Source organism: Ammodytes marinus (assembly GCF_949987685.1).
Source record: "Ammodytes marinus genome assembly, chromosome: 4".
Taxonomy (NCBI): Eukaryota; Metazoa; Chordata; class Actinopteri; order Uranoscopiformes; family Ammodytidae; genus Ammodytes; species Ammodytes marinus.
The window spans coordinates 12,590,873-12,735,051 of NC_137233.1; the positions used below are offsets into that span (position 1 = coordinate 12,590,873).

The 144,179-nt window shown below is 41.4% G+C and overlaps 1 protein-coding gene across 2 annotated transcripts; it reads left to right on the forward strand.

Annotated features, from left to right (window-relative positions):
* Window positions 1–1,536: 1,536 nt before the first annotated feature.
* ephb2b (eph receptor B2b) lies at window positions 1,537–120,673 on the forward strand. 2 transcript variants are annotated; one of them, XM_080025658.1, is made up of 16 exons: window positions 1,537–1,685; window positions 46,812–46,891; window positions 55,978–56,662; window positions 83,682–83,837; window positions 86,662–86,997; window positions 99,330–99,454; window positions 100,728–100,890; window positions 102,916–103,024; window positions 104,466–104,530; window positions 106,200–106,322; window positions 106,501–106,748; window positions 110,302–110,517; window positions 110,715–110,864; window positions 113,030–113,223; window positions 114,323–114,478; window positions 115,637–120,673. In XM_080025658.1, the coding sequence occupies exons 1-16, from the start codon at window positions 1,634–1,636 to the stop codon at window positions 115,743–115,745; spliced, it is 2,967 nt and encodes a 988-aa protein (XP_079881784.1). In that variant the 5' UTR covers window positions 1,537–1,633; the 3' UTR covers window positions 115,746–120,673. The 2 variants fall into 2 exon arrangements, with proteins under 2 accessions (XP_079881784.1, XP_079881785.1); XM_080025659.1 differs by having other exon boundaries at window positions 106,209–106,322.
* The last annotated feature ends 23,506 nt before the right edge of the window (window positions 120,674–144,179 follow it).

Below are 144,179 nucleotides of genomic sequence, written 5' to 3' on the forward strand. Positions count from 1 at the left end.
AACAACAACAACTGCTGCTCAGGTCTAACTCATTGTCAACTATAGGCCTGTTCAGTCACATGACGCCTCCCTGGTGATGCATGAATGATTGTTAGCTGGTCTGAGTTTAGCTGCACGAAGTTAAATAAAATGGAACAACTGAATATGCTTCTAAAGCATCTCCTGCCTGCCCTAATCAAGTTAATGTGAAATTCAATATGAAGCAGTCTTTCATATGCAAATTAAAAGATTTTTGATCTGCACAAAGAATCAGATTTCAATTATTTATCATTTTATAAATATACATACCTATGGCTCAAATGTAAACCTTCAGTTGGCAGCATGCATGATTTAAGCTTTTTTTATATTGTTAATATAAATATATATATATATATATGTATATATATATATATATATATATATATATATATATATATATATATATATTGAATTATAAAATGAATTATTTGAAATACCAGACTGCAGTATTTGTTCAGACTGCAAAGGAATATAGGGACATTACCATAATCACTTCCCATAGATTATTATAACATCATATAATTAAAGCTTTCAGTATCATATTATTTTCTTAACTAGCAGGACAAGATTGGTGAAATCTATGTATTTGCATGCTTAACAGGGAACTGAATTAAGTTTTAATTCACATCATCAATGCCAGAGGCTATGAATGTATTGGCCCTATATGTTTATATAAATAAATAAATGATTCAACAACTAAATCTAAAGCTTCATACATTCAGGTTGTTAAAGAATGAGCAACGTATAGAAACACTAACAACAATAGTGTCTTATTCAAGAATATAATTGCAATAAAAAAATATAATTATTTGCACACTGTCATTTTCTTACGGTAGGCCTACAGTAAATATATATCATGCATTAATGCCCCACAGCAAAAATAACATCATACGGCCTGGTGTAACGCTTAGTGGAAAAATGCAAAGTGGAAAATATTGGAGTTGAAAAAATTAGAAAGAAAATGTTTTCACCTACTTTAGTTGTTCTCCCGTGTTCGTCACCTGTTACAGCACATACAGTCCCTAGATGACCCATAGTGCTTCATAGTGAACCCTGCAGACGCGTGTAAGCTTTGTCTGATAAAATATGATAAGTATGCCTACTAGGCGATATCCATTCCGAGCTGTGTGGCAGTGCGAATAAGTTGCTCCATCTTATATAAATGCCCGAGAGGGTCCCAAAACACTTAATTATCGCTAGGTAAGGCAGTGTGGACTGTCCTCCTCCTCGTGATTGACAGCGGGTCAAATTGAAGTGGCTTTGGAGGGGATGCAAGTTTCCTCATAACGAGCGGCCGTATCTATAATTACAATACTTTAAACATTACATGATCAATTATTAAAATAAAGAGTTATTATATTTACTCCTAAGGATACTACTGCAATTAATATAGATGTAAATGCGTAGCCCTGCCTCTACTGTTGCTCAGTGCTCCCCTCTGTCTGTGTTTTTTTTGGTCTCGCCCAAACTTGGTTGAGATTTGAGTTGGCTTTACTCTGCTATCTGGGATCGCTCTATCGGAGGTGAAGGACCGACTGTCCCCTCTCTGCCTTTGCCCTCAATGGCTTTCGGGACGTATTTTATTTGAATGTCTGGGCGATATAAGTGACCAATAATGGATATTCTATGGATATTATGGACCATACCAGCCGTACTAGCTGTTGAAGGTAAGCTCACGTGTTCATCCCAGCGGTTATAAAGCCGCATCTTCACGCCGGCTCGGAGTTTGAGACAAAGCGCGTTCATTTCTATTTGCAATAATAATGGACCAAAACACTTCACCCCCATCCTTTTAAATATGTAAATGTGTCATGACGTTGCATTTATAGCGTTTAAATGTGTCTTAAAGTCAGCAGGCAAGGGATGATGGGGATGCTGGGACACGAAAACACGCTCGCGCATCCCCGGCAGTTAGACGGATGCTGTTTAGCGTCGTTAATGACTGGATACAATCGCGTTTACAAAAAAATGCAGCACGGCTATTTACGCCAGGTTCCGACAAAAACGTTTATTCTCAACCAGGTGGGTTGCATCCAGTAGCCTATGCGTGGAGGTGTGTCACCGGCGTAGTCTCATTTGGTGATTAAAAAAACAGCAACTATTAAAAGACAAACGAGGACGTCTCCTTAAGACCTTGTCCGAGACTAAATGTGCAAAAACAAAATCCTCCAGTTTTAAAAGGCTGTGTCTGACTCTGACTCCTTTTGCAGTCATTTGTACGCATAGCTTGGCTTATCAGTAACAGGCAACGTGGCTCAACGTAGGCTACAATGAAACAGGTTGAATGGTGAAAATAATTCTATAATGTTGCAGTGGGCTAATTTGTATGTGGTGATCCAAACTAACTGTAGGCTACGTATTGTTACAATATTCAAATATATTACACCAATGATAGAATGGGCCTACATAGGCCTATATGGCGTGTATTATTATGTTTCCTTTTAATGTTGTAAAACTATAGAATGAAAGCAATTTTTTTTTATTTAGTTCCTTCTAAATGAAAGGGAATCAATCAGTATTTTAGACAATAATTTTCAGGGTATTATGTATAGCTGCCCTCAGTTTGCCCTCTGTCAGAATGCTGAAGAATGGAAAGTGTCAGCCCAGTCATACATTTATTCATTCTATTTTGAGGTTGTTGTCAGAAAACAAACATGTCTTCTTCCTTTTGGTCAGTTTAACAAAAACCTCATAATTGCAGGTGGAGTTAAGGAACTATGTAAAAACTCAGCCAATCGCAACCACTGGGTTAAACAACAACACAAAGAAAAACAGACAAAAAATGGTTTAGCTGCTTGTTTACTGTAAAATCATTTGTACGTGTGCAACAGCATCCAACATTTGTATAGCAAAGGTTAAAGGAGCTGTCAGATCACATTTAGGACTGGCTCAAACTTTGACAAACGTCATGCGTATTTATGCAGACTTGCGCTGACTGCTATGGTTTCTCTGTTGTTACACGTCCGAGACATAAACAAACCATCTCCAAGGGCTTACATTTCATTCCAGACAGGCAGCTTCAACATTTGTATCATAGTTTTCTAATGTGTGTCAAAGATTGATCACGAGATGTTGTTCCCAGACAACCATAACATTTTAGTAAATATATGTGAAATCCAGTTTTAGCACTATAATCCAGTTTTAGCACTATAACCACCCCATACAAATACAGGGTACAATGAATAGCATTCATTTCACTGTATTTATTTTTATTTGAATTTAAAATATATTTTATAAATATATTCTCAATTTATTTTTTGCATCTTAGGACATTTAATAAATAGAACCAAATAGATGTGTTAATTTTAATACAGCATATATTATACTGTAATTTCCCACATATTATTTTATTATGTACACACGTTATTTTCTTAAAATATATTCAGTAAAAAATACCTACTACAAAATCCTATATTGATCTTTCTTATATAGCCTGTACCCGATCATTGCCACAATTTATTTCCCTTTTAATTACTGCCATACTTCTTTGAATGCTATTGCATTGTTTATTTTTTTCTGATTTTATCATTGCTGTTTTATCCAAGAGACAGGAAACCACAGGATGAGAAAAATGCCAAAAATAATAAACAGATTTACACCACACCGCTTTCCACTTCCCCTCGCTTTCCCTTTCTCTGTAAAATGCAAATATATCAACTGTTTGTCTACTTTTGAAATCAACTGTGAAGCATTTGTGTGAGCGCAGAGCACACTGAGCCTTAAATACCAAGCAGGCATGGTTTCTCAAATTGTTATTTGAGTGTATTGAAGTGCGCCTTTTTTTGCTCGATTCAGAAAGTATTTAGAAATCTGAAAATACAGAAAGGCATGCTGCATTACATTTCGGGGCCTGTGGCGTTTCCACTTTTCGATTTTGTTTTCAAGCAAGTCCCATCAGCAACGCAACACAGCTCTCCCTCCATTTTACCCTGTGAATCACCCTAGTCGATCGTCCAATGAAATTGCGAGGATGGCTTACGTATGAAAAGGAAAGGGTTGAAAAAGAGGTCACCGCAGTTCTAAAGTAAAGAAGAAAACATCCCAGCATGCACCAGCAAAGACCCCAGCAGTGAATCGTTTTGCTTAATGCCGGGACACTACATTTACTGCAGTGTTATTTTTATCTTCGCATGGTTCTGTTTTTTTTTTTTTTTTACGGACTAGAGTTAGTTGCTAAACATGCACTAAATTATACTGAAATCGCATTGTATAATTCGCTGATCGCAAAAGAGCCTTATATGCTGTAGGAAAGGTTTGGTGAGATAGGTGGAGTACAAATAAAATCCCAACTCCCACATTTCCTGAAGTATACTTCCTTCCTATAAAACCAACAAATCAAACAATTATTTGGTAAACAATCAATGAATCCAGCAGGGACCAAACTGGAGAGGATTAGAGGATTAAAATCGGGGCCAAAACATAAAGAAATCCTCGCTGTGTCTAAGGCAATATTCTTTGCAAATAGTGTCAACATTGCTCACAGTGTAACTTTTGAAACACTGTCTCTCTAGCAAAGTCGCCATGCTTGACACTCATAAAGGGCGTTCATTCATCAGCGGCGTTTGACCATCTTTCAAATGCATCAAATGTACCCTGTGGGAAGCAAATCAACTCTAAATTGTTGGTTAGTGTTGAAGTAAGCTGCCATCGACGCCACGTCTTGGTGGTTAGGTTAACGGGAACAGACAGGCCCCCTTTTTTCAAAAAATTTATGGAGGAACTGCCAACGAAATTAGCTTAGCTATGTCAAACATGTCTATGAAAACCCACTGTGGATTTATCCCTTCATTAGTTTAACCGTTCATTGTCATCAGTGCTCAGTCGACAGCCATGCTAAGCTAACAACGGCACTCATCTAATTCTGTTGAGTGGAGATTTTCAGATTCGGCCATAAACATTGTTGTAGCCCGTATTGTTCGCAGTAGATGGAATTTACTAGATGGATCATTTGGCTTTTTCGCCCCCACCCCCAATCCCCCACCCTTCCGTGTGGTATTACAGTTAGTACTGTGCAATTGGTGTTGCTTTGATGCAATCACTTGTATTCAAGGCGTAGTTGGGGTCAGCAGGACGATCGATCACACTGATACAACATTTAGTTTTATTTTTTTCCTTCAAGGAAACGTAATGGCACAGAGACCGCGGTAGAGGATGGTGAAGTGGGCTTGAATGAGATCACAGCATGGAGTCTTTAAAAAATGTCCAGCAGATTTGATTGCATTTCAATATGCGCTGCATTCCTTCAGCACTCTTTTGAGCACTGGAGCCCCCTCCATTGAACGTTGTCAAACACTGGCCACTCTGATCTTTTACATTTTTTCAGTTATTTTTTTTTTCTTTCTTTAATTTGGTAAATTACATACATTTCCATTTTGTTTTGCATAACCCTCTCAGGACCGCTTTAGCACACAATATAAGCCCGTCTGACAGTTCACGGCACAGTATGATCGTTAATGTTTTGAAAATCCTGCCAAGTTTGGTAAAGTAGCTTTCATATGTTAATTAGTCGTTGTGTTTGACCGGAATTGTTTAGTAATGAACAGACGTGCGAGTGTAACATGGAAGCATTATGTTTTGTGGAAGAGTAACAAAAGACAGAGGGAGGCGGGCTCCGCAATGGGATTAGATAAAGGTAAAATGAGCGAGCGTATACAATCCGCTGTTTTCTCAGTCCACCCAATGAGCAGATGCGGGGAGCCGGCCTGCACGCCAACCGCCACAGTAGGCTTTCACAAAGAATCTGTCTCTATTCAAGCCTTAATCCATGCTGCCGAGGGCCCGGGCATTGTCACTTTGCATGCAAAATTTCAATTAGTGCTGGTACCAGTTGTTTCACTTGAAGGGGGGGTGTCGCATTTCAGAGACATCTATGGCTACCTTTAGGGTGAGATTAAGGAAGAAGTGTCACTAGCTTGCTTAAGGAGATTTTTTGATGCATAAGGTTACTGGTACTGAGCGGTTTTGCTTTGAACACTGTATGTATTAGTCATTGGTCAAATTTGGAGAGCTTTGATTCACTAAAAGTGAATTATTTAAAAGTAAAGCAGGAAGAAAATAAAAGAAGCATGATTGCCTGAAATCTTCTTTTCTAAAACTTCCAGACATGGGATTTCACTGTCGTGGGTTTTCTGCCCCAGCGGGATCTGCAAGCAAAATAGTTGCGTATGTGGCTCCTGGCTCCAGCTTGTTGGTCCAATTTAAGTAAAGATTTGGTTCTAGACATGATGGACTGCTCAGCACTGTTTCCATGCTTTCAGCTGTTTGACTCGGACTGCAGCGGTTCACTGTCACGAGCCAAATCTTCATCTTCTCCTGCTGCCTTTTGACTGTTGAGCAGGGCTCCAGACTTACTTTTCCACTGGTCGAACTGGTGCTACCAATTTTTCAGTTGGTTGCAGGAGGACATGATTTGGTTGCACTGTTTATTTATTTTCTGTTTTTTGGTACAGCAACACACAGGCACAGACATTCTCACATTCTTTGTTGGAGACATCTAACTGCTCTGCTACTGAAAAAAAAATTATTATATGAATTAATAAATAATTATTTTTCAGTGACCGTTATAATTTTTTAACAAGCTAGGTCAGTAGACCCACAGCTGAGCTGCCCTGGAGTTAGTGTGAGAGTGTGTGTGTGAGAGCAGCCCCAACACTGTAGCCACATAAAAGTGTGTGCCATTAGCCGAGGTCACGGTACAGTCAGCCATGACACATGTAGATAAGCTTGTGTCGCATCATAATAGTTACCAATACTGAAAGGCTGTCTCTCCATACATTTTTGTTTTGGTCTGTAATTTTGTTTGGCGTTTTATTGAAAAAACGTATTACCAATGGTAGAAATTCACAATGCGTGGGGTTTGGAAGAAGAGCATCCGTCTGTGATCTTATGTCAATTTTTTATTTTTTTTAGCAGACTTCGGCCTGATTGGGATCACCCATTGTGCTTTACTTTACCACCTGCGTCCTCCTTTCTCACTCTGTCTTCATTTTGCTTTTTAAATAATCAGCTATGGGACACTTCATCTTTGCAACACCACAACTGGATTGCTACATGGATTGTTTCCCACCCCATCATCTTAAATCTAAAAAACAAAGTATGACCTAGTGAATGATTATTTGAGAAGCCAAAACCACTCTGCACTCCCTCCACAGACTGTACCTAGTGGCTTAACACTTAAGTATAACTGGATTCAGTCCTCTTGTGGTACTCGTTTTGTTTTCATACGCTCTGTATCACTGGCTTTCATATACTGTAGTTCTACTGTGACATTTGCCTATTTTTGGTTATTATAACTCCTTCAAAAAGGAACAGGTGTTTAATCTTCTGTCTCTTTGGTCTGTAAGCAGGCCTGCTTAGACAAGCTGGTCAGATACGGCTGCTACTTGAGAATCAGAAAATGAAAATATTTTCGTTCAAACAGGTGTTTCGAGTCATTCAACGTGCAACATAACGCTGCCAGTGCATGACGGAAAACAGCGGGTTCCTTTTTAAAGTGAAAGATGGCGTGCTCAATGCTCTGGGGGTGCGTTTAAGATTTTAAACAGGCTCGAGTTAAAGCACAGCCTCTCGTAATTAATAATAATGACTTTGCTTTAAAGCATTGTTCATTTTCTTTCACATGGGATGTGTTGACACATTAATTATGAATGGATATCAGTTGGAAATGTGTGAAGGATCATGCTCAGGACATGAAAAAGAAGCTGCATGGTGAAGGTGAATTAATAAGACTTTTTAAAATAAGGCAAAATAAATTACAAAAAAAAGAAATTTGTTTATATAGTAGCCTACATTGTTTAAGAATAAAGATACCTCAGAGCTGTAATTTATATATTGACAGGGGCAGATATATTATTACAGGGTTCAAAACAATGAGGAAATCACAAGTGTAGACATGTATCACTTGGCAAGGTAAATCTGACTGGATATCTGAATGTACAATCTAGCCAAATCTTAAACACATACCAATAAAAAAGCTGCCCTCACTGCTTTCCCTTAATAATAGGGTCGGTTGGCCATATCAAACACAAGCAGATAACTCTTAGCATTTGACGTGTCCCTCCCGCTAAAAGGTGGCATTGAACTTAATCACCTTTCCCGGACGAAAACACAGATTAACTTTCAAATACTTACCTTCATAATTGTACAAGCATCGGTGATCCAATCCTTTCCACAAAGCTTTGTCAAGCACAACCCAGTCTCTGTTCAGAACAGTATATCAATGTAAAATAATGCCACATACAGAATTTCTATTCAACCAAAATTGTCTATTAAACTGAAGGTACTGTGTGTGCTATGAATGGTGAGAAGATGTATTATGTTGTAATTATTATTTAGTGAGGACCCGGCAAGTAAGGGGAGTTGAGATTTGTTTTTGTTGCAGCTCTTCAAGGATAGGTGTGCTGTTGGATCGTAGGGCTGTAATTGTTTCGGTGTGTAGTTGGGAAAACAGTGCGGTCAGAAAGTGAAAGAGTATGACTAAAGCTATTATAAGTGCATAATGTAGTGCTTCCAATCCTCCTAAAGTCCTCTAGACAAAGATAAGATTAAACTTAAGTCAACATCTTAGAGTAGGTTTCTTTTTCACATTATTACAGGAAGTATTTATTATATCTCTTGCCCTATCAGTTTTGTAGACATATGTTATGAATCAATTCAGGGAATTAAACTCTGTAATTAAATTGGGGATTGTGACTAATGGGCATGTAGAATACAGTTTTCCTATGCTTTTTTCTTGCTGCCTAAGAGTCTGGTTTGGATATATAGACACTTATGGAAGAAACTTGCTTTACCTCCATGTAAACTCCCTGATGTTTCACACGGGAATCTAGATCAAGGATCTTCTTATATATCCTGCTATCTTAATTAGCACATGCTAATTGGCAACCTGCAGTCTCTTGGTAAGTCGTATTTATTAGGAAGAGCCTGATTCATGCTTACCCTTTGGGAGTAGAAATCATAAGGGGACAGCAAAATGTATTTTCAGACATTATTCATGGCGTGTAAGCACTCACAATCAAAATGGCGCCGCAACATCTAGGCCTAATTTGCTGTCGGAGTTCTTTGTGCAGTCTCTGTTATTCAACAGAAATCTCACCCATTATGTGGAATCGGTGTGTTTTGTGTCATTGCCAATGCACATTTCCTCTTTTCATCCAGGGAGGGAAAAGTCTAAAAACCAATGACTGAGTTTGTTTGAAAACTCGTCATTATTTGTGACCAATGTGTCACATCCTTCATGCGAACGTTGAGTAATACACATGACCCGAGTAATATGGCGCTTGTGATATGCCAACCAAGCCGGCCTCTGAGCGAGGACGCAGGGGGAGGAAACCAGCGAGTGTTCCCTGAGAGAGGTCAGACCTCGTTTCAGAGACCCACACACACCCCAGGTACTGTGACACTGCCTTTATGAGTGCGCCCGTACAACACAAACCCTCCGGATTAGTGTCCGGCTTTCAATGTCCTATAGCCCGGGAGCAGAGCCCATCGGCAGAGACAAAGCCGGGCTGATTGCTTTGTCATCTGCATCACAAAGGAAAACCCTTTTTTCTACCTGAACCGTGTCGCACATCACATCTATCAGCAGCACCGGACCCACGTGACATCTGCCTTTTGTTTTTTGTCGATCCATCGGTGCCCCCCCCCCCCCTCTCCATTCTTTCTCTCTGGCCCACACCGTCTGTCCACCATAGCTCATATCAACAGCAAGACCCCCTCCCCACTCCCCTCCTCCCTCCTCGGTGGAAACTAGCTTCTTAAATCTGCACCGACAACGTCAACCGCTTTCTGATTTTGACGGTAGTTATGTGCTCAGGGTCGTGTGCATCATCGCTACAAAGAGCCAGAGCTACTACATTTGCTCGTTCCCCCCTCTGGCTCTGGCGCTCTAGCTGAATCCCAGGCAGCTCAGCCAATGTACAGACAGACACATCAGACAACAAGCCCAGTCTCCCTCGGACACAGAAAACTCGAGTAAGCAGACATGTTTTATCTGATTACTGCACTGGGCGGGCAGGTTATATTCCTCTATGACTGATGACTGTTGTCTTATGTGGTTGACCCAGGCAAGTCCAGCAGCCACAACAGTGATAGATCAGGCTTTTCTATTCGGATTATCTGCTTATGCTTTGTATATGTGAGTTTACTATAAGCTTAATGTCGGCTTTTACTGTATATGCTTTGCAGTACCTTCTCATCATCGATGCAATTACTTGTTTAAAGTCCCTATCTTCCTTTCATATTTCATGACCTGACCTTGCACTGCTATTCATCATGCAACATCATATTAACAATTAATTTTGAGGGTGAAACACAGACGTTGGATGTATCTTAGCCGTGATAACTAAAGCTGAAATTAAACACTTCTTTTTATAATTCCAATTTAAGACATTTTATGAATAGAATCAATAAGTTAAACAGGGCATGACATTTAAAAAAGCGGAATAAATGACTTATTTTGTGTCTTAAAGTGTGATAGTAGGTTTTTCTATTCACTAGTAATTGCATTAGCTCTGAGAATTGGGATTTAACACAAGGCAATTAACTGATTTGGCCTTTGGCTGTGACTTGTCTAGTTTCAGGGAGCCAGAGCTCATCCTTTGTTTTGGTAGATTAATTCAGGATTCACATTCAGTCAGATGCATAACCTTGTAAACCACACAATAGGAAAGCCTAGAACTTGATACATGTAAACCTTAGTCAAGTAAGTTTAAGTCTAATCAAGAAATGCACTTCTAACAGGCTGGAAGTGCAGGACCGAGGTTAAAGAGGTGAGGAACCTCAGAGGGGTAGGTCATCACCACGGTAAACACACGTCTTAGTGCTTAATCGCTTGTAGTCCAGTTACAAAGGACTGCTTGGCTGTGATGACTAATTGTCAACAGCAAGGGTTGCAATTTTCATTTCAACTTTGGGTGAGGGGGTGGGGGTGTCTACTGGGAACTGCTTTAGACACTGCAATTATCTTCTTCACCATAGAGAGTAGCGTTCTCTTAATGGGAATCTATCCATGTGTGTCATACTACATGTACCAGAGATTACACTTTAACATTAAATATTACAGCCAAGAGCAGTGTATTGAGGGAAGGGGCATCACAAAAAGCCACCATAGAATTAATATTTATTTAAGTGTTGGGTATTAATAAGCGGCCAAACTCTTGTTTTCCCCCTTGAAAATAGATAACATCTTTTAGAACTTAAAGGACACTACAGCATTTACAAATCACAGTGCATGGCTCATAACCGTTCTCAGCTTTGGTTGAATTGGTTAAAAAATCCTCACTATAAAATTACAGTAATCTAGCTAACAAGTGCAAACCAGTGGTTCCGTAAATGTTCTTATCTACAAAAGGGAGTCCCTGCAGAAAAAGTTTGAAAACCACTGGGTTAAACAATAACTTCAGAAGAAAAAAATCATTAGGCTAAAAATATCACCACACAAATGTTCATATCACATATAATATTGTATTACACATACAAGGAATTTTCCTTGTTTTGTTGATGTATATAATTCAAATAGAAAAGATAAGTAAAAGGTAGTCAACAATAATGTAAACACGTATAATACATATTTTATGAAAAATAAATATTTCCAAAATAAAGAGTCAGTGTCAGTTGGGCACCAGGGCTTTGTTAATGAGGTTTAAACTATTCTACTAACGGCTAATATAGATTCACATGATAAAACAGGTTTGTGCTGTTCTGTGTCCCAGCTTTGCCTTTGAAACAGTTTACAGTGCAAGCTGTGTTTGGTCGGATGGTAAAATGCCAAAATATTTTTCAAAATACTGATTGAGTTACCTTTGGGCATTTTCTTTGCCGACGCTCATAACGCCACAACTACAAGCCCGTCAACCACCCCTATCTCTATTCCTGCCACACAATTGCTGATTGCCGTCTATGGCAACTAGTGGTTAAGATTCATGTGCTCCCCCCTCTCACGGTGTATGGGCAGTGTAATTATATAAAACCTTTATTGAACATTTGTTAATCTTCCATTGAAGAAAAGTATGTCATGATAATTATCTTTGTATCACCCAGCCCTAGTAGAAACGAAGCACGTTTCAAAAAATATTCAAATATTTCAAACAGCTTCAAAGGGGTGAAAAAGTGTATTTACAAAAGCAAAGTACGATAATGTGCAATGGAAACAGTAATGATTTCTATGACGCATGGGACGTAAACGTCTATGAAAAAACATACAATATTTTGTCGGACTAAAACATCAGATGTATGTCTTTCCCCAAAGTAACCAAAAGAGTGATGGGATAAGAATGCGATTTCAGATCATCACCATCCAAATGGAGGAATAATTTGGATTGATGCACTACCTCGTACCTTTCTCAGTCACAATCAGTCTACCTTGTCTTACAGCTCTAAAATCAATAACCTAGACTCAAGATGACACCCTTATGATTGTGTTTGTGGAGCCCTGTCAATTGACACTTCATTGTAGTGGTTTTATATTCAGCGAAGTGGTAAATGCACCATTTGGGCAGGGAAAGCTTACCTGAATTTACATAATCACTTGTCTGAAAGTGGTTCTAGTGTGGGGAGTAATCAGCAACATCTGCCACACTCACTCTTGTAAGAGCTCTGGTTTATGCCATGAAATCTTGTCCCTCTCTTGTTCAAACTTACTATTAATTTTTATTTTATTCTAATTTCAAACCTGTTCAAGAGTTCCAGTTAAGAAACACCGTCTCTTGAACACATGCCCACATTTCTATAGCTGCCAAAGAGAGGCCAATACACGTCCTCAGGGGTCAATAAAACAATGTCTGGAATCACAATACCGCCATGAGGTAACGTGCTTACAAAACAGGAGCCAGGTATATAAGGAGATGGTGAAATGATGACTAGTTTACCGTGCCTTCCCCTGGCAGGGCCTTTCCGTATTACAATGGATCATTTGGGAGGGCAGCTGGAAAATCCATAGAGAATCTCTGGAGACCTGCTGTGCCTGTGAAATAAATCAATAGAGATATCCAGCTGAGACCATTAAATGGAATGAATGTCATACGATAGGGTTAAACATGTATGAATATTATTATTCATACAGTCCAAATAGGTTTCTCATCTGCAGATAAAACAAGCGGGCTTGGACATCCATAAAGACACCACAGTTTGTCCTGTGTTTTAAAAAGGCCTACCTTAAATACATGTTCGCAGACAATCATAAACTTAACAATTTGTTATCCCTAAGAAAGAGAAAAATGGACACTTAAAGAGTTGAATAAATGTTATATGTACTAGGTTAAGTGTGTGTTAATAAAAGGAGTAGCAGCGGATAAAGCACAAACAGTTGGTGGATTCCAACATGCATCAGATCCTCATTAACTTAGAATGAGGGATTGTTTACAAACGTGTCTTATTTTCCAATTAATAAGTTGTCTGAGTCATTAGAAAAATAGTTTTCCAAAGCCATATAAATCATATAAACATGACAGAGAAAAACAGCAATATCTGCACATTTGAAACCAGGTCATTTTTGGCAATTCTAAATCTATTCAAATCTAAATAGTGACTAGTTTCACATCTATCGTATGGAACCAATGTTTTGGAACTGCTACTATATTTCAGTTTATCTCTATGGAAATCTCTTTCTGTTTTTCCACTGTCTATTGTCGGCTTATAAAACACAATAGCTGTTTGACTGAGCCAAAACCTGTAAGCCATTATACGTGCAGAAACACAACAATCGTAAATTAACGTATTTACCAAACATGCCATTTTGTGGATGCTTTCATCCAAAGTGCCTTAGAGTAACACAAGGAAACAAATGCATTTGTGGCATGGGTGGCCTCAGCAGGGAAGGAACCCCAAAACCGGGTACAGTTACTAGCATGCTGTGCTCACTGAAGCACCTCCCTGGCCTGATTACACCTCTTCGCAGCACTCTTCAATCTGCTTTCCTTTAGAATGGTTTGACACATTGTAGTGGTTGGGCAGGCACACTACACGCATGTAGCGTCTGTGTGAGTTGATGGCTCTGCTGTCAGGAGGCCTGCCTGTTGGAGTGATTGAAAAAGCATGTTTGGGATTAGCCGTCTGTCCTCATCTGTTTGACACACTGGCGAGTGTGTGTATGTGTGTGTGTATCCGGGGGGTTGCACTGCTCTCTGGGCCTGCCATGGTGCCGAGTGATGGAATAGGTAGAAATGGACCTCAGTTCTCACACTCTGCCTGCACACTTAGCTTCAGAATGTGTAGGCAGGGTGTGAGAACCTAGACTTACATTCATTTGCTGGAGAGACATGCCCTAAAATCAGCATCAGCATTTTACCAATCAGCGACACAGCTTTTGTCCCCAATTTCACAGGCCCCAATCAACAAATGGAAAACTTTATCTTGCTGCATTTTCTTCTCCTGTTTGGATTCATGCTACAGTCCATTGCTGATTTGGCTCTTTTATGCCTCTGTCTGAAATGCTCCCTTTTATTGCCTGTCTCTTTAAGCCCCACCTTCCTAAAAGCCCAGTCTGCTCTGATTGGCCCTGAATCTAACTGGCAATTCGGATCTTACGGCCTGCTAGATTCAGGGGTATGTTTCTGGGGCTGTGCTTATCACATGTTGGAAGTAGTGCTGAGTTAGTTTGTAAATGATGGGTAAGGGGGAGTGCATTTTGCATAATAAGTGACCTTTAACGGCATTCATCATCGAAATGCATAGCTTTTAGCTCATTTAAACCACAGCACAGATGACAGAGAATCTAGTTGCACAGTTGTGAAGTTGAAAATGTCAACGAGGAGACCCGCTACATGCATGCAAAAATAGTAATTACTGAAGTGATGACATTAAATGGTTTTGGAATTGCCATCAACACAGGTGCAACCTGACTAAACAGTTTTCAAAAGGGTATGAAGGGCCTCTTCAACCTAAGTAAATGTGCTGTTTTCAATGTTTTACTGCACTCCACCCACCATGCAGATGGCATTGGTTATAATGATTTGTTGCTTTAAAAAAACATGGTGCAGCTTAATGATGCCTAGAATAACAATGAGTATGTAACCAGGACACATAGGTGCCAATGAAAACCTATTGCCCCGAGACATGAATACTGCTTAGAACATTCTGTTTTTTCAATTTATCTGTATGGAAATCTCTTTATGTTTTTCCATTCTCTATTGTCAGTTTACACAACATAATAGCTATTTGACTGAGCAAAACAGTTATATGTGCAATAACAACAATTAAAGTAAATTAAAATATATACCAAAACATATGCCATTTTATGGATGCTTTCATCCAAAGGGCCTTACCGTAACATAATGTGGCATGAGTGACCACATGTACTGCTGCACCACTTAAAAGAAAGTAGCAAAGTCATTATTTTTGTAACTTTTTTCTACAACTGGTCATTTATGTATGCAATGAAACAAATCATATATTTCAGAGCTCAGAGTGGAAAAGGATACAGTATTTCTGAAGGTTTTTTTCTTTCCATTGTTGCAAGGCGTGGGACTACCAATTCACAACACATAATCCTTCATTCGAGAAAAGAAGTGAGCAAACCTCTCATTCTTTGTCACTTACACTCATGTTAGGTAACTGGAGGACTTCTCTAACTAGCTCCCTCTTATAGCCACACGTGCCCAATTTCACAATGCCATATTCGATGCCGTATCTTCTCTTTCCCCCTTTGTGCCAGGCTTTTTCGGGTAAAAACTGTCACCCGCTTTTCTTTCTCTGACCATCCGCCACCTGTCATCCTTACACTTATGTGAAGCATTAACAACCTGTAGCCCAAATAGAAAAAGTGCACCACTTCATAGAAATACATTACCTGTCACTCTGTCTCTGGTTTAGGACTTCCCCTGGTGCCAAATGATTTAAGGGCCTTTTTCGCTACGTTGTCAGGAGAGACATGATTGTGCCCGTGGCCATAAAGAAACATATGTGCTGGGTTTTTTTAAGGCCTGAGGCAGGAGGTACCAGATGTGTGTGGTGAATGGTGTTGGTTTCTTTTTTTCTCACTTGAGCGTGTGTCAGACGCCATGTGCAGCTGCACAGAGGAAGACTTAAGTCCGTTTCACAGGGAGTGAGGAGGAGGTGAGAACCAGCAGGTCTAATTGAAGCAGTTAATGGCCTGTCTGAAACCATCACTCTGCCCGACGTAGCACGCGGAGAAACCTTTCATCACTGAATTTTAATCAGATAAACAGCTCTCGTTCAAAGACAAGCTATTGCTCAAGGAAAGACCTTTAAAGATGTACACACATTGCTTGATTAATGATGTCATATTCAAGTCATTTGCAGCCGATGTTTGGTATTGATAGCTCTCTGTAAATGCTGCACTAGTCTGGCTATAATTGCTAGTTTAACAACCCATTTTATACTTTTATACAAAAACTCATGATATAATTGAATTAGCTTCCAATGAAGGGTTGTTTCTAGTTCTGTAATCTAATGGTTTAATTATAAGAAATGGACGGATCTTGTCTCTTGTTCTTTCAATGGTAATCCCAAATAGAAACCTAGGTACATTGATAAAGTGATATCTGTCACATTAGGGACATGTTTTCATGTGTTTCCACTAAAAAGTGCTAAATACATGGATGGATAACTCAAGAATATACAGTATATATATCTATATATCTGTTGCTGTCCCAGCCTCAGTTGGCACCAGCCCTGTCTTAACCACATCCCTCCCTTCACAGTCCTGGCCCCATTCCTCTCTTCCTGGCCTTAGTCCCTGCTTAGTCCCGAACTTCCTCCTCCCCAGCTCTATCTCTGTTCCTCCCCCTTCAGCCACAGTCCAGATGACAGCTCCGCTCTCGGTTCCAACCAAACACATGCTTGATGGGAAGGCTTAATGCACCGTGCGCACGATTCAACATTTGACTTAATTTGTTTTGCTTGTAACTCATATCGCTGGCCGTTGAGCAGATCCTGCTAGAGCAGTTGGGGGGGATCTGTGTCTTGCTCAAGGGCATCGCAATGGATGTAGGAGAGAAAGCGCTCCTTGTGCATTTAACCCAACCGGTTTTTCTTGCAATTTGCCTATACTATACCTCTGCCTTGTTTGAGTGTTGGGGTGTGAGTGTAGCCGAGGCTGGGGAGATGGGAGGATGGGTGGGGTATTCAACATCATTGCTCCACTGGGATGCACTCTGGAGAAGGTGCAAGGTTGTGTCAGAAGTAAAGTGTGGTCGGCTTTAGTGAACAGACATCCATTATATCGAAGCTTTGCAGCTGCATCACATATTTCCCAGCCACCGGGGCTGGCGCCGTCATGGAGGTCCATTTGGGAATTGGCTGTGTGCAAAGCATGGCTAAATATCAAATGGACTTGCAAAAGAGAGACACTTGAAATACATTGCTCTGGGAGGAATTTAAGTCAATTGAGTTGTCTTAAAAGACAGAATAATAACTTAAAATGTACACCATAACTCAATCCAAAATAATAGGTCTCTGTCTTCAACATAATACTTTAGTAACATGCCGAAATACTAAAGCTCTATTTAAAAAAACATCAGGTGCCTTTTTGCCACGTGCTGTACCTGTGGACAGTGACGCAAAAAGTGGGTATGCACTATATGCGGCACATAGGGGCGCCGCACTAGAGGGGCACCAAAGCGATCGGTGGAAAATTATTTGGAGTCAGCATTTTTCTGTATTTAACAGCGTTTGTGTAAATGATATGATCAATAACAGAATCACGTCAGTGATAAGGCGCCCCCCGCTCCTTCGCCTCCTCCTCCCCACACTATAGGCGCTCCAGTGCGCGCCCCCTTGAGCACGCGCCGGAGCGCGAGAGCTTTCATTTGAATCGTGTTGTCATCTGATGACAGGGACCTAAAGTTGGAGAGGCAGAAAAGAAAGCTGATAAGACAGTAGATAAGATTCCCAGGTAAGCCCAACTAGAACAATAGGTTTTTATTTGGAGCTATGAGTGTAACGACAAAACATTTTTTTCTGAGGAAATGTTTTCTGCGGGTGAGCTGCAGGGCTTATGTACATGTATAGTGTTTGAAGTATGTTGTGCAATATTAAGTATGATGTACAAGGCTAAGGAGGGGGGGGGGGCACCACAAAGCATCACAATTCAGAATCCCCCAAAGCATTACAATTCAGGATCGGTTTGAATAGTGTGTAAGTTACACATGCAGTATCACTTGAAAAAATAGTTTTATCAACAAGCTGGTTTTTCCAATTTAACCGTTTTTCTGAACTGTTTTTTTAACGTTTTTCTTAGTAAATACCTACACACGTTCAATGGGTAAAGTCAAGAAGGTTGGCTGACTAACTTGTTTGGCTCATTTTACTATTCATTTGAACTGAAATAAAAGTTTTCTTTTTCTTTAATTCTCTTCACAGAGTACACCAAATTGCTTATTTTACATGTTCAAATCACAAAAAATTCTGGGTGGGAAAACCCCAGACCTCCCTAAAGGGGTTTGTTTTCGGACACGTCACCTTTTTCATGTCTTATGGGTATGCATGCTTGACACTAGTGAGGCCACAAAAACCTAAATGCCCAGTATATAGTTTTATTTCTGATGACCAACCTGTTATTCACTGTGTCCTTTACTTTTGGGAGAATCAGTGCAGGCAGACATGTCATGGTTGAGCCGATCACTGCTCTAATATGCAACTTAAAATGGAAGTCTGTAATTGGGGCGGGGGGGGGGGGGGAGCGCCTGCTAAGTGCCTGCATACCCCCCAGAAAGTGCGTAGTTGCGCCCCTGCCTGTGGACTGGACAACTTTATACAGAAATGATGAAATTCATAGAAATTCCTAGTTGAAATAGCCCCTGAAGCACTTTTTTTCACAATTCTTTTTACAGGACACCACAGTAGGTGGGAAAAGCAAATGTTGTAAATTACACACCGAAAGAGTGTAAGGAATGGATATGGCATTGTCTACATTAGCATTAAACCTTTATCACTGTTGCAATTAAAACTCCTAGCATTCTGACTAGGCAGCGTTTTAACCCCAGTGTCCAGCTCTCAGACACTGCTGCAGAGGATTTGAGCTCTCAATAAAGATAACTGGCATTTTTCCTTTTTATTTATTCCCCTCTATAATTCAGTATCAAATAAGAGCCATGCTTTTGGCAGACTTCTCATCGCAGCACTTTGGTTCAGCCAAAAAGCCCCTCGCAAACTGGATGAATAGTCAGAGTTCATTCATACAATCTTGAGCCACGTCGCAGTAGATGATTTCTGTTTTTTATTATCAGCCAAACTCCTTTCATGCAAAATAAGCTGCAATAACAGAAGATACTTTTGCCTTTCATGGTATTCAGCATACAGCAAGGCACACATTGTGTGATAAGCATTGAAAAAGAACCTCCCTGTCCCCCCGATCTTCCATGTTTGTTCCTCCCGCCCTGAAGGCTGAGGGACAGAGTGTTTAATTATAAAATACTATTGACTGTGCTTATTGCTATGTCTCTAGTCTAGCCAAAAGTACAGAAGAGCTTCTGCATTATTCCTTTCTAATTCAGCCAATGCAAATAGCATTGTTGCTGTTGCTCATTTATGTCGCTTACTTATGTGTGGCTTTACAGCCCCTCAGACAATGCCAACAGGACTTTACACAGATGAGTTGGAGTCAGAGGCGATTGGCAACGAAGACCATCTGCGCAGAAGATCTCTCGCTCGTGCAAGCAGCATATGCTGTAGTATGCAGATAACGGGGCTGGTAAACACGCTAGTTCACTGAGTGAATTAACCTGCCCTGACACGCTCCCTGTTGTCCTCCATCTTGGTTGGGACCATGAGACCGTGAGGGGTTAAGTCCCCCACCATCTCAGCCCCCCCCCCCCCCCCCCCCACACACACACAAATACACACACGCACAGCAGATCCGAGCATGAGTCATTAGTTCCTTTCAGCTCCCTGCCAGTGGACTAAAGCAGATTGCATACACTAGACTCAGGTCTGGGATTGCTGAGGGACTTACTGCAAACAACAATCACATATTTTCGTTGGACAGATCCCGAACTGACTGCAACCAACTGCCTTTTCCTTGTCAGCAGCAGTATTTAATGTGCTGATTACTGAAGCCATGCTTGGCAGGAGGAAGTCTCCCCAATATATTATAGAGACGCGTGATGGAGTTCGGTACAAGGAGCGCAAGGAGGAAAATCATACCTAATCTCCTCATTAAAAATGTAGGCTCAGCTCATAGTTTTCTGTTGTTATGTGTGCTCTGGTGCCTTTATTACATAATGGTGGCCAGGAGATGGGCTCAGCTGGGTTGGGCCAGGCCAATTTTGGACACTACAAGCAGATGTGGGGGTGCATTTCTTGGGGGGATTATACATGTGGGTTCATCATACTTTCTCATAATCAGCACATCATCCCCTCCTCTCTACAATTACTCTGGAGAGGTAAGCAGATAATCTACATGTATTACACTGCTGAGCAGGTTTAAATATTCATCATCTTCAATGAAGGATATCGATGAGACACAAGCAGAAAATGTCTAGTAATGGAAAACACTAAAGTAGCGACACTTTGCATTTTTCATATGAGGTATGTAGGCCACTTTTGAGCCCTTGAGGACCTTCTTCTGGCCTGCACAATTATATGTGCAACAATTGTGTTTTAATTGTTCTACATTCTGGAATAAATAGAGTAGGAGAGAGACAAAATGTGTGGATCAGCATTCAAGGGTTGTAATATCCCTCGGCAATAGCACAGAAACCACAAGGGAACATATAGCCTCATAAGTTCTCCTCAGCACGTTTTAGCTTTTCCCTTTGTTCTCTTTCTTTAATACAGAAAGTGACAAACTACAGTATATCTGCTTGGGTTAAGACAAGGAACTCTGCCCTTGCTTTCCAGTGCAGAGCTGCTTTATGTCAAATACAAGCAGATTGGTGCGAGTGATTTGGCTAGTTCTGCTCAACAACTGCCTCAGATGGTGCACTTCTTGGAACATAAATGCACACTTCTTCGAATGACATGTTTATGATTCTCTGAAAAGAATCTGCAGATTACTGGAGAGATTTGATCTGAGAGCCATAGTATTCATTGATGGGACCAACATTTTTCCCATTGAAAGCAAATACGGGGGCTTTGTTGTGCTGATTTTCCCAAACTGTTCGGATATGAGGGACTGTGTGTAGTGGCTGCACTCAAGAGTCTGATGTTGTCCCAGACAGCTAATCAACGAGTCATTCAGCAAGCTACACAGTGATTTAGCTTTCCAGCCGAGAAATACTGTAGCTAAAAACCTCAGTTGTTTGCTCACTAGCAAACTGTCTTACAAGGTGAACTAACCTGTTTTCCAAAAGGTGACAGGCAACTTTTGTATGGTGCGGTCTTACGTCCAAGGATCTCACTGTATAACAAATAATACAATTTCTCATAGGTAAAGAAAATAAAGTAAACTGTTGATTTACTGTATATCCGTTCCCATCACGACAAGTCACCCCTCTTTAGCTATAGTGTTTGGTGTGCAATGAAAGTGGATTGCTTTGTTATCCATTTCACAATGGAATAATTGCCCATTCAACGTGCCTGGAACACATTATATATTCAAGGTCCTTGATTTCATTTTGTGTCTTCATTGCAAAATAAACACAGACACTTAAGGTTAAGGGTTTAATCAGAGCATTATGTTGCTGATTTGGATTCATGTCATGATTGACATACAGGTCAGATAAGTGAGAAAAGGCTACAAAATAGAGGATAATTTGTCCTTTTTGTTAATGATTTATATATTTTTTTACTTGTCAATCTCTTGTTCTTACTTTTAAATATTGATATTTTAACCAATTCAGTCTGAACCAACAAGTAAATGTTCTAAAAACTGTGCTGGAGTACATCGATTGAAGTGTAGGTCAATGCCTGGCAGACGTGCTTCTAGCTCGGCCACTTTGGAACACAATGTTTGTCGATACAGTAGTGATTTGTGGTGTCTATGTCGCCCTCTGTCTACCCCTCCCACAGTAGAACAGACAGTATGTTTTGTCATTTACATCTTAGCATTAATTAATTAACATATTTTACTTTTGACGTTTAATTCGTATAAAGATTTTGATGCTAGTGGTAATTTAGTCAACTATGCCTGGAGCTCACGTACCACACATTATGGTTAATAGCCCTAATGAGTGTCAAATGCACTTTTCTTTGTCAGTAATGCCATTGCAATCACTGCTTTGATGAGTGTTTCAGTGTCAAGGTTTCCCAAAAAAGCCATATTTCAGTTTGAAGGTGTGATGAAGCCCTGCAGCAATAAGCAGATGCTAAATATAGCCTCAGTGATCCAGCCAAGCAATACTGTTTCCATTCAGTGAAAGAACGTTGGGTGCTACAGTCTCTGTGCATTTCTTTGTTATTCCTTCCCTCATTTGGAAACACATCAAGGAGAAAGTAGTTGTAGATTGAAGGCTAGTGCTGATGTTGCCACATGGATTCAGCAGCATTTTACATTGTGCTTTCTCTCCAAATAAAGATGCAATGTTTATTATGCAAGGTTATGATTTCTTTTATATGTTTAATGGGCAGTGAGTAGATTGGATTAACCCTACCACACGTATAACCAGAGAGAACAAAGGTGAGGATGTGTCAAGCTCAATTCTTAGTATCAGTTTTCAATGTGATACTTGCCGCTCATTGAAAACATGCACAGTCATCTTTCCAGAGATTTGAAAAAACCTCTAATCTGCTGTACTGTCCTACACATTTAGTCTAATATTGACTTCATCTAAAATGAACATTAGTAGAGTACCTCGCTGTTTCTGAATGATCTCTCCCCCTTTTTACACGCTGCTCGGTGTAATAGCCGATATCCACAGAATGAAAGCATTTAACTCCAATCAATGGGATTTATGGCTCCTTTAAAAGGCAAAGGTGTCTTTTCTCCCTGGAAAGTGCTGTTTTGGCCGTGGTCCAGCTCCGATCCAACCAATAGCTATGTATGATGAATTGTTATTATCTTGGCTGCCTGCTTAGGATTCACACTTCTCTCAAAGTTTGAAGGGGCTGCAGCATCTTCCTGCATTAAGCCGTTGTGAAGCGTATTTAAGCAAAGTTGTACCTGCCAACAATATGTCATGTCTTAGCCTGCAAGGATGGGACCAGACAGATATAAACCAAACCAATGCATACACACATCCCATCCTTACTTTCCCAAGCCTCTGTTCAACCTTTATGTACGCCTCTTGAATTCTCGAAAAGTAGTGTTCATGAAGCCATTACACAGTGAGTCTCCCTTCCCTTTTTTATACAGATTATCTCACACAAGCACAGTAAATTGGGAGCAAGTGTCAAGGAGTGAGTTCTGTCTGGGTGAACAACAATTTCCCCTCTGGTCCTTCTCATGTGTAAGAGGGGCGGAAGGAATGTGCCTCAAGGTTAATGCCAAGAAGATGGAGAGAGTTGTTTGTTAATCTTACGTACTGTTCCTTGTAGGTAGTCGCAGCTGAATTTGACATTATGTGGTGTCTATGTGTCAATGAGTGACATATTGTTTGTTCTGTCTGTCCTTAAAATCCGAACTGACTAATTATGTGCAACTACTTATTAGAGGGTTATTATTTTCTCTGAAACTGAATGAAGGAACATGAAGAAAACACTGTTTTAAGCCATTTTTATGAGGTTCCTTTCTGTGTACAGGCAAAGGTAATGTGTGCGTTCATTATTATAAGGTATTATGGGTGGGAGAAAACATACAAAATAACAAAAAAAAAAATTCCTGGATAAAGAATGTATTTAAAAAAACAGTCTTGTAAGTGTATACCATTTTAAGCATTTGAGAGTACATGCTAAATGTAAATTGGGGTTATTAATGCATTTATAATTATGGGAAAACGTATAAACACTGAATGACCTTCAATGAAGACAAACGTTGTTGGCATTACATTTGACATGGCTCATACAATATGCTGCTTTCAGGTAAATTGTGATCCACCTGTTATTGCAGGGTTTTGTGTGCTAATACTTTAAGAACTTTGCGCAGAAATGTTTATTTTTTTCTAAGAAAACATGGCAGTCCTCCAAGCAAAACATACAACCCTTGGAAAAAAATGGCTATATATGCTGGCCCATAGAAAATAAACACACTTGCACAAATAGTAGTTGATTTAATTGATTTTTCATTTCTGATGGATTTTGAAACAATTAGTGATAGCCACAATCAAATCTGATGATGCTGAAGAGATTTCGCCACCTATTGACGTACACCGTCACCTCTAACTCCCTCTCAGCTGACTAGTCCCTCTTGGCATGGCTTGTGGAAATGAGATGCGGAAGGAGGTTAAGACTGTTGGGTGACCCGGTGAGCTGCAGAAGGTGGGAAGCTATAATCAGTTTCACATCAGTCCTAAGCCACATGACTGTACTCTGCCTTCCTATAAATGTGTTGTGTAGTTGTTAGATGGAAAAACGGCATTGCTGGAATATGGTCCAAACGGATATGGGGCTCCCCCCTCCCCCCGAATATGAGATTTCATTATCTGATAAGGAAAGATTGGACTTTTTCCAGCAAATGTATTTATTGTGCTCCAAAGAAGTAAATTGGGAATGGAATGGTTACAACCTCCAGCAGAGTGAATTAACTCAAACATTGTATTATGGTCAATCGTGCGATATATCATTTAGTTTTTGGATGTGGCTGGCATTCACAACAGTTATTTTTCATCTAGTTTAAATTAGTTTGCAGTGCGCTAGTCATATCTCAGAGTTAAAAAATACAAGACGGCAGTGTAAAAAACCCTGTATGGATCAGTGCACATGAACACATAATAAAAGGAAAACATAAAACAAGTCTTTGAAAAAGTTGCTTCACTACGACCCATCGCCTTTTTTTTTGTTTACATTCTTACACTGCCTTTAAGTACAGCCTCTTTCTGAGCACTAAATTGCTTGAATGTCAACAGTGAAAAAACTTTTCTTTCTGTCTTTGCAATCATCTCTCAAACTTCTTTCCCCACCCCTACAGTAAGTGCTGGAGTTCATTGAATAATAAGTGAGCAATAATGAATTGCTGCATGCTGCTTTAGAAATGACAGGAAGAGATTCAATTGATGCTGAATTATGTTTGCGTTGCGTAGGATGTGTTTTGTTAATCGGGCTTCATTTTGTGCTCTGTGAAGGGATTTTCCCTACTGCTCGAGAACGTGGTATTGTCATTAATGGGAATGCTCATTCTCAATTTATCATGGTGAATTCAAGGGGGGAAAAAACGGAAGCATATTTCAATAGCCACTTGCCGGGATTGTGGCTCACAAATTTGAGATTATATAAAATAGTAAAAAAAAGAACTTGCTTCTTGGTTTCGGGTGAATGTCAGGATCGATTTTGAAAAGGGAGTGGGGTCCGGGTTGCTGTCTATAGACTGTGCTTGGGAGCTCATTTGCCTAATCTTGGGAACTAGAGTGGAAGCTGTGTATAATGAGAACTAAGGCTTGTCTGCGATGGCGAGTTGTGGTTGGGGGGCTGAGGGGGGAGGAGGGGTGGGGGCTGAAAGACATGAAGGTATTAATCGGACAAAGGGGCAACCGAAAAGTTTATGCAGAAAGGGAACGCCTGTGGAATGGTCAAGCCTTTTTGCATTTTCTCTGCCTTTGTGCGATTGCAAATCAAAAGACAGAAAAAGAATGCGAGAGAGGACAGAACGCAGAGATGCTTTCAAGATTTACCAAGGCTCCTGTTGAACACTTTTTGTCCAGTTTAGAGCAGCAGGGACAAGCGGAGATGTTCATGAACGAGGAATCCTTAGGAGCGTGTTTCTGCTTCATTGGTGCTAAAAAATAAGGAACTGCCATTAATAAAAGAGGGTCTACTGTAGTTACTTTTTCTAACTCAATTGCAAACGTTAAGAAGTTAACGAAAACAGAATCAGAATTTAGGGAAGATAAAACATGAAAGTTTAATTGGTCTTTTATATCCATGTAATATGTGTACAATGCTGGTTCATTTTAAAAATCAACCTACAATGTAAAAAAAAAAAATAATAGTTTTAAAGCTATACGTTGCCTGGAGCAAGTAATGGATGAGAGGACTTCCTTAGGTGTTTTATTCAACAATATTTTAAGAAGACTACATACACATGGTCCGAAAGCTTCTAATTTTAAAATGTTTATTTAAACCTTGAAATCTATAGATTTTATAAAATGCTGGCTAGGAATAGGATGTAATGTATATCACGGCAAACATAGTTGTGATTTACAATAATATCCCAATATTTATCAAAATATTCTTAAAACTCACTTTATCTTACATTTGATTAATATTACTGAAACACAATCTGTAAAAATATGGCATAAAAAATACATAAACAATGCCATAAAGAAATACTCTCATATTAAGATTTATGTTGTTGCTGTTGGAGTAGTCTCTTAATAGCAATTTACAATTTTAAACCAAGGACTCCCTTGCAATCAAGACAATGGGTCTACAACATCATGCTTGAGCTGTTTTGTTGCAGTGAGTTATGCAGGCTATTTGCCCGTTTGTACATCTGCTTGTGTATAATTAAACACAATCTGCCACTTAGGAATGTCTCAAGCCGTAATAGCATCCACACAAATACAAACACACACATGCACATTCTTGTGTGTATTGACACACGCCCAACACTATTTACACTAGGAACTCTGTCAACCTAATGTTGTAATGATACGGGTATTATCCAGTGCAATCTAGCAGTAAATTAATTACAACCCACAATCCCTCCTTGCTCTCTGCACTCCCTCAGGAGATGGCCACAGTTGCCCTTCCACACATCAGGCTCGAACACAGTGTGTCTTCATCAGGTTACTGAACATTTTAAATCTTAATGATACCTTTTTCTTATAAGTGACATATATTCACTAGTGGTAACCATATAGAGACATAGAATAATCACCGAAAAATACCTCCAACCACGTAACCTTGACGAGGAAAAACCTGATCAAATATTCAGTTTGCTGTTAGTTTGCATAAAACCTGCCAAAGGTGTGAATGCATTAGTGTGTTTCGTCCTATTGCCAAGGTCAGCGTACATTTCAAAGTATGCCCACAACTTTCTGGAAATTAATTCACCCTCATAAATAACAATTAATGGCAGGCAAGTTTGACTTTGCTGTAATTAGTTCTAAACAATGCCCTCGGAAAATATGGAGACTGTTGTTTAAACATGACATTGTAAATCATATTAAAGCTTAAGGGTGAACGTTTTTTCTTTATAAAATTAAAATGGATGCTGTTCGAGGGAGCGAGTCTGAGATGCCACTTTGTCCTTCCCTATTTGATGGAAAAATTTTAATATTTGCTATCCTGTATTATCCTCTATTTGTGCACAGAAAGAAGAGAATAGAAGTTCCATTCCCTAGAGTTATCTCGGCTCTGTGTCGATGGTTTTGTTGTGTATGGATGCCTGAAGTTATCCATGCTAAAATGGAAGAAAGCATACAGTTATGATTATCTAATTCAGCTTCGGGGTATTGTAATGGCTGTCCACATGCGCCAGGCTGACAAAAAGCCCTCCTCTGAGTCGGCCAAGTAATCCAAGATTAAAACGTATATACACCCATTATCAAGAAAGGGCCAGAGGAAAGGCCAGGCACCCTGAGCACTGAGTACACACAACACAGTCTCACACACACTGGGACACAAGGTCACAGCAGTGGGCTGGCAGAATGTGCTCAACGTATGCAGGCACACAACCAAGCAGAGAGAATACACAGGGAAATTAATGCGCACACACACTCTCTCCCAAAGATAAGCTGTGGCAGCACATCGTCTGGGGAATTTGGCCATCCATATCATCAAAATAAGAAAGAAGGCTCCATTCAATTTTAAGCTCCTCAAGAGCTGAGGCTTATAGACTATAACATTTTATTTGTAATGTCTGGTATTTATTTGCAGCTATCTGAAGGAAAGCAGTCCAAAAATGTTTTCCTTTAACTACTCAAGTATTTGAATACGCAATTGCAAAGCAAAGATAACACAAACAGAGTTTAAGTATACCTACATGGCGCACTCATTTCAGAGAGCTGCGTGCTTTGCAAACACGAGCTGTCAGACAAGGCAAAAAAGGAATCTCTAGGAATAATTGACACATGGAGCAGAGCTAGACGGGCTAAGGTTGGCAGCGGAAAAAAAAAACGTAAAAAGTCTGTTGTGGATATCGCTTTGTTAGTCAGGAACACAAAAGCGACTACACTGTGTTCTCTTTGAGTACAGCTTCTCGCTTGATGTAAAGTTTTGCATGTCAGACCATCAGTAGTTTTCAAGAGGAAACTTTTGCAAAGGGGCTTCAGAGTGACACGGTGTTAAGGCTCTGAAGTCTTCCTCGCGATGAGCGACCCTAATTTTTTTGGTTGGTAGAACTTTAGAAAGCAATCTGAAGAAATAATCAACTGCAGATTTAACCGAGTTGTGATATTTACAGAAGAGCTCATCAGCTATTGTTGCACTGCATGAAGCCTGACTGACAGTGTAACAACTAGAGAGCTTAGGTTGTTGCACCAAATATTTCTGTTCTGACTAAGTGGCACAGAGTTGTCAGGACACAACCCTACTGTTCTACCCGAGGCCCTGTACAGTTTCAGACACATTTTTTTTGTAGATGTGGTTAATTACGTACTGCTTTGGACAATTAGTAAATGAGTCTGACAGTAACCTCCATGCATTAATCACAGTAAATTACACAGAGAAAGGCGCAGCACAGAGGTTCAATTAACCTTTCTGGCCCTCGCCTGAATGTGGCGGATGGGGCCGGTTATTGAGCGAAGGCCTGTAACACTCTCAGGTCACTGGGGAGAGAGAGAGAGAGAGAGAGAGAGAGAGAGAGAGAGAGAGAGAGAGAGAGAGAGAGAGAGAGAGAGAGAGAGAGAGAGAGAGAGAGAGAGAGAGAGAGAGAGAGAGAGAGAGAGGCACCCGGTTCCACAGAGGGACTTGTCAGGATCGCACAGCCCCCCCGCCCTCCCTCCACTATACCCCCACCCCTCCGCCCAACACTGTCCTCGCCAGGCCCAGTCCCCACCCTTGGGAATCATTGAGCTGTCTGGAAATCAAGGCGACCTTTGTGTCTTGTGGTTCTCTCACAGCTGTGGTGGCATTTAGTTCCAATGGAGTTTTGCCAGAATCCCTTCTATTTATTTTGTTTAATTTAGTTGATGGCCGCTGAAGCTGACCTTGCGACAACCACAAACACTACCGGGCAACCATGCAGTGTTGCAGACTTGTAATAAGGCTAGCTCGACTGATCTTTGATATGTTTAGATTGAGGTGATTAAAAAATATGAGAGATTCAGTGTCATTGGTTTGGCTTGTTTTTGCCAGTGTCTAGGCAGAAGGGTTTCAAATGCATGGTGTGGCTTCTGAAATGTTTTAAAAGCCACAGAATACATGCTTCATTCAGTAAGTCATTTCTCAAGTTTGGCTGTGTGGCTTTGGGAGTAAATGAGTGACATTAATCCTGAACAACTGTCACCTCATTACCCTCTAGAGAGAGACACTGATCACGTGATACCAGTGGACTAGCAAGCTCTGACGCCTAATTATATATGCAGATCCCCAACTGATAAACTGATATCCTGGTTGGTGCATGGTTTTTAAATCAGACTGTTTTTCCCAGTCAGTGTGTTTGGTTAACTTTTACCTTGAACAACACATCCCAAGGTTTGTATGCTACCGTTGGTAATACTTTATGTATTGATAGACTGCACTCACGCTTTTGTGCAGTCTGTCACAGAAGGAATGAGACTGCCGGGCGTCAGACCAAAGATGTAATCGGAGGGTATTAAATTAGCACTTAGTATTTATACATCCATTTTTACATGTGGTGCCTTAAGTTGATGTTGGATTTACAACCTGCCCGTGAGCAAATATGAGAACGGTTGAGCAAGACAAAGAAAAAAAAGAGAGGACAAGCATACTTTACTTCCTCCTCCTGCCATGAGAAAAAGAAAAGGAGATTCAGACAAATGGCCCAGGACAGAAGAGGCATACACAGACAGACGGATAAATGAGGAGGAAATACTCTCTCTGCTGCGGTTGAGTCAGTTCCCAGAGACAAGCCGGCACAGTGTTGCCCCTGTCCTGCTTCGTCTAGTCCAGTTTGTGCTTGTGGGATGATGCTTATGTTTCAGTCGCGATTTGTCTGCATTCTGCATTGAGGCACCTCAAACACACACAATGAAACAGGCATGCGGCCCTAACACGCTGCCCCCTTGTTTCCGACTGCCCGGTTCCCCTGTGAGAACCAGTGGTCACATGACCTGGCCAGTCATAGCTGGACGGGAGGGGGACTCTGAACCCCTCCTCCCCCATCCCCCCTTCTCTAGCTCCCCTCCCCAAAACCCATGCCTCCCTGGCCCAACAGTTTTCTCTCTCACACATACAACCACTATGCACTAATGCCTTTTTGTTTTGCCAACACACATACAGGCAGGCGCGCACACGCACGCACGCACACAGACTCAACAACGCACAAAGATGTTTGCAGTCTCGCGTGCATACACCTACAGTATATGTTTACACACTTGTCGCACACTCCACCCATTACTCTTTTGGTGCGCACATACATGCACGGCCACCCACATGCACAACAGGCACGACCGACAATAAAACACAACCTCGGGCTCGCAGACGGCTAAAAGAGCACGAACCTTTGTCATCCACACTTTGACCTTTTCCTCCGGGGGAGGAGCACTATTCAAGGCTGAAGCATGATTTTAGCTTTTAAACCTCCATCGCAAAACATTAAAGGGCCTCACACAGACACTCACACATACATATCAAGCCTTACTTCCCCTTATTTAATCCTCCTCATGTCTTCCTATCTTTCAAAGTGCAGAGAAAAAAGGACTCCTCCTGGGTCTTTAGTTTTCCCAGAACTCAGATTTAAAAGTAATTCATTGTGTTCGGACACTATGTTTTTGACTTACAGGTGCATGCTATTGTCCTGGATAATGTTCTGCCGGTAGTTTGATTTGATTTGATAAAATAATTGTTCACAAAAAAAACACAAAGAAATGAGTTTTAATTTTCAATCTCATTGACATTTCTTTAGGCATTGTGGTACATGATTGCGTGACTTCAGGCTGTTTCTGCTAATTTCACAGGTTCATTCATGGTCCTTCAAAGTCTGACTTCCACATATCCTGTAACATGATGTCATTGTACAATACTTTTACAAACCCCGCCAGTCTGTGATCACTTTTATCAAACAAGTTCTGCACTCACCACAGTTATGAGAAGTTTATATAATTTTATTTTAATTTTTTTTATACATAGACAAGACCAAGATTTGTGTTTGGTTTTCCGTGTAACATTTTCATGTTATCATTTGGGCTAACAAGAAGGGTGTTGAAAAAAATAAAGTGTAACCAAGTATTGAATGGACATTTTTTGCAGTGCACAACTAGCAGCCACCCCCCACCACTCTTGTTGCCGCCCGGGTGGAATTCCTCGCGGATCACTGCCCGCGCCCTCTTTATTCCCATTCTGTGCCTCCTCCGACACCTGGTCGCTGACCGCCCCTCCCTCTCCCTAGCCCCTCATTAATCGGTCCTGATATTGATGGAAGTTGAATGCTGGCAAATGACTGCCTGTGTGAAGCCACCTCATACACCCGCTTCTCACCCTGCCTGCAACCACATGCAGGCTTGATTAGCATGCCAACGGTTAACCCCGCCTGTGAATCAGTCCCTCTGTGCTTCAGCTGGCCCAGTCATTCACTCTATCTATCCCTTCACCTACCTATCATTTTTGTTCCTCTCGGTTCCCACGTCAGGGTCTTGTCCTTTTGGATTTTCAAGAATCTCCTGGTAGCAATAATGTTTCACTTTTGTGCCCGTCTTCAGTGTTCCTCTTTGCCACCTGTTGATGCCTTTCTATAAAGAGGCTTTGTAAGACCCCATTAAAAAAAGGTTTTCAAACTGAAAAGGCATGGACTCACACGCACATGCACACACGCACACACGCAAACTGTGTTCTGGTCTTTCACACAGAACACAAAAATGACAGTTAAGACTCAATTCATCATCCTCAAAGTAAACATGTGCGTAGACCTAACATATCAAAATGTGTTTTTTCTGATCCTTGATTCACCTTTAAGATGCTCACAATCACTACATGCCTCACGAGAAGTGCATAAATGAACATGTATTCCATAGCATGTGGACTTTGACAGCCTCTAAAGAGCTTTGAAAACACCCTTCCCCAGATTTAAACCTAAAGCAGATTTTCAGGACATTCCCTTTCCAATGTTTCCGGTGTTATGGAAATACCCCCCCCCCCCCCCCCCGATATGTGTGCTTATGTGTTAGATTTTTGGAACAACACTTTTATGGAATAACTCTTTTATTTTATTTTTTTGCTGGTGACCAAGAGCAAAAGAGGCCCTTTAAATCAGGTTTATACTGTAAAACTGTAAATGCTGAAAGAAAAGATAAGAGCCAGTGTTGGGAATAGTTTTGTTTTTGAGCTGCAGAATCAGATTTGATTTGCTGTTGACTTCCAATGCAACCCAGCTGGCATTGTTTAGAAAGGAAATACATTTTTTTTACTGTGGTTTCGAAATACCTGAATGGTGAGACAGACAACACCGTCTGTGACCTGAGGAGCTCAACAGGTTTATCTCTCTCTGATAACCAGCCTCCCTCATTCATGACTCCCCACCCCTTGCTCCTACAAGACCAGGTTATCTTGAGAAGGGGGAATGGAATCAACCTTTACTGTTAATGACACGCTGCCCATCACACATCAGCACCCTGTTGACCAGTTGCCATAGCAACATGCAGCTGCCCTGGTATGTCTTTTTTTTTGCATTTTGTGTCCTGACTTTGAGCCTTGCCAGGAAAATCCCTCAAACAGACAGATTTTCTCCCCCTTCCTCCTGGGCAGCAGTATGTGCTGCTATTACCTTCCACATGCTCTGTTTGGACGTCTTCCTCCTGCACTCACCTGTCAGAAATGTCCCCGTGTGCTGGAATATGCCTTTTGTCTATTCCTCCGTTGGAATGGAACCATAAAGTCACTCGCAGACAGAAGTTTGCCGTCCCTTTTTTTACGACTGCTCTCTCAAAAGCAATCAGTCTTTGATCTGTGTCAGGAGTAAACACGGTGATAGGAGTTAAACCCAAGGTCGAACAGACGCTGAAAACACTTATGCGTTTTAGCCGTGCAGGAGATAAGGGAAACAAAGTGCTCTGTCAGCCTAAGTGGCTGTAATGGCTACAAAACAAACAGACGAAGAGGCTTGCTGCTTTAGAGCAAAGAAAGACTTTGCATTCCATAGAGAGCCGCAAAGCATCTCTGGACTTAACATGAGCCAGACACTGTTTATTTACCTTGCAGGTTGCAATGCAAACATTTATCTGGCTGGTCTCGCCTTCCTGTTCCCCGACGTAATACCAAACAAGGGAACTTGTTGTGCCTGTAACTGCACACATCTTGATTGGGGAATCGCACAAGAACCTTTAGTCAAGTCAGAGCTGGCCTTGCACATTCTGACATTTCTAGAGAAAGATGACAAGGACAAACGGGGTGAGACAAAAATTCCATCCAGTTGTTCTTTTTTATATTCTTCCCAATGTCTAGTACTATTTCCTCGAGCATCTCAACCTTATAGCAGGACAGAATACCTGGCATCAGTACATTTCCACTCTTATTAATCCATAGCAAAGTAACTGTGGGCAACACATATTTTATTATTGCCTCCAATTGCAAACATGTCTATATTTTCACCCCCAACGAAATATGGATTTGTGTCTGTGTATGCGTGTGACAAAATGCTCAATGACACAAAACAGAGTTTTGCTTCAGAGTGACCTATCTATAAAATATTGACGAGTCTGCTTGAAAAAGTGTTTTGATTTTGTTTAACATGGTCTCAAGTTAATTATCGTCATTTTCAACAATTTATAAATAATATAGTAGCGTTCTTTTTGTACAGTTGTCACTTTTGTGAAATAGCAGATAACCCTGTTTTGTCCCTGAAGACTTTAAATTTCCCAAAGTACACTTAAAACTATTGCATTTGCTCTGGCTGGCCTTGATTGGATGTGAAGGGTACATACTGTAACACTGTGAGGAGAGACACAGGTCCTGGTAATGAGCCTGGTGTTTTTTTGCTTCCTCACATAAACTGAGTCTGTAAGGGCAGTGCTGTCCTGCTGTATTTGAGTCTACTCCATCTTTTCTTTCTCTTTCCCCTCTTCTCTCCCCACTCTCATTATTTTCCTGTCTTCCACCCATTCAGAGCTGACCACCATGAAACCATTAGCTCCCTGTTTGTGCTCCACTGGTATCCAATATCTCCCAGTTTATGTTAGTTTGAATAACAGAGGGTCCTTAAGGTGCCTTAATGGTTGGCCAACACGATTTCCATTGTGCCGTGCAGTCTGTGATTAAGAGGATGTTGATTGCAGGGGCTTTAGGGGTGCCTGTACTGTAAGTGATATTTGGGTTATTCCTAGGCCTGTTGTTGCTGTGTGTCTGTCTGATTGCATGCAGTAATGGTCCCAGCAGTGCAGCAGGCAGGCAGGCAGGCAGGCAGACAAGCATGTGGCCAAGGTACTGCCTTCGACTGCCTCCTATTCTCTGCTTTATAGAGCTCTCCGGGGTCATGACCCCCCCATAACTCGTCCAAAGCCAAAGAGGGATAGGAGCTAGCTCACAGGTCTGGAATCCACCAATGTGCCTTTCCTCCCATTTGATCCCTTCTCCTGGTTTTTCTGTGAAATGTGTGGTCCCTATCATGAGATGCAAAGTAGGGACGGACACTGGTGGGGATAGTTAAACAATTCCTCCATAAGGAGGAACACTTGCCCTCTCCTGGGGTCAGGGAGTATTGTGGATGAAAGCTAAAACAAGGGGTGTATCGTCAGCGTAATATAGCACTGCCAGGGGCTCGCAGGGAGGAAGCAATACCAGAAGAGCTGTTGAGTAAAGGAAGATGCATGAACGATGAGAGAGAGAGAGAGATAACAGGGGAGGCAAGTGGGGGAGAGAAGAGAAAGAAAGGGATACATTCGGAAAGAAATGAGGCCAGACACGCTGCTATGGCGTAGGTGATAATAAATTATTACTCCTCTTAGTCTTCTACCATTCTTACATGACTGCAGGCATTGTAACACACACATACAGACACCCATTAATACACACTATTACCACCTTACATCTCGCCTCCCCCTTTCAGATAATAATAGCGTATCATCCGTAACGGCTCTAGTTTATCTCGAGTTGCTCAACCGCGCAGGATCTTCCCTTTTCCGCACCAACCTCCCACACCTTTTTAATGTGCATACATAATTTAAGGCCTCTTGTCTTCACTATTATTCTTCCCCCCTAACATTAAGCGATGGAGAAGTGAGAAAATATGTTGGCTAAGTACATTGCGCCATCTATTAACTAGCAAGATGTCTGAGAGGTGGATTTGCTAGTTTGTGTGTGTATGTGTGGAGAGTAGAGCCCAGTTTTGTGGCTGCGTTATCTGCACAGATAGAGAAACAAGTCTGATCTGATGACTTTCTTGGCAAACAGGCAGCATCGACTGGCGAGAGATCAACTCCCCTAGTTTGACCCTGCAAAGCTCTCACACATCAATGATTGTTGAAGTTTCCTCTGCAGGATACATCACACAGGCTGGTATTCTTGCACCTGCAAAACGGAATAGCAAATGAGTCATTAGGAGAGAAAATGGCTTCCTGGCAGATATGGGTGAATGACTCATTTTTTCAGGAATGTCAGCATCTTAAGTCAGTCCATTGGATTCATTCGTTGATACCCAGGGGTATTTTTGTTGAGGCGTTGTCAATCAAATGCATTGTCAGTTTAATTTAACTAAATATGCCCTCAGGGGTGTTTATCTTGGACCGTATAATGCACAGCAGTGTTGCAATACTGCAGTGGATGAGTACATTTGCTGTCAATCCACACTCTAGATGTGTTTGAACACATACTGAATTTTTGGATTGTAGTAGCAAGCCAACTTTTGATTTGATCTCACTCGTGAGAAAATGATAATACAAGTGGAGGATGTAGCATGTTTACAGATTAAACATATCTTAAAAACTTTACAAATTAAAAACAGCCACTAATCACCTAATAGATATTTTTATACTCAGAAAATAAGTGTATTTATTCTCGTTCTGGCTGTGATTCATATTAAAATGCGGATACAATAGGTTTTACCACAACATATTATGGACTGTATTTAATTTTTCAGCCATTTATTATCAGGACTTTTCTGAGAGGGCATTGCGACTTCTTTTTATCATTCCTCTTAAAGAGCAGCCAAGTCTAGTCATAATTCATGCACTTTATTATGATCTGCCAATACGCAGATGTGTGAGTGAATAGGGATGTGTCATAGCATGAGTCTGGCGTGAATGAGTGCCTTTGTATATGGAGCAAGATGAACAAGAAACCAGTCTTTGTTCATTTAATAGCAAACAGTTCATGAGCTTAAGGCAAGAAGATACCTGATCTATTACTGAAGCTAATTAAAAGCTTTATTTTTCCTCACAGCATCTGTGTAGTTTCTATAAAATCTATTGCAGCTTGATCATCTGAAATTGAATACTTCAGAACAAAATGTCTTCACAAAGTATACTAGTTCTTGTTTGCACCTTTGATTCCTTGTAGTCATAGCTAAGCCCGAGACAATTACACACAGTTTTGCAGCAGGAAACAGCTACTAATTTATTTAGATTGCGTGAACCATTTACAGCTCCAAATGAGTCGAATTTATCATAAAACACAAGGAAGCCAAAAGAACATTGAACTCTCTCCCCTAGTACCTGACCCAGTAAACAAATCTCATGCTAAAAAAAAAGGGGGAAAAAGAAAGCTTGGCGTGCAAGGTGTTTTCGTGACAGATTTCTTTGATGTATGATGACATGCAAAACTAATTTGTCAAGCGGTCGCTGCTCTCTATGGTTGTCATTTGCATCAGTGGGGTGTTGGTTAATCATTCAACATTCTTGATGTCTCAGAGCAACATAGGTTCTAGCTGTAGAAGGCTTACATACTTTGAAATCTACGTCTAGTTTGAATACACCTAATACACCTAAATGTAAGAGAGTGGTTCACTGGCTAAAACATGTCATCACAGATGCCATTGTGGGGCATGCAGAACTACTTTGCTTTTATTTGTCTTTCTTTCAACACATAATTGATTAGAATTTTTTGTAGTCTATCTTTGTAAATAATGCTGGTTATTTTTTTATTTGAAGTATTGAATTAGTCATTTCCCCTGTAATTAACATAATAAGCCAAGTGGAAACAGCTATCTTGCACATTTCCATTTTGTGAATAATCTTAGTCATGCAGACAGCTGTGGGGCATTGCTGTAAAATACTGTTTGGTTTCTTTTCATCTTAATGTTTTTCCATTAGAGTCCAATTTGTGCAGTTTATTGTATTAATTGATTTGTCAGGACATAGTTGGATTCGTTAATGTCTCTGTGAAGGTTGGCAGTTAAAGTTTTAACTGCATGTTTCAACCTAAACATTTTACATCCACAATCCCTGCGTGTTTGATCTATTGTGGCCGAGAAAATCCCCAGTTATAATATTTATAATTTTTCTTGGGAAAACATCAAAACCACATTATTTGGGTAAATTCCTTTCTTAGTTAGAAAACATGTGCATTTCAAGATCTACTACCCTAAACAGTGAGCTACACAAAGCTTTTTCCTGTATTTACAGTTAAAGACGTTTACCATTTAGGGATTCACTATCTGACTTAAAAACACAGATGGACACATTGTTTATGGGTCTCTGACCTAAACGCCAGGGCACTACGGTGCTCACAGGTCAGCAGTTCAACCTTATCACAAAAAACTTCAAATGACAAAAACCCAGGGCCTCTGCGCAGGAATTTACTGCATGTTTTAAAGGATCTTCCAGACGATGAAAGGATCTTTAAAGGGATGTAGAATAGGTCATAAACAAGATTTGTTTGTCAGACTTTAATGACTAGACTTGGCACCCAAGATGTAGGAGGATGAACAGTAGTTTGGCTAGATATCAAGTAGAGGGTGAATCCTTTTATTAGCCAAACAGGGACAGGCCGTCACAATAAAAACAGGTATCCATTGTTAACACACATTCACATAGAACACTAATGCATGCACACACACATACGCACCTTTACACAGTCTTCCTTTTTCAAATCAAAGTTGACCTCATTACTAAAAGTGCTTTCTCTCGCATAATATCTCCCTCGCATTTTTTGGTGGAAAAACTTGGCTGCCACTCAAAACTGCTGGCATGGAGATAACCGCTACGCTGACTACACCACAGACATTATATCATGGAGCACAATTTGGGAGGGAAAATGGGTCCCTTAGCACCCTGCACTCCCAAATCAGTACATCTTAAGCTGGGGGGAACATCTTGTCTTTTGAGTGAATACAAGCGTACCATGGTCCTTCGGCATCTGCAGCTCTGTTTTATCTGTACAGCCTAATCAAGGATCAGGGAGAGTTGGACAAGGAGAACAAAATTCCTCATGTGAAGCCAGGGACCACAGATCAGTAAAATAAAGGATTCAGCCATGTTCTTACATGAGCGGTATACATTTTTTTTAATCATCCACTTTTAACTAATGGCTTGTAGGCAAGACGTGGGAGGCCTGCGATGATTATTTCCGCCAACTCAATTAGAGCTGTATTCTGAAAAGGGATCACTTTGATGAAAAATGATTTGTCTAACCTGTTTAACTTGGCTGCAGGTAATTCAACCGCACTCGAACACAGTGCTCATGCAGCACTTAAAATGATTGGATGGATAGACGAATGTCACTTGTACACCCTCTTTTTTAAATCATACGCATGTTCTCTTCAGCTGCTGCTTATAAAAATGTGGGACTCACTTTTACAGAATTTTCCACTGCAGAATTTAAAAAGGAACTGATCTGTTAAACAGTTCTCGGTGGGTTGTCAGGGATTTGGGAAATATGGAAAGTGTACTTATAAATCCTCCAGCCAGTGTTATTAGCCAGGTTTCTTTCACTCAGCTTATGATTGGCCAGGTGACTGTTCCCGCTCGCAATTTATTGCTTACATTGATGTCTCTCCGCCATGAAATATGGTGTCACTCAGAACTAACTACATTTTAATAGTGAAACTACTCTAATGATACACCTACAGATGCTGCTAATAGCAAAAACACATCTGTATGTATGGAAAGAAAAGCTATGCTTTGGGATGATTGGCATGCTAATAGGGTATTGTAGTCATAGCTGAGATAATACAGAGTCAGTAATGGCAAAATTATTTGCAGCCTTCCATTGTATAGATGATCATCGAAAAGTTTTTTCCTGCTAGCTAAATTATGTTGTCACGTATTATTTTAGTAGAGCCCTCTGATCATGAAAAGGTGATCTCTAGTGTTTTGTATCTCTACATTTTCAGGATATTTAAATAGGCCATACTACCTAAAACTTCCTCAACGTGTATTTGCAAAAATACTTTTTTAAGATACAAAACACTTTCAAGTGCTGTTGGAAAATGCTCTTCTTTAATACATTCAGTCAAAGCAGAACACAGTCCTTAATCTAAGTAAATATTTAAAGAGAGGACCCACTCTAGAATAATTAATTTTGTATAGCTTGACAAGATTAAGGCTACAAACAACCCATAATTCAACTGGAGCTTGTGTTCCATCTACATTAAAAAAAATCACATCTGCAGCTTTGAATATATACATTTATCTAACTTAAATATATTTAAAAAAAAATTCAAAAATAATATCAAGAAACAAAAACATTGTATTGTATTTGATCCCATGCATCATTTCAGATCAACAGGTATTTTCGCTCCTTCTCAATGTTATTTCACTTACTCACCTTGAGTAGAGGTCCAACTTTTTCGTGTTGATGCTATTATCTTTTCAACTTGAATTGGGTCAGCAACATTTTCAAACAAAGACAGTAGATGCATGCAGTATTTGGTTATTGCACTTTTTGATGTTCCATCACCACAGCAAAACAATAAATCCGTCTAAGAGGAAAATACAGTTACAGCCCAATTGAAAGACTTTCAGTCATACGTGATCCAGTAGTTTTTGCTTCACTTACTTTTGTTTTTGGCTATTGCCCCTTGGCCTTGCTGACAAGTTAAGTTACGTTGACCTATAACGCAGCTCGGCTGTGTCGGGATTACTGTCGTACATCCTGCCTGAGGCCCCTGGGAACGCCATGCTGTATCATTCTGTCAACAGTTAGTGCTCTCAGAGTGCTCTACTTTCTGTGTGATAGTGTTTGTGTGTGTGGTACCATATTTCACACTGCACCGTCCTTTGCCAAAATCAACTACCCAGCTTCCCCAATTCATCTTCCTTGCCTTGAAAAAAAAACCCCACTCCAGTCTTGATGAGGTGGAGCTGAACTTTGAGCCGTACCTCATCGCCCCTATGAAACACTTACATCATCATCCCAACCTCAAACCTGCCTTTTTCAGGACCCAATAATAACCCCCAAACCACATGAATCTCCCTGACAGAGTGATGTCTCATCACATGACACACTGGGTAGCCCCATGGATACCTAGGGCTGAATGCTAGCCTGCCTTTGACTCCAAAATTCAAATGAATGAAAAAAAGCCATGCGTCTGGGGTTTGGGCCAGTGCCACATGGTCCACAAAGGCCCCTTTTTCTTTGTAAAAGTAGGATTAAGAATTCATTTAACACACTGGGATATGCTGTTGTGTGACAGTGGTGGGAGCTCCACTGTACCTTAATGGGCCCAGCTTGTGCTGACAGATAAGTTGAGCTTAGTTGCTGTGGACCAGGGACTCCATCCTCTTCTTCCCTCTGAATGAAACAGACTGTTATTCTTTCCAGCAGGCCATACAGTAGCCCTGTCCATCATTAAGGCTATGAATCATGTCTCTGCGCTCGCACCGGCTCCCTCAGGGGTATATCAATGCCTTGCCCCTTAAGCTGGGCAGATATCCGTTTAGAGTCCACTATATCGGGTTCTGTTTTTAGCTAATGGAACAGCTTGCTCATGTTACTTTGCAACTGTATTGCACACGGTGCAGCGCCATCTTCCCTTTGGTTTCAGGTATTTGGTGAAATCCACATGGGCCTTTCAGCAGTGGTTAAACCGAACTTTACTCGGCACAGCTTTTATAGGGAGAATGTCTAGCTGCTTTTTGGCCCTGCTAGCTAACATTATCACAGCTGTGGAATGCACCATATGTGGCATATGTCAATGTTAAATTGAATGTTGAAAAGATTTGTTCCATAGAGAGCAGAGGCTACAGTTCCGCCGGTGAGAAAGATAAAAAAGGAATCATGCCTCCAAGCTGCTTCATGCTGTTTCGGAGGTCAATTGCTTCTTCAAAATACCCTCATTAAACTGTAGTCCCTGAATATCGGCTAGTTTGTTGGATACTGGTGTATTCTCTTTGATTCTGGTTTGAACTGCCATATCAAAGACATTTATATGCAGGGTTTTTCCTTAGTGGTGATGCAATAAGTTGCAAAGCAATTTGTTGAATTGGATTCTTCATGCTGAGAAAAAGAGAGTGAAGTAGAATTCTAGTCAGCTTTATAGCAGTATGAATACATTCAAGTGTGTACCATCATGAATGTTCTTGTGATTGATTATGCGATCATTTTATTGATTCAATTTGTGATTCTGATTCTGCTCAATCCGGTTCTTATTGGATCTCAGTTCAGTATTTTCAGTATTTATTTTGATAAATCAGAGGTGGAGGGGTACTCTCTCATCTCATATTTAAGATAAGGATACATTATGTTAGAATCATTTGGAGGCATTATTAGTTCATCTTCAATATAAAAGGTGGATGTCAGCTCATGTGTGTTTGCGAGAGATGTTGCTGTGTTATGTGGCAGGGAGGCCGCAGCATATTGAACAGGGGACCTTCTTTAAGATTCAAGTTGTGTTGAAGTAATTGCTTCATCATTTGAAGGGGCTTCCTCCCGTGCACAAAATATCCCCCTGCAGGTGTTGCATTTTGATTTGCAGTAATAAAATAATAATAACAAATAAAATGTGAAGCAAATATACTGCCGTCAGCGAGTCATGGTTCACATGCTTTGTTGAATACTTCGTAGCAAATTACAGGAAGTTAGGTCTGGGTAGCAGGTCCTGGCAGATAAGTGCAACTTTTACACTCTGTAAAAAGCTTACTGCAGTTCACTCGGAGCAGATCTGAAATACGCTAAAGTTAGAAACCGATAAGCAAAATTGGAAATGTTTCCTTGTTTTGCAATTGTTGCATTCCCTGCCTGCGGGAAAGGTGTACGAGTTGGAAGGTGTAGTTGAGGGATTAGTCATGGCAGTAGAGAAAGTTTCCATCCATCACCCAGGCTGCAGAAATCTGTCTATGCCCTCAAACTAATTGGCCATCCATCTGTCAAACCCTGACTCCTATACCCTTTGGACGAAGCAAGAACGGTCGGTCACATCATCGTAAACCAACTGCAAATGTTGAGAGACGGGCGGCCAGGAAAAATAAATAATCACCACGCCTTGTGTAGAGGAAGTGGAACCATGATTACATTTTAAACAGTGACTGATCTTAAATGCAGCATGTTAATAGTAAGTACAGACACTCTCTAAATAGCCTGTGTTGCTTTAATTTATTCATTCAGCAACACAGTGGCTTGCAGATAACTTTCAGTTTTGCGATTGTTTGAGCTGAAACGTCCTCTCTGTGAACAGCTCTCCTCATTGAAAATGCTGTTGCTTTCTTTGGAAAGCTGAGATGCAGCATTGACCCCTCTTAGAAGAGAAGAGTGTTGTTGTAGTACCACAGCCCCCCCCATCACATCACCTCCCCCCGCCTGTCACTTCAGACAGCATCTCACTGGAGAGCTCTCTCTTAGCTCGCCACTAAACTCTCTCCTTAGTCTCAGGAAGTGTTGGAGGAAGCACTCTCAGCCTAGTGGGCTTTTCTTAGACTCCTTGGTCTCATTGCATATTCATAGTCCACTTCACAGTCGAGGGTATCACGTTTAAACAAAGAAAAATAGTCATCCAAGCTTACATCTATAGCTTTGATATTGTTTGTATGGTCTTTTAATTGAAGAAGAGATATGAATGTTTGCAAATTGTGTCATACTTAATAAACATTTCATTGTTCGGTGCAGAATGTGAAGTGTGGCTGCCGCCCTTGACCGCCAGCGTGGAGGCCATTTTCCCATGAGCTCAAGCAGTTTAAACACTTTTTATGCATCACTCTCCACCGCCACACACAAATAATGCAAAGCACTCACCGCTCTAAGTGGGAAATTGAGAGGCTCCGATTTGTAATCAGATCTTAGAGCATTGAATGTGTCATCCAAAACAACATATTCTGGTGTTGGTGCTGCTAAATACACTACACTACTACAAAACACACACACACACACACACACACACACACACACACACACACACACACACACACACACACACACACACACACACACACACACACACACACACACACACACACACACACACACACACACACACACACACACACACACACACACACACACACACACACACACACACACACACACACACACACACACACACACACACGGCGCCAGACGTTACACTTTAGATAAAATGGGCCACGGCAAACACCACAATGTTTTTTTTTGTTTTTTTTTTAGTAAATCACAAATAAAAATAGATAAAGTTTCAGTTTTTTTAAGCTTCAAAATATCAACATTTTGAGGGAATGATTGTCCCTTCAAAAGAACACACCAATCACCATGGCTTCAAAAAGAAAAAAAGGGAAGAAATTAAAGTAAGTTCAAACTCTAAGTAAAAAGAATGTTTTTTTGGGGGATATTGCAATTAAGCTGTGTTTTTTTAGGAATGCTTAGGCAGAGCCAGGAAAATAGGGACTGTAAAAGCTTTTTATTTAGTCTGGTAAAATGATACCTGGTTTTATCCTCATGGAGTCTTCCTTAGAAACAAATAGATAGACAATACAGATTGATTACATCTGGTACTCAGTATCAACTTACGGTGAATTGTCTACGGTGCACGGTCCAGTATGTAGTGCTGATTGTGCCCAAACCCACAGTAAGATGTTGCCAGTGAAGATGTGAGGATGAATCTGTTCACTCAAAAAAAAAAACCCTGTCCCGGATGACATCACGAGTGGCCAAAATTCAAATGGTCATATCGGAAACAGTTTTAGAGAACTCCTGCACGCTGTCTTCCTCCTGATTAATAGGCAAAGTGTCCAACTGAGCGGACATGCTCTGCCACAGCTGGGGGGTTCAGACTCAAAACGAGGCAGAGGCTGACAGCACTGAGCTATGTGCCTCTTGCTGCTCTGTGGGAGGTAATGGATCGCTTCAGGCCGCCTGGACCGAAGTGTAGACAGCAGGAGGAAAAGAAGTGATCAGTCTTTCAGGGTGAGGTAGAAACCTGTCCAGCATGCAAGCAGATTAGAGAAGGAGAGGGACGGAGTGTTTGAAAAAAGAGAGAGAGAGAGGAGAACGAATGAAGTAGGGCTGCACAATATATATCGAAAACATGTATCGTTATCGCGCTATCAACATTTGAGGTATACGTATCGCAAAGACTGCTTGAACTGCAATCCATGGTTGCCTGTAATTTCATGTGCCAATGCCAATGTATGTGGGCAATCAAACAAAGCCTGACGGAAAATGTTGTTTGCTTAAGTGATCAATATATAACCCTTTAAACCATGCGTTTGGAATGAAAATAATTTCTTTTTCGTCAGTGTCTGCATACTGCGGCTACTGTCGGCTACTTACTGTTGGGGGTCTATGTTAGCAGAAATACATTAACACTGTTTATATAACTATTTGTTTAATTATCACAATATATATGTCTTTATCACAATATTCAACAATATTATCGCATATTGCATGTTCTCCATGATACTGTGCAGCCCTTGAAGGAAGGAAGAGAGAGGGTCAGTGTGAGAGAAGGAAGATAAGATAAGAAGAGAAGGGGTAAAACAGGAGAAACCAAGATGGAAAAAAATGAGAAAGAGACGGGCGTCTAGAACGTTTCTGGGGAAATGTGCTCCCGGTTCCCCCACAGCACTCTTTAAACCACCACATAGAGGGTTCCTTATTCTCACTTTGCTCCTCTACTAATTATTGTTATCATTATGGGGGGGATAATTACCATTTCACTGCTCCGAGTCACACACAAGGTTATCAATAGCTGCTCAAATGCAGTCTCATCTGCCTAATTATACTATTTGGGCGTTGTGATAACTGAATAGGATGTGGAATCTAGCATTATGCCTTGCGAGGACTGACAAGACTCCAAAAAAGTCAGCAGAAGGCCCTGACGTAAACCGAGTGGAGTACATGGAGCCTTTTAATTAAAAGCTGTACCTTTCACTGGAATATAAATCAGAAGAAAATCCAGCATTTTGAAATGTCTGGCTGTCTCCTGCAAGCTGCTACAAAGCTGTGTGCGCAGGGAGCGTTAAACAAAAAATCCTGTGAGATGTAACTTTAGATACTCTTAACTTTGATTTCTGTCACTCGTATTTCATTCACAGTAATGCATTTATCAAACGCATTTCACGCGGTGTGTCTGATTTCAGGCTCTGTTGTATTTCTTCACTGAGATCCACTTTCAGTGAACCCACACAATTAGCATCAACTCACTCAGTTCCATCCACGATAAAAAAAATGGAAGAGCCACAGCAGCGTGCTGTTGTTGAGCAGTCGCTGGCTGTGACTTGATGATCAGCTTAGTGGTCTCGTTTGTTGCGGGGGAGAGGGGGTGGGGGGGTTCTAAATCCCTCTATGGCATTTTGGAGCTGCAGCTGACGCCTCCAACCTGATGAATGCTGGCTCCATCTGCTTGCAGCTCAACACTGGAGGGTACAGGACTGACACAGGCCTAATCAGCAGGGGGAAACACATTAGACTTGCCCTATGGTATATATACAGTACAGAGAGAAGCAGAGCTGAGATAAAGTCAGGCATGGAAAGAACAGGACACGAGGGCCCTGCCATGGGCGCAGAGGGCAGGAAATAAGAAGAAGGACAGAAGGTGACAGTATGAATGGTTCAGTGAGCGGAAGATTGACAGTTGGGTCAAACCTCATGATGGACAGGAGGCACATTCTATTCGACCCCAATTACCAGAGGTGTTTCTGTCCACCAGCTTATCCACAGTGGCATATACGGTGGTGATGATCCCTCCTCTGTACCGTGGAGATTTACTTTTTCCAGCCATGTAGTTTGGCATAGTTCTGCTGACGACTATGTGACTGACCTTATGGAAACCACCAGCAATCTTTATGCACTCCAATGTGGGTAGCAATGTGGGTATTTGTAGTAGGTGGTAGTATGTAAAATACATTTAATTTTAGAATTCAGTGTTAGGCTATACAATATAAAATGTGTCCCCTGCATCTTCCCATACTCAAGGTGACATCAATAACATTTCCGAGGTTCACCCTACAAACAGTACAACACTTCACAATGCTTATTTCATTTAACAGATAATCAGCCTAATCATTACATAGAGAAGCTCGAACCAGCCTCTTTTGCTTAATAAATAAAATGTTCTGCTGTTTTACTAGATTGTTATTCGAAAAAATCATTTCCACTCTTCTGTCTATATCTATAGATTTGAATCTGCTCTTGCAGAAAGAAAACCCTTTCATAATATTCAGATCTACTGTATGTAGCCCCTGTGCTTTTATTCAGTTCTTCAAAATATCTGTAAAGAAGAAAGAAAAGGCTCTGAAAAATGTTCAACGGCATACACTATTTTCTGGCATTTTAGGGTAAACTGAAATTCTCCCCCTGTTATAATATTTGTACTACTGAAGCGGTTTTCCATTCTACCGCAGCAAAGTTTTTTTATGTTGTCAGGAGATTATCTGACCACCGTCTCTCTCCTTCCCTCTTTCCCTCAGAGACACTCATGGACTCCACTACAGCTACAGCGGAGCTCGGCTGGACGGTCTACCCCGTGTCAGGGTCTAGTGACAACAGCGTAAGTGACATGCTCTTACTTCGACAATGATCTGCTTCTTGAGTTATTGTTTAAGTGAGAATATAATTGCAAGTCCTTCTAGGGCAATTCTTTCATCGTGACAAAGATGAGGTGTTTTTTGCAGTCGCCCCATCTTCCCTCAAATGTTAAAGTGCAGCTAAACATTATTTCTGCCTGTGTTTTGGTTTCTCGCTCTGAGGTCAAAGATCAACTAATGAGGCTACCTCGTGCCCAGAGTTAGCTAATCAATTCCCGCCCCAAAAAAGAAAAAAGAAAATATACATAACTGCAGAGTTAGGTATAAGTAATTGTATATAATAGAAATCATTTGGTTTTAAACAATGTGACATTTTGTCAATGATAATTTGGATATAGCAGCTATGGCAGATATGGATATCACCATAGTTCCACAAGCACTCACACATTTTTTACCACTCTATTTTCACATTCACCAGACCCTCTTCTTAAGGGTTATTTTCCATAAACGATCCGGGTTTTTCTACACTTTACACCGGATCTGAACTTCATGGTTCACGACAAACACAGTTATAATGAGCAGTCCTTAACTTAAAAGCTAAATACGTGTGTTCATATGCCAGGCTAGAAGCTAGTGTTATGTGGGCCCCTTGTTGGTGTTTGATGCACAGTATTTCCACATGCTTTGCCAGGGCATTGGTTCCTCTTAGCCACATGCAAGCCAGGCCCACTTAAAGCCATCCAAAACCAGAATCCCAGTCTCCTTCACGTCTTTCCCCACCACAAGATTTAGACTTCTTAGAATGAGTCCAAAAGGGAGAAAAATGTTGTACTTATTTGCTGGTGCATTTCAAAAACCCACTGCCGATTTTATTCAATTATTTATGCTCCTGTGGTTTGTATTAAAGATGGTTTGAATTATGCTCTATCATGATGTGTCTTTCTGTACTAAAGAAAGGCAAAAAAAAGAAAGAAAAGAAATGCCAGCATAGCAAGCCGGCCTTCAATGGTTCCATGATACAACTTCAAAGTTCCTTCAGCAGTAATGTAGGAGAACTTCATCTCCCCCAACCTGAGGGCAAGTTGTCTCCTCCCTGCTAATTCCTTCAATCAATACCAAAGCAAAAAAAGACGCCTGTTTCCCTTTTCTCTCGCCAGCTCTGGATCCAATCTGCACAGAGAGAGAGAGCTTACACACACACACACACACACACACACACACACACACACACACACACACACACACACACACACACACACACACACACACACACACACACACACACACACACCGACAGTTTACATCATGTCTTCCTTTCATCTTTGCAAAACGTTAGATTCAGCAAAACACTCACTCAACCCATATTTTATAATCAAATTTAATACTAAGTGGAAACTTAGTAAGGCTGTTGCAAACTATTTGGTGCAGTGAAAATGCCCCCTCTAGCCAAAGGGAGGTGAATGCAAGTTCTAAACATCAAACTGGAGACCTCCGAGCTCTTCAAGAATCATCTTTGTTCCAGCAACATGTGGTGAACTGCCTGATTCTGTGGTGGCTTTTCTCTTGCAAATCAAAACACCACATTTGATTTTCCTGAAGGGCTTATCTGTGATGCTTTCTGAAAGCGTGCTCTTATTTTTTCCTTTCGACTTAAGATGATTCCATGCTCCTTTCTGTGAACCTCCACACGCGGTTACGCTATATCCCCCCCTCTGCTGGAGTGCAATGAAATGCGAACAAGCCCCTAAGCCCCCTGGATTTAGTCAGGTATACGTCAGTCTTATCGGCGTGGGCAGTGGAGTTTTTGAGACGATAGGGCTGAGCTTGTCCAAGGCACAGTCCATTGGAAAGTGAAGAGTGAGAGCGACGGAGATAGCTTTTCCCTTATGGCCCGGGGCAACAGGTGTGGAAACAGAACTCGCTCTCCCCCTCAGTATAACAGCGAGAGGTGCCTTACAGAAGCTATTGTCTTACACACATGTATGCATGGCTTCATGGGCTTAGCCGGTGGATCAGTAACATCCAGCAGAGCGCCGCACCAGCAGTTGGCTTTCACTGCTCTGTATAGCTTCACGGACTATATCCTAACTTGACATGCGATACTTGGAAACAATGGAAACGCAAACAAGTCACAGCGTGATATTAAGTCAGAAATGTTATGGCAGTTGGTGTTATTCCACTCTTTTATTTTAAAGCATATTTTGAATATCAAATTATTATTATTATAAGAATTTCTTACTTAGCTACTTATACTTTGTAAGACGGCTATGAGACACAAACCCTACAGTATGTTTTTGTAAATGATTTGTGTAAGTCAGTTGGAATTCTGTAAATCAAGTTTAAAACCGGCGTCTCCTTGTGTAACCGCACAGTTCTCCCTTTAATTATGTGAAATGACAGCCAGGCTTTAGTTGTCCCTAAGCCAGACAATGAAGACATCTTCATTATTCCCAATGCTGAACGATCTGACAATATTTACACTACCAGCATTTAGTGTGGGAACTTCAATGTCTTTTGACTAACGTTCTGAGTTTCTGGCAATCAAACACACATAACTTGTGTCCCCCACGCAGTAAAAGTGGTGCAGTTAACATAGTTGGTCTATTATGTAGACATGTCTCTTGGTAAAGAGATAACCCCAAGTGCACACATACACAGAGCACAAAATAATGAAACAATGTGAATGTGTATGAATATATCTGGTGTTTGACAGCAAAAACCAATTCCGCCTCTATACATACTAAGAAGCTCCTGTGGCTCCTCTATCATCGGCCTATGTGAAGTGGCTCACAGATCTTGACCCATTGAGAATCTGCTATGCAACATGGAGCTAATCTATAGCTAACGTCCAGGGGGAGAGCAGGGTTAAGTGGTCAATGCTCTCCTCTCGAGTGGAGCTGAGAGACGTGTGAACATCAGGTCAGACCTCCTGACCCACTCATTCCAATGCCCCAGTACCGAATACAGCAGCAATCCAAAACAGACTTACGGCTACAGCAGGGAAGCACACAGAGCGTCTGTGGAAGGAAAACCGAGGTCTCCTGCATATGGCGGGGAACGTAATGAGGTGGTGTGTGTGTGTGGTAAGGTTATCATTATGGATGTGTCATAATGTGCTGTACCAGGGTATATCTGGTGTCACTTGGGGACACACAACACACCCAAAGCAGGCTTCTGCAGGAAGGCAGTATGCAGTTCATGTGGCAAAATGTTTTCAAACAAGTCAGTCCCTTTGCAATTGATCAAAGTCACTGCATATTGTATTAGGATTCCTTTGGAATACGATTGAGGCTGTTTACATGAAATTGTGGGCATATGCGGCAGACCAACATGGCATACTTTTTTTTTTCACGTAGCTTTTCCTTTTTTGTCCCTTTAACAAGTAATTTGTTGAACATATTGCATTGTGTTGGACTCACTGGGATCTAAAGTGACCACTAATTTGGGACTCTGTGATTCGTAATTAAAGTCTGAAATTATAGTTTAGGAAGTATGCAAAGAAGTAAGCAAACATCATCCACATGTTACTTTGTGGAATGGGGGTAAACGATGGAATTGTTCTCTTCTAGTTTCACATGTTGTGCATTAGTAGTGGACAGTGGTAATTGAAGCTGACTGCAGCAGACAGTTCTACTTAAGTCTGTGTGTGTGTGTGTGTGTGTGTGTGTGTGTGTGTGTGTGTGTGTGTGTGTGTGTGTGTGTGTGTGTGTGTGTGTGTGTGTGTGTGTGTGTGTGTTTGAGTCTCTCCTGCAGGATCTGGCTCCCATGGCCTCTGTCGTAGTAATTGAATGCAGAGAGTGGGTGTCATTTGTCCTCTGTCCCTCTAGGGAAGGCACTCTTGCTCTGACAGATTTCCCACAACTGCAAATGGGGCGATTGTGCCTCGGGAGTTTTTCCACAGGGTCCCTCTCTCTGCTATTGCGTGAATTATTTATTTACTCCTGTCAGTGATAGAGCAGTGATATGTAATGTGGCTCTGCAGTGTGCGGCAAGTTCAGGTTAATCCCAACACTGTAATGACAAGTTGTGATAAATACACCGTTCATGTTATGTCAAAACATAAAACCGTTAAATATTTTGAGTGTGCTGACAGTTTGTTAAATCGGCTGCTTGACTGATATGTCACTCTAGTCTGGGTGGTAAAAGGCTGTTTCCCACTGTAGTTGTATGCAGCCTAATCTCTTACAAGACTCATACTTACACAATCTGTGTTTAATTCTGCTTCATCATTGCCCATCATAAAGTAGCTTACTCTTGAGTAATACAAAGTAGGGTTGTAAAAAGGAAGTAATGGAACATAACAGATATAGAATAGTCTTTTAAATTACAGTTGACCTCAGTGATGGGTGCAGTAATAGATGCAGTACTTTGTTTTGGGGTTGACTCTTCCCTTTAGGCTTACAAATAGGGGGTTTACATTCATTCAAGCAGCTTTGAATGTAACAACCCTCAACAGCTCTTCCACTTGCGCTTGCCAGACCCGTCTACTTATCGAACATTTGACTGGCTGTTGACGACCAGTGTCCACGAAGAGTGTATTAGTGGTCAACTTTTTGCAGCCAGCAAACTTGTTGACCGTCTGCACGCTGGCTAAGTTTTCCTGGTTGCGCAGACGTACAGGAAATTGAAAATTCTGACAACTTGATCCTGTTGCTTGCAGTATGATCCCATTGTAGGAACAAAGTAGTCCCAACAGAGCAATATGGCGGGTGACATATCAGAAGCCATGCAGACTCATGGCGGCTGATGCTTGCCTGGCTGTCGCTGAAAGCGGATATCCTTCGACATGAGGCCAACCTCGAGGTTCCTTCCTCTGTTTCAAATGAGGATTTTGTTGGATTTTTGTGTTGTTTTCATAGGACGTTGAGTTAATGTGGCTGTGTTGTTAATCACCTTAAGGCCGTAAATCAACAACTGTATACAATTGTTTATGTGTTCTTGAGCACTGAACGCTGAACCCGTCTGTGCTCGTTTACTGTAAACCAATTAGGATTAGGATGTCAGGTAAATGGACAGGACGTAAACGTGTACAGTAGCTAATGCATAATGCGTGCTTACAGAGTAGTTTGTCATTATAGCTGCCACACAGACGTCCAAGGGGCACTTGACCGTATAAATTGTTTGGACTGGTGAACGAGGCAAAAAGCAGTCTTTTGGGGAATCGCCTCAGCTGTAGATGTAACTCGAGTCTACAATTCAGCTTTGACAGTGCATTCCGCTTGGCTTTACAGAGAACCACTGTCATAGAGCCGTATGGAGTGCAGGTCAGCTGAACTTTTCTGTCTCTCTCAGGGAGTGGCACAGGAGATATTGATCCCGAAGCTCATTCTCAGTTAGCGTCACTGAACTGTAGCATCCATATAACACCACAGGAAGAAAAGAGCAGCTGAAATATAGGCTCTTCTCTCCACTGCTATAGTCTAACCACCACAATCTTTCTTCACTTCAGACAGGTTTTTTGTGCTAGGCATTTGTCTCTCATTCTTGCTGCTTCAGCATAATATAAATTACAGCCACACCAGTGAGTGGACCCAAGGCTGATGTTGGAAAGTCGTTTCATTAACAAAGTAGGGATGGCCTAGAGGGGAAACAGTTGAAAAAAATGGTTTAACTGACAGTTTGATAAAGGTGCAGGAATTCGTTTTTGGCACAGTGCAAAGGCAGTTTCATATGGCTGCTGAATCTAAACAGCAGGTGTGCACTCTTATCAGACAGATACACAGTACACTGTAGCATTCTGTTCTTAAATGCTAATTGTGTTAGCTATAAATTGGCCGTAAATGTAACAACCGACTTTTTGGTGTCATTCAGTCTCGTTTTTAAGGTAAGGGAGACAGTTTTATACTTGAGGCGTCAAATATCATATGTAAGTCCATTCCTAGTGTTTGATTTAGTCTGCTTGGAACAATGGATAAGTAACCTGGTTAAACCAAAGGCTGAAAAGTATTTGCAAACACTTTTCAACGCAGGATTATTGGACTTTAATCCAATGAGAGCAATTAAAACATAAAACAGTGTCTTTCTGTTTGGAGCCAGTCGTGCGTTCTGTTTCCCACCCTTGTTTTTTTTTGTCATAAGGTCATTTTTCTGTGTGGGTGTTTCTTAAATCCAGTGTACCGTGAAAAACCCAATTGGTTGTTATTTACCTTGAAGTCTAAACAGTGTCTAATCACTTGAAAAACTGAAAAAGGTCCAACATGTTTTAGAAATGATAATTAGCTGTTGATAATAGTTGGTGTGCTTCTTTAGTAATACGAACAAATGCCTTTGATCCTTTTGGTTTAAACATCTATTTATTTTATGTTATAGTTATTCACTGTTCAAAGCACTCAGCCTCGTGCCTGTTGATTTCCCAAGAAAACAAGAAAAGCAACATTTTGCCAAATGTAACAAGATCTTGGTAGGATGAAGCTGGGGTTTCTATTTCCTTCAACATCTGAGGGCAGCTCGCCCCCTCTAACTAATACATCTTGACATCCACCGCCAGGGTTACCTCCACCTTCTCTACTTAAAACACATGACCACCCTTTTACAGCACCCTCGGTGCAGAGCCAGGGGAACGAGCTGTGAAAATGAAGACGTTTCTTCTAATTTCACACTCGGCGCTTGATCGTTAGGCCCTTATTATGCCCCATTTGCTCCCCTCCACTGGATGTGATGAAAGCAGGGCAAAGAGGCCATGACAGGACAAAAAGGGGCCCTCCATCAAAACACATTTTGTTTGGGGTCTTTTTTAGCCGGGCTCCACCCTTCCCCCACATCACTGCCAACACTTTCCCCTGCAGCTCCCCCTGTCTGTGTTCCTCATTAGCAGCAAACCCCCACCTGTCTCCACATTCATTTCTATTAAGCTGCGATTGTGCAGCGCTCTGTGTCCTCGGTGGAAGCGGACCGCCTGCTCTTGTATAATTGGCCCACAGACTCCCCACTGCTCCTCAACAAGTGGGAAGGTCAATAGCTGCTCATGACCTGGGATGATGATGCCAGTACAGGCCAAAAGACAGATTTATCCCTAACGCTACCAAGCCACCAAGTACCTGTAGCTTTTACCTTCATGTAATAACAGCTTTTATTGTATTATTTTTAGGCCACTAAACAGCATATTTACCATCAAAAACATCCATTAGTGTGATCCAACTTTAAAATGCCACTTGCATCCACCTGAATTGTGTTGTGTTTTGATATTCTTTCAGATGAAATTGAATTTGGAAGTAAGGCCCAATTTTGATAAATAAGACTTTGATTAAAGCTGGGGTATGTTATTTTTGATTGGTCAAAGTTGACATGAGCTGTACACTTTGACCAATCAGAGCGAGGCTCCGATTCTCTGTACTCATTGGCTGTTGGGACTGTCCATTCACTTTGGCACGACTTTGTTGGTATAGAGCGTGTCAGGGAGGGACCATAGGGAGGGACCAAAGAGAACAAGTGGAGCGGTTGAGGTATTTGGATTCGAATCTCTATCCCAACTGCCATTTTCTCAACAAATCCTCCACCACAGCTTTAAGAGGTTCTTAGTATAGTTTTACGTCAAGCTGCATCCTGTTTACTCTCATTATAATGATTATGTTTGGCTGCACATCAGTCTTGTTTGTGCCGATTGGCCTTTGTTGTGATTTGGGTTTGTGTTAAGGTCAAGACATGCGTCACACTAGCGGTCATTAATTGGGACATGGGAATTAAGAAGAGAAGCGCTTCTAATTAGAGAGAAAGTGTTTGATAGAGTGTCGGTTTGTAACAAGAGGGGTGACTTTCTTCTCCTAACCCGTCAAAATCTGTCAAAATCCTCACTAAGTGGGCACTAATTTGAGAAATTATATCAGCTGTGAAGTGAGGAGTAAAGGGAGAGGGGGAGGGGGGTAGAGTTGTAGAGGCAGTGGATGGTGCCGCTAAAGCAGAGTGGCTCTTGGGGGTTTAAAACAGGTTTTTTTCTTCTCTTGGCTGAGATGTCGAGGTGAAGGTCACGACCTGCTTGGTGGTTTAAATGCTTGGTGTTTAAAGCTGGTTTGATCCGTGGCCAAGGGGCAGGGAAACCACAGAGGTTGCATCTGGAGTCTGTGCAGTCGGAGCAAATTCTCAAATTGGTGTGTAAAATATGTGGACTTTGAAGTAGAACAGCATACCCAGAAAACATGCAGTGTAATTTGCCCCATGATTATTCGTCATATGATTAGCTGTGTAATATGGTTATGTCTTTATTGTGACTTTGATTGTAGGAAATTCATGTCATGTTTCCTCTGTGCCTCACTGTAGTGAAAGGAGCTTTCACTACAATGTCAATAAGCCATTATAGTATGTGCTATGAATGTGTCCTATTAAGACACAATAAAAAGTAGGACACACTATCACATAAACCAGAACCTCTCTGCTCTGTTCAGATGACTCAACGTGCACGTCTGTAGTTTCTCTTAAAGCGTTACAGGATGGTAATGGTTTCCTTATTGAGAGGACTGGAAACAAGGGGGTAAACCTAAGCTATCTACATGTAAAACCAGTTTTATTAACACCATGAAATAATGCAATATTTATTTTCTAAAATAAATAGATTCAAAACAATTACCTCTTGGTTTTCTTAAAGACATTTCCACATGAATCCCAAAAGGTGAATCCTAATGTGCTGTTTTCCCTAAATGAAGTCAATCATCTGACTATTACTGTTTTGTAAAAATATTTTATTCACTTGAAAAGGAACGTTGGAGTAAGTAAGCTGTAAGTCGCCTTGTTAATACAGCAGTATTACCTCAAGAAATGGCAGGACAAGCTGGTTCCTATTTGTTAGACTTGTTGAATGCATGAACCGCATATCCTGGCTTATTAGAGATATTTTGTTTCCTTGCACCTCTTAATCAATTTAATCAAAATATTGTCTTGAACTGATTAGATCCAGTTATCCTAGCATTATAAAGAAATGTGCGTGACGGCATTGTTGTTTAGTGCTGCCAAATAGGTATCAGCGTGGGGTTTATGTTAATGGAAAACATGCCGCCTATTTTACTGCTTTACAGCTGAATTCTACTTAACTGAAATCATCATGTTATCATAACATTCCTTTTTTCAGAGTAGAAAAACAAATTTCAACACTCTCTTTCTGTCTGTCTTTGGCCAACAGTGGGAGGAGGTGAGCGGTTATGACGAGAACATGAACACCATCCGAACGTACCAGGTTTGCAACGTGTTCGACAACAACCAGAACAACTGGGTACGGACAAAGTTCATCCGGCGTCGCGGCGCTCAGCGGATCCATGTGGAGATGAAGTTCTCGGTGAGGGACTGCAGTAGCATTCCCAACGTGCCGGGCTCCTGCAAAGAGACCTTCAACCTCTACTACTACGAATCGGACTCTGACACGGCCACCAAAACCTCCCCTCCTTGGATGGAGAACCCCTGGATCAAAGTGGACACCATTGCAGCTGATGAGAGCTTCTCCCAGGTGGACCTTGGGGGCAGGGTGATGAAGATCAACACTGAGATCCGGAGCTTCGGCCCCGTCTCGCGCGGCGGCTTCTACCTGGCCTTCCAGGACTACGGCGGCTGCATGTCGCTCATTGCAGTCCGCGTCTTTTACAGGAAGTGCCCTCGTATCATCACCAACGGGGCGCTGTTCCAGGAGACGCTCTCGGGAGCAGAGAGCACCTCGCTGGTGGCTGCCAGAGGCGTTTGCATCCCTAACGCAGAGGAGGTGGACGTGCCCATTAAGTTGTACTGCAACGGAGACGGAGAGTGGATGGTACCCATCGGACGCTGCATGTGCAAGGCCGGGAACGAGGCCGTGGACAATGGGACGGTCTGTCGAGGTATGTTTTTTTCACTGGTGTCACGTTTCAAGTAAATCTGCTAGACCTAATGAATCCGTTTGCTTTGCCATCAATGCAAACACTCAATGATGCAATTAAGTATGTTGCAAAGAAGGTCAAACTAAATCTAAACTGTTTTCGTTTTATAAGAAGGGACTTGTCATGTCAAACGGCCAAATTATTTATGCACGCTATGATTTTTTTCTCATTTGTCATACTGTATCACATCATGGTCACAAACTTCTTCTACCACATTAAAACCTATCTTTTCAATATACAAACAGACAATAAAAGTCATGGACCGGAAACCCATGAGATGGCATCACTGTGGCATTCTAAAAACACACAACCTTCTCACCTTTGATAACTTTATTAATTTGAGTAATCTTAAATTGTTTTTCAAGTGTGTAAATAACCATGTGTCACCACTGTTGTCTGAATTGGCCATCAGACGTCAGAGCTCTCGTCGGGCAAATACACGAGCCTCCATCAATGGTGATTGTCTTGTTCCAATGCACAAGACATCTTTCGGTCAGTCTGTTTTCTCTGCAAAGGGGGCAAAACTGTGGAACCTCTTGCCCACTAGTCTAAAACTAGAGACTAATAGCAACACTTTTAACAGAGAACTTAAACAACGGCTCAAATCAAATCAACAGTGCTCACACAAATAATTTACAACTGGTTTATTGTTTGATCATGCTGCCTTTGTTTTACTCTACGTAGCCTATATATATATATTTGACTCATTATATTGCTGCTCTGTACTCGATAGTATACTGCATTTTTAATCTTTTAATTATCATTGTTTTATCAGTATTTGATCTTGTTTCTGTTTTGTTTAGTTTATTTTGTTGTTTTTAAAAAAACCTCCTGTGGACAGGTGTTGTAAACTAGCATTTATGCTAACACACTGTAAACAATGCATCTGGTTCGTCCAATGACATTGTCATGTCCATGTCCAAATAAAATCTACTATACTATACTATACTATACTATACTATACTATACTATACTATACTATACTATACTATACTATACTATACTATACTATACTATACTATACTATACTACCATACAATGTTTATGTCTTGGTGGCAACCTTTAAGCTCTTCCAGGGATCTGTTTACTCACATTCATTGGATGGTACAAGCTAGCGATGTATGGTTATGTTTTTAAAAAAACACAATGGGAGTTATACATTATGTGCATAGATTATTCAACTGAAGCCATCTCCATATTTCCATAAAATATCACCCGCTGCCGTTTATTTCCCAACATAAATACACTGCTTAGTATGTCAATTCATATGATAATTCTTGCTAGGGTTTGATATGAAAATATGCTGCTGCTTTTTGAAGTTGTGACAGCAGAACATGTTCAGTTTAGCTCTGAGATGCCATGAGAGGATGGGAGTTGCTCTTCACAGGTGTTGTCGGCTTGTCAGGGAACAAATTACCTCTTTCTTTTCTATCTGCAGGTTCCTTACTAATGTTTGATTCTACCTACATCTAGAATTAAACCCCCAGTCTAAACTAGGGTCTCTCTATCTAGGGTCTTTTCAGAATAACAACAGTATAACACATATACAAATGAGTATTTCTCAACACAAAAGCACCTCCCTGTGAATATGTAACAGAATTCATGCTTAACATAAATACAGAGGAAATACAAACGGCAATTTTGAATCTTTGCTGATCTTTTGTCTGGAAGAATGTTTCCTTCCTCCCATGAGCACAAAGTGGCTATTTTTCAAAATTGCCTGCACTTTCATTATCAATTGGAATCCCTCACAGGCAAATCGATCTGGCTTTTCGAAAAACATCAATGTTACCAACATTTACCTGTGCCATGCCCTTTCCGCGCTCTGGCAGGTGGTATTTGGTCAACGTGCTCAGACATCTTGATCACTAGAAAACAGCACGACAGCAGACTGGAGCCGTGCTACTTCAGCCCAGCACATCAAACCACCCACCTGCGCTCTTGATTGCTGTGTTGCTGCCTCTCTTATGCACGCCTGTAATTACAACACATCCCCCAGTGTCTGTGCGCTGGGAGGGGAAACATGATGGGTGCTGCTGCCTCACAAACACTGCCCGGCCCTGTTCAGTGACTACTAATGAGGAAAGTCACTAGCTCCTCCTCAAGGAATACAAGACGATAATAGGCACGTGAAGAAAAGCTACTGTGCTGGAGCAAGCTTTTCTCTGAATCCACATCCCCGCGTAATTACACAAAATGTGTTTGTTTTTGTGACCTACATGTAATTCACTGCATGTGGTGGATTGGAACATCTCAGGGGCGTCCTCAGTCACGGTATTTTTTGTGCTAAACGGGATTATACATTTAAATGCTGTCAGTGCAAAAAGGGAAAGCGTGTTGATTCCTTTTTATCCTCGCACCACTGGGCAGGAAGAGACTTTTTTGACTGAGAAAATAACTGGCATTTTACCATCCATTCCTGACCTCCGTTCTATTTATTAATCAGTGTGCCTGCTGTAGGCTACTCTGCTTTGCTTTGTTAAGCAAGGCCCACCAGAAGAGATTGCTTCACTGACAGCATGCTCTCTCTTCTTCAACACCCCCACTGCAGCAGCCGAGGTTATGGATTTTGAGCGCTGCACGCCTCAGACAAACATTGGGTGAAGCACATTTGCGTGTACACAGATAGATTTTGACCGTTCTCTCCGTCACCTGGTCTTCCCCGACCACATGGCACACACACAGACTGAATATTAAAGCTTTATGAAAAGAATGCATTATCGGAGAGTGCAGCTGCGGGCCGCACCGAAAGGCAACGCACGGGAGATAGATGTTATGGCTCCATGAAATAGTTATGAGCTTCAGTGCAAACAACTGGAAAGAGTATTTTACCCAGGAAAAATAAAATAAAACTATTAGAGTTAAAAGGGATATTATTCCGTGGTTCCCCTCATTGTTCAGAAGCCCTTTTTGATGGAAAGCTGCTACCACTTGTTCTGCGTTCAAGTCATCTTCCTAAACACGGAAAGCCGATATCGGTGCTTGAAACTGTGGTCAGTCAGCGCCTTTCAACTGCCAGACGTTGGATAATGAATTGATCTATGAAAGATGCGCCTTTTGCCTGCCCATATTATGGGGTAATGAATTGATTTGAGAGAGGTGCCCCTCAGAGGGTTTGTAAGAGATCCTCTTTCATAGCTGGATTATGGAGCCACAGAGACAGCACAAAGCAGCCAAGCTGAAAGAGACTATTTGTACTGTTACATTAATAACACAGCCAATGCTTTGTTCAAACATCTCCACATCTAAACGTGTAATTACGCATTTAACAATTAAATCCTTGGTGGGGATCCCCAGCGAATAATTACGCCATGTCATGAAATCAGTCAAAATATTGACAGTGGAAGGGGATGCTCATATCAAATTGCTGAGGGTATTTTACTGTGAAAAGTGAGATTTAAGTTGTTTCTCCTGGAAGATGTGCCGGGAGTAAAGGAACCGCACCAGGGCTTTTAAGCAGAGACGGCCCTGAAAAGAGAGATCCTTCTTCCCCTCATAGCCTTGAGGAGATGGCGCATCACAGAGACACATGAGGGCCTGTTTGCCCTTGTCGTAAACTTCGGAATGAAAAGCATTCTCTTCAGCGGAGCGCAATGAAAGCCATGTTCCTGGGCGGAATTGCCCTTAACAATGCCCATGTGTGCTTTTTCACTGTAACCTGATCATCTAACCCCCATGCTATTGTGAGTTCAAGGGTCTCCACTTCTGGAGCGTGGCTCGCGTTATGGATATAGATTCTGAAGTAGAGAAAATCTGCCACAGCGCCGTTCACAGCTGGAGTCATCTTTTGGTGTGTTTTTGTTAATGACTGTGCTTGGGGAGAAGAAGAAAAGCATCGTAAAACAAGTAGCGTAGTTTGTGTGGCCCAGTGGCCCAGATTTATAGGGAGGAAGAGTCAACACATAATACCACACAGCATGACAGTGGATGGAAGAGCGAAACTAAGGACCCCCTCGAAAAATGGTGTGAAAAAAGGATTTTGAAGTCGAAACCAATCGGGCTGATTGAGAAAAAATAATTCCTAGAGACAGTGCGAAGAGAAGTGGGAGACATTTAAACACATGCACTACATTCATTTTGAAATCTCTTTCAAAACATCCACGTCCTTGGCTCCCCTCACAGGCACTGTTTCAACGTTCAGATTAAGTGCATAATAGATACAGCAAATATGCATGGCAGGCCTTATAGTAAGCCGGTAAATCACGTGAATGATAAGCATTTTTAGGTCACTGTGTGGAGAATTTGGAACAACACTAGTGCCTCATTTAATGCCAGTCTCTTTTCTTTTGGCGAAGTCTGCATCAGCAGTAGCTGCTAGGAAGCCAGGTTTCTGCAGTTGCACCCGGAGCAATTACATTAAGGGGGAAAAAGGCTTCAGTAATTCTTCAGCCAAATGCGGTGGTAGATGAAAAGAGTTAGGGGATCGAGTGCAAAGGTAGGTGCTAGGCGGACATGATTGGATAGACGTGATTGCATGGAAAAGAGGAGGGGAATAGGCGAAGGCAGGAAATGAGCACCCCCTTTCCCAACCCACTGTCAGAATCCCAATTATTGCAGCCTCTTCGTCTGGAGAGGGTTTAAGGGCGGAAATCAGCATAGCACAGACACATCCACACCGCTGCCGTTATTTCCCTGGGTGCCTCTGTCTTTAATGGCAGCTCTAATTGACTAATAGCGCATGTGGGGAACACGCCACGCCGGTGACTGGATGACTGTCCTTTTGCGCTGGAACAAGACGCACAGCAAAACAAAACAAAACAAACACACCCCCTAAAGGGTTTTGCTGCATTGTGCATTGTGCTAACAAAGATGAAAGGAGGTTTTGCATTGGGCTACAGTAACAGAGAAGGAGGCAGAGAGAGAGTGGGAGAAAATAAGAAATACAAAGAGAGGGAGACCAAAAATTTCAACAGTCTGCCTACACGCATAGGCATTCACACAATATTGTGTTAACGTACAGTAAAACCCACTCTTATTAGATTGATGGCTGCTGTTTGGAGCGGTTTAGGTTAGCATAAGGAATACAAATAAGCGCCTGAACAGATGCTCATTACCGCAACATTTGTCTGCAAAATGGCATCAAAGACAACATGACTTAATTCTTGCATCATAAGCGGGCAATACTGCTTAATTTACATTTCTGATCTTTTAATTTGGACCTATTTAAAGGTCCGTAGCGTGCATTTGATAGAGGAATCATCTTTGGTCTGTACAAAGCGTAGGATGTTGTAACGGCAGGAGGCAAACAGGGGAGCTCTAAGACATGCCATTCTGTCCGCAAAGCCCCCAGGGAACATTCAAGAGCCTTTATTCCCCCTTCCCCACTGTGATGGGATTTCAGTATGGCTAGGTGCTTTTTTTCTTATTTTTCTCTGCACACATCCATACAGCAGAAGACAGGGAGGAGACAAGAATGCAGAGTTGCCTTTAAAAGGGTGCAGTGTGTTAGAAATAGAATATCAAAGTCACACGTTTGTTTAATTATTGCATAATCGCTTACAAAAATGATTACCTTAGAATGATGGTTTTATATTATGATTGGAGCGGGGCGCAGTGCCATGTTGCTCTGCCACTAAATTAACCACACACACAGCCCTTCTAATCTACATATCCACATACAGTATATAATTACAGTATAGTTGGAGCACAAATAACATCTCAGTGTGTGAACACATACCATCCAGTGAGTATGCAATCATTTGCACACCCAGTGTCTAGCCTGTACCCACACTCACACACTTAATCATCCTCTTTTTCACAGCACATCCATCATAAGTGGATGCGATAACATGACCCGCGATCCCTGCGCATCTCCCTTAACTCAAAGATCATGGCCTCTTAAGCCTGTAAACGTTTTCCACATGTCTTTGCACATGGCGGGCTGTGTTCCATATGCCTCTCTGTCACAATCCTCATTATCCCACGCCATCTTTAGAATCTCAAATTCAGACAGTACTACCCTTTAATAATCCCAATGTCTCTCTTCCTAACATTATTGGCCCATCTCTTGGACTGCGGCGGCTTCCTGCAGCTCTGGTTTTTGCTTGTAACACCTATCCCCATCTCACCGTGAGCTCTGAGATACCAGACAGCCCGAATGACCACAGAAGACAGCGTTCTGTTTCTCCAATGAGAGCAAAGCGCGGCGATAACAACTCATGATAAATGTGCCTCTGGACAGGCCATCCCGACACCGAGGAAATAAGAGCTGTCCTGTATATACAGATCCTTCCATATGTGCCCCTCTTTTCTTCATCAGGGACAAGGCCGGGGGGCTTTGACAAAACATCCTCATGCGCTCTCCCTCCCTCTCTCTCTCTCAGATGTCCTCCACCCTAGTCCTGTTGGAGGATTCAAGTTGCTCACTCGGCTAAAGCAGACTGATGGATCAAGCATCTGTCTGGATAAAAGATGAGAAACAATCGGGCTCGCTGTTAACGACACCGATCCCTCTCGAGTATCAGTGACCTTGTTTTCCAATGATGTATTAGATCTCGGTTAACATTGAGAGAAAGTGGTGAAGTCTTGTGTTGTTGCCGTTGACCTAGATTGGAGTTATTCTAATTGTGAGAGCGGAGAGAAAGCTTATCCAATACTGACATCAGCGGGATGTGCCACGATTAGTGTATGGGCCACGGTATCTAAGAGATGAGCAAAGTTGTTCACACACAGTTAACCCCTTGGTCACTCACTAAGACACTGGAAGGTGGTTGAGGTCTATATGCTGCTTTACACTGGATGGTCATCCAATCTCATACAGCATCCATCGTAGTAATGCAGCATGAGATACTCATTGCACATACAAAGGTGCTTACTGTTGAGGTATGTTCCGAACCTGAAAATGTGCCCCTCAACGCTGAGTAGAAATTACAAAAACATCTGCTGGTTATATAATTCACCGGCTATCCACTGTGTTGCGGCTCAGTTCATTTGAATGATTTGACAGTTGGTTCCATTGAGAAGGACCTTGAGGACAACAATTTATATAACTATATCCCTGCAGTCTGAGTTACCACTATACCTCGAAACAGAGAATAGGCATTTCATCCCTATAGAGAAGACTCTCCAGAAGTATAATGGACTCTAAATTAAGAAACATATCGCAGCAACAACGTTCTTTCTCCTGTTAAACGTCAGGTGAATACAGATTACATGACTGCAAGGGTGAAGTTGAGAGATGGGAGGCTGGAGATGGATGACAATGGACAGGCAACTGGAAAGGGAATATTGGCAAGGGCACATGGGGGACTTTGGTTTCTTCCTCTTATCGGCCCATCGATGTACTGCACTATTAACTATGAGGGATCGTCATATTTGAGCAGTCTGAAAAGAAGACAGCACAGCGAGAGAATGCTTATGCTATAAACCTTGAAACTCCACGATTTTGTGATTTTGATATGTCTTCAACTAAGGGATTTCTTACTCTGCTCAAAGACTATTTCCTGATACTGCTCCTTTCAAAACACATTATAAAATTCTTCCAGAAAGTGTGGGTGTCAAATTTAAAATAAGGGTACTTTCCCCAGTTCTTGAAACAAGAGCATTTTGGTCATATTTTGACTATATTATAGGACAGTCTCTCTTTTATGTTTTTACTTATAAACAGTACTTAAAATTGGGAGTGGAGACAATGTTAGAGATACACATTCAAATTCTGTCTTGCCATACTTATGCTAATATATACTGCTATATACAATCCAGCTGCTGGATACTGCACTGTCCACTCTCCACTTTTGCCCCATGAGTCAGTATGCACTCTGAATCTCTTTGAGTTGTCGATGTATCTCTCTTGCAGTGTCATTAAGATGAATTCCTGTGCATTTAATTACTAGACAATCAAATGATTTAGATTCGGAAAACACACCCTGCTGTCCACAAAGGAAAATAAAAAAGCTGGTTTCAATTAGCAGCTAATTCCAGAGTCTGAGACCAAATAAGAAAAAAACAACAAACAGAAAGTATCCTTGATTTCAAGGGCTACATCTCTGTTAACCTCAGTGAATCCCTAAGAGGCGGTCATGTCCAATGCAAGCTTTATCTACCCAGCGGGGCCTCGGCTGTTTTGGAGCAAAATCAACAACTGAATCAAGCAGTTTATATAGATATTTATTTTGCTTTGGGGTTTAATTCCGGAATGTTTAGAAATCCACCGGCTAATGTCAACTCATGAGTTGCACTGACAAAGATAGCAAATGTTCTGTCATCATCCTCTCCGGGAGGATTTTAGAATGTTGTTTGGGTTTGAAATTGAACACATGCATCTAAAGCTGCGTCCATGTAGAGTTAAGCTTTCCGCTGTCTAAGGCCACCACTGCAACATTGCACTTTGTTTCTTTGCCAGCTCCCTACCTGCATGTTCCTGACTTCTTGTTCCTGAGGTGCATATTTTTTGTTCAACTGACATACTGCCTTGGTCATTAGCTGTGTCGAGTGTCAGGGCCCAAGAGATATGGATGAAAGAGTAACGCCTGAACACGGACTTCAAACTGCAAACAAATAGAAAGCTATAGATCACATTTAGAGGTCTGTATTAAGTCGAAAGAAGTTCCAAGATATATCATACTGTATTTACAGCCCTGCTAGCAGCTCTGTGAAGTTGTACCTATGCAAAGCAGTGTTGTCATGCTCCGAGACACTGCTTACAAGCAGGTATGTTTGTCATATTCATCATCTTAGATTAGCATGTTAGTATGCTAACTTATTGCTGAAACTGATGGGTCTTTAGTGTTGCATGTATGCAGTCATAAATCCCAAGGATGGCATGGTCATGCAGAGCAACTTCAGTGTTTCTTGTTGGCTAAAAGTAGTAGAAACATTATCTTACAGGATGACTGCTATTACAAAAGTAAGACAGAAAAGACAATGTTTAAGTCTTCGGTTGATGAAAACATTTTAGTGGGTGCACTATATTCTATATGTTCAACATTTTTCAAGAAGCCTTTTTTTCTGTCTCCAACAACACACTATCATATTGTTTGCAGTGTTTAATAAGCTCACTCCCTACTTGTTTATCATAGTACTCAATTAAAAAAAGTAATTGTGCAGCATGCACAGTGCAGGATGCGCATACTTGACGTTGGACCGGAAAGCAATCCGGCTCCATTGGCCTGGTTTAATTGTTGAAGCCTGGTTGAGGGGGATGCTGCGGGGGACAGCTCGGCTTTGTAAATTGACTACTTACAGAATTTGCTGGATGTTCAAACTTTTTACTTCCCCTTGGGCAGCTGCTAAGCAAATAAATTACCCAATATAATGAGCCGTTCTCCCGTGGAATTCCCAAGCTTTCGGCTGAAAGGTACAGTTCGACACGCTTTTCCCCATTCTTACAACTCCTGTAAAGAACCGGGTTCATCTGAAGGATACAGATTTTTTTTACCCACGCTTTGAAAGATGAAAGGCGTTGCACAATCCGCTTGGCTAATCCTTATCTGGTCATTTAGTATTCCTACCAGTACACTATACTATAATAATCTCACTTTTTTATCCCTCCTCTCCTCCCTGTATCACTCCTTACCTTGTGCTTAATGCTATTTTCCCACAGTTAATTCTGTAAAGCCATTGGGGAATTCTCATTTAAAAGTGAGTTTTTATAGATGAGGAGGAGGAGGTGAGACTGCAGACAACAAGCTAATGAGAAGGCTGCTCTGTTTAGCCTTGTGTGGAAAAATAAAAATCACTTCCTGTGCACCTCACATCGTGAGTTAAAATAGTGCTATGATTTAATACAGTTTTTATGCCACAGTCATGTTTGAAAATTCGACATTAATGAGTGTAATTTCTTATTATTAGCGTTAAGTATTCTTTCACATTTGTATGGGGTCTAGTTTATTTCTAGACCCCATACAAATGTACTTTCTCCAAAATGTGCTTTGTTAAATGAGGCAGTTGCTGTGCAGTTAGAGCGGTCACAAGCAAAACTATAATTATTTCTAGGAGAACACTGATCTGATACACACGTCTTTATTTACTTAAGGAAGAATCAATATGCCCCTTGTTAGTAAATTGCTCTATCTATTAAACGCGCATTCCACACATTATATCAGTATCTCGACCTATAGCGCCCTTCTAGGCATTATAGATTGTTGACAATCCATCCATTCTAAGTAATAGGTTTTAATTATTGATGTGAAAAAGAGTGAAATATGTGGTCCTTCAGTTCAGGATTTCATTTCCTATTCACTGAATACATGGACCGGCTGCACTGCAAACTGCTGTAGATGAATTATAAGTGAGGCAAAGCAAGGCTTGCCATTTAATGGTAAGAAGCAGTCTACAGGCTTACCAGAAAACTCATGCACACAACTCCTCCCGACCGGACATTAACCACCCGCCAGTGTTTACTACAAAGCCTGGAATGGCCTTGCAGCATATTGATGCCTGGGAAATGCTTACTTCGTGCTGGGACCAGTGTTCTGGTTTATTGTGGTCATCTCAAGGCTGTGTGGTCTCTACAGAGTTATTTTGGCGGTGTATAGGTGGGGGAGAGATCCGTGCGTTTTCATATGCGGGGTGTTTTCATTCCACCCTGCCAACACACTCAGTATGACACCACCTCGACACGCACCAGGGCCACCGCTAACTTGCCTCCCAGTACGTCTTTTTTGTCTGTGAAAGAACAGGCTTAAAGAACTGCCTGGAATACATTAGTTTCAGTTATTAATGAGGTTGTTTTGATTCTGCCTTCCCTTTGTCTGAGCGTCTTTTCTAACGTGCAAAGTCACAACGATGCTGAAGATTTTGGCAGAAACAAGGCAGCTCATGAGGATACTGATATACGGTAGTTAAAACGAGACAGGGAACTGGCGAGACAGAAAGGAAGAGATAAGAGTTTTGGAGGAAGAGATCACATTTAAGACCTGTGTATAATATGTCTCTCCTAACCGCACTACATGATTTTATTCACTTGGCAAAGGTATAAGTTCCTCTCCGCTTACAGCATGATATGAATTGTCTCAGTTTATTCTGATGCCACGTCTCACTTAAAAATATACGGTAGGTGCAAAATAAGTTTTCAAAGTGATGTTTTCATTTTGACTTTAGAAAAATTTGCAGTATATGACTTTTAAAGAGACCAAGCAAACCTGTGACAAAAATAGAGTTGTGGCTCATCATTGGGGAAAATGTATCTGATAATTTAGGAAAATAATTAAATATACAATTATATTTTGGTAACACTTTACAATAAGGTACACAAAATCTATTTCTTATTGTAAAGTGTTACCTATATTTTTAGCCTTTAAGCTCTTAGGTGACTTACATGTGCACAATGGTAAGGTTAACTGCAATTTATGAAATGCTGAACGCTCTAGTAAATGTTCATCTTTCGATCAGACACAAAAGAAAGATTATCCACTTTTTCAATCCCTTTAATCATTAGTGATTAAAATAACAAAGCCCCTCTGCATAGGATACATCAGATATTGTCTCAATGTAGCACCTTGAAGGGTAATGTTATGACATTGACACTGAGCAGAATGTGACATTTTCAGCCACCATGAGGGATATCTCACCTCTCCATGGAGATAAACTCTCACCAGAGAAGACATTTTGGAGCCATCTGCATCTAAAATAAGCGAGACGCCACTCAAGCTCAGAACTGATTCGTTATAGTCTCTCATTCTTACAGCCTTGATAACTCCATGCGACCTTCTTTCTAAATATAGCAATTATCCTATTGATTTGGGGGACGCGGTGCATTCACAGCATGCCTCCACCATTATGACCTATTTCAACAGATTGCTTGTAGTTAAGTAGTTTTTCTTGTGCGCACTTTGTCTTGAGGCTGCAGGAGGAAGAAGACACAGCTACATGTTCTGAGCAGAGGTAGACACAACATTGTCTGCTGCATATGCCAAGAAACCATTATCGTGATGGCATCTTGGCAAGATTAGTACCCGTATGTCTTCTATACAGGAACCCTGTACAAGCACGTATTACCATTGCATTTTCTCATGAAACAGCATTCAATGTTTTTGAATGCTTTCAAGGCCGTCGATGTCAGAAGATGCTTTATTTCATCACGTTGCAAATTGTTTATTTAACCTTTATTTAACCAGGAAAAAAACCTATTGAGATTAAAAATCTTTTTTTCAAAGGTGACCTGGCCAAGACAGGCAGCAGCACAATGAACCACAGTTACAGACAAACACACAGGGACAAAATTAAAATAGCACTAAAAAATAAAGCAAATCAATTCACACTGCAACAATCCTAAATAGACCCATTTCTGTAACCAGGAAAAAAACCTATTAAAAACACTGACATCTTAGAGAGTCTAGGTCAATTTCCTTCATCTTTTCATGCAAAGTTGTGTGCTTACGAGAATCAGCTGGGCCTGCAAGCAGCATGATTAAGTATGGATCATTCGCAATGTTGTACCTCACTGCTATTAAAGTGTGGCAATGGGGAAAAAGGCCAATGAAAGCTTGGCAAAAGATAGCTTAAATTCCATCTGTGTGCAAACCATGCCAGCAGGCAGGCTTCCCGTTACTGAACGACTATGATTGAAATCATGGCTCTTACGTGCTGCGTCCTATCAGTGTGGTGTTGCAAGAGGGACGGGCATCAACAGGAACACTGTCGTGCTATGTAAGAGAGCTGACATCCAGAAATGCTGTCAATGTTTTACCAACACACTTCAGTGTCATACCCAAACACCTCACTGTTTATCTTGTTGGCCTTCCAAATAATTCATTGCCATTTAAAAGGTGGGCTGCAAGCTGTAAGAAAATATTTCATTCAGAACTCGTATATCTGCACTCTCTCCTATTATGCTCATTTGAGGAAGGAGGTAATTTATCCAGAAGACTTGGCATTGCCATTCAGCTGGGAGATTCTTATCAGCCACATCACAAACCCCCTGAGAACATAAGTCCTTCCTCCCTCTTTACCCATTCACCGACCTTCCAGCCACCGCCACAATCAGGCCTTTGTGGGTTGGGCTCGTCTGTCATCTCCCTGGTTCTGTTGATATGGGCCTCGTGCTGAGAGCGTGGTCTCCTCATACACTGCACTAAGCGCTGGCTAATTGAGCTTGTCAAGCCAGAACCTGTTATTGTGCTGATAAGAAGGTATTTGACCTCTTAGGAGGCCCATGGTGGTGCCCTACAGGTCATACTCTTTCTTGGTCTTCTGTCCTGAAAAGCATAGCAGTCAATGGTTAGATACTAAAAAAAACATCTCTGTCTCAAAATATCTCATGTTGATGCCGTCAGATGTGGCAGCTTCTTATCATGAAACCAGATCAGACATTTGAAATCTGATACTCTTATCAAAGACTGTTGTTGTAGCCTTAGAAAAGAGCCAATACAAATCAGTATGCACAGTACTGCAAGGAGGACTTTCCTTATGTTTTAATCAATTGCTTATGTCTCTGGCTAAGGGAGTTGGCAGAGGTCCACACATTGTAGGTCTTGGATGGATGCCCTTCCAATTTCCTCATCAAACTTCCACGCTGCAAAGCAAGACTAACAGTGTCTGTGCCCCTGCTCTTTTCTCATTGTCTGTGCCAGACCGGCTGAAAAAGTATTAGCACACTATTTTACCCTATTCACAGTAATCTGTTTGGAGCAGGAGATGATCAGGTTTAAAAAAATCATGATCCATTAAGACACGCATGTTAAACACATTTACATTAGTCCTGCATTCATTGTAGAAAAAACACACCTATATGGTAATACAGTCAGGTTAAAACATGTGTAAAGATTTTGTGCACATGGCAATTCTTCCAGGTCTGCTTTGGATTGGGGTTTTAGCCTAGAGTGACATGACCCCCACCAGCCTCTCTGGGATAATCCTGCTGCCTCCAGGAACCCAAGACTAATCTGCCAGTCTCCCTTTTGCGGGCCCTTACCCATTCCAACTCACTTAACATTTGACGAGCATTATGGCCACAGAGCCATATTTTGACCCTGACTGGCATGTGTTCACAATAGAAGTAAATGTAAATGTGGATTGAACAGTTCCTAACTGCCCTCTATTGTAAATGACTTGCCTGCAGAGGGCACAAACATATATAGTTTATATGACTCACATGACAGCTTATGGGTAAGAACAGTAGCTATCCCCAGAAGGTAGATGCATCTACTATACCATTATATTTTTACAATGACCTTTTCAGCACCTCAGCATTAACATCAAAGATGATATGTGCCGGCCTGTACGGATATGTCAGATATGCATTGGCGGAATGTGCCAAGCCATGCCAAGGGGGAAGCTATGCCTTCAGGCTAGAGGGGTTGCATTAAGGTTATATGTGTGTGACATGTATGACTCAAGAATGTGAGTCATAAGAATGATTGACGTATATGACTGACTCAAGGACTCTCGTTCACATATTAATTAGGGATCAAAAAAACACCAACTGTCAGGATGTGAGCCAGCAACTTAAACAAAGGCATAGAATGAAACAACTGTTTTAAATATACTATGGTTCAACCACTACGCTATTAGCAGGGGTGTGACGAAACAAACAATTAAAACTGTCAAGTCAGTTTACCGCATCAAGTAATTCATTTAGGCTTTAACTGTGGAATAACTTTACATCGCATCAAGACTGAAATCAATCCTTTTTTAGGTGTGGCAGGAAAAAAAATATACATATACAGAAAAAGAAACCACTGCATCCTCCCTCTCTTTAAATCCCATTTGTTGAGGTCTGGATTGCCAACACTTGGTGGAGCATGAGACAACATTTCCAAGCAGAAAGTGAAAGTCAGTAAAGCCATGTCCACACTGGTTCTTTCGTAACCATTGTTATACCATTGTTATCTGTGCCATTTGGTCTTTTGTCCACACGCAAACATCGCAACCAGACACATACACTTCTTTTTGTTTTTTTGTAGCAGTACTTATGGACTTGGTCTAAAACTAATGCATTGAGGAAATCCAACGAAATCTAACAATAAACCAGAAAAGATACTTAAATATATTGTAATACATTTTATTAGGTAAGTACATATTTCATTACCGAAATACATAATCATCAAGGGATTTGTACCTGTAGCTCCCTGATGTGTTGTCATGGGCAGGCAGTGTGTGGGGGGATGATGATGTGTAGTCTAAATCCAATACGTTAAGCCTCCATGTGAGAAATCACTGTACTGCTCACAAAGCAATATTCTTAGAGAGAGCAGCCATTTTGGTGCAAACCATCCTAACAAGGGGAGAAGGGTTGGACTGAAGGAATATATATTGGGGAATACTCAGCAGCAGTGGAGTTGCCAAGGTAACAGAGGACTTGCCTATCCCCCCCGTGCCCCAGCGTTGGCCCAATCCCTCTCTGTGTGAGCTGGGTACTTCATTTCACTGACCCCCTGGGTCTGGGCTGAACAGCTTCCATTGATTAGGACAAATGGAAGGGAGAACAGCCAGCCAAACCCCTCTTTTATCAGGGTTAAGGATGTGGTTGTGGAAGAGGGGAAGACACAGATCGGCCGGATGAATAGCTCAGGGATCCCTTGTTTTAGATGAATCAATGACATATTTAAAGGCTAATTAGTCGATCCATTCACTAAGTATACATTTGCTGAGGCCACCACCTAACTCAGCAGCCGTGATTGGGCTATTTAATATATGCCACCTCTAAATAGCAGCCATTCTTCAAATGAATCTCCTCCCAACAATACAAGCCTTTTCAGGTACAGGTGTAATGGTGCAGGGAGGGGGGTTAGGGTATTTATGTGTGTGTGTGATTTCATTCCTTGAGATTGCATGCTTGAGTCATGATATCAGGTGAAATGAGTTGTTATGGTTTTAGTCTTCACTGGCAAGTCACCGCTTGAATAAGCATATTATCCATTTGTCAAACAAGCCGGATTCGGGTCACATGATTAGATAATTTACCTCTCACAGTTTCAACTGGCAAGTCCTAAAAAAAGTTTTGAGACAATTAATGAAACTCTTTAAAAGTTATTTTTCCCTAAAAGCTCAACTTTGCAGTCTGAGATACTATTAAATGTTCGAGAAGAGGACACAATAAAATTGCTCATTGAGAGTTTCCCCCTTCGTATCCAACTGAAGTAATGTGACTCTAAAGTTATGTGTGTTTGTGTGTGTGTGTGTTTCTTGGATGCATGCATGCGTGCAAAATAGGCATAATACAGCTGTTGTTTTTTCTTCTTCTTGTAGATCAGATGGATAATAGGATTCACTAAGACTCCCTGCTGCCTCATTAAATGCTTGTGGTCACAAGCACTGATATAATCTTTAATAAATACACTCCAGGGAGAGATGGCTGGAGATAGAAAATCCTGTCTATGAACATGATACTCACGGTCCAGCTCATGGTACTGTTTATCTTTTGTGCCTTGTTTGAGGTGTGTGTGTGTGTGTGTGTGTGTGTGTGTGTGTGTGTGTGTGTGTGTGTGTGTGTGTGTGTGTTCGTTCTGCGTGTTTGCATGTGTGCATTGGAGGGTTACACAGGGACAGTGACAGGATTCAGCACCAGCTGCTCCTTGCGATGCCACCCCCTCTCTCCCTTCATTCCTCCCCCCTTTTTCCTGTGACACCTCCCTTGTTCCTAGTGACTGGACAACACGCAGTCCCTTTATGCCACCTGTCCATCAGCTACACTGCACCTTAGGGAGCCTCTGTCACTGAGCTCGGAGCTGCTGCTTGCTGCCTTTGTCTGGATTCTGGTATAGCCCCCCCCATCCTTCCCCCTCTCTCCACTTTTTCTCTCTCACTCTGTTTTGCTCTCTCTGCTCACTGTGCTGTCCTTTACAAACACAGACACAGAAAGACACACACACATACAGACTAGTGATTGCCTCTGTCAGCTATTTCCTACATCTGCCTCCAGGCACAAAGCCCACCCCCCCCCCCCTCCCCACACTACCACTACCACCCTGTCTCCCTGCTTTGCCTCTCACCTGTGGCAAGGATACCAGCTACTGGAGCTGTTGTCTCAGGCAGGAAAAGCAGGACCAGATAAGGAAGATTAAAATCAGCATGACGTTGATGATATTCTATAAATCCCAGCAACAGTAAGGCAACTTTAGCGGGGTCGTTCATTTCACGGACTGTGAAGTCTAATTCCTCCTGTATGGCCTCCTGTTTCTGTAAAGACACTTGTGTGAATTCTAGACCAATCCACTTCAATACATTCAGCAGGTCACTGAGGTTATTCACCCACCATTAGTCTGGCTTCTCTTCCTCCTCTACCTTCAGTCACCCTGTCCCACTGTCATCAGCAGTCTGAGGCTGTGATCAGGTCTGTAAGGTCTGGGAGCAGCCTGCGGAACGGAGCGGGGAAGCTGCCTTACATGGCAATGGCTCTGTTGCCCTAGCAACTAGCCGTACTTGAGAAAAGGGTGCTTTTGGGGCTCTGACAGCCCCAGTCAAAACTCATAAAGTGTTCAGACACTTCAATATGGGTCCCCAGCAGAGTCCTGTAAACACATCGTAAAAATAAATGTATGGATCATAGCCTTTCAAAGTTGTGGTATACACCATGAGTGGTGTGGTCCCTTGGGGTATATAGGATGTGTGTTCAAGGGTATAACACATCATTGCACCCCTGTATAGTCTTGTCATAGGTGAGTGGGTGTTTCTTGAGGACACTGTGCTATTCAGTGCATCCTGTTTGTGCAGCAGGTGATCTGTTCCCATGAGGGTGGAGGCCCACATTCCTTTTGTTTGCCTAAACAATGACAGATACCACTGTGACATCTGATAGCTCCCAAGCCTCTTTATGTCCTACCTGTTTCAAATTTGAGACAGTGTACACCCACTCAGGCTCTGCTGTACATGAAGAGAGAGAAAAGTAGGTGTATCCCTCTACCCCCACCAACAACACTGTAGCGCTTAGAGCACGATAACTGACTCTTGGTGTCACATGATAGGGACAGTTCAGTACCTGGTTAGAGCTTGCATGCAATTTTAGGTAAGGCCAGATGACTGTTCTTCTCGGGAGAATAACTTTATGCAACTGTATGCACTCCTGTTAATATGGGAGACATAACTGGTGGCTGGTGGTGGGGGGTTAACCAGTAGTGAAGGCTGTTTTTGTGTAAACAGAGCTAAGATTCTTGAACACAGCATGCGATGCAGTAATGTTTAATCAAGCCATCTTAAATTAGAGCCACAAGGCAATTCATTCTTAATCGCTACACAAAATTATTGAGCGGAATGAATTTTAATCAGGCTATTTTGAAACCACTGAACACCGGCGTGCATACTGCTTATTTCCACCCTTGTGCAAGCCGCCACACAATAATCTGACTGAATTATAACCCCTTGTGAGCACAGAGGCTCATATGGTGGACAATTTACGGAGGAACACTGCGTAATTTCACATTATATAACACTATATGCATTAAGTGACATTTTTCCCCGAACCTCCGTTAATGATGTGTCATTACAAATAATGGAACACAATGTAGCTCGTTTCAATGTGACGTGGCTCCCGAAAGGTTGACAAGCCGCCTTAAATGGAGATTAATGCCGACAAAGGGACCTGCCTTCTGCCACACCCCAGCCATCTGCAGCCCAGTGTACCGGAGGGGTCCAACAGCAAACCTGATTGGACCTCTACATCCTCTGGAGAGCAAGCTGTCAAGTGATCTGCCTGCATGAAATGACCCTTTCCGCACCATTCCCCCACAACCGCCCACCCCCATAGCCTTGTTCATATTCCTACCCTGCGCGTACATGTGTTGGCTCAGATGCCTGTTATTTCACCCTTCTACATTTGTGCCTCTTTTTCCCCCTTGCGCTGAGAGGAAAAAAAAAGTGAGGGAAAAAGGAGCGCAGCAGTGAAAATTCCAGACGTTATTACTGTGCTGCATGCATGGCTCCAGCGATACTCCCCTTTCATCTCTGCTTCCTCCTCGATTGACAGATGGTAGTTATCAGACAGTATGGAAATACTGTGGTTAAGATAGTTTTCACTGTTTCTTTCCCCCTTTGGTATTTATGACCTGATGATCATCATGAGAGCGTTGTGGTCTTGAACAGAGGGCCACTCTGCGAAGCGTTGTTTGAATCAAGAACCCGAACGTTTGCCACATGGGAATGACGCACTATCTCCAGACAGCTTGAGTGTCCCGGGAAGATGCACTGTGTGTACGTGGACTGTGCTTCAATGTTCTCTAACACTCCAAACGTGCTAATATATGACTAGAGTGATCAAAAGATTAGTCAATTGACAGTTAATTGGTTAATTAATCATTATAGCATTTATCAAGCAAATATGCCAAATATTGGCCGCTTCTAGCTTATCAAATGTGTAGATTTGCAACTTTTTCTCCTACAAATCATGGTAAAATCAATATATGTGGATTTGTACTGTTGTTCGGATAATACTGTTTGAAGGCATTGTGTCAAGCTTTAGAAGACTGAAATGGGCATTTTTATACATTTTCTGACATCTTTAATGTCAATAAATCAACGATTAATGGATTGATTGAAAGATAATTGTAAGATTAATTGATAATGGAAAAAGGTGTAGGTCACAGCGTATATGTGTACAGTATGTGTGTGCAAAATTCTTCATAAATGGGCTGCAGTTCTTCTTTTGGTATGTTTGTATTTAGAACTATGCAATTCATTGTGCTATTCATGGGTCTAAGTTTGATGTTTTCATAATTAACGATGCGAGGGAGTGGAAAACCTTTGCAGGTGGCACAGATATCATAGTACATGCCACATTACTCGCTGGTGTTATTTATGGCCGAGGATAAGGAGATAATAAGAAATGAGGTCAGTTAGTGGGAAATTAATTTACACCAGTTGTTACATGACTAATATTTCCCTTACAGAGTATTTTTAGCGGCCACTGACATTCTGAACAGTGCTCCACACTTCTTTTTGTCCTTGTAAATACCAAGGCTTGTGATGGTGAGCCTTGTATATGTGCCACATATATGAGGTTAAGCCCTGGCGGAAATTGTCCTCTGGGCAGTGGCCAGATGGGGTTCATTAGCAGCTTTCTTCTTTATGGTCTCTGCTTATTTATGTGTTGATGTATATGTATCCGACGAAGATATAATTAAATGAGCTACCCTGGGTGTGTGTGCGCGCGCCAGTGTGTGTGTGTGTATGTGACATGTGCGGGACACTTTCCTGCGTGTTTGGAAGTTTCCTGTGTGTACGATACATGTGTAGGGTGTGGCTGTGATCGAAAAAGCCATACTAAAGTCCTACTCATACTCATTTTGACATCAATTGTATTGTGGGTGCATGCGAGTCTGTGTAGGCGAGAAGTGCCCAGATGAGTACTCCCGGGAAGATTTTGTGCATGGAAGGATAGGATACTTTTCCTACTCAACCGCCCCACAATGCATTGCTTATTTTCAAAAACTTTTAAAAATTCTTTAGTGCTTCTGTATACTTCAGTGTAAACGGTCCGACGAACCTCGCATACACAATCGATCGTTAAGTAGACAGTATGGAGTACATACATTTTGAATATGTAGGAGGGAGGACGTAAATATGGGTTTTCGAACAACAGCCTGTGTGTGTGTGTGTGTGTGCGCGCTTTGTGCCTGAATCCTTGTGAGGAGCCCCTCAGAGGCCATTTTCCCAGGTGTTCCACATTTCCAGCTAATCTGCTGCTCACTTTGGCTCCTAATCTGTCTCAGAGGAGCCTGTGATGTGTGTGTGTGTGTGTGTGTGTGTGTGTGTGTGTGTGTGTGTGTTTGTGTGCATGCGTGTGTGTGGGGGTGGGAGTAAGAGGCATCGAGCCTGCAAGCTCTCTGACAACTGCAAAGTGCTGAGGGACACAAAGGGGTAAGTCACTTCCCCCTGTCCGCAGTGACACACGTTTGCATGGATGTCAAATCAAATCAGTTTTTATTTCTATAGCCCAATGTCACAAATGGCCATTTGCCTCAGTGGGCTTCAAAGTCAGTACACAATATGACACCCTCTGCCCTTAGACCCTAAGCTTGACTGATGAAAACTCCCGGCGAAAAAAAACCTTTAACGGAGAAAAAATATTGAGAAACCTTATGGTGAGTGACAGAGGAAGGGATCCCTCTACCAGCTTGTGCTTGTGAAAGCTTGTCTGAAGGATGTTTGAATCAGTAAATGTGTTTGAAGTTAAAAAGCTGACTTCTGGGTGAGTCTCGAAAGTCGATTTAGGCAACATTCTGAAACTCAAAAAGCGTTGTGTAATCCTTAAAATAGCTGATTATTTTTTATTTATATTTTTCTCATAGGCCCATGAAACTGTCTTTGCCCCTCCCCCCCCCAGTCATTTTTAATGATTTGGTCATACAGAATTACTGCCTTGATTCCCAGAGTTGAACATGTCTTAAATGTATGCACAATTAAGGCCTCATCATCAGACAGGAGTTTCTTATACAATAATCCATTTGAATGACCCTGTGCTCTCCTTGAGTTTTGAAGTAGCCTGATTTACACCTTGTAGGTCATTGGTGGTCACCCCCGATGGCACTGCTCCGGCTTACAGTGTGAGGAGCCACGCAGAGTCCCAGACCTGCTAATTGCACTAGACATGGAAACCTAGAGGGAGAAATGAATATCTCATTTGTGTGCCAGTGTGTGTAGGGGTGAAGCAAATGCCAGTTGTCTAATAGCTTTCACACAAGCCTGATTGAATTAGACAGCGAGGAGGACCGCGCTCCTAATTGAATTGCGGAGACCCTGTGTTGCAAACAGTGCTAGCTTGTGTTCCCCATGGAAGTGCTGAGGCAGGAGGGGGGTACCGGCTGGCTTGTCCTCGCTCCCGGCAAACAGAGGCACAACTCTTGGCTGCTCCCCTCTGGTTAATCTGTGGCCGTGACTGTCGTTTCACAAGGTTACGCTCTACTTAGACGTGAACAGTTTAAAGTCTGACGGACTGTGTAGTTGTGGTTGCCGGATCTAAGAGGTATAACGAGGAAGCCACTGCGAAAAGCTAACAGGTTGACTTAATCTAATTTTCTCCTCTGAAGAAAAACAGTGGTCTACCTTGTAAAAGAAACACATCCCTTTACGATAGCCTTTTGATCTGTCCCTGCAGTCATTCATACAAGTCGTTTTTACAGGCAGCACCAAAGCAAATAGAGGCCCAAACCTCGTGCACTGCTGCTCACTGTAGCGGCCTCTTTGGTCACAATGGAATACGGGGAAATACCCCAGCATCCCCGCACACACACACACACACACACACGCACACACACACACACACACAATCCCAATCCCTCTGACGCGAGGCATTTTCACCGCTTTCAGCACTTTTTCCTGCTGTGCTCACAAAACCTAGCACCTGATTTTTTTTTACCCCTCTAGCCCATTCTCTTTCACGCCCGGAACACCAAACACATACACAGACCTTGTCTGTCTTTGTCTCACACTTTAATAGTGTGTTCATTAAATAAAGCAGTTTTTCTGGGGGAGACGGGGGGGTAGAGGGACGGGGGGGTAGAGGGAGGGGGGGGGAGGGGGGGTGGCTGGATGGGTGTGATGTTGCTACAATGATGTCCCAGACTGCTGGACAAAGAGTCTCTCTGTTGGGTGGTATGAGAGGTGGTGGGTGAAATTGTCTGAATGGGTGTAGTGGTTGTTTTGTTTTTGTTCTTCCTCAATAGGTGTGGCCTTAGACTGGATTACCTGGTTATCCGCCAGTCGATTGTCTGGTTTGGATCGCAGAGGAAAACACTGCCCAGACGGCCATGATGAAAATGTCAAATGCTTTGTTGTTCAATATGCTATGTGCTGTGTGTGTGCTGTGTGTGCTGCGTGCGTGTGTGTGATTTTGCGGATTTTGGTGCCTGCCTTCTCTGTCTTCCCCCCTGCCAGTGTCGCCCTCCTCTCTTTTGTAGTGTGCCACACACGCACCTAAATAGCCTAACACAGATGCACATGCTTCTGATGGTTTTAGCTTCGGGCCCCGTCTTCAATGTGCTATAAATCTCTCCGGCTGTAATATTCAGGAAACCCTTTGAAACAACCAGCAAATTACCTGCTATAAAAACCGACTAGCACCCTGGCAGAGCCGCTTACTTCTCACAACTACCGTACTATTTTTATTCACTGAGTCACGCAGAAACCCCTAATTAAAGCCTGTATGTCACTATATGTTATTAAGTCATAAACATAGACAGACACAAGCAGCTGGGGGTTTGGAATGTGTGTGGGGGAGGTATTATTCAGATTGAGTTTTAAGACCCAGCGCTAGATTAAAGTAGTGTAATAGTTATTTTTTTAAACGATCAAACAATGCTGGGAAGGAAGCTATTCCACCCCTTAGGCAAAATGTATTTTTTAAATATAAGATTCATGAGTGACTATGCCTGCAGTATTTCTGGAACTAATTTGAGGAGGGGATCTGGACCGTTTGACACAGCTACCGCTAAATTGAGTCTGAAGTGTTTATAAATTCTCCTAAATTTCCTGCGTGGCCTTTGCTCTCGACTTATTGACACGTTGCACTGTTTGTCCTGGTTCCAAAATGGTAGTCCCAAGAGATCTGATAGCTAAACGTGGCTTGATGATCGTATTGATATAAATAGCAGTGTAGTTTATTTGAAGTATAGGAAGCAGGGACAACAGAGGAGCTGTTGTCAATGAATATTCTTGCAATAATTAACTCTCTTTGCCAAAAGGATATCTGAAGTAGTTAGGGAACATCTAAAAAAAAAAAAATCAGCCTTTAGCTCTGGCATGTTGAGCACGCCTGCCAGGATGGTGATCAAACAGCCCAACAGCAGCAGTCTGTGCAGGGAGGGAGGGAATTAGAGCTCTGGTCTGTCTTTTAATCACTGCTCTCCACGTCTCCGCTCCTCTACATCTGACACTAGACAATTTTACAACTCTTAAAATCTGTCATCCATGCCATAAGGTGGAAATTCCCCAAATATTTCCCCCCAAAATAATGACAGTGGCAGGGCAGAAAGACATGCCAGGACATACAACACTGTGTCCTGTTTAACTGGATGAAATGGCTTTTAACAAATACGTTTTTCTTCTTCGTTGGATTGATTTATCTTTACGAGGTTACATATGAGAAAGACGGTACTGCAACAAACAAAAGTTAAAATGTCCCATTTTAAAAACGAATGTCAGTGCTGTCTACTTTTTTGCAAAATGGGTTTTGCACTTGGCACTATTTGCATCTATCTCAATGCTGTGTGAGCCCAACTTATGTGGTCCATGTCGGAAAAAACCAACCACCAAGCTAAATATTTTAGGAAAGACGTCAAGTAGACAACTCAGATTACATGAACATTCATTTAATATATGTCAGTTTTTATTACGAGTTCAAACTTTTTTTCTCTGTTCTAAAAGACATTCAAGTTTGTATGTGATTTCTCTATATTTTTTTCTTAGTTTTTTTAATTTACATGTCTTACCTGTGAAACAATACAAATGAAGTTCAAGACAGAATAAAAGAAAGAACAGAAATGACAAAGCATAAGCAAAATTGTCCAAAAAAAAAAAGTATTAACTAATCGCGATACACCACAAATAAATAATATTCCATCATACAATCATAGAACAATTTTAAGCATGTATAAACACATAATATCGGCTCATCAGTTTAAAAAAAAATTCAATTCATTTTTCCAATCGTTGTACACAGTGTGCAAACTGTTGCAGCACGTACATTCACTTTGGGCACAGTAACACACTGAATTCCTTGGCTGAAAAACTCCAACAAACTCAAGCCATTCCCCACCTCTCCCCTCTCGTCTCTTTGTTCCCATCTTTGCACTTCTCCTCTCTCTCTCTCTCTCCTTCCTCCCCCCTCCACTGCTTCTTTATGCTGTTTTCTTTGGTGCTGCAGAGCTTGCTGGTGCCGCCGATGTTCGATCCCAGTTCCCCCTCGCATAGCCGTTGCCTGGGCCTCATTCACACACACCCTGTTGACTGGCAGTGTGAATGTCCACAGGCCTCATGTTTCGCTCTGTACACCCAAAAACCTTTTCCTCCATCAATCATGGGAGAAGAAAAACATGTCAAGGCTAATTCATAGTGAGGAGATCAGTTAAGATTGCTTCAGTTTTATTTTTTAATAACTTGTTTAGCCACTTACTGAAGTCAAAGCTGCTTGACGTAATGGGCATTTAATGAAAACAGCTTATCTTCTAAACACATTAGTGAAGCATTTCTTATCAATGCCCACCTTTGAGCAACATGGTGTGGTCCATCATATTGAACCAATTCTACTCTCTTTTTGAATCATTGATACAGCTAGACTGATAGATTTAGTATCAACAAACATTTTTTTTATATTGATTCCCTTTCCACAGTTGTAAATTGTTTTGAAAGCATATTTAACAATATTGTTTTAGTGCACCTTAGTCAGGGCACAGTAATGCCGCTGAGAAATGTACAGTACTTTGAGTTACAAGGGGGAAGAAAACAGCATTAATCCCTGGCCTGTACGGTCACTGAGTACAGCGATGTGTCTGTCTAATATAAACATTGGGATTTGGACTTGGGCTAAATCGTCCTTATGATTTGAAACCCCTTTAAAGTGAAGTTGCAGCTGCAGATGTTTCCGCTATACCCAGATGCTACAGTTGAGCTGTAATTACAAGTACAGGCTCAGAATGAAACGGTGTCTGTAGTTTTTATTACTTTACAACGTAGACAACATCGGTCATGTTATAAATGGGGGGGAAAGCCTGTGAGCCATAACGAGTAAGACAAATTGTTTTAAATTAAACAAGCACAAGAAATTACATATGTGCATACTAAATAATCATGTGAATGTACTATGTTTAACATAAAAAATAGTCTAATTTTACTCTCAGAAGCATGCTTTATTTAGTTTACATTACTATATTCTCTTTACACTGTAACTGAAGAAAAACAACACTGACAGACCTGAGGGCTTTTATCTTCAGAATCACATTGCGTCATGTGTGTAAATGTTTCATGTTACTGTACTTCCAACACCTCTGTCTCAATGCCTCTGTATTTTCTCCTTTATCTGTGGGGCAGGTGGGAACTGGATTACCTGAAGCAAAACTGTAGCTGGTTTGGCCTGTGATTAAAATAGAAAAAAAAAATCAATTGATATGGTTCAGGTGCAAATGCTGGAAAAGGGTGATTTGTTCACCAGTGAAGGTTTATAGGGGAAGGGGGGGGGGCTGGTTCACAGACAGCTAAGTAAGTTTGTTTATCACTGCCATGATGGAAGCGCATGGCGACGTACAAACAGATTCAGCCCATATTCAGCCTGTGATTCACCCACATTCAGGCAGACGCACAAATACAGAATTCAGTGGCAGCTGCGGTGTGCAAGTTCATCTTCGTCTCTATCGTGAATGTAACTTTCCTCCCAGGTTACCACAGAGAGGCCCTTAAAAGGGCTCTTAACAGAACACAGGGCACTTCAGAGAATTCTCAGGCAACTAGAGCATGGTGAATAATTCAAAGCAAACTTACAACATGTTGCCATATCTGCAGAGAGTTGCTTCACATGCAAGGCTTCACTGGTGTATTTATATGTCCGTTGGGCTGATGTATATTTATATGTCGGATTCACGGCCTGTGTTTTGTGTGTTGTCTTGCAATCTGGCCACGACTGTTGTTGTACCCCAAGATGTTAACCAACTACCTGAAAAACATAGCTTGACAAAAAGCACATGTCATATGAAATAAATATGAAACCATGGAAATAATCTTTTATATGGAATGTTTCTCTTTTTCCCACATACTAAATGCTGCCTATTACATGTTACATATAACACACTTTAAGTGACAAATATGTTAGTTTTCAATTTTCATAAATTGAATATAGTTCAGTTTTGGATTGTTGCTCAAAAAAGAGATCAAGCGAGCTGTAAACTCAGACTGTGACAAACTATGATTTTTTACATTTCCATTCACATTTTATGAATTCATTCTAAAAAAACTATTGTTGAAGCCCTAGAACCTTGACATTGTCATTTAAGTTCAATTGTTCAGATTCCCATATATGAACGTTGTTGATGCAATAAAGTCAATCTGTATTGATTATGCTTTTAAAAAAAAGTGGTTTTCACGTCTTTATTCAAAGTTGTCTTCCTCCTCTGTCTTTTAGCCTGCCCGTCAAGCTTTTTCAAGCCGACTCAAGGAGATGAACCCTGTATACAGTGTCCCATCAACAGCCGTACGACCAGTGAAGGGGCCATTAACTGCGTTTGCCGCAACGGATACTATCGCACCGACTCCGATCCCCTCCAGATGCCCTGCACAAGTATGTATAGTACTGAAGTTGTTATGTGCAAACTCGTAACTCACACACACACACACACACACACACACACACACACACACACACACACACACACACACACACACAAACATAATACACAGACATGCATACGTAAGCCACAAACTCTTTGATTTCAAGTGTAAACTCTTTGACATATACACATTTCACACCCACAAGCAGAAGAGCCCGGGATCAAAGGACAGTGGTAGTCTGTGTAACTCCAAACAGAGAAACCCTGTCAGAGCTGTCCCTCACACAAACACGACGCTGACATACCCTTAGTGTGGCCGTCCCCAGATCTGACCCAAAACACAAGGCCGTCGGCTGCCCCTCCTCAACATCACACAGCCCGTACTCCGAGCCAGACCAGAGGTTACTGGGCCAGGGCGCGGATAGCTTTGTGAGGGGGCAGGCGGGGAGAATGAGCCAGGGCAAGACGCTCTCTTGTCATGCCAATGAAGCTGTTCGAAATTTGAATTTGAATTTGAGGCTGACATTGAGGTTGAGAGAGAGAGAGGGAGAGCGAGAGACAGAAGGATAGACCCAAGCAAAATTAGGCGAGGGAGGGGTAAAGCGTAAAGGGGAAGACGCGAAGAAAGGATAAGAAGGATAAGAAATTATAGAGAAACGGAATGGGTTTGTGTGTGTGTGTGTGTGTGTGTGTGTGTGTGTGTGTGTGTGTGTGTGTGTGTGTGTGTGTGTGTGTGTGTGTGTGTGTGTGTGTGTGTGTGTGTGTGTGTGTGTGTGTGTGTGTGTGTGTGTGTGTGTGTGTGTAAGAAGGACAGAGAACGGGTGCATAGAGTGTGGTCTAAATAAAACAAAAACGGGGTTGAGTGAGAGAAAAAAAGCCCCCTTTCAACGTTTTAGGTAGTGTTTTTTATTTTCTCCCTCACTCTCTGCCTCTCTGCCCGTGTTGAAAAGGGAGAGAGGAGGGAAAAAGATGTGATGGTCTCCAACAAAGGAGATTTGCATAAGCCTTGCTCTGGGAGTCGAGCAGCTGTTGTGAATGAGAAAGCAACAGCGTCACGTCACCCGCATTAAGCGCAGCAGGGCCCGGGCCTGATTAAAGCGAGGGAACGGTCCCATCAGAGCGGCCCCGCCAGCTAATGGGGAGTGGATATTAGTCCTCCTCCCCGGGAAGGAGATGCCAAGGAGGAGTTATGTTTCCATGTGTGAGAGACACCAAGAAAGGGGGCGCTGCAATGGGCCTCCTTCCAGAGCCGGAGATCTGTTAATTGCGGCCAATTAAAAAGAGGTTAAATAAGAAGTGATCGATTCAGATTTAGGATGTGGTGGGCGGAGTGGAATTGTTTATCTCATTAGTCCTGGAGGGGTATGTCTTCCATAATTAGGTGCACATGGCTGTAAAAGATAAACAGCGCTCATTGTTTGTTTGTTTGGCCTGTCACTCCACATGTAGCCCCCATGTGGAAAGTTTCCACCCCCGTAATGCCTAGCTGCTAAGAATGTCTCAACAGGAGAAACAGTAGGTTTCTCTCTCTCCGCTGCAGTAACTTTATACGATGCTCCATGAGAAAATTGTCAAGAATAGATGTTAAGAAAACACTTGACAGACTGGACACCAGCATGAAAAATGAGAGAATATAAACGGGCATCCCGAGGGAGGAGGCAGTGCCAGCTTGGAACAGAGTCAGCTCAGACCTCAAAGAGGCTAGAGTATCTTAGTGAGTTTTGTGTGTAGGGGTTATTTAAGTAGAGTTGGTAATTATACCCTCTACGCCATCAAGTACACAACACTGCTACCTAGCAAACAGGATAGCAGGTAACTATACATTAATTTAAATCAATTGTATATTGAGGATACCTTAAAGTGGCTGTACGCATATTTTTACATTAACAATGGATCACATGACTGAGACTATATCAAGTGTTGAACCCACAGGCAATGATCACCCCACTCTGCAGTTCTCCTGAGTTTTAGCTAATTGTTTTGGTTGTGCAGCCGGTACTCTTGTGTGTCTCTCATCAACTTAGTCTCCATCAGCAGCAGCAGCAGCAGGAGCAGCAGTCAGCTGCTTTTACTTAAAAAGTGATTGTTAACCCACAGACACAGTTGTAGACTAGCCGGCGAACATTGAGAAGCATTCACCAGCTAACAGCAGCACTTTATTTCCCCTAAGAGTTAATGGAGACCAAAAACAGAGCTTAAAAAAACTCACCAGGTGGCCATGAAACATGACTCTATATATACAGGATATGTAAATCGGCAACTGTTGCTGCTAACATGTTCACCATATCAGCATGAAAAGCTATGTTATATCATTCAGTTGTGCTATCCACTTATTCCAAGAGGTATACATTTATTTTTTTATAAATGTAGGTTTGAAAACTTGGTAAAACAATTAATTGTAACTTTTTATTAAAGGTTTCTTTTTTACTAAGTTGTATTTTTTTTCATCATTCATAATAAACACATGCATATTTTTGGATTAAATGGGTAAAATGATAGACCCTACAAATATATATATATATATATATATATATATATATATATATATATATATATATATATATATATATATATATATATATATATATATATATATATATATATATATATATATATATATATATATATATATATATATATATATATACTGTATATATATATATATATATAGCATATACAGCATTTCATTCAACATGGCGTCCCATCTGCATTTAAGACCAATTAACACAACAACCTGCCTGATGAAAGAGCTCCCTTCCAGACAACTTTTTTCTTTTTATATCAACCGCTCAAGTGTTCACTATCGAATCTCTCTCTCTTGTCCTTTTTTTCCAGCCGTCCCTTCAGCCCCACAGACGGTCATCTCTAGCGTGAATGAAACCTCTGTGATGCTGGAGTGGCTGCCTCCGCGGGACTCGGGCGGTCGCGAGGACGTGGTCTTTAACATCATCTGCAAGAGCTGCGGTGGAGGGCGGGGAGGCTGCACCCGCTGCGGGGACAACGTGCAGTTTTTGCCTCGTCAGCTGGGTCTGACCGAATCCCGCGTCTTCATCAGCGACCTGTTGGCCCACACGCAGTACACGTTCGAGGTGCAGGCTGTCAACGGGGTGTCAGATCAGAGCCCCTACTCCCCTCAGTACTCCTCAGTCAACATTACCACTAACCAGGCTGGTAAGTGAGCCCATCTGTCTTTTTTTTAATGCACTTTATTATTCCCCCCACGTGGTTCCCTCTCTTCTCTTTTTTTTACTTCTTTTGAACCTCTTTTATTCTATCCTTCTATTTGAACCCCCATCTCTTTCCTTTTTTTCCATGCCTATTTCTGTGCCGCTCCGGTCGTTTTTTTACACTACAGTACCTCTTTATCAAACTCTTTCCCTACAAGCACATAATGCACAGTGCACAGACCTCTCCGCTGGCTGAAGTTCCTTTCCTCTCTCCTGTATGGTGATGCATGTAGATTAAGGGCTCTCGAATGGGAAGGAGAGTGCCGTTGATGATGCGACAGACAGAATGTGATGGCCTGTTGGTCTTTACACTGTGACCTCACCATTATGATTTTTCAGACTGTGGAGCTGAGAGCGGGCTAGCTGCTGTCTGCACACTTCATCTACTGTGCAGTGATTACGGCTTTTTTTTTTCTAACAAAGTATGCGCACAGTCTAGTATTGTACGCCTAGTATATGGCTATATAGAAAATATGTACAATCTACCTTGTAAACTAAAACAATACTTCAAAGAAGCCAGTATCCCAGTCTGTTACGAGGCCTAATCAAAAACAGGTACCCCTTGGCGACGGGGGTAACTTTTTAATCTGTAGGATCTCCCAGAAATATACCTCAAAATCTCCTTCAATCTCCCGTCTGCAAGCATTGGAGCTTTGCATGCTTTCCACTCTGTGGTTGCGGTGAGGGTTGGCCACATCTTTAATTATTTCACAGAGGCAGCAGCATTGATTTGCTCTTTAATTGTCTCTATGAAACGCATCATTTGCCGTGCCAAGCCTTTCTCCCCCAAGCACTGATGAGCAGGGGGGATATAGGCCGGGCTTTATCTTTGCACTGGCTTTGCATCCTATTAGCAACATACGTAAGTGCCTGTCATCTCTCATCATCCGTCGCTCTGCACTGAGGACAGTCTTCTCTGACTGAGCCACCTAAAGCACTGTGTTACTGTGCTTTTATTGCAGCGGACATATTGCTTTTGCAACTACGCTCTCACTCTCTCATTACTTTCCTCTGGAATTCCCAGATGTCCAAATGCCTACATGGAAGCACTCAAACAGGAAGGGTATACAAGTCGGACGAACACATTTAAGAGGAGATTTCTTCACGTAAATGGACCCATTGTAGCAAAACCTCAGCGTTCACAGAAATCTATTTGTGTAAGAGTTCCATAAAGTAGTTGGTTACAATGCTGTATCTCCAAGTCACACTGAAACGGAGGTCTCTATTCAAACGGCGACCTCTTTTTATTGTCTGTTTTGATTTGAGTCACTGGTGTGGTGGGTTAATGAGGGCCTGTGAGTGCAGTTAAGCGTTGTAATGAGGCCCCTGCCCCGCTCTTTGTCACTGGGCCACAATAAGTCTGCCACCCCAACCCCTTGGCTTCTCTGCTTCCCCCTGCAGTGGGGTTTCTGGCGGAAATTGGGGGGCTCGGCGCCCTCTCCACTGAAGTGCCCGTCACTTTGGATTAGGGCGGCAAGAGTTCCCGCTAGAGGAAGCTGTGAAAAGAACTCAACTGGTGCTCGCCCCCCGCTCCACTCTCCCACCTTCCCCCATCACCCGGCCAAACGAGGGCTCACCCCTGGGACACGGGATCGCAGTTTTTGCGGTGTTACGCTACAGAGCTGGGGTCACAGGGACCAGGAGCCCATAATTGCATCTGGTTTGTGAGGCTTGGAGGTTACATAAACATCATGTCACCCCTAATCACCTCAGGCAGTTCTGCACCTCCCTCACTACACTGGGAATGAAAGCGGTAGATTAAGAGTGTAGGTGAGTGTACGGAAATTTAGTCTACGTGTTTGGCGTGTTAATCAGTGCCCCAGTTAGCTTGCATTGGACCAGAGGCTGGAATGTACCGTGAAAAGGATACATAAATATGTAAATTCAAAGTGAATGGCGTGAAAGTGTGTCTCATATTTTGTGTGGATTGTTGCTGTCCTCAGCTATGACTTGTTGGTGTGAAGTAAGTGTGTCTGTGTGTCTGTGTGTTTGTGTGTGTGTGTGTGTGTGCATGAGGGTGGGTAGTCTGAGATGTGAGCAAAACTTCTCACCATACCCAATCAAGCACCCATCACACTCTATTACCCGCGGGGCGTATCAACTCCCTCGTAGGTGGTTGGCGACAGTTCCTCAGTGATAATGGACATGATTGCCCTGGGAAGTGTGGCGCTTGATTACACACTGTAATGCCACACAAAGGATGCTGAGCTGAATGGAATTCCAGTCTATTTTAGAAGCATATGACTAATTCCCCCAAAACTTGTATTGTGTTGAGTATGCAGAAGCCTTGATGCACTTCCAAAAAATGTTTGTAACAATGAGTCATAACTAAGGACTCAACTATAAGTACTACATCTACATTAGCGGATTAATTGGCAAACAGTTGCAAATCTGATGCCTTCTGTCATGAGGGTGTGTCTGTGGTACAATAATGTTGTCGGCTCTGACAAGATAGGGTGGCGACACTGGTCTTGCAAATATAAGGTGTATGAGAACACTAGGAGAGATGTGCATTACATTGTGACCCAACAAACATACAAACTGGGAACTAAATTAAGTGATCTAGTCTTGCAGGATTTGCTTCAGATCCCGAGTTTAGACTTTATTAAACTAAGCATTGGGATTTTAAATGTATTTCATTTTGTGCTTGTGCATATACTGCTTTTCAATCTTTTCCCCAAGCACTGTTTCCCAACAGTAGTAGGCCATTTGTGTTAAATCATGTTTTAAGTACAGTATTACAGTTACTCTAGTCATTTAGGCATCGGGTTATAGAAAAAAGAGAACCCAGGCCTCTTTAAGTTCTGCATAGTTACTAGAAAACAGTAAAGGGGTCACCTGTTTGCCGATGTATTATGTGTTTTGTTCATATATTATTTGTAACGTTGGTGCATTTCACCTACTCAAGGCAAGAGGGGGAAAATGTGTCTTACTTTTGGCCCACTAGACAACAGTTAGTAGTAGTCTTGACACAGTTAGGTTTGAGACTGTTCATACCCCTCTCTGTGCTTAAAGAAGACCCTCATTTCAGAGCACACATATATCCTTTGAAACCAATTTACCATTTCAAACCAATTCCTACTTCATCTTCTTGTTTTTCTCTCTCTCGTCCTTTCCCACGTTCTCTCCTTACCCTTTACCTTAGTTTGCCGACATTCATTATTATATGGCGGGTAAAATTGTTGCTGAGACCACATTCCCACCATGCAGTTTAATCAAATATTTGATTGACAGCCGAGAGGCAGTATGTAATTTTGTACTAATAGACTGTCCAGTACAACATCCTGCAATTTCATCTTCAGAGCCTGAGAGCTACATGGTTGGATAGACGAGCCTCTCACACACACAAGAACACACACAGTACATGTTTCATTTCCTAAGTCAGTTGTTTATAAATTCATTGCTAAGTTTGGCTTTTAAGTCCTTTTTTAAGTTCTGTCTACCTCCACATGATCTGGTTACTCTAAAAGGCTAATATATTAGCAAGTTAATGTAAATGTTTTTTTCAGTTAATTATCTAAGAGTTATATGGTGTTACTATTTAGTAGCAACCAATATTTATGAGAAGTAATTTGTTTAATGCAACCTGTTTAAATTTGGTCATGCCTAAAACGCTACTCGGTAAACACTTTGGAATTGTATTTTTAAATAGGCATATCACTTGTAGAACCGACTTCAGGACACCTAGGACTGCGTTTAAACTGTAAACAATTTGTAAATGGTTATATGTAATTCATAATATGTATATCATATTATGGCAGTAGAGTCTTTAAATTAGTTCCTGGATTAAAAAATAGCTAATGTTTACAGATGCAAATAATTTACAATAACAATTGTGTCTGTAAACATTAGTTATACTTTAGATTATGAAACCACTACCAACTACTAACAGATAGCTTCGTATAGTGTGCCTTTATTTGCTAGCTTACTGTAGAGCTGCTGTATCATCAATTTTATTGTATCAGTATTGTGTGAGAGAATTCAGCATTGCACTGAACAAAAGATATGTGATCTCCATATTCCCTCTGTTTATGCCATATTGCATCCCATTGTGGTTAAGTTTATTAGATTCCAGAGGACATATTTGTTCAGGCATTTCATTAACTCAAGGTGAGCTGCAGAGCTTTGGCCACTAATGCTATCGAGAGGCAGAGGGACCGAATGGGTTTCTTATCAGGTGAACTGGCTGATTGTGGAAGTGAACCACATTACTCAGACGGTGGGTGGCGTAATCTGGTGCAGCCCTTTTTAATATGGTCAATGGAAGATTTATGGCTTAATTATTGTCCAAATTGCCCAGGCCCAGTGTTACCAGGGCTACCGGGGAGTTAGCTGCTCCACTGGGCCATGGTGTGAAAAGCACTGGTGCAAAGCCAGGTGGGAATGCCAGAATGTGTCAATACATCGGTCAGCCAAGTGTGGCCACTACTGTGTTGACTTAAAGACAGTGTCACCAGTTTTAAAGAAAAAGCACAGATACTATGCTGCCCATCAGCACATTCATGGCAATGCCATGGCTTCCTGGTTCATTATTTCCCTTTATCTCATGCAGGATAAGTTAATACTTATGTGACTTTGTATCTAACCATAAATCCATAAGCCATACATCTTCCATTGACCACTACAATAGAACTAGGCAATGCACAAAAACAGCCCTTATTTACTTTATGAACAACTGCTGGCGATTGTTTCTTTTTTAACAGTTAGTTATACTTTTTTTTAATAATAGGTAGCTATTGTAAATAATAGACCAGTAAATACACTCAAAGGAAATAAGTCAGTTTTGTTGATTACATTTAGTCATCAGCACAAAGAATTATTAAAAAAGATAATAATAACCAACAATACATTTTACCATTTTACCAAAATATATAGGCACGTTTACAATAAAGCAACAATAACAGGATCTGATTCAGTGTGCATTATCATCCTTCCTCAATACATGAGAGCAATAGAGAGATTCAGGCGGAAAGATAACGAGGCTGAAAAGGGAGAATCAGACAACCACCACCAGTATACGTGGCGTGTAGTGTGACAGTGACAGAAGGCGTGAAGAAGGGCACATATGGTGGGTGCCAGTGTAGGTCAGCAAGGCAGACAGACAGGAGGCCTCACTGTGCACCTAGAGCACACTATACTGACAGAGCCTTCAGAACAAGGCTGCCCTGGTAGGCAGCTAGACACACATACAGCACATTCATGCTACTGTTATACAAAACAACCTGTTTACAAAGACAGATTCAGACGAGTGCTTCAGCAGAGAAAATTGGTGATACAGTGAAACAGTGAGTGTTAGGCAGCCTCTAGAGTTGACAGTGAGGTTCATTAGATATATGTTATAATATATAAGTCATCTATGCCTGCACTATGACTTTAATTATGACTCTCCAAGAAGAGAAGCAGCACATGCATTGTCAAATCAGTTAACTAATTGATCCTGTTAATAAATCATTTAGTAGCCATGTGTGTTTTTTTCTTTTTCGGGTGCAATAATGTGGATCTCTTCCTACAGGATAGGATCTGCAGGTTTAAGCCTGTGCTGAGAAGAGAAGAGAGGACTAGAGTATATTCACATCGCCTGCATATAGATCTAGGTTACAACAAGGCCACAATGTTTTGGCCCAGTGGGCTGTAAAAAGGAAACATAACGTGAATACACAATTAATTACCGTTGAGTGCATTAGCTACTTAAACGCTTGAATAATTGACCATGCTTTAATGCCGCCATTTATGTACTACTCTTAATACGCACGAGAATGTTGTGATGGTGAAAAAAAACCATAATAAATAGAGGTGATGATGCAGAAAGGGGCCATGACCCAATCAGCACTGTGTTTTTCAATGTGCTAACTTTTATATGAACTTTACCAATTAAGGAAATGGATGTGTGATAAAAAAACAAAACAAACAATGGCACTGACTCCCCTCACCGTCTCGTCCAGCCTCTCTCTTTCTCTTTCTCTCCCTTCCTCTGCCAAACACACTTTGAGGTTCAAGTTCTTGTGGTGACATATATTAAAGATTCCTTTTAGGGTGGATGAAAAACTGACGTGTCATTGTCTGAGCATCTGTCTTGCCACCGTCTGGAGTTTCTGGTTTGAACATGACATGCTGCTTCCCCCGTCTCCTACTCAGATGTCACTAATGCTTCTCATTTTTTAATGCAGCCTTGATTCACTCACGCTGATCATGCGATCGGCATCCACCGTCATCCCCCCTCCAAGGTTTTATGTTTAAATTGGGGTCAGGAACTTTATAAGCAGAGATGATCTTTCATAAGCCTTGCTATTGTGTGCCACTCAGCAACCTCGTACCGTAGATAAGCATGACTTCAACGTTAAGCTAAAAGTCGGACACAGATGAAGCAGATGTGCGATATGAGGAATTTCCACGTATTTTATATGTTGTTGTTGATATTACGTGTGCTTAGTGACAACAGTTGGAATTGGTGGGACTGACTGCCTGGGAGATATGTTTTGTTGACATGTATTAGCTTTATAGTATATAATGAATGTTGTTCCACTCAATTTCATGTAATAATAGCACGTAGTTTTGTTCATTATGTTTAAATGGCTATTGTTGTGTTACCATGGACTAAATCATGATCCACATAACTCCTTGTATTTAAAAAAAAAGATATTCCGCTCTGTTCTTCTCATTTCAACATTGTACTTTCTTTGCTCCATCAACGAAGCAATTAACTCTATAAAGAGATTTTCTTTTGTTGCGTGCCCCTGGCCAAATCAGAGAAAAAGAAAGCCATAGCCCACACTCGTCTTTCCAACATTGTCGAATATTGTCACGCATTCTGTGGTTTGTGGATTTTTTTTCTCCTCACAGATGCCAGTTTGGAAGTTGTTTTAAATGCAGAAAAGCAGCTTGCTGATTAAACATAGTCCAGTTTTCCCCACAGTTGTGAGAGTCAAAACCGTCATTCCACATCCCTGTGGCGCACGGCTCAAAAATTGTGTCTGTTCAGCCCAAATCAGCCCAGAGAGACTAAAGGACAACAGCAGATCTTTGTCTTATTGTATCATGAAAACTGTCAATCTGCCAGAATGGCTCTTCTGAAGTCATTGTATGAGAATGTTTTTATTTTAAGATGGGTTTTTTGAGAGATAGAAAAAGAACAAAACGCTTGTTTTATGAAAGGAACCTTCTCAAGAACCATTTTGATTTAGTACGTTGTTGGACAATCAGAACAGTTTTTCTAGTTGGTTAATTCACAATATTCTCAGACGTTGTCATTGGTGTTGTCATAGTCCACCAGCTTCTATCAAGATGGAGACAATCATTCAATACTGTGAATGTTATTTTTAGACCCTATGACTGCTTCAAGACCCGGCACCAAATTTAAGGATGTCCAGATGAGAAGTACTTTATCCACTGAAGTACATTATGATCAGCTTTAAACAACTTATCATCAATCTAAAACATACTTTTTTTATTGATTATTAGATGGCAGGTAGCCCAGTTCCTGCAAAGGAATTCCCTCTCATTCCCTCTGCAGCATTGTCTCCTAACATACGTACATTGGTTGTATCTCTTCTGTCTACAGATTTTCCGGATTGGCTTAAATTTAAACCCAAACCCCTGCAAGCATCTGAAAACTCTTCAAGCACTCGAAGACCCTATTTTAGAATTAGCTTATGGTGTGTATATGAGTGTATTATAGTCCCCAATCTTTCCCAGTGCAGATGGTTTAAAGCTTGATGAACTGAAATCTCACTTTTGTAGCTTTACTGCACTGGAAAATCTTTATAGATTTAAAAAACCCACAATCCTTTGCAGCTGGGGAAACGGGGCAGTCTGCCAGCACGCTAAAAGTACATGCAAATATGGGCCTCTCCCTTTAAGACGGCTCGATGCGCCGCTCATAAATGGAGCGCTGTCGGAGAGAGTGGAGCAGTGGCAGCCTGTTTGGGAGGCTGTCTGGTTCAGGGACCAGCTGGTTTGGGCCCTTTGAGAGAGACTGCCTTGTGGGGAAACTGATTTTTTTTTACAATGAAAAGGAAAAGGGATTTATGAGCCCTGACCTGTTCTTGCTACCTCCCCCATCTTCCCCAAATCATAGCGTTGCTCTCTGCACCAAAACGTCTAATCATATCAGAACCACATGGTCGCGTACACATTTTTAATGTTAGGAATATTTGCAGATAAAAGCCCTTAAACATATACTCTCTCAAAGGGAATATCTTTCATATGCCAGCAAATGTTGGACGTTTTTTCCTTATCTTTTTTTCAACGCTGCTGCATTGAACCAAAGCAAGTATGAAACCCGAGAGGTGGAGTTGTCTCTTGCTGTCAATGAAATGACTCAGCTGCAGGAAGCAGAAAGCCACTGTTTTGATTGCTGTGATTTTTTTCCAAGCACGAATCGATGTAACCGTTACCGTGGGTGTCTTTAGAGCCCCTGGAGCAACTTAAGACCCTCCACTGCTGGTGGTCACATGGGCTCAGCCATGACTCAGCTCCCTCTGCTGCTGCCATCCATCCACAATGGTCTCACTTCACCAGCCTTGCTTAATGAAGATGCCCATCATGTTCCTAACAGCACTTAGTAATGGGGCTTATCGGTAGAAGTCCAGGTTTCCCAAACAAGGAAATGGGTCAAAGACAGAGTGGAAAAGCCCACCGAAAGAGTGTTGTATAATGAAAGATAAGAGAGGCATAAATGAATGGGTTGGATGAAAGCCTCACTCCTGCATGGGTGTGTTAGCAGAAGCATGTCCCATTAAATCGGCTTGGATTCAAATGAGTGGGAATATCCCCTTTAAACTCCATCTTTAATTGATTAGGGAAGTCACTAGGTGTTCAAACCTAATGCTCACACATCTATTAGAGCTGTTGAGCAAAACAGAGCCTTTGTACTCAATGTGTGGTTGGGCCAAGGCCAGAGCGTCATGCTAGAATAGACTCATCTTCAGTTCTTTCATATCAGATCCCAGGCTAAGTAATGATGTGGGGCCTGAAACCTAATTCTTTGACAACAGCTGTGGCCTCCCATCCTCTCACAATTAAGCAAGGCGATACACAACCTTGAGAGTTTCAGGCTCGAGTATATTTACGCTTTATTGACACTGATTAACTTTGAGGTATTCGCTGCCATGGATGTATTCAATATTTTTTTTAAATTGAACAAAGTCTGTCCATAATTTAACTGGTGTCAAACATACATTTCCACATTTGGCGAACAGGGAAGATTAAACACACTGTATGTAACATTAATAACCAGTGATGCATTTCAAGGTACGTTTTGGTCATGACAAATGTTTCTGAGATTAAGATATTTGATCTGCTGTGTCTGCTCTCTCACTCCATTGTGGTCTATGGGAAAGTCACAAAACTCGCCCCGTTGGAGACATATTCATCAAGGCCATTTATCTTTCCAATTCAGCCATCTAATGTAATAATATAAACGTACAATTCCTGTCTTTCTCATTATGACCGCTTCATTAGTTTTAAGAACATGAACAGATCATGCATTGAGAAAACCTAGAAATAAAGCCTCACGTGAAAGTGGAGCTCACCCACATTGAAGAAATTGATCTGACTTGACAGAATTTGTGATGAGTTGGCTTCCAGTACGCAAATGACTGGGAAACGTTGTTTCTAATTTCTAATCACCTTTAATGGAGTGCAATCCACACCATTTAAACATAATTATTGCAACAACAAAGAAAATGGCTTGAAACAACTAAAACATGTGTTTAGTGGCATAGCTCTGTGAATGATGTTGACACAATGAAAAACCAAGTATTTACTCAACCCTTTAAATTACAGATTAAGTTGGGGGGGAAACATTCTAAGTACACTCAAAGGGTTGGAGTACAATGGAGACTTGTAGATTTGGAGTACATAAATTAAATGTACGAAAATGGTTTTCATATGTGGATCATTGCTGTAGGCCTTAGTGCAGTGAAACGTTCACTTGGCATACCACCACATTCCACAGTCAATTGGTGGAATGTCAGCTTAGCTTGAAATGCTTGTACTGAATTGACTCGAAATACACAACGCAGCTGGATTGCTATTTCCTCTACAAGCCCAAGGTTTCAACACGTTGTGTTTTCCGACACAGCGATGTCCTCAAAAGTTTTGTCTCCCTTTAATTAAATCTCACTTTGTGTTTCTGTTACACCAAGCCCTTATCGGTTTGCTGAGCTCAGACATGGCGACGGCCACCCCACTGTCTGGAAGTTGTCCCTTAGCAGAAGAAAACCACAGTGTTCTCCTCCAACAGCTTTTCATGTTGGCATGTGTCCATCCTTTGTACATGAATACATGAGCTGCCTTTGTTTCTCTGGGCCTGTATCAGGTTACTAGGCATGGCTGTGCCGTGTGTTTAATGGAAATGCTATGCAGGAAAGGACCATGTGGCAGTCTTGAATATATATGAACATCCGTAATGGGATACTCGTGAGTTCCCCTAAGAGTAACTGTTTGCCTTATTAGGCTGTCGTCTTGTGACTGCAAACAAACTATAGCGAGTACAGTGAGATGGGAGAGATCTCCTGTCCTTACTGGATACTGTATACATTATTGTACCTCTGCCTCCAGGAAAGGGGCATGATGTATGTACAGTAGTGCGTTGCAGAGTCACAGGCCATCGTGGTGTAAGTGCTCTGCGGAGATGAAATACTCAACATCTATTTATTATCTGCCGGTAGCGGCACATGAGGACGTACTCAGTCCCCCCTTACCCTCACTGTTTATATGAGATCATAATGTGTTGCCGTGGATGGATGCTTCTGGATGGGACATAGGTCTTGCGAGGCAGGGCTGATTAGCTGATGAGAATGAGTAAGGGTATAAAAGGGATTTTTTTTTGTATCATTGCCACTGATTCCCTGTGGTGGCTTACACACTATATTTCATTCCCCTGCTTTTGGACAGTTGTTACAAGAATATGAACAGAGTAAAACAATAGAATTTTAGATTATAGAGGCATGTCGGTCGTAGTTTCCCCCATCAGTGGATTTTCCGTAGAGAACGCGTGCCGGCAGAAAAAACGTGTTTCTTTATTGCCAGGACTCAGGGGAGCCACTGTGCTGCTGGCTGAGGGCTGTGTGTGTGTGTGTGTGTGTGTGTGTGTGTGTGTGTGTGTGTGTGTGTGTGTGCAGCATGGGCCTGTAGGGGATGAGTGTGGGGGTTTGGTGTCCATAAATCTAGCCCGGCACTCCTCCCTCTCCGTCTCCCCAACAACCCACCCTACCCTTTCACACAAGCGGAGAGGCACAGACGTAGAGGCCCGTAGGCTTTGCCAGGCGTCCCAGACAGAGCTTTTTATCTTCAGCTTCTCTTAGCTTTTACTCTGACCCATGGCAACCTGAACTAATCCTAATGGTTGTTGGAGGACATGAGGTGATCACGCCCCCCTGACCTTGTGGTTGTGCTAAGACAAATGTACAAAATGTAATGTCACAGGGCTATCCAAGTATATAATAGGCCACAAGTGATGTTACACAAGTCATTTAGTCCACCACTGAGTCCTAAAATGATTTAACTCGGTCCAGTTTTGACATACAAGATAGAAGATAAAATAAAGGTTTTAGAACAGAGATCGGGATATAATTTCACTAAATAATATTCAAGATTATTTGCAAAAGAGAAAAAAAAGGTAATGTTTTGTACTGAATAGTTTGAAGTCACAGTAATATTATTAAACATCATTAATCATTCCACCCGGGAATATAAATGCTTTGATGAAAATTGTTGGCATTAATTAAAAGGACATGCAATCTCAAGGACTCACCTACAAGGAAATATGCATAAACAACCACACATAAGGGAAATGTGGAAGACAAACATACCGCTGCACAAAGGGATGTAGTTGCGTATCTCAACTGTGACTTGTTAATTGTTGTTTAGTTTTTTGTGGCCAACAAAACGGGGTTACTGCATGTGAAACATGGTGGTTTGTTGATTTTAACAATTGTTTATTTGGAGCAGGTGGTTTCTTGTAAGCAGTGAAACAAGCACACATTAATAACATGGAAATCACAGTTGATACTGGGAAGTCCCATGAGGCTGCATATGTGGTTTAGCCGGTGTTGTAACTTGTCAACCTGCAATGCAATGCCAAGCCGCGAGACTCTCTAAAAGCAGACTGCAGTATATAACAAAGAGTTTATGGCATGACGTAATACACCTTTGCGGAACCTGGTGTTTGGCTGTGAGATTAAATATGCTGTAAAATACAGAGTGGATGTTCTATACTCCATTATGGTGATTGATTTGCCTCATCCTTAACATGCCGTCTCTTTCTCCTTACAGCTCCATCTACAGTGTCCATAATGCACCAGGTCAGTCGTACAGTGGACAGTATCACCCTCTCCTGGTCCCAGCCCGACCAGCCTAACGGAGTCATCCTGGACTACGAGCTACAGTACTATGAAAAGGTATCAGTGATGCAGCAACAGCTCCCTCCTCCTAGGCCCACACTGATCGCTGTCAACACAAGTTCCACAATGCCTTTCTCCTTCCTATCCAACCACATAAATGAAACACTTATGGCCAAAAACCAACTCTTTTGTTTACTTGTGCATTTGTATTCAGGATATCTCTTCATGCTTGTTTGCATAACAGCACGTAAGGAAGCATGTAGACAGAGCTTCTGAACATTGCTTGGAACTTCTGCTCGCTCCCTTCCAATTACAATCACGGTCAGTCACTGGGAAAGGAAAACCACGCTCAGCTCCGCAGTAGGGCCGTCGGGGATTGATGCACAGAGACTTGTGGTTGCAACAATGGAGCGCTGACTGCAGTAAAAATAGTATTCAAGGGGCAAGCTCCACTGAATCTGCATACTTTCTCACAAGAAACACTCGCAGTCGCAAAATGTGCCATCGATTCAAGCACAGCGATCACTGAAGTGCACACAGTCGTTCACAGACACAGACACACAGCATTGGTAGGGGCTTTCGTCAACGCTACGAGCCGTTCCATTTTGGGGGTATAATTCCCTTCTCTGAGAGAGCTGTCAAAACAATTGTCCTGGCCCCTGCTGTTGCTCAGAAGTGTGTGTAAAAGGGAGCTGCTTTGAAGAGTCGCAGTCTCTCTCTGCTCTCAGACCTGTCAGGGCTCTGGAGAGTTAGGCGCTGAAGTACAGCTCTGATAATCAGGTGACACCATCCAGAAAGAAGGCCATCTGACCTGAAACTGCCACAAAAATACCTTCTTGAGTACAGCTGCTAGATTTCTGCCTTTTTCAGTTTTACCAGACACATGACTTGTATGGTAGTTGTATTATGGTTACTGTGGATGTTTGTCAAGCATATGTAGAGATGGAAATGACTTATTTTACTGCTGCAGATTTTTCAGTTACAGTGCACTATTTTAAAGAAAAGAAGACTTCAGCATAAGATGTCATCTTTAGATGCTGTGGTGTAAATTAACAATACAATTCAGTCATATATTGTTGTTTATTATCCATCAACAATAATCTCATTAAAATAGATAAATTATACTCCAAACTTTTGTTAACTTCATTCTTTTGAGCCCTTAAAATGTCTGATACTGATGCATAATTTTTTTCTCCTGGGCCTTATGTCTTAACCTAGTATGTCATCTGTTCACGTGGCATTACATACAGTATTTGTCAGCCATTTTGCAATTGGACTGTGATTATTCAATGTGAAAAAATTAAACATATTTTTCCCTTCCAATTCCTAGGACCAATCAGAATACAACTCGACCACCATCAGGAGCCAGACCAACACGGTGGTCATCCGTGGCCTGAAGTCAGGAAGCATCTACGTGTTCCAGGTCCGGGCGCGCACTGTAGCTGGCTTTGGACGCTACAGTGGCAAACTGTACTTCCAGACCATGACGGAGGGTGAGAATTCTGCCAATGTCCACCAAAGCACGCAGAGCTGTCATCACCTCCCCATGCGACACACCATGTAGTACAGTACGGATACAGACAGCTGCGGGAATGAAAGGGAATCATGTTGGGAAGTAAACAGTAAAAAAAAACAGAAGAGAGGAGCTTGAAATTGTTTTCTCATATGCATCATGCCCTTTTCAGTTTTAGTTAACACACACAGACATATTGCCGCATTTACGCTTTATTTCCTCCAAATGTCGTTCAATCGTAACAACATATCTTTTTGCTAAAGATAGCTTTTTTGCCATTTACAACCATAAGCCTTTAAGTGAAGGATGAGGGCAAAGTTGTCTTATCTTTGTACTATACGACACGACTGGTAGAAGAAGGGAACATTCTGTAAACATCAGTCATGTAGGTTGATGTTGGAGCCAAGGTCTGGGTTTTCCCCTCTGAACATCTCATTTCCTCCAGCCTGCTGTGCCCAGGGCCATCATTAGCCTTAACTCTCATACGAACGTCCTTGATGCCGCCACACGCACTAAATATATATGGAAACCGAGGTATAGAGAAATCTGAGGATATATGAAGCTCATCGTTTTCAAGTTTTGACTGAAAATATTTAACTTTTTTATTTTTTTTAAGTAAAGTAGATCAGTTCAAAGGGATTCTCGCCTTGATTTTATGTCCCAAGGCTCCCAAATAAATGTGTTTTATGCTGCAAGAACACGATGATTACAGTAGTTTAAAGTAAACAATGTGCTTTTGGGAACAGCTCCAAAAACACAATAGAAAGGGAAACAGATAGAAGAAAGGGAAAATCGGTCACTATTAGAAATAATCTTTTTTTATATAAACCTTGTATTTCTAAATTGTTCAAAGTGATTTGATAGTCAATATAAATACTGATAAATTCATATTTCCTTTGAAATATTATGCCATTTCCTCAAAGTACATGCCTGCTGCACTAGTAAACATGTACTAAACCACAAGTCCTCAACAGTGTGCCATCAAGGCCCAATAGTCTTCTGATCTCGTAAAGAGTTACCTCTCCCTGGAGTAGCACTTCACTTCACTCCCCCTTTTTAGTATTTATATGCTATACAAACATGCCATAAACGGTTAGTACACACTAGACACTATAATGTAGTTGCTAGCCGATATAAGTGTTTGTTAATGTATTTTTCATCACCTTTAACTCCACGTCTGGGCACTACAGTATTCATCTAAAAGCTGTTTTATTGTATATGCATCAGCCACCAAAGTGGACTTTATATTATTATTATAATAAATGTATAATCTATTTTATAGTTGTCACATGATATATCATTTTATTAATTGTTTCTTTTAAAAAGGTATGACTTCAGTCGAAAAACTCTTTGAAGAATGTCTGTTCATTTATTTTCATGCATTGACCCCTTCATGTAATTCATGCATGAGGGGGGGCAAATGCTCCTACAGGGCTTATAAAATTAAATTTGGGGGGGAGCGGGGGTTAAAAGTAAAGTGATACCAACATGGGTTTTACCATGTTGAATACAATATGGGTATGCCCTCCAGTAGCACATAACACCACAGGGAACTCACTATCCCGTGTAAATAGCTGGCTGAAAGTGGAGAAGTTGTGTGTGTCATTTGCAGTGCTCAAGAGAAGGGCCCTGGCTCTTGCCTCTGTGTGCCCATTCAGTAGCTGGGTCCCCGCTCTTGGCTTCCCTCATCAGTCTGGGTCTCTCCCAAACACGCTCTCTCTCTCTGCTGACTTCACACGCTTTTCTGCCAGGTGATTTGTCCACCGTATCCGTGGCATCTGAGCACGTTTCGACGTGCTTTGGAGAATGTTCCATGCAGCCCGTCAAGATGCCAAGATGCTCGTTGGTTCACCCAGCCGTATGTCTGTCTGTCACCCATTGCTCCCTCCATATGCAGTGGCTCAGATGCTTACCCATATGTTTCATCTTGTGACTGTGTGTGTGTGTGTGTGTGTGTGTGTGCATGGGGCCACTATGTTTATGTATGTGATCTTTCTTTCTTTAGATGAATACAACACAAGTATTAAGGAGAAGCTACCTCTCATCATTGGCTCGGCAGCTGCTGGCTTGGTCTTCCTCATCGCTGTGGTCGTCATCATCATCGTGTGTAATAGGTGAGTCAGTCCTGAGCCAGTTTTTATTTTTGTTTGTGAGCCCCTGGCTGATGAAATACATTAATAAGTTGCTCTGCTTATATTCAGGACGGTTGCCTGAAGTATATTGGCACTATTGCATTCTGGTCGTTCATGTCTTCTTAAAATTATTCTTGGAACTGTGTGTACAGACAGAACAACAAAAAACAGAGTAAATGAACAGTACACGTACTTGGCAAATACAGTTTCTTCTGATTCTGATTAATACTGCAACTGTGAGCTGTGGGGAACAAAAAAAAACCCAACTAAAAACATCTGGCTTCAAAGATATACATTTTTAATAAATTCCAGTCCTTCAGAAGCATGAATAATATTTTTCTGCTGCTTTTTAAGTCAACACTGCTAACATAAAAGTTCTGCAGGTGCTCCTGCTCTATGGGGCTCAAATGTTTGTAACTCTGCCAAGGTTATACAGATTTCGGTTCCCACCGGGGCCACACATATTAGAAATGTAGCTTTGCTCCCGTACAGTATTTTGATCACAGAATAATGTACAAGAGGAATTTATGAGTATGTATTATGCTAGTAGATTATCCCCGGTATTTATTTTTCTTGGATGGTAGGCAGACTATTTTGCATTCAGTAGTACGCCCCCATATGTGATTATATAGGCTGTGCACTGCATGGTGGGACAGTGCGGGAACATGGCCAGCACAAAATGAAAGAGTGTGTGATTGAGGGTTTTAGGAACTGTCGGACGGTTGAAGAAAAATGAAAAAAGCTTCTGATGCAGTGTGATGGAGATATCACAGAACCGTATTTTCATATATCTTTGTCAAGATGTCTTGACAGTTAAAACTGCAGCAGAAAATTGTAATAAAACCGAAAAAAAACACAGTGTGTTGAAGCTAGTGTTCTCATCTTAAAAAGATGGAATGTGTAAGAACAAAACAATTTTTCTCAAAAATGATTACATTTGCCATGCTGTACATATCAGAACTCTTAGTCATACCCTCACTTTTGTCTCATTCATCGGCCGTCTCTCCTGTGATTTTATCAAACTATCCCACAATGCATCACAAGACCCCTGTTTTTTTGGAATATTTAAGTGTTTTCCATGTGTATGTATGAAGAATATAAACTAAACTAAACTACATTTGTGATATTCACCCATAACAATTTACATAGCTCCACAACTGAACTGAACTGGAAAGCAAAATAAACATGTTTTTTTTTGTTATTGCTTGTCTATAGAGTTGGCCACCTTTTTTCCTGTTCTGCAGTCAGAATGGCAAACAATTTTCTTGTCTACAAAGGCCTGGCTCTCTGTGTTGTGTGATCTTAGTTGGTGTATCTTTACTGCAGGTAGACCTGGGAGGGGGTGTTTGATTTGAGTACATGCCCCTCCCTACTGCCTCTCTTGGAACCGGAGCTAGAGTTTCTTTGTCTTTTTCCCCAGGAGGCGTGGCTTTGACCGGGCTGATTCAGAATACACAGACAAGCTGCAGCACTACACCAGCGGCCACAGTGAGTAAACCACCGCCCCACTCTGGTTCTTCCTCCTCCCCCGGCACCATGCACACACCTGTCTCCATGACTACCATCTCACACAGTCATATCCATGGCTTTCATTCAGCCAGCTTCTTCTGCCTCACACACCTGTCTCCATGGCTACCACCTTGCATGCTGGTGTCCTTGGCTACGGCCCAGCACTGTGCCGTTACATTTTGCCCGTCCCCCCCACTCACTAGTAATCCTCCCTGTTGTTTGACTCTGCTCACTCGGAACCCTGATTTACCCTCATCAAAACCAAATGTCCAAAGTGTGTGTTCTATGCATCATCACATTTCATAGTAAAACCAAATCCATTGTTGTGGAAATAGGTCAGTCTGCAATCGCGTTAAACGCCATTAGCATGCCAATGCCACGTAAGTCATTTGCCATTGTCAAGACATTTCAAAAGACTTGGTGAATGAATGCAATTTCTCAATGACTTCCTCTCTCCATACAGTACGGTGTAGCGTTAATCTTACAATAATGCAGGAATAAATCTGGAGGATAGAGCTGAGAAGTCATTTCAGCATGGCTCCGTCTAAGATATTAGAATTAATCCATCTTTTTCCTCCATGATCGGAAAAAAAATACAGCTCTTTTTTTCGAGCTTGAGCTCACCACTCCATTTTAATTTGATTGTGTAATTACCATCCTTTTGAAATTAATTCCACTCTATAGGTAATAGCTTTCTCAATATAATCCGATCATGCTGTGCAGTAAAAAAAGGTCTAGTTTGTGATCCAGTGAAAAGTGTGCCAGTTAGAGGCTGGGTATTTCACAGCTATTAACAGCAGAGGCCAAAGTGTCCTGTGTGAGTCCTGTCCTCACACCAGACACAGCTCAGGCTTCTGCCCTTGTTTTTCGGCGGTCTTGCCATCATAGGAGGGTGGTGTGTTAAACAGGGCCTCGGCTTGGGAAGAGATTGTAGGGTATTAGGAATGTGGGGGGTGCAGGGGGGGGGAAGCCTGGTCAGATCCTCTCCATCTGTTCATTTCTGCAGCACGTTTCTTCAGTGCAGTGTGCCAGGTTAGGAGGCAGTGTGCAATGCATACTCCTCTTCCTCTGCAGCCACCCAGGCATTAGTTCAGTATCCATTCAAATAGCCTCAGGCCTGATGTGGAGGTGAGAGTCGAATAATCCGATTTAAAACTCGGGACACTTAAGTCCCTGAACACTTAAAGGCCACCTTAAGCCAATTTACCTGGCATCGGGGCTTAGGAGAGCCAATTTATTTCTCTGGAGTGGAGCTGAGCGATGCTGATATTGGGCCCAGGTTTCTCTCCTGAGTGTTAATGGCCCTATGACTCACAGAAGAAGATGTATATACAGTATATATTGTATATGTATGAGCCTGCCTTATCACAACTAAGAAGACTGGAAGTATCATGTCCTTGCTGGTTGAATAGCTTCACACAGCATCCATCAGGCACCTGTCATGATCGCCATTTGTAACTACCCTACTCAATCTTCCGACCTTCATCGCCTGAATGTCATTCAAGAAATCATGTAATTGCACAGCCAGTGTGAATGCAAAGTCAATTGATTATTAATGTCCGTAAATGCATTTGACTGTCAAGCCCACGGCGGTGTAAGCATGACCATAAGAATAAAATATTATAGCGGCTCTTTCCTTTTTTCCAAGTGACTCCAGGAATGAAGATTTACATTGATCCGTTCACATATGAGGACCCCAACGAGGCTGTGAGGGAGTTTGCCAAGGAGATTGATATATCCTGTGTGAAGATTGAACAGGTCATTGGTGCAGGTAATGGAAAAATATGACTGAAACGTGCATGGAATACAACACTGTAAAAAAAAGCCTTCTTTTTTTGTAGTTGATTTTAAGTACAAATAGATGCATAACAGATGTATATTTTTACTTGCTCATTTCATTGTTGAGTTTAATAGAGCCATTGCCTTTTCTCTATGTGAACTCTTCACAGGAGAGTTTGGAGAGGTGTGCAGCGGTAACCTAAAGCTCCCAGGTAAAAGGGAGATGTTTGTGGCCATAAAAACACTGAAGTCGGGCTACACAGAAAAGCAAAGGAGGGACTTCCTCAGTGAAGCCAGCATCATGGGCCAGTTTGACCACCCCAACGTCATTCGCCTGGAGGGCGTGAACACTAAGAGCAGTCCTGTCATGATCGTCACCGAATTCATGGAGAATGGATCTCTAGACTCCTTCCTCAGAGTAAGCAAATATCATTTTCTACTGTTTTGTGTTTCCCCCTAAAACACAACTATTGGAAGGAACTATCTTATTGAGTTTGAAAATAATTTCTTAAAATCTTATTATGGCCTGATTTTTTGCCCTGTATTAAATTCATACTATAGGATCTCATACTATGAATAAATGAAACGGCTCTCATTTCTAAATCAGATGGTCAGTAAAACTTCCAACTTGATCAGTGTTCTGTCGCAAAACCCAACATTTTGGCTCACATTTATTAAGACTTTGCATTATGGTATATTTTAATCAATAATATTGGAATATAATCAGAAATCAGAATAATTGGTTTTGTTCAAAGTTGCATAGTTGGCCATATGGTGATTATAACAAACTGCTGGTGAATCACATCTGCTACTATCTATCTACTAGGCTACTGAACTCTCCAATGGAGCTACTAAAGCTAGCGTCAGCTTCACAGACTGACAGGTGGAGCTGCTTCAATGCTTTGAACCTTAGATGTCTCAATTCAGCGCTTTTGTTGTGATAAGCTAAAAAATATGATTTGATGATCTTCAAGTTTTTTGACAACTCTGTCTCTCAGTGTCTTTTAAATACAACCCCTGCCGAGCTATCAGCTAGCTACCTGTCAGAAACTGACGAGAGGCAATCACCAGCAGAGATTTTCTTTGTTGTTGCTTCGCTAACACATAATTAATATTAATCAACCACAGTTAAGTACATTTACAGCTGCTAGTTTGTCATTACATTACATTCGGTGACAGCTGTTAGTTTTAACTTTCACCTCCTATGTATTGTTAGGTATGTTCAAATATTGTTGAAAATGCATATTTGAATGTAAAAAATATGGATCCTTTTTTTGGTTCTATGCAATCACGCTTCCCTATTCACTCATAAAATATATGTTTACCACAAGTATAGTTTTTGAATACTTTTCTCTATATATTTTATGTTGACTGTAAAATGTATCAATGGACCCTAGAATAACAGACTCTTGCTAGTAAGAGTCCAGGACTTTTTTTTCTCTTTTTTTTGTTGCTTTGCATACAGCACACTGCTGATTATGCAGTAATACATACAAATGCATACCGTAGGAAATCACACACTGGTTTTTCCCCAAACTCCCTGACAGGAAATACGTATGTAGTGCCCACAAGTTCACAGAATTTTTTAATTAATACAATAACCAGAGGAGAATATTACAGCGAAGCGGCCATGATCCCACATTTACTACCCACATAAATAATTCAAATACGTTGAAAGAGTTAAAATGAGATGTCAGATGTTTAAAAATGAAGCTGGCTCTGAGAGGAGATTGCTACAGCTCTTTACCATCTGTCTTGCGATGTTAGTGATATAAAACCATATCTGACCTTCTAATGCTTTCATCCACCCCTAATTGCTCTCTTTGCATTTTGGGAATGAGCGAAAAACGTCCCCCTAATAATGGAAATAGCGGATTTATTATCTTTGCCTGGAAAAAAAAATATATTTTTAGTTTAACTTTAAATAATGTAATGGGAACTCTATTCATTGTGACATGGAGAGTGTTACTACAGTGGGAATGCCTTATTATAAATTGAGTTATGCCATGGCCTTCCTTTACTAAAAAAATACGCTTGTGTTCTGTGTTAAGCTCTCCAGCATTGTACAATGGGATGTTGTGTTGTGTGGTTGCATGTGAATAGAATACACATTAAATGATGTGTGCAATTAATAAGAACCATTGTATTTCATAGAAAGCACTCTCATTGAAGAATTGAACAGCATCATGTAATTGCCTGAAAACAGCCTCCGCCTCTATACGATTTCCTCCAGTTTAATACTCTGACAGTCAGTTGAAGGCTTATATACTACAAGCCTACATCAAAACCCTCCACAAGAAAGAACATTGTGGCTTCTGTCAGCACGCTGTTCAGAACCAGCCTTTATTTGCATTCTGCCTCCGACCTCTGAGACACAAAGCATCAGCTCTTTTTGGAATCTGATCCCGCGGTGAAGGGTGTTTGTGTATATGTCGATGTCTGCTAAACATATTTGACAGCACATTGTATTCAAAACAACAGGGAGCCTCTGCGGCACCTCACGGTGACAGTTTATGACAACATCTGCTGACAATGTCAAAGACTCTGAGCATGGTGTGTGTCCAAGGCGATTGGTGGGTGGCTGTTTAAAACGGTCACTGCAGTCTGCACTGACCTACCTGCTGAGGGATTGTCTTCCTACAGAGTAGAGAGAGAGAAACTGGGAGAATCGATTGATAACAGACAAAGTGCTATCTGAAAGTCAAGTGAATGAAAGTGTGTCTTTGATGTAAAAGACTATTTTTAGTTTAATACTCACCTTGACTCACACAGCCCCTTCACATTCCTGGTTATTTCTTCCCAGCCTTCCCTGACCCCTACAGACTTTGGAGGAATATTTTTCAATTAAAGTATATGCAAACACAACGCACAGATTAGGTGGCAAATGTGTAAAAATTCTGAGAGAGGGTTTCATGAATAATGCATGCTGCTTAATTGCTGTGGAACACGAGGATGAGCTGCTTGACGTGAGGAGAAAGCATGCGCTCAGCTAATGATGGGCAGAGTGTTTGAAGGAGAAATAGGCTATAGTGCAGCAGAGGCCATGCAATGACTGTTAATAATATCGCTGTGCTCCGGGGGGCACTGATCGCCCTGCCCCTCTCCATTCCCTCTCTTGGCCTTCCCATCTGTCCACACCCGTCCCAGAGCGCCCACTGCCTCAGTTCCTGTGGAATCTGGTCTTTCTCTGGCCGTTCGTCGTGGGTGGTGGTTGGGGAGAGAGTGCAGGTGTGCGCAGTTGGAGGCACAGCTGCACCACTGCTCCAGACGCTGCCCATGCATGGGGTAAAGCCCCTCACCAAAACTGTGGAAGGGGAACAGCTGTAGACAGCCCAAGCCAGACCCAGGCGGCTTATGCCTGTCCCCCCAGCCCCCTAGCTCTAGAGTCCAGTTGAGCCCAGCCGAGACCGCGTCGTTAGTTTCCTGCAGGGCCTCTCCTAGAGAAACTAATACTGCAAAGTAACATGTCTACTTTAGCCACATAAGGGGTTGGGTTACACCAGGACATGTCAGAATATTTTAATTTGACGGAAAGGACTAAAAGTGCGAGTCCCATGTGTTACCAATGACATATTTAGTTAAAATGTGGTGCGTGGATATTGAGTTCTCCAAAGAACATCACATTTAATATAATGGAGTCTTTTAGATAGTTTATCTTAAAGCCACTGTGTTGAGTTTTAAATGTGATTATAGAATATCTCAAATTTTGGTTTGTGTAAAAATCAGAAAATCCCCATCAAAATTGATTCAGTCCATGTCGTGTTACGCTCTATTGCTCAAAAAATTAATGCAGAACACTGACAAGTCCACTAGCCTTCTGTATCTTTGACTGATTTTAGAACATTAACATTTGTACTGTGAGCCTGACAATATCCACACATTTTCAGGCGACTCAGAATTTATAATAGCACCTGCTCTTTATGAAGCACTCCATGCAATAAGGTGTTGTAACACTTGTCTGTATTTCACAGCAAAACGATGGGCAGTTTACTGTGATCCAGCTGGTTGGTATGCTACGTGGCATCGCCTCGGGCATGAAATACCTGGCGGACATGAACTACGTGCACCGTGACCTCGCTGCCCGAAACATCTTGGTCAACAGCAACCTCGTGTGCAAGGTGTCAGACTTTGGTCTGTCGCGCTTCCTAGAGGATGATACATCAGACCCTACCTACACTAGTGCCCTGGTAAGATACCGTTCCCTTCTTCCTTGTCCAGTATTTAATGTACCATGCTTTACTCCCAGTGGTGTTATAGCCAGTTTGGATTACCGTCAGTTGTGTTGTTGCTGTGATCGGTGTCTCTGACCGGAGCCAGGACACTGTGATGGTCGGGTTTCGGTCTCACTTCACTCACTAAGGGGTTGTGCCCTTTGTGTTCGCAGGGAGGGAAGATTCCTATCCGATGGACTGCGCCCGAAGCTATCCAGTACAGGAAGTTCACCAATGCTAGTGATGTGTGGAGCTACGGCATCGTCATGTGGGAAGTCATGTCCTATGGAGAGAGGCCTTACTGGGACATGACCAATCAAGATGTACGTATTTGACTTGCCTATAGTTATTTTATTTTTTTAACTGCCTGTTGAGTCTTACGTACATTTCCCTCTTCAAACGAGACATAAGGTGCAGGTGATAAGGGTGCATTTTTTTTTACTTATAGATATCATCATGAAACTTTGCCAGTTGATATTGTATCTTAAAATATTTTTTTGTATTACAACTTTTTCCAGACATTTTTGAATATGTGTTCAAATTTGCTGATATTTAACTAAATATGCGAACATTTGCATCTCTTTAAAAAAAATCTCAAATCTAGATGTTGAATGACAGAGATCAAATCTTTATTTTTTATTTTGACATCATTTAAATGTCTAAGGTTTTTACAGAACATATTTTGGATAGATTTCATATTTTTCAAAAGAAAATACTATTTTCAGGTCTTCAAAATGCATTTGCCTGATTCTAAGATATTTTTATCATAAATAAGACAATTAACAACACATAAACAAATCCTTCTGTAATCATCTTCAGAAAAGTGCTAAGTTTGTATGATGTAAGTTTTCTGGAAGTTGAGAGTATTGAAGAAAAAGAATGGTCGTTATAGATGTTTGTATAGGAAAAATATACGTAAATAGACAAGGTTTAGAAAAATAAACACCTAAATATACATTTTGGACCTTGTGTTTATACTAGTATGAAAGATGACAATAGCCAACAATCTCAAAATTGACCACTGCTTCAACAAGCTATGTTTCTGCCTGAAAGGCCTTTCCTTAAACATTTTATTCAACAACCCTTAAAAAATACTTCCTTTGCTTCCTGAGTACATAACAGCTCAGCCTCCTCAAAGATACGTATTGTCCTTGTATCTGTTTTCCCTCAGCATTCACTCATGGGTTTTATATGAAATTCCCCCACACTCACCACAGAGACATAATCAGATCATTTGAAATGCACGGCAGCGCTCACCGGACAATTTCTGCTCTTGACTGGAGCCTCAATTTCCTATCTCCCTCTGGGTAGCCGAGGAGAAAGCAAATTATGGGGAGAGAGATAATGAAAATAGTTTCAAATTGAAAGTGAGAACACTAATGTGCTAAGAGCGACTGAGGACCTCAACGGTTATCTTATTAGCAGCTCCAGATAGTGTTTCTGCTCCATCGGGGTGCTCGTTTGGAGGTCTCATGAATGAGATTAATCTGGCTTTGAATGGAGCAGCTTTAATGGCCCCCATAATGAGCAGGGGATTGTGGGTCCTCGTCACAAGTGTCCTCCGGGTTATCTCACTCTGTTAACTGTGCACCACCACGACCAACAACATCAGCAGCCCAAGTCAAACGTAGCTTTAATGTGCTTTTACAGGGAGAGGAAGCATTAAATACTTTGTAAAGGCTACAGATGAGGTCACTGCTGGCAGGTAAATGTAAAGTTGGCAGAGGAATGTTTATGTTCTCGATGACCTAACCGCTGTTTAAGAACTCTTCACATGAAGAACTAATGTGGTGATTGGTGCAAACATATTATACATTCATATGTATAACTAAGTAATGGCTTAAATAATTGAAGTGTTTTTACTCATAGGCGGTAACAAAGTAATAACTACAGCAGTTGTTTTCACCAAATGGCTAGAGGCACATGTGCTCTCATTATATGATCATCTGAAGAGACAGCATCAGTGCTGCTTCGTATTACACATGATTGTTGGGAATATCCATAAAATAATAACATATTTAATAAATACTCATTACATCCGTACAATGATTTGACCGATACAGATGATTTAATTTGAATGAAAAGTATTTACTAAAAGTATTTACTCTTTCACCAAATAGCTACGCAGAGATGTCCAACAAAATCAATACACAGCCTTTGTTCTACTTTCTGAACATATAAATCATTTGACGACCCCTTCGATTTATCTTTTGACCCTTTGGAACAACCTTACTGCATTTAAAGCTAAGCTTCACGCCAACTAGCTATGGCAGTAAAAAGCTGATTTGAATTCATTCATTACCAACATAGATCTAATGATGTAATATATGTAAGTATATTACACAAGGGCAATATTTCGTTGTAACAAGTTGTTTTGCTTTTGATACGATAAGTGTTTTTGCTTTTCAAGGACATGAGTACTTCTTCCATGATCTCCTCTTTGTAGAGCCTCTTAGCGACCCTTAGAGATCTGTGTCTCCCCCTGCAGGTGATCAATGCTATAGAGCAGGACTACCGGCTGCCCCCTCCCATGGACTGTCCCAGCGCGCTGCACCAGCTCATGTTGGACTGCTGGCAAAAGGACCGCAACAACCGGCCCAAGTTCAGCCAGATCGTCAACAACCTGGACAAGATGATCCGCAATCCCAACACGCTGAAAGCCATGACCCCGCTATCTTCAGGGTGAGTCGCAGGGAAGCATACGCTTATTATATGTGATTTGCCTATGTTGTGTTCCGTGAGCAACCCTCATATTCATAACATATGGTCTTGACCAGTGTTACATTTCTATTCTTCTCTTTTCCTCGCCCAATTGTTCACTCTACATGTGTGTTTTATCGTGTTTGTAGGCATCCCGCAAGACAAGCCTTTTGGATTTAGCATCGCTTAACATTGATGTGGATACCACATAGAACAATATAATGCTTCTGATTTACTCTCAATGTAAAAGGCTTTCCTCCTTCTCACAGGAACTCCATGTTCCTGCCACAGTGCCATCAGTGGCACAGTTCACTTTTTTCCTGAACACAGTGTCTCTTGTTTCTCCTGGCGCCGAGCGGTTATGTAAATGAAAGCCTTTTGGTTTGATAGATCAAAATCCTTCCCCACGAATGCTTGGGGGCAAAAACCTGGATTGAAGCAGTTGCACAATTTACAAAACAAAATTGTTGAAGCGTTTCTGCTCTGGGTGTTAGTTTCCTCTGAGAGCCAAGGGTTTACTGATTTCCATTATCCCTGTCTGTACTTTCATTTGTGGTGTGTGTGTGTGTGTGTGTGTGTGTGTGTGTGTGTGTGTGTGTGTGTGTGTGTGTGTGTGTGTGTGTGTGTGTGTGTGTGTGTGTGTGTGTGTGTGTGTGTGTGTGTGTGTGTGTGTGTGTGTGTGTGTGTGTGTGTGTGTGTGTGTGTGTGTGTGTGTGTGTGTGTGTGTGTGTGTGTGTGTGTGTGTGCGTGTGTGCGTGTGTGTGTAAGTGTGTGTGTATGTGTGTGTGTGGAGGAATGAGGGCCAGATTTTTCCACAGACACTGAGTGGATATATTGGCTCCCTGAAGCCTATCACTTCATTTGGAAAAAATACACTTTATGAGGAATCAGTTTGGAAAATATCGGTTCATGGCTAAGGCCAGTGGGATCCTCTAAGATCTGTCTCGGCGTTTGATGTAATGTAATGTAATATTTCATATTTGAATCATATGCAGGTGGTCTAGGCTGACTCTGATGGTAGAACCTGCCACTTGGTATTATCATTATTATTCCTAATGGCTCCTGCTTGTGTCTCCCTCAGTGTTCATCTCCCTCTCCTGGACCGCAGCATCCCAGACTTCTCCAGCTTCAGCACTGTAGACGAGTGGCTGGATGCCATCAAGATGGGCCAGTACAAAGACAATTTTGCCAACGCCGACTTCAATACATTTGACGTGGTGTCTCAGATGACCATGGAGTAAGTGCTGATGATTCCATGCTATTCTGGGTCTGATAAGCATTAAGAAAAAAGTATCAGATGAGTCGCGTATTGCCAAGTCTCATATATCCCTAAAAACCTGAACCAGCAGCACCAGACTCTGCCTCTGGCCTGTTATAAAAGACCCTCACTGCTACTATATGTAATTAGCCGATCCTAATACTGCAGTTGCAAGGCTGAACAGCGGGCGCGATAGCTCCGAGCCATAACAGTGCCCATTATTCTCTGCCATGTGTTAAGCAGGCCTCTCTTTGACCTCAGTTTAAGGATTGAGAGGGGAAACGTAGTAATGTGGGTTTGGTTAGCCCAAATCTACCGCCTAACACACCAGCTATAATCATGTTAGGAATGCCACCTGTGGAGAAACAGATACAAATGATTTCCTGTCTATGGATGGCAGTATCACGAGGCAGAGATTAGCCCACAGAGATGTCAATTCTCTGGACAAAACAGATTATAGTGTGTAATCCAATGAGCAGTGATTACTATACTGATTCAAAATTAGGGGAGAGGAATTCCATTGTCTCGTGGATATGAAACAGTTTAATAAACAGGGAGGTTGTTATTCTGTTTGATGCAAAGTGGAACGCGGGACCTCTGCGATGATGTGTTGTGTCTACACAATTCTGAGAGCATTAGTTTCAGTGGTATGAAGATTGACATGGTTTACAACATCAGTCAGGAAGTTAGACGGTCACAGTAAAATACAGTCAACTGGCACTCATTATGCGTTGGGTTGTTATGGAAGCTTTCAGGCCATAAAGGAACATGCAGATGTTTCTCTGCAAAATGTCTGTTACTTTACTTTCATCTCAGTTCGCATACGATGGATGGATGAATGGCTAGATGGATGGATGGATGGATGGATGGATGCATAGATAGATAAATGGATGGATGGATGGATGGATGGATAGATAGATAGATAGATAGACAGACAGACAGACAGACAGACAGACAGACAGACAGACAGACAGACAGACAGACAGACAGACAGACAGACAGACAGACAGACAGACAGACAGACAGACAGACAGACAGACAGACAGACAGACAGTCAGACAGACAGACAGACAGACAGACAGACAGACAGACAGACAGACATCTGCTGATACATATTATTCTGTTTCTCCCCAACAGTGACATCCTGAGGGTGGGTGTGACGTTAGCAGGCCATCAAAAGAAGATCCTCAACAGCGTCCAGATGATGCGGGCACAGATGAACCAGATCCAGTCGGTGGAGGTCTGACCCTCCAGAGCGGAGCAGAGGGAGGGAGAAAGAAACATGGCGGTTGGGGATGCAGGGCTAATGGGTGCAGAGGATGGAGTGGATGTTTTTTTGGCGTTACAGAGTGTTTGGTCTTCCCCGCTGACGACCATTCATCCCTCATTCCCCCTCTCTCCCTCCTCACACCCTCAACCAAGACTCTTCCATCTGTATCGGGGATCAGCTGTGGAGAGTTGAGGAAAAATAAGTTTACGTACATCAAGACATCAAGAGGGGCCCACAGCCAAACCCACTCCACCTTTGGATCTAGAAACCTGGGAGGTTAGAAAGTGACCAGCAACACATTTTGTCAATCTTCCACCAATTTTAATTTGATGTTGAGTTATTATTTTAATTTTTTTTGGTTTGTTTGTTCTGATAATTTTGTAAAGAATTTTGTAAAGAAAAGAAAAACTGAGAAAAGGCAAGGAGTTTATCTAAATTGATAGATGATATAAGGTTGTACAATAGATGAACTGAGTAGGAAAGCTACCCTTTAAAAGGGCAACAAAAAAAGAAAAGAAAAGTCGAGGCCATCCTCAACAATGTGTGGATATTTCTCTTTGCCATTTTTAATCAAAATTGGACATTGTGAGGAAACACAGAGTTGTCTGTGGCCTTCTCAAAGGCAAACTGCAGAGGAGACCGAGGGACCTGACGTGCACTCCCAACTGTTTCCCCAGGAGAGAAAATACATAAAAGAAACAAACCATGTAATGGACACGTTTTGACATAGACTGATGTCAAAAACAGACTCATTCAGACTGACAACTCACACAGTGAAATCAAAAAATAATTATTTTCTCTCTCATTGCAAGTCTTTTTCTATTTTGTGTGAAATTTTGTGAAGAAGATTCCGTCTCACCTTACTTCCTCTCACTATAGACAAAGGACACATTTTTTTTCTTCTTCCACAGTCAAATACTCTCAGCTTGCCAAATAGAACTCTTCCCTTTTCGCACTCCAGTCGTGACCCCGTATACTGTACATATCAGATGAACTTGACCTGCCACAACGTGAGGACTCAGAAACAAGTTTTAATCAATCAAAAGAACTGACCACCGGGAGGATTGAAGTTGTTGTCAACATCAGTTTCTTTCCTTAATCTGTGAAAAACAATAGCTTGTGGGGGGGGGGGGGGGGGGGGGAACGCACTTCCTACTTGGATTCACACAAAAGGAAACAGGTTCTACTGTTTACATCAGTCCACATACCCACAGTCCCGATATAGCATCCTCGTTCACGTTGTTTCGTCTCTAATGCCGTCTGTGCGTACGTGCACACTTTGCGCGTGCATACCACATGCACGAAAGAAGCGCTGGCTCCCCAAAGCGTTCGGACTCTTGTTTGAAAGCATGCTGAGTGAGTGGTTAATTTCACAGTGCTTTGATTTGCTGCAATTTTGCTAGAAACTCTGTTTGGTAAGAGCTTGGATTTGACACATTTTACAGAGTATAATGTGGCTGCATTTTATCCACTGTTTCTTCTTCTTCCATTTTTTTTCCTTTTGAAAGGACACTTTTATGTTTAAAGTATTAAAAGTTTTGATACCACCCGCGGTTCTTACACACACACACACACACACACACACACACACACACATGCGCAAATATACTTTACAATCAGGCGTTTGATGAATTGAAAAACAAAAAATGCAACGTGTTATATTTTTGCAATTTCTGTATGGGTATTATTGAATTGTTATTATTATCACTTTTTAGATATTTTTTTTTCTGCACTGAGTCTACTGTTTGACTCCAACAAACACTCTGGATCTTCCATCAATGCTTAAGAAATTCATTCTGAAACGTGAATCATGTTGGTGCACACAACCATGTAGATATAAAGCATTTCCCTGTGACAGGTTTTGATTTAATTTTATTGAGCGACAGTACATGTATTTAATGTACGGCTTCCTGTGAACACTTCCATCTCATGAGTACAGAGCTGTCAATCATTGTTTTGTGTCGTCATCTGTAACCAGGTGTAAGGGGTTTCAGAGGGGGGTAGGGTGGAGTTCGTAGCAAATGCAGTGGTTCCCTAGAGAGTGTGGAGGGATCAGGCAATGGCTTGATGTTTTCAGCCGGTTAACGATATCCGCAGCAGTGCACACAAGATCCTACTGGGCTCCGCTTCGAGACGTGACAGCCCTAGACATGGGACTCCAGCTGTGAGCCATCGGTAAGATGTGTCCGGTCTCAGCGGGGCGGCCCAAACCCACGATCACAGCCACTCTGTCCAGCCAATGATTCTCTCTCTCACTCTCTTTCTCTCTCTCTCTCTCTCTCTCTCTCTCTCTCTCTCTCTCTCTCTCTCTCTCTCTCTCTCCCCCTTGATCACACACACACATGCCTGCGGGGCCACCTGTCTGCCGCTCTCACTGATCTCAGCACACACGCTTTAATAAAGCAGTTGTCTGGTTTCGTCTCAGCAACTTTAAAAAGCATCAACAGTCATCAGTGTGGGGGCAGTTGTGTGTTGTCTTGTCCCCGATGCTGCATGCACACTGTCTGAGTATGTGGAGAGAATGAAAAAAAAAAAGATTCCTTCAAACTGGACAATGCTTCCATGTTGGCTTAAGTACCAAATCCTCTCTTTTGGGCTTTTGAGTTGTTGTGTGGGGCCACTACATACAGATCAAGCATTAAAAGCACTTGTTATAAAAAAAGAAAAGAAGAAAATAGTGAGAAGCCTCAGTTACCCCCCCCTGTCGTCTTACCTTTCATTTCCACCCTGCCTTCCTGGTGTTTAAGGCCAGGAGCGGGTGGGATTTTTTGATTCTCTTTCTGCTTCCATAATCCTCTCCTTGGTAATTTTCATCTGCTGTGCAACAGAACAGATCATTTGCCTGGAAGCTTAAATAACACATGAAGCTGCAGGGAGGAGAATTCATGAGCTGTTAGTCATAGCAGAGAGGCGAGCGAGAAGTGATGTTGTGACCTATATGCCACCGATGCCAACATGCAGTTTGCTTTTGAACCCCGATCTGTAGTAGACTGTTCCTTTTCCATTTCCCCATATTTAGCAGCTCATCAGTTCTACGTTGGGGGAGGCTGAGGCCGTCCGTCTTTGTCATGGTACGGCAAATACTCCGTCGTCAGAAAAATGTAATATTGTTCAAGAAATAAATCTTAAAAGTATCCAAAGCTCAGTCAGACAGTGTGCTTGTCCATAGACGCTGCCAGGACCTTGAGTCATAAATCAAGCAATTATCCTTGAACTTGGATTCAAAAAAACTACCTTGCAGGGTGGGCAGACGTACTAATGGCCAGACATAAAATAGTGCTGAAGTTGACTATGTTGCATCCAGTCAGTATTCTCCTGACACTTTTTCTCCTTGTGGAGGGTTAGTTTTTCCCCCTTTTCTATTCTATCTGCAGGGGTTTAAAAAACAGCCTTTTGATTGAATGTGGAGGGTTTGAAAGCACCGCATGGAGTATTTGTGTATCTTATGCTGATTCCATGGCACATAAGAGAGGTATTGTTGCCGCTGAGCAATGTTATAGGGACAATGAATTGACGCACTTATGTGAAGTGTTTTGAAGTGGTTCTGACTTCCTTTTGAGCTGGAGACTGAAAAAAAAGCTGATGTCAGAATTCGTAGACTATTGAAAAAAATGTATAGAAAGAAATTACCAATAAATCATCTGGGACAGGTTTTTATGGCAGGCATATTTTTTAAAGTATTTTTGCCTGATGATTATTCTTTTATCACATCTATGAAATCAGACTGAATATTTAATTTAATTAAAATAATATAAAAAAAATGATTTCCCATTACCATAAAAGGTTTTCACGGGACAGAAATGTAGTCGGATACATCTGAATACTAGGTCACTGGGAAATTCAAATCCACTGCATGTCAGTTCAAGTTATGTGACCCTCTATGGTTAAATTCACTGGCTTACTTTGCCTTCAAAGCAGTTGCTTTTCCACTGTTCTCTTTCCAGAAACAATATGTTTTATTTAACGATTCAGATGTAGTTTTATTGTTCAGTTTAACAGCACCGAAAAAGGCAGTGAAAGAAACATTTTACAGTTTTCCTCTGGAAATTGAAGTGGATGCAATGTGGTCGTTTCACACAACATTCGCCCACTCTGACTTTCTCCAAAACATACTGCGCTTTCTCCATTTACATTTGTGAAGCAAAGTAGAAACCACTCAGTCCTGCCCTCACCATGTGCCAATTTCTGAAGGACATGAGGAAAACCGTTAAGTCTCAGTGTTACTGTTACATGATAGTGTGCATAAACACAAGTTGTGCCAGGATGTACTACCCACTGGGCTGCACTTGAACGCCGCCCAACTCCACTATGGTTGGACTGAGAGGTCTGCCATGCTGTTGTGGAAGACAGAAAATGGCTTCAGTTTGAAATGGCTTGAGCACAAAGCACCAGAGCGCCCTCTACTGCTGTGGTGGTGGTCAAATGAATCTTGTTGTATTGACATGTTGAGATAGAGATGTAGTCTGTGAATGCTGCAGCCAGCAGTGAAACTCCAGTGTTTGGGAGACCCCTCAGAACGAGCAGGTGACTTTCCGTCTGTTGGACAAACTTTGGTACCACTCAGCCGCCTGTGTGTACCCCTAATTGACCCCGTGTTTACCCCTCTGTTGGCCACGGACACCTCCCCCCCCCCTCCCCCTACCCCCCACTACCACAACTGGCTGTTGGCTAATTCAGGCAGGGGATCACCATGGGTCCCCTGGTCTACTAAAGCCCACATTACAGACCAGTGCCGGTTCAGACCACTGTGACTGATGTGGGAGATCCGATATTTCTGTATAAATGTATATTGACTGTAACCCTGTGAATGATGTAACAATTTCATTATTTGTAATATTGTCATTGGTTTATTTTCTAAAAATGGAAACTTGACTCTCCTCAATAAAAAAAAATAAGATCTGTTATAAAAAACTATGATGAGTAATTTTATTTTATTATTTAATTAAAACTGTTATTTTTTCCCTTTAGTTTTTTGTGTTACCATGGTGAATTAGACTTTATTGAATAACTATAATTGGTTAAACAAAGATGATCAAAATGGTGTGTCTTCTAATTAATACTCCTAGTATAAAACTAATTATTTAAAGTTTATTCTGTAAGATATTGAATCGTAGATAAAGAACGAACACATTTATTTTACTGTACGGTTATTGGTCCCAAACAACATTTTATTTTATGATAAAGAGAATCATTGAACTATTCTGTAAATAAATGTTCTTTTGACTTTTTGTTTAAAGATTTTGATTGCTTAAAGATGATAATGTTTAAGATGAGTGGGATGCTTTCAGTGATAAAGGTTAGTAAATGCAAAGTTATTATTAATAATGGAAAAATGTAGCAACTGCCTATTTGGTAAAAAAATTGGAAAGCCCCTTTAAATGTTTTATGTAAAAAATATGGTGTTTTTAAAAGCTAGCCTATAACATCTGTGACAACAGCTGAATCCAGAACATTTTGTTCTCAACTGTAAATGCTAGTTGAGATTCTTCTAGTTTTATTATATCCTACTGTATTTCAAATCTATTTCTTTAGAATATTTTAGACTTCCAAAATTGTCTAGAGAAAAAAGCCACTTTGCAGTAGGCATATAACATTTAAAAAACACTGAAATACACTGCGAAGGTCTGTTGAATTTGCACTAACACATCCATGGATTTCCGTGGTAGCACACCGCTGCTAAAAGTGGCTGCGGTATACAAATGTCTTGAGTAAATAATTTAATAAAGTGCATACTTACATTTTTAACGCAATCCAGAAATGCACCATTGAGTACAGAACACATCATATTGGATATTCCCAAAAAGGAGCCTTTGTAAATGTTTTTTTGGGTCAAGTTGAGCATTGGAGAGTGAGCCTCACTTCTCTCAGTGTATCCCCTGAGCCAGACTGCTACACATTGTTCTGGGGGTTTTAATGTCAGAAGTGATTTGAGCCACAGCGTTGCCGCCATTTCCTCAGCTCACTTTTGAGCTGAGGTCAGCCTTTCTTCACCTTGTGCTGAGATTTTGAAACCTCATTAGCGGCCGACGCGTGAAAGGCACTAGACCCCGGCCTGACCCAAACGCAGAATGGCGCGTGTGTTAAAAGGTTTACCCCAATGGGAAGGAAGGGGGTTCAGGAGTTCAGTGAGTGGGTGCGGGGGGACCCCACTGGCACGCCAAACCCTTTCTACTGGTAGTCTCAACCACCATTAGTGAGTCCCCCCAATCTTACACCTTGATGTCTAGTGGCCCGGCAAAGGCAGAGCATGGGAACCAACCCGTAGAGGCTTGTTATATGAGCTCTGAGGGTCATAATGTGCAACTATAGGGGAGGAGAAGAGTGTGCGAGGGAGATTACAGAGTGTTATGTGTCTGATTAAATGTCAAACAGTAGCAATATTTGCAGGTATACTGTGGTTTATTTTGAGCTTTAGGCAGGAAAGAGTTTTTGTTGTGGTTTGAATGATGGTCAAGTGGGATTATGACAGATTTGTAGAGGTGCCTGCAGTCTTACCCTCTTCCCCCATAAGTCAATGCTACGGCCCTGTGTCCATTTCATTATGACCTCCTTTAGAGTATAAAGTAAAACAGATTAAAAATAATGGCACAAAAGCTCCTATATTTTAGTTTGCAGAGTGAAGATAATTCAGTGAGTGGGGCATCGTGGTGGTTGATGGGGTCAGATAGATATAGAAATATAAATGTTCCATTAGTAAATGAGTGCAAACAGAGTAACAGCAGCTTATGTTGATATTCATTTGGCAAAATAATGACTCAAATATATGGAAGCGTGTTCCGTGATGCACGGCTGTAAATGGTACGTTATCCCCGCATGATAACCAGTGGTCTTTATTAAAGTTTGAATTAAAGTGATTTTAAACGGCCACCTAAAAAATACTTTTAAAGTAATGAATATGTTTTGTTAAAACCTTAAACACACAATATTTAATATTCCAATAACCAACATTAACCGATAACAGAGGTTGATGAAGTCAGGGATCATTGGAACAACTCCGGCAAGGGCAGCAGAGCGTGAACAAAATAGAAGACGAAGTGGACATTAAGGCATAAACATGTTCTATCATGATGTTGTAAACAAAACAATACAATACAACGAACCACAAACCAATGCTATGAAGCTTCTACTTATTCCTTTTTTTTGGCGAGGTTGTGGAGTGACTTCCTCCCGTGTATTATTCGCTTCTCCCCGTGATTTCACTAGTGAATTCAGTGGCTGAGTGAAACACATGTGCGTTACTTCATTAAAATCTATATCTTCTCTGATTTGGAAAATTTATGGAAACATTTCTGATGTGTTAAGAACACAACTCGAAAATATATTAAACATGAATTAACGGTTATTTCATTTTGTGAAGATTTAATGCAAATCATTACATATTTACCTTTTTTTCAACATGATTTTACACGGCAAAATTAAATATATACCTGACAGCCAAATACAGATTTGCAAAATGTCTTTTGTAATATTAAATGTATCAAATAAGTTTATCTGAACGCATCATATGAACCGAGGACGTTTCAGAATTTACATACCAAAAACAGCGCAGTCCTTAAAAAACTAAAAATAAAATCACCTATGAGTTTAACTTGGTAGCGAAATGTTTTAAGCAGCTTCATTGAAATAAAATGTAAAGTGACATAACAGGAATTTGTGTTTTAATTATTAATTTTCCATCCGTTTTACCACTTCTGAAAAATGTCTGCAGAGCATCTGGACAAAAATCTGGACCAAACAAATCCAAATTGAGTCATTGAATAACAACCAAGAGATCTGAGGTTCTCACTTTCTAAAGCAAAAACCCATTAAGTTAACCATTAGAAATGTTAGGAAGTTGCTACTCATTGAATTTGAGTCCAGATGGTCTGCAGCCCCTTTTCCAGGTTGGATTGATCCTTTAAAGACAAAACAATCTGAAAATGCTGTGGGTAAACAACCAAACAACATTAATTGTTTATTTCTGTCAACCAGAAAAGCTTTTCATTACTGAATTATGAAGCATTAATACATGTTTATTAAAGGTGCACTATGTAACTTTGGGTGTTTTAGAGTAGTGAACATTTTCTAAGGTTTATTCACTTAACTGAATAAACAAACTTCCCTCGGAGTAAAATTGGATCCCTGGAACTCTGTTTGAAGCTAGCAAAGCTACCCGAAAAAGTTACTATTTCACTGTTGTTGTTTACAGCAGCAGGGCACACAGTTTTCTTAACAAACACATTCTAGTCTCACTTTTGGTTCCAGGTGCCTCACGATAATTTTGTTCCCTTGATTCATGATGATAAAGTTATTCAATTATATGAATTACATGATGTAGATAAAATATGTTTTGTAAACTAACTGCAGGCTCTGCAAATGTAAACAAATCCCCCAGCCCTGAAACTGCAAAGTGCACCAATGAAACAATCGGGAAAAAATCTATTATGAATTACAAACTTGACAGAAATCAAACAATCAGTACCGACACACTTGCAGTAGAAGTAGTCCATGTTCAGCCCACAGTACGGAATGTTTTTTTCAGGTTTGATGACCACCTCCATCAGCTTCTGTTCTGTCCTACTATGTTACACAAAATGTCCTCCTTTCACCAGACAGCCTGGGACGCAGGAGGTCACTATGCAACTTCCCCATAATGGCGTCTGAGTGATGAGAAACTGTATGTGGCCAATGAGGACATTAAGGCCAACGCGAGCGAGCAGGGAAGAGTTCACCGGTGCATGTTGTGTGTAGACAGACCTTCATATGGGTCAGAACTGTCAGAAAGGGTTTCCATCACGTCACGCATCCTGAGAGATGATGGAAGGTGGAATCAGAATGAAATAAGACATAGTGATTCCTCCGGGCGCAGGAGGAACGGATCCGCTTACCATACAACTGCCCCGTAATTGGCAAGAAGCTCAAAAGTTTGACCTCAGCAGCCAGGTTTTTAAGAGAGTTACGAGACAGTGGCTAATGCAGCACAGACATGCTGAAATACCATTCTCCTAGATTGATGAATTAATGTGTCTAAGAATTTTGGAAATCTAGGCTCATACATTCTTCAGTGTAGAGAATAGCGTCCAACTCTAGCTGGACTCAGGCTCTGCTTAATACAGCCCAGCAGGTACGGTAAATAAGACGGAGAGCTTTAATGTGGACCTTGCAGGGACCTTGGTTGTAAATAAAAAAAACATGTTTGATCCACACTGTTCGGGCTTGGCAGGGACCTCAAGGCACCTCTGAAACAGAAGCCATTACTCATTGGCAGACAACAGCTTTGTTTTTTCGTGTTAATGAAAACATATTGCCAAGTTCTTTCTTCAAAAACTTGCATTGCAGGTGAGTAGTTTTTTAAGTGCTGAGTTAATGGAAATAAGTTGATTTTTATTACCAATGACATAAACAAATGTGTGTAAAAATGCACTCCCTCTTATAATAAGTGCCCGAATAACTGCTCAATAAAACACGCAATGACATGGTGCGATTTTCACATTTTCTGGACAATAACTTTGATATTGTCGAAATTAATCTCTCTGCAAAGCGCAGACATCAAAGTGCGGAGTGAAGGTATTCACTTCCACACAATGGGAGACACGTGAACTCTCTGTGACTCTGAACCTTTTTTTCTTCGTCTTAATTCCCTTCCACTTGAGTTACACCACCCACAGATGCCACATCGTGTTGGGCTGAACTAAATGGGATATCTTTCCCCTCTTGATGTGAGACGCTCACTGGGTTTAAGGCCAAGCTCCATCTCTGCCTCCAGCAGCAGGAGGCCACAAAGAGTAGGAGGCAGGATTTAGTGAGATGAAACGGCTTACAATGGAACGAGAGGTATCTTTATGATGCTTACGCCATTACTGTCACACATGTTGTTTGATACTTGCATTTGAATTATCTGTGTAGAATTTTCTGTTCATGAAGAATTTGTTGTATTATCAATTAGTTGCTCAACTAAAATACCATATTAAACATGTTTGTTTCCACACAGTGCTTGACAATGAGTCAGTGCAGGTAGAAACTGAGCAGGGCTTGGAAGCTTTAAGACAAATAGATCTTGACCGCCATCTATTGGTAGAGATACAACATCACATTATGTTTCTCCTCCATTTTGAAGGCATGTCATTTTTCTTTGTGTAAAATATAAAAATTCACAAAGAGCTTTACCATCTATAATAAGATAAAGCGTAAGACATTCAGTCGTTAAATGACAATCAATCACAGATAAATAAAGAAAAACATAAATAATAAGAGGCACATCAAAGTAAAATTGCAAGAGCAATTGAAGACAAAGTCACAAAATTGAATATGCAAATAGCTTACAACCGACTAACGTATAACAATAACTACTTGTCTTTGTTGAAATGAACAGTGATACAGTACAATGAACAGTATGGGATATAAACAATATATAGTAAAAACATTACATGTAGCCTACATAGTATATAGTGACGCACAGCAGTCACACATGATAATAACAAATATAAGGTACAAATAGTAGAGCATTCTATATCCGTACTGCCACAATTCGGACAAGGAAAAAAAAACTCAAATCGATGTATGTAAAAAGAGGACAGGAATAACGGTGTTAAAATTACAGCGAGGAGAAATTATGTAGAAAATGCAAAAGATATATGGACGCGGGGAAACTTCGAGCAACTCAGTCGTGACACTCGCCACCACGAAACAGATTCACAGATGTACAGGCTTCCTTATTCAACTCAAAGTCAAATGAGATGTGTCCATATTCTAATCCAGAGCTCTGTCTACTGCTTATTGCATGTTTCAAGAAGCAGAAATGCAGAGGTTATTTTTTTCTCTACTCTGTGCGTAAGGCCGCTGCAGTCATTCATCACGATGAGTCAAATGAGAGTCAACAGGTTTTCATTCTATCCAATCTCGGCAACAGCGGGTTCCAGTGATTACGCGCAGCTCCGCTCTGTGGATGAATGTGTGCAAGTGCAATCACCTACTGGAATTAGGAACTTTAGACACTGAGCCTGCTCGACAGCTGACTAGAGTGGTGGTTATATTTTATGGATCTTAACTAAAAAAATACTTTGTGATTTGGGATTTCATTTGAGCAATTTGTTTCTAAATAATGCTACCAAACACATAGATTTTTTTTGTGTTACCTACTACATAGGTTTATTTTTGTGCTACCTAACACATAGTTATTTCTGTGTTACCTACTACATAGGTTTTTTTGTGTGCTACCAAACACATAGTTTTTTTTGTGTTACCTACGACATACAGTAGGTTTTTTTTTGTGCACATATTTTTTTTTGGTGTTACCTACTACATAGGGTTTTTTTTGTGCTACCTAACACATAGGTTTTGTTTTGTGTTACCTACTACACAGGTTTTTTTTGTGCTACCTAACACATAGGTTTATTTGTGTTAAAAAAAACCTATGTGTTAGGTTGCACAACAAAAAGAACCTATGTAGTAGGTCAGTGATTTTCAACCTTTTTTGATCCGCGACACATTTTTTACATTTACAAAATCCTGGGGCACACCACCAACCAAAATGACACTCCAGCACAGTACATATAATACATATACCGTATTGGTCCGAATATAAGACGACCCTGATTATAAGACGACCCCCCGTTTTTCAAAACTCATATTTGGAGAAAAAAATTTGAAGACCAGATCTTGTTTTTTTAAAAGGAAATTAATTTTATGTATTAAAATGATATACGAAAATAAAAACGCATTGAATAAAACACGTTCCTTCATTGCAAATGAACAGTAGTGCAAATAGACCGAACTCTGATGTCAGGGCTGTACGCTTATTTTTTTAGGTGGTAGCACTGGTGCTAGCAAGCAAAAAAATTCAGTAGCACAAAAATAAATTTGGTAGCACACAAAGTAGGCTATGATCAAAAACTTGCATAACCTTAACCCTTGCATTTCGCTCTAATTACCTTTGAGCATGTCATCTTGGTCTCATTTGAGATTATCAATTAATAGTATATCCTAGTGTGTGCAGTAATAATTATAGAAAAATTAATAGGGGTGCACTGATTGCAATTTAGACAAAAGAATCTAACCTGCCAATTGCAATTTTTTGCTGATTCAGAATTATTTCTCCCCGTAAAAATATAAAAATAATGTCTATATCTATATATTTTTTGTATATACATATAATTATTATATTTATAATAATATATTTTTTTAGAAAATGTCCTTCTGTTAATTAAAACCAAACTTTAAAACATTAAATATAGCCTATTAAATAAATAAGTATACATATTGGTACAATTTAGGATAAATTAAATAGGTTGTTGTGAATGTGTTGGGAGTAGCTTTTCAGTGGCTTATTTAAAACTTTGTTTGTTTATTGTTGACTGCTCTTTGCAGCTGAATGAGTTGCCTTTCAAGCTAGAGCACTACAGTGCTGTAAAGCGCTAATTTCCTGTTCTTACCGGCTTCAAAATAAAAGTCAACTCACGTTTGGCTAGTAATAGGCTTTTAATGTGAAGGCGCACAGGAAATGTTCTGTTTGCACACGCGCTAACTTATATGTGACGGTAACGGTAATGTGCCGTCTCCTTCCGGTTATTACCGTTGGTGAAGTTTTTATACGCTAGAATCGCTGCACGAGCACAGATCCCGAGGACACATAACTTTCACCAGCCAAAGTGGAGGGTGGACTCAATAACTTACTCGCCTAAGACCACATTTGGACAGTGTTAATGTAGAGCCCTCTAAGCAGTGTTGTGCAGCGCTCTTCTGTGTTTCAAAGACAGCCTCTCCTCATTAGCACTAGTGCAAGTGGACTTGTATTCATCATCGCACGTGATCAATTTCAGTAGCAAATGCGATCAAAACTGTCGCACGGTACAGCCCTGGATGTGTTTACCACAGACTTTATTCCTCTGCTCCGCTGTGATCAGTCTCGCTGTCATCTCTCTATGTTCTGGTTCGGTCGTGGTATAGCGGGTCATCCTCGCTGCTGTCCTCGGCATCTGAGACGCAACATTTATGTAATGCTCATAGTTAAACACATAGCCTAGTGCTGAAACGAAAGCTATAAACGCCGTGGTTTAAGGCTGAAATGATAACCGGGGCACGTTACAGTTGTCGATTGGAAGGCTTCCGCGATCTCCGTTAGTTTCAGTTTACAGCCGATAAAGTTGCAATCACAGCGACCGCATGGATAGCGTTTAAATAAAGCCTCTTGTTCTTATTATCATTAGGGCTTTGATGCAAACGATGAAATCTAAACATTACGGCGGCTGTGGTGTGCGTAAAAGGAAAGCGCAGTTGGCAATCTTTCAATAGCACTGCAACTGCCGCAGCTTAAAAGCCAATCGCACAGCCGATTCCTGCCTCTGACACGTTGACTTGCAACATAATGAGTCGAGGCCTCTTGTTTTCTCTCCACACAAAGCGTTCTCTCTCCCATTGCACACACGCATGCCCCGGCCGCTTCCGAGAGCACAGACAGTGTTGGATCCAACCGATAAAAAAATTAAATAAACACAACTTGGACACAGGCCCTGAAGCTATGTAAAGTGCTTTGTCTGCGAGCAATGCGCTGTATATATTAAATATAGCCTATTATTATTAAGCTGAATGGTCGCTCTGGTAACGGGCAGTCCATTACTGGACGATAGACCCCGAATATAAGACGACCCGACTTTTTACGACCTATTTCCAGGGGAAATAAACCCATCTTATATTCGGACCAATACGGTAGAAGAGTATTACATTATCTGCCACACTTTATTACAGCACAGACACCCGACAATGATTAATTAGGTGATATTAGATCATTTCCACGGCACACCTGACGACCTCGGCACACTGGTTGAAAATCACTGTAGTAGGAAGCACAAAAAAATCCCTATGTAGTAGGTAACACAAAAAAAACCTATGTAGTAGGTAACACACAAAAAAACCTATGTGACCAATGATCCGCTGCGCTTCACTGTTGTCCTCGTGTTAAGCCCATCTCTAGCACATCTGGGGGGAACGTTTACAAAAATGTCTAAACGGTTACATGGCTGCAATTTTTGTGTGCACGTTTAACCGTTTATGGGGGCAGGGGGGGGGGGGGCTCGACCTAATTTTTTTTGTCTTTAGACTGACAGCTGACAGCTTATCGGTCCAGCTGTTGGAGACGTGATGAAAACAAAAGCCTGAAGTTGGAGCAGTTAAATAGTTAAATAAATCAATATTGTAACCAAACACAATAGAATACATTTTTTTTTATTTTGATTTTTTTGCAAGAAAATTTGATTCGGGGCTATTCAAATTATATCCCCGAATAAAACAGCCTAGTGACGCCACTACACATGTATGCACACCCCTAGTAAGAATGCAATTGGGACACAATTTTACTTATCTATTTCATCCATGTTTGTTTTCATATGGAGGCTCCGTCGATGTGACGTTACTTCCAGTTCACACTGGATTGTGGGTTAGAATCGCCCAAATAGGATGTTGTTTTGAACACTAAAAATCTTGGCCGGATGTAGTAGACATCCGGGTATTTCTAACCATACAAAATCTGGCCTTAAAGCTCCCATATTATACACTTTTCGGTTCTATTATACACCATATTATATGGTCTTAGTGGTCCCTAATACGTTTTTCTTTAATTGTTTGCAGAAAAAAACTTTCAGATAATTTATTGTACTATGCTGATGTTCAGCTAATCTCACAATGGCCTATTTTTTAAAAAGAGCTGCAGCTCCCCTCGTAAATATACAATCTTTGAGCTCCACCCGCCCCCTGTCCGGAAGCGAAACCAGATACGCCTCTCCCTCTGTCTGTCAGGGCTGTGGACCAATAAGAAATAGGGGTGTGGGCTGCACAGTGGAAGCTTCTGGCTTTCCAGTTTTTGAGGTCAGAAACGAGGAGAATTCTGACTGGAGTATATTGGGGGGGAGGGGTGGGGGTTTCAGAAAGGGGGAGAGTGAGAAAAGGAGAGATCGTTATTTTCTTTAATATTTTGGCAGTCTCTAGGCACACCGTGGACCCATGGATATGTTAGAACACATTTAAAAAGTGCATTTAGCATAATATGTGACCTTTAAGAATCGGGACATCCTAAATCTTTTTTCTATCTTACTAAATAGTAGAGAGTATGGGGACTGGAACGCAGCCTGGGCCAAATACTGGTTGGGTCCAGACAAGTCTGCAGAGCAAAATCAAATCGCCGGCAGACTCGGCTGGGTTCACTCAGCCTGGGGATATATGTACTTTATTGTGTTCTCAAGAGGCAGCTCTGAAGTCACATTCCACACAGCAGAATAGAGCATGGAGCTGGTAGGAAGTTAGTTGGACATTATGTCTGTGGTAGTTCCCTGAGTAATACATTTATTAAACACAAGAAGGGAGCGTCCCTGGATTTCAACTAGTTGGGAACTAGGACAGACTTTGAATCAAGTGGCAACTTACAATAGAGGTTTTGCAATAATAAAATGTCCCAAATTCAAACTGCTTTCTTATCACATGTTCACATTGCATTAATACAGGTGGACACAATGAAAGTAAAGATTACAGTTTACATTTTAAAATGTTAATGTTAAATTCCTCCTGTACACTGTGTCTAAAAAGCAGCAACTTGTTTAAAGATATAAAACAGCTGCATACAGCTGAAATACTAGACCCAATAATACAGTTATTCAGTCAGTCCAGACATGACCACATGTTCTAGTGCATTTTGGAGTACATTGCATGATAGTAGTAAGTATTTTGTTTATTTGCTTGACAGGAGTTACACCCAGGGGAGAAATTTCTTCCCCTGACCAAATATCTCATTGTTTGGCAGCCATCAGCCATTCTGGGGGTTCCCCCCTCAAACGCAGCCCATGTCCTGTAGAAGGGAATCCAGCCGGGTGGATGATTTATACCAGTTCCTTGAGACTTTTCTCTTTACCAGATCACACTGCTTCCTGGAAAAACACTATAGGAGTTGGATGTGGACTTCGGTTTTCCATCACTGGAACCTTACCAGATTTGAAAACAAAGATGTATCTGTCTTTCGGGCCTAGTTAAACAAACTCTGAACAATGTGCGAGTTCCTTGCTGAAGCAATGAGGGTGACCAGGTCCTTCTTGTGGCTGTCCATGTGGCTTGATTTCAACAAAGCTTGAGAAAGCACTCTGGCATAACTTTTAATGCCTTAACACAAAATTGAAGACAGGTCAGAAATGATTGTTAAGGTGCGAACACACCAAACGCGTTGGGTGCGGTGGCCACCGCGCCCAACGCACCTGATCTGGGGCTTGGTCATTTTGTGTCAAAAAATGGTTCAACACGCCCAACGCTACGCAGCTAGTCTCCCCCCGATATATTTATTCCCCTAATCAACCATGGCTGCGATCAGACCCGACCCGACACAACAGCGATCATGTCCGCACAAAAACAACAACAACACGGCCAACAATTGTGCCAAAAGACAAATAAACAGCAACTGAACGGAACAAATAGCCTTAAAACAGCTTTGCAGATTCACGCCACTCGGAAATGAACACAAACAGCAAGGCAGCACCATACCAAACACATTTACAGCAGCATTGTGCGCAGGGCAGTAGAAAATAAAGGCAAGTAGCCTACCCTACCTGGCTGTGACGGGGCCGTGGCTGGCGTCGATATAGGCATAAACACCGGTGCTTCGCTGTACTCGTTGTGAAAGTTCCCCGGACTTAGCCGTTATGTTTGGGTTCATTATATGGAGGTGGTGGCCGCACACAACCGGGTGAGTTAACTAACGCTATCCGACCGGTGCTAACTTGGTTTATCGGCTAAAGCACAGCCGCACATATTCACTGAATTAACCAGGAAGCCCATTCTCCTGGCTCACTTTACCCACGTCTTCTAACCCAACCCCGAGCGGTTTCATATCACCAGCCAGCCACAAATACATTTCCTCCTCTGTGTTTCTCAGCCTCTGTGTTGTCCTCTCACCGTGCCGATGTCTATGACGTCGGGTCATTCTCCAAGGCTGATTGGCCAACGCGGCTAAACGTCACGCGATGGAGCGTTAAAAGTTAAATTTTTTGAACTCGCGCGTTGGTGCGATGGTGCGGTGACGCTTTGGTAACGCGGCTACCGCGCCCAAAGCACCGCTTTACCGCGGCTAACGCATCATCGCACCTAAACCAATGGTTCCCTATGCAAAAATAGGATTTTTCAACGCCGCCACCGCACCCAACGCGCTAGGTGTGTTTGCACCTTTAGGCTACTTTGTATCTGTTGGCGAAGTGTTTTGGTTAAAAATCACAATCAGGAGAAAACAAATGGTTGATATGACGACCCAGTCCAAATATGTCGAGTGTCTTAGTATAAGGGCAAGACCTTTAAAAAATTATTTTGGGTAATTGGCACAAATCCCATATCTGACATATGTTTTAATATCCTCCTGACAGGGTGACAAATGGGTCAAACATAGTCACAAAGTTCATCCAGATATGGTTCACATCCAAATAACAACATTATTGTAGCCTACTTTCTCGTGGAAATTCCAAACTTTCCAACTATACTAAAACTGTCACATTGGATTCGGGGGAATGGTCAAAAAAAATACCCTATGAACATCCCAAATATTTCCATCTGATGGAACGGAGCATCCACAACAAGCATCAGTTTTGGATTTGAATATTTTAGAGAAAATGGGATGATAGAAATAGGATGATTTTAGAGCTGAAGGAAAACCAAAGCTGCGTGATAATGGGATATGCAGATGCATGTTCTGTATGTTAAAACATCTCACCACAAGGGGGCAATGTTTGACAACTGGTCAACCACTGTCACCGGAGGACAGATTCACCTCTAAGTTTTCCGCCTGTCTAGACAACTCGCAATTTTCCGCTATTATGTGTGAGTGATCGAGGAGAGAATGAACATTTCTACCCGAATGGTTTAAACAGACAACTTCACATCTTTTCCACTGTTGTCTTGTCTGAGCTGATGACAAGACAACAACCGAAAACCAAATGAAACATCAAGGAGAAACAGAAGGCATTCGGGACATCAGTCAGAGCAGGCTTATAAATGTCGGCAGCAGAGAGGTTATATCTTCTCCCCGTTCCCTATGTGGTCAGGTGGGGACACAGAAAGAATATTTACAAGATGTCCTCCAGTCTCAACAGATTATTGGGTCGGTCTGCAATCCAGGGATGGTCATAGTTCACCTTTAATCATCTTCTCCCATGTGACATTACACAAACCGTAATCGCTAAACGTCCCAATGAATGATTGGAGGACACTATTAACATGGCAGTCACAGCGTCTCCTTATTGACATCATGTGCTATTATTTACTTGACTGCCTGCAAAGCCTTGAATTTTTGATGTATGTGCCTGTGACATCAACTTGTGTCCACTTGAGTACACTCAAATGTGTGTGATGAAATTGGGAAAGCAAGATGTATGTATGGCAGTACAGTAAAAATGATAGACCATATATATATATATATATATATATACTGTATATTCGGCCACATCCCGGGCGAACTCAGAGGCTGCCATTGTGTCTGAAGGTCAGCTATAAGATGTATACACTTGGTCAAGTGCTCTTCAGATTTGAGATGCATGGGACTTGGCTAATATATACATTCCCACGTTAGTAAGGATGGGTTTTCCTTTTCAGCACAATGAGGTAGTATGTAAAAATAGGTGATATATGGGTAAACTGCTAACAGCTAATAAGAATTGACCAATCTGGGAAAATGGGTAGGTTCTTTAAAAAGGCACCCACAGGAGGAGAGACTAGGTGTGGCACGCTGGGAATTGGGAAACTAGGTATGGCCGATCTGGTCTGAGGCAGGCTTGAGTTATTTGTTTTATAATAAAATGTGTTCTATCCACCTCACTCCGGCCTGTCTCAGCGGATTCATTTATCAGTCAAACGTCACACCGAAACCTTTTGAGGCCCAGAAACTACAGTACTGATGGATATCACTTTGCAGATATGTAAATATTTTAAATATCTTCATGAAAAAAATGATATTTTATGTATGCCTTTCCATTTCCATAAAGCTGTCTGTCCTCGTTATCAATTAAGTGAGACGACATACATTTGAATGATAAAAAAGTATGATTTCTTTATGAAGGTGGCCTTAGGAGAGGTGGCTGATAGGCTATATATATATTTTAAATGCTGTTAAAACAACGATTACCTGGACAAAAAAAAAATTCCCCTTTGAACAACAAGTAGTTCCGCTTGAAAATTACTAAACAATGTATGGCCACTTTTGACCATTACCTTTTTTGTTGATTTGAGTTACTACTTAGCAACATGTGACTATTTACTCACACAGTTTATATAGAGAAGCATTAGCATTCACATTCACACGTTTTTGTTTTTATTTGTATACATTTTGCACTACGCAAACTCCTGAAAATGGATGTGGCTCTCCAGCGTCAACATGCTTCAAGGTGTTCATTATGTAGTCAATAACTTGTATCTGTCTGCTGTTTGGTGCAATAGGCAGATTAGCATATATAGGGTATTTAGAGTTTCTCTTTTTGAAAAGTACTGCCTGCTGCGCCCCAAAAGGACACATTCAAAGAGGGAATAGAAGCAGTGAAGTATAGTCAATGAACTGTGCAGCTTTAACAAGGGTCAGTTCAGTAGCCATGTGCTCTCATCTGTAATATATAATACTGAATATAGCTAATTTTGACCTTGACCTATAATTGGTAGGTGGCAGCATACATACTCTTTCACAACAACACCCTGTTAAGCTGGTAAAAACACACTATTATTGATAAGCAGGAACTTTGACATTCATACAAGTTGCTTTCTGAAATGAGCTGCTGTGCATAAACCCGTCCGCCCAGTACACCTCTGAAAAGAAACAATAAGGATATTTGTCCTATGGGCGTAGCACTGCTTATTTTCTATAGAGTTGGTCCATCCATCACACTCTTCACAGCAGAAAGACAACTGAGCGTAGGGGGTTAGGAGTGGAGAGAAGGGTTGATAGATTGAATTGCTTTGACTAATACTGGCACAGGGAGACGTTTCACAGTAGCCGTCCTCTCTAGCCATCGCTATCCTGCTGCCTCCACATCACCGCTACAATCCATATCACAGTCAGATGTCTCAATGCCCCCTACCCACTCATTCACTAACTCAGTCACACACACACACACACACACACACACACACACACACACACACACACACACACACACACACACACACACACACACACACACACACACACACACACACACATACAACATACATGCACTACAGAGACTGGCTGGTTAAGCTTTGACACGCTGACATTTGCCAGGCAGGAAGGTGTTGTGAGTGATAAGCAGGAGGGAGGCATGAGTGATTGCCAAACTCCTTGCTGTGGCTCCCTCGGAGATATCTATTAGATTGGAGCAGAATTGATGGGGACATTTGTCTCTCTGAGCTGAGTTTTTTTATTCATTGGAGTTCAACGCTTGGGGAACTTTTTTAGAGAAGGGAGCAGCAGGGGTCAGATATTTTGTGTCCAGTCGTGTGCAGCACCTTTGGCATGTGTATAGTTCACTGACTTGTCTCTTTGCTGCGTCGCTTCCTTGTCTTGTGTCCTTTGTTCCCTGGCGTCCTGCCCTTGTAACGTTCGTTTTGACAGGATGAGCTTTTGCAATCCGCACACGTTTTGTGAATGGTCATCATTTTTCTTTTTTACACGTCTAGATGAGAAAAATGCAGCATTGCAAACCTGCTGGTGTTTGAAAATATGCCTCATCTGCAGTTTGGATATAAACGTTTGTGGATGCACCAGTTTGACCTTTTCTCTCTGGATACAGATACATAGACCGAGCAGTGATCCTAGCTCACAATGGGTCTTATTCATCATCCATGAGTAAATCTGTGTGTAGGGTTGCACATAAATTCTCACGCTACTAAAACTCTGCTCCGGATTCACGAAGCGTGCGGAAAACTCAGATTTGATCGTAAACACGTGTGTAACATGATGAATCCCAATCCTGCGTAAATTGAGAGCGCGCCCCCGGTGATCAGCAATTAGCATAGATCTCCGCCCATGAATAGCAAATGACCGCTATATAAGGGCATAGGTGCATCTGCTCCTCCTGCTCCTGCTCCGTCACCCAGACGCCGAGGCCGGAGAGGTGACCCGGTCCTGACGGAGCAGGTCCTACAAAATCAAGTGGCAATTGTTAGGGCAATTGAAGGATTGAATAACACAATGCAGGAAATCAACACCAGCCTTAAGGCAATCTGCCAAGCACTTTTGCCCACCAAAAAATAAAGTTTACTTTTTTCAGTGTCCCCCCTGTGTGATGTTTGGTTATTCTAGGTAAAACCATTTGGAGCTGTAGAAAATAACGCAATGCAATAACAAAGGCAGTATTAAAATTAATTGATGAACTAAAATAAGCGGGATGTTGGATAGATAAACGAATATATCCGTTTTTGCAACAAAATAAAATGTTCAGATTAGCTTTTTTAATGTTAATGGTAGCTTGTGCAGTACTTGTGCAAGCAACATTTACCTTAAAATCGTTCTACAAGTCGCTGGCGTACCAGAACAGCAGCCGCATTCGTCATCTCGCGAGCTGGTTCTGGAGGCAGCCGCTCAGGTGGATGTGGGATATCTGGTAGGGGAAGTCCCCTCTTAATTGAAAAATTGTGCAGGACACAGCAGGCCATTATAATGTTGCACACCTTTTTGGGTGTATAGAGGAGGGTGCCACCTCTGTGATCAAGGCACAGCCATCTTGTCTTCAGAACCCCGTTGGTGCGTTCTATAACAGCCCTTGTGACGGCGTGGGCTTCATTGTAACGCAGCTCCTGTGGTGTCTGTGGGTTGGTGAGGGGTGTCATTAGCCACCGCCTAAGCGGGTAACCCCGGTCCCCTGTGGATATAAAAAGATAAGTCTCTACATATAAATCACATGCATTTGTGAGTATATTCTTACCGATAAACCAGCCGTCTCTCACAGCTCCATTCTCCAAACGCGTGCCAACTGCGCAATTGCGCAGTATGAAACTGTCATGCGTTCCTCCCGGCCACCGTGCCACAACGTTGAGCAACACACAGTTTGCATCACATATCAGCTGCACATTCACGGAATGAAAGTTTTTCCGGTTTATGAATGCAAATGCATCAACAGATGGAGCCTTGATGCGTATGTGTGTGCAGTCTATGGCACCGATTACATTGGGCATGTTGGCCAGCGCGCAAAACTCCTGCTTCACGAGTTGCCTTTGTGCGCCATAGGGGAATTGAATGTACTCCGAGTACTCTGGGCAAAATGCGGCTCATTGATGGCTGGGATATTCCTGCTCTGTCTGCTATCTCCCGCTGGAAGGTCCCTGTGGCAAGGAATCCCAGCACGGATAGTACCTGCAGATGTGCGGGGATGGCGTGGCTTCTTTGAGTTGGCCTCGTCAGATTAGGCTCCAGAATGTTGCATAAATACAACAGAATTGGTCTCGGTAGACGGAAACGACTAATCAACCACTCATCACTCTCAGCCAACAAGTCTGCCCGGTCCCTGAAGTTCCTCTCTCTCCAGATAGCACCTTGTGCCAAATCGTGCAAAAGTGCAAGTTCAGCCATTGTTACCATTGTCTAAAACCGAAGTCCTTTTTATACTATGGTAATTTCAAATTCACAACACCTGGTGAGCACTATTTTGGCCGTGACAATAGTTTTTGTGTGATTTTATTATTATGATAATATTTTTTATTGATATGTAGAAAGTACGTGTTGTCTGTGGTTTTAAACAAGTAGTTTACATTCTAAATAAATCGAATCTATATCTTAAACCTTGAATTGTCAACTTATTTTCTGTAGAACATTTTTATATTTTTTATATTTTTTAATATTTTGTCATATGTCGCATATTGCGTGTTTCAAAGGCATCAGCGTATTTTGAACATGAGAGAGAGTAATACGAATTAAAATTGTAATTTTCAACAGTGACAAACAGTATTTATGTCTATTCCTACATTTACACACAGCGCTACACACAGTCGGGAGCATGTGTAGATTTTGTGAGTAGCTACACAAAAATCAGCACTACTAAAAGATTGATGAATGCGGAAATCACACGTAAATTCGCGCTGCTCACGGTTTACACACAAATCCGTGCTGCTCACGTTTCATGAATAAGACCCAATCTGTGTAACTTGTTGAGATGAAAGTCATTGATCACTCTTCAATGTTTAAGGTAACATGAGGCTGTAACCAGACATCAGTTGTTTAGTACAAGAGTATACATTGACATCCCATTTAAGCCTAAATTGTAGTAGAAGGTTTATGAAATTGCATCATTACTGTAAACCTGAAGTATCTTTTAAAGATATTGTTTTTGTAGTTAAAACGCATTGCGGATTTGGTATCAATTTTTAATTTTTTTTTAATTGCCTCCATTCTAACCCCCATTTGCCACAATCTTGCATTTCCCCCTTCGGAAATAGATACTGTTTTCTCAGTCTGGAAAAGCAAAGGTCTTGTTACTATTAAGGACTTGTACACTGATAATGTACTCTCTTCATTTGCTCAGCTGAGGGATGGATCCACACTGCAGTCATCCCATTTTTTTCAGATACCTACAAATAAGGAACTATGTCAGAGCAGGTAACATTTCAAATGTTGCTTATAATCCCCCTGTTGAACTCCAGTCCTTACTGATAACTAAAACTGATACCAAAGAACTAGTCTCTAGGTTCGTAAACTTGTTTGCGGATCACACTGCCCCGTCCACGCAGCATGAGGGAGTCCTGGGAGAGTGACATAGGAGTAGAAATTTCAGAAGATGCTTGGACTAAGTGTCTTCACAGCATACACTCTTGCTCAATCAACTCAAGGCACCAATTCATTCGATATAAGGTTGTACATCTGCTCCACTATTCGCGTGTCAAATTACATTCCTTCTATCCCTCCTCCTAATCCCTTTGCATTTGGGACAAGGACTCTGATGGAAACCTGGCTCATATGTTTTGGTTCTGTCCCAGGCTCCACAATTTCCGGTCAAGAGTGTTTCGTTGTTATTCAGATGTCTACGGCCAAATTCTCCATCCCAACCCAGGAACAGACATTCTAGGCTCGACACAACAACTAGAGACTAAAGATCGTACGAAAGCATTTTCTATCCAGTATGGGATGGTTTTGCCCAAAAAAATATTCTTAAGATTTGGAATAAGGAGATAGCCCCCTGCTTTGATTTGTAGCTCATGGAGTTCTCTATATATGGAGAAAATCCATAATGAGATCTCAGGGAAAGCAGAACAATTTAAACAGATATGGCAGCCTTTCCTGGACTATATTGCAGCTCTGAAGAGACTTTTATGACACCTTTTTGACTTTGTCTGTGTTATTTGTAAAAAGAAATGTATCCTAAAAATAAATTATTTAAAACAAAGAAAAATAAATTGCATCATTAAAACAACAAGCTTGAAGCAATAGATAAACCATCACATAACAATACACATCTTCACCCGATCAAACACATTGTATATGTGTATCCCCATACATTTTAGCTGCCTAAAGCAAACTTTTCAAATATACATGCAGTTTGACAAAACATTAAATACATTTCTACTTTCCAATGCATTTCAATGATTGAAATGAATAATTATAAAAATGTATGACATTTCTAGATATAAAAGGACATAATAGAATTTCTACTGAGTCTAATCATACAAAGCCATGGTGGCAGGGATATTGATATGAATCTCACATGTATTTTCCGATTATGCTACTATTTTGCTTTTGGCTAGAATCTTTGCATTCATTTAAAGTTAATTCAATTAAGTTCAAACGATCAGTGACAGTTTTCATGGAAAACTAAGGTCGACTAAGTTTGTGTCCTTTCTTGCGTAACTCTGCAGCACATGACAGCAGGGAAGGACTCAGATATTTGTATTTATGCATGGCATTGCGTTTGTGTCTGCAACTCAACTAACTTGCATGCATGCAAGACCCATCTACTAATTGAGGTAGAACTTTTTGAATGTCACCCCAAATCCATCCATCACTTCAAAATATAGCTTCCATGGCTGATTTAGGGAAATGGTGACATGCCACATGCAGCTCAAATGTCATCCCTCTCCTCGAATGTGTGTATGTGTGTGTGTAGGTGTGTGTGCGCGTGTGTGTGTGTGTGTGTGTGTGTGTGTATACACTCAAGAGTGGCATGTGCTGACGGAACATCGTCACACTTGCTGACTAGCTGTGAACAGGAAGGAGATGTCTTTGGTTGACAGTCATACATATTTTCCACTCATCACATGTGAAGCCATGACTTTGACAGTGCTCTTGGAGAAAGGACAACAGGAGAGCCCCCACCTACATCTCCGTGGTGACGTTGGAAGGTGGTGGGGGTGCTGGTTGCTAAAACATGATGTCTGACGTTGCAGGAACTGAAGACTGATGAGATACACTGGAGGAGAGGAGGGAGGAATAATAAATGAAAAAAAGAAAAGAAAACGTGACGCAATAGTCACACCTCTTGCTTGCAGAATTAATCTCCTTGGCAACTATCTCTGCCCGCTTCAACTTGCACCAATTGAAATGTGTCTCCGTCTCTGTGTTTCCATCTCTTTCATTAGCTGTCTCAAAGTTAATGTGCCTTTGAATTAAATTGTACATTCCGTCTGAGAGCCCCCCGACACATTCTGCCCTGTCCAATTGCATCTTCCTTTTGGACAAACTTGAAACGGGACGCAAACATTGTTAACCTTGCATTCCAACATCTTTCTTGGACACAACCAAATTTATTCAGAGAGATCAGGCTGAGTCACATCACAATGTGATAGTAAAGTGCTGGGTGGAGTGCTGAGCATGTTTCCGTTGGCCCGAGAGGCGGAGGCAGGAATATACACTTGTGTTATTCTTGTCCCTCCACCATGCAGTGCTACCCTGCATGCCCTCTGACTGCCAACACGCTGCCCAGTGGCACTGAACTAATGATGTCATAATTTCAAGCCATCTCACAGCTGGACCCTTTGACCCCTGAGCCTGTTTCCAGGGACACATTAGTGAGGATGTGTGGTTTGCAGCTGTGAACGTGACAAAACAGTATCATGCCAAGATGTTTGAGAATGCCTCAGAGCTGCGAAATGCCATTCGAGAAAACTTCACGAGTGACATCGAAACTGCTTGAAAGCACAGCTGCCATCTTGAAAAACTATTTTTTGCTTACAAGCCTTCGACAAACAATGAAACACTAAAAGGACTGGCTAGCTCCCAGCAAACGGGAGACGGCTTCATATTGTATGCCTATTAAGAGACTAAACAATACATAGCTGATGGTGTTTGGCTGGGTTAAAACATAGCTAACACCCTGGCCTCAGATGTAACAGACATGGTTAGGAGGGATTGACCTCTGGCTAATGTGATGGCTGCGATTTGTCTTGCGCCTGTCAAAACACCAAAGCATTGTTGTGGTCATGTGATGTGAGTGCTGACGTGGTCCATACCATGCATCCCCAAAACTCCTTCCGTGACAATGAAATACGCCTGGACATGTCTTTGTTCCAATCCAGGAGAGCCATTATTTTGCTTCAGCTGCTGGATCCAGGAGGCAGCTGTCAAGAGAGAGAAAGGCCTGTCAATCAACGCGTCCCTCTGGCAGCTGACAAGGTCATTATAGGCTTCATGCTACTTCCACGTCCCTCCATCAGCAGATTACTATTAATTTGTCATGTTTACGTGCGTTCTCATAAACTCTAAGACCTACCATGTACATACTGTAGTGTATACTGTAGTGTACAGAAAGTTCACACACACACAGGGTGATATCTTAATTAAATTTGTGAATCAAGGCTTTCAATGAATGTCCCTTGTTGTACTTCGGCCCGTCAAACAAAGCAAATCCATTTTTGTTGAACCCCTGGGACGGCTGCCGTCACTGAGTGCACCACAATGTGTGACATCTTCACAATGGGTTCTGTTTTTGTTTGTATTTTGTGTCCTCCTCAGTCAGCGTAAAACAGATGAACCTTGTGCTAAAACATTCTCTATGTGCAGATGTGAAAGGTTACTTGTCTTTTATTCATAATTAATGTATTTCCAAATAATTTAACCTTTGGAGCATTTTCATATTATAGTCGTGGACAGATTTAGCTCTTTTTATGTAACGTAAACAGAGAGGGAAAACTGTTGTACTGCTGCATGTGAAACAATAAATCATCTGATCTGGATTCAAAAAAAGGTTGTCTTTCATGCCTATACCGAAACGATCCATTTGTTTGAAAGTTTTGCTGCTCTGACACCATAACAGGTTAAGGCGATAATCTTAAAGGAATACTTCACCCATACGGAACCAGCGTTCTATCATTATAAAATCACTATTATAATATAATGAATGAGGTTTTTCTTTCCTCAGTCTTCCCTCAGTCTTCCCTTGGCCCAGCTGTCCTGTTAATCCTGACCCTTACTGTGATGTCACAGTAAGGAAAATTTAGGGTTAGACCATAAAACACTCTTTCTGCCTTTTCTCAGGCTAGGATGATTCGATTTCAATTTTTTTTTGCACATTTATACTACATAGGATCTCCGAGTTAAATACACCTTCATATTCCAACCGGTGAAGTAGGCCTTTAAATGGTGAATATACAGGTATATAATAAAGTTTTCTTCACATTTGGAATTAACCAATGTGAACTTTTTGTTGGATGTGACTGGATTCTGCTGTTCCATACAGCTTCATTGTTGTCCAAAAATGGATAAAAACGCAAATGTTTCAACATTGCACTGAGATGACATGTTACTGTATGTGGATGCTGCCCAGCTGCTGTAGTGCAAACACTTACAAAAGCAAATAATGTGTATTAACCTGCACCTTAGAATAGTCCCTCGAACCTATGTTTACTTGTGTTTGAGTTTGCAGGACATATAGCCTACTTAAAAATACTGTATATGTGAACTGTTTTTAAAGATGTATGTTCCAGCCAACTACTAGCCAAGTACAGTTTGCGTAGTTGGCTGGAACCACTTAACTTTGTGGTAGATTAATAATGATTTCCTACAATACAAATAATTAGTATTAATTACATGTTTTCCATCCAAAATAAACATTCATACAACCTAAAGACTAAAGTTATACTCTAGAGCTCTGGAAGGTATGTTTAAGTTAAGAGAGTAAAACATACGGTACCGTAGTGAGGGGGGGAAACAAGGTATCCATGACTGGCATTGAGGCTGCTATTAATTATGAAGGTTTCCTTTAAGTAGATTTCGCATTTCATTCTCAATTTATCCGGAATGTACGTGGATGTATTTATGAGAGGGAGAGTGACACCTGACAATAACTGTCAGACCAAAATGAAATACTTAACACAAAATGCATTTTCTTTATGGCAGTTAAATTAATGAGAACAAAATGTGTTATGGTACATGTGCTCTTTTACTTTTGCTAATGTCTGTATTCTTGTAAAAATGAACAACCACACAATGATGGAGGGCCCAGGCCTTGCTATTAAGGGTGGATAGTC

Bases quoted from the DNA above. Each gene is read 5' to 3' on its own strand.
- ephb2b (XM_080025658.1), top strand. From the start codon at position 1,634: ATGGATATTCTATGGATATTATGGACCATACCAGCCGTACTAGCTGTT. The intron at 1,686-46,811 runs GTAAGCTCACGT...TCTTTCCCTCAG, and splicing joins AGCCGTACTAGCTGTTGAAG to AGACACTCATGGACTCCACT. The intron at 103,025-104,465 runs GTGAGTCAGTCC...TTTCCCCAGGAG, and splicing joins ATCATCATCGTGTGTAATAG to GCGTGGCTTTGACCGGGCTG.